The sequence below is a fragment of the Lucilia sericata genome, unplaced genomic scaffold, assembly GCF_015586225.1.
Source record: "Lucilia sericata isolate MDLA Ls3-8-SP2 unplaced genomic scaffold, ASM1558622v1 Contig000220F_arrow, whole genome shotgun sequence".
Classification (NCBI taxonomy): domain Eukaryota; kingdom Metazoa; phylum Arthropoda; class Insecta; order Diptera; family Calliphoridae; genus Lucilia; species Lucilia sericata.
This window is the reverse complement of record NW_023994248.1, coordinates 340,462-484,640: the sequence shown is the minus strand read 5'-3', so window position 1 is coordinate 484,640 and position 144,179 is coordinate 340,462. Positions and strand designations below refer to the sequence as shown.

General features: G+C 30.8%; 4 protein-coding genes and 1 long non-coding RNA gene across 5 annotated transcripts; 2 read left to right on the top strand and 3 right to left on the bottom strand.

Annotated features, from left to right (window-relative positions):
• Positions 1-1,163: 1,163 nt before the first annotated feature.
• On the top strand, positions 1,164-2,060 carry LOC119602301. The gene has a single exon (XM_037953734.1). The coding sequence runs from the start codon at positions 1,164-1,166 to the stop codon at positions 2,058-2,060; it is 897 nt and encodes a 298-aa protein (XP_037809662.1).
• Positions 2,061-6,673: 4,613 nt separating this feature from the next.
• LOC119602307 lies at positions 6,674-7,433 on the bottom strand. The gene is made up of 3 exons (XR_005231330.1): positions 7,378-7,433; positions 7,206-7,310; positions 6,674-7,149 (listed from the first exon to the last, which is right to left on the bottom strand). It is a non-coding gene; the product is annotated as an uncharacterized LOC119602307 (long non-coding RNA).
• Positions 7,434-13,106: 5,673 nt separating this feature from the next.
• On the top strand, positions 13,107-19,656 carry LOC119602305. The gene has a single exon (XM_037953739.1). It carries the CDS (start codon positions 13,182-13,184, stop codon positions 14,214-14,216), a length of 1,035 nt encoding a protein of 344 aa, XP_037809667.1. The 5' UTR covers positions 13,107-13,181; the 3' UTR covers positions 14,217-19,656.
• Positions 19,657-39,054: 19,398 nt separating this feature from the next.
• LOC119602300 lies at positions 39,055-42,693 on the bottom strand. The gene has a single exon (XM_037953732.1). The coding sequence runs from the start codon at positions 42,691-42,693 to the stop codon at positions 39,055-39,057; it is 3,639 nt and encodes a 1,212-aa protein (XP_037809660.1).
• A 15,006-nt stretch (positions 42,694-57,699) lies between these two features.
• LOC119602303 (myeloid differentiation primary response protein MyD88) lies at positions 57,700-133,385 on the bottom strand. The gene is made up of 6 exons (XM_037953736.1): positions 133,367-133,385; positions 132,788-133,207; positions 93,091-93,359; positions 92,490-92,658; positions 80,365-80,575; positions 57,700-58,085 (listed from the first exon to the last, which is right to left on the bottom strand). Exons 2-6 carry the CDS (start codon positions 133,200-133,202, stop codon positions 57,746-57,748), a joined length of 1,404 nt encoding a protein of 467 aa, XP_037809664.1. The 5' UTR covers positions 133,203-133,207; positions 133,367-133,385; the 3' UTR covers positions 57,700-57,745.
• Positions 133,386-144,179: the final 10,794 nt, after the last annotated feature.

The following is a 144,179-nucleotide window of genomic DNA, read 5'->3' as shown; positions in this document are numbered from 1 at the left end:
AACGGCAGTTTCCAAAGTTCCCCCAATACCTTGGACCATAAAAGCTTTTATGACTGCTTTAGATGACCTATTTCCATTACCAAAATCTTCTGAACCAATTACTTTATCCTTTTTCCTTTCTTAACTGAGATACATTTTTAATGACATTTCAACACAGGATATTGAAGCAAATTTTTTTTCAGCAGCAAAATTTGCGCTCTCAATTTCAAAACATTTAACTCTTTCCTTTTAAGGCCAGGTTATCTTGCCACTGGTTTGCAAATTCTAATAATATAGATTTACTTGACCAAAGGAAAACGTTTTTTAAGATGGGGAAATACATACCTTCAATACTAATTATCAAAAGTTTTTTTAAATTTTGAGGGTTAATAGTAATGAATAGTAGACTAGGCTATTTTAAACTCTATCGGTCAAGAACTGCCGAAGTTATAGGTTGTCAAAATTGGATATTTTGGTCATCCAGGATTTTTTTTCGAATGAGTGTAACTTTTCACCTATTGGTCCTATTGTCAAGGGACTTTAGATAGCTATTTCTTCAATATTTCCAAAAAAGTATATATTCTTTTTTGAATTTTATAAAATTTTTCAAAATGGTCCCTTTTTTGCTTTCTTTTATTCGCTATGGGAATTGAAGGCAGTACAAATAAGTGTGGCAGCACCGAGCCTGCCTGTTTTACAAAACCAATAGTCTGGCAACGCATCAGATAGAAGCAAACGAGTTGACAGACGTAAACAGAAATTAATTCCAAAAGTCGTCTTTGCTACTACACATGTAGCTTTCTAGTCTTTTGTTAAAGTAAATGTGAATTCCTTTTTATTAATTAAATAAATAATAAATAGTTGTTAAGTGTTATATATTCGTGTTTTATTCACCCGCAACTATATTGGTGACCCACGTTTTTAACGCAATTCTGAGGAACGAAAACTTTGACCAAATTTTTAACGACGCAGAAATTTTTTTCCTGGAAGCAGCGCAGCGGCGTATTTTTTTTTTGAATTTTTAACGTTTTTTAAGCAAATAACTTGTTGATTTTGTTCGAGCAAAACAAGTTCTGCTTATGAACAAACACCCGTACAACTTGAGGCAACGAAAATCAGCCGACGACGGGGAAATCTCATCAGGTGGTGAGGAAATTGAATTTTTTGATACAAGCAGTGTTAACATGGCCGAGATGGAAAATATGTTAGCACAAATACAAGCTTTACAACATGAAATCAAAACTCTTCGAGAGTCTCAGGCGAATGTGAATGACGCATCAAGATCAAATCTTCAGAAAGTTCATATTCCGAAATTCAACAAACACAATCCGCATTTGTGGTTTGCGCAAATTGAGAGATCATTTGCTTTGTGTTCCATCACATCGGATTCAGACAAATTTGATCTTGTCTCGGTACGTCTGGAAGACGAAATACTTTTATCAATTGAGGACCTGATAAAAAATCCTCCTCAGATTGATAAATTTGGTACATTAAAGGAACGTCTCATTACAAAATTTGCTGAAACTTCTGAATCTAAACTGCGACGTTTATTACAGGGTTGTGAAACCGCAGGTAAAAAACCTTCGGAGATTTTATCGACTATGAGACGTCTAGCTCCTGGTAAACAAAATGAGGCAATTATTCGCACACTATTTCTGGGTAAAATGCCAGATTCAATTCGTCCCATATTATCCGTTTGGAAGGACGATGATTTGGAAAAGCTTTCCGAAACGGCCGACAAAATGCTAGATGCTAATTACAACGTGACAAGTTCCGTATTAGTAGCACCTTTACGTTTCGACGCAAGTGTTCCAGTGGATGCAGTTGCTCCCCATATGACTTTTTCTGACGTTTGCCAAGCGATTAAGAATTTAACAGATGAAGTTAGGAAAATTCATTTACAACAAAACGACAACAGAGTTAAATCTAATCGACAACAGTCCAGATCTCGTAGCCGTTCACGAAATTCTCACCAGAATTCAACTGAGGCACAATTATGCTGGTATCATACGAAATTTGGTGATGCAGCCCAGCATTGTAAACCAACCTGCCCCCGCTGGAAACCTAATTCGGAAAACTAGTGGGGCTGTCGTCAGTCAACACGGTTGGCGACAGCGGCAATAATAACATAACAGAGGAGAATCGTCAACATATTTTCGACAGGTCGACTAACACTCGTTTTTTAATTGATTCAGGGTCAGTGGTATCAGTAGTACCCCCATCTTTAATCAAAGCAACATTAACGCCAACCACTGTTAAGCTTCTCGCTGCAAACAGCAGTGAAATTAAGACTTATGGTCACTGTGTTTTTAAATTGGACTTAGGTCTCCGCCGTGAACTCAAATGGTTATTTATTATTGCTGATGTTCAATCGCCCATACTTGGCGCCGACTTTTTGAGTCATTACAATTTACTTATTGATCTCGGACGAAAATGTCTTATTGATAATACTACAAATTTGATAAGCAATGGCGAAATTCGTGAAACTAAGGATTTTAGCATTTCAACATTGTCTACTACGACAAATAATAATTTTTCAAAATTACTTGCACAATTTATTGATATTACAACAACAACTTTAATTCGTAAACCTAATGCTGATGCAACAGTTATTCACCATATTGAAACTACAGGCAAACCAGTTGCTGATCGTCCACGAAGATTGTCTGGTGATAAACTAGCTGCAGCAAAAGCCGAAATTGATTTTTTATTGGATCATGGCATATGTCGACCCTCCAAGAGTCCATGGGCCAGTCCGATACACATGGTCGCTAAGAAAACTGGTGGATGGCGAGCGTGTGGTGATTACCGGAAACTTAACTCACAAACAGTTCCGGATCGGTACCCTATAGCCAACATTAACGACTTTTCTGAAAAATTACATGGTAAGTCAATTTTTACAACTATTGACCTTGTTAGAGCTTACTACCAGATACAAATGGCTCCGGAGAACATTCAAAAGACAGCCGTTTGTACTCCATTTGGTTTGGTAGAGTTTTTATTTATGCCCTTTGGGCTACGAAATGCCACGCAGACGTTCCAGAGGTTTATGGATTCTGTGTTAAGGGGCCTGGATTTTGTATATTGCTACATTGACGATATTATTATTATGTCGGAATCTGCCGATGAACATCAATGTCATTTACGACAAGTATTTGAGCGCCTTCGCCATCATGGTTTAACCATCAACGTTAACAAGTGTAATTTTGGTCAGTCAGAGGTACAGTTCCTTGGCTACATGATTAATGGTAGTGGTTGCCGACCTCCAACCGATCGTGTCACTGCCATCGTGAATTACACCAAACCCGAAACCATTTGCGAACTTCGTAGATTCTTCGGTGTTATTAACTACTATAGGCGATGTATTCCTCATGCAGCACAATTACAAGCACCACTCAATGGTTTTCTAACAAATTCAAGGAAGAACGACAAGAGAAAAATTTTCTTCTTGTAAACGTAGTCTTAGTGAAGCCACAATGCTAGCACACCCAGCACCTAATTCAGACCTAGCTCTTAGTACGGATGCTTCTGACACAGCTATTGGAGCTGTCCTTGAACAAAGGTTTGAGGATACCTGGAGACCACTCGGTTTCTTTTCTCGAAAATTATCATCAGCCGAAAAAAATTACAGCACATATGATAGGGAATTGCTTGCGATTTATGAAGCCGTGAAATATTTCCGACACATGCTTGAAGCACGACATTTCGTGATTAAGACTGATCATAAACCACTAGTTTATGCATTTTCTCAAAAACCGGAGAAAGCTTTGCCTCGACAATTGAGACATCTTGATTTCATTTCACAGTTTACAACTGAAGTGATTTATTTGTCTGGTCCTGAGAATACTGTAGCAGATGCACTATCGCGTCTTAATGCAATTTCTATGCCATCAACAATTTCAATGGAAGTACTTCAATCAGCTCAAGAATTGGACGAAGAGTTAAAAACCTTACTGGAAGGTAATAATTCTTTGAAACTTCAAATCGTTCATTTTGAATCTACATCAGTATACTGCGACGTATCAACTGGATATGTACGTCCGTATGTTCCTGAACAACTTCGTCAACAAATTTTTGGTATAGTACACAATCTGTCTCACCCAAGTGGCAAAGCCACTCTTCAACAAATTCGTAAAAAGTACGTTTGGCCAGCAATGAAAAAGCAAATCATTAGTTGGTCCCGAAATTGTTTGTCCTGTCAAAGGGCAAAGATTACAAGGCACAACCGATTACTGCCAAATAAAATCGATGTTCCAGACAATCGTTTTGACCATGTCCATTTGGATATCGTAGTGATATTGCCTTACAATGATCGACCGATTCTCTCGATGGCCTGAAGCTGTACCGTTGAAGGACAAGTCTGCCCAGACTGTCGCAACAGCATTTTGGTCAAATTGGATATCACGCTTCAGTTGCCCTAAAACTATCACTACTGATCAGGGTACTCAATTTGAGTCCAGTTTGTTCAAATCACTTGTTGAATTTACTGGTTCAAAGCGTTCACGAACAACTGCCTATCATCCTCAATCAAACGGTATGGTTGAAAGGTGGCACAGATCTTTTAAAGCTGCTCTAATGTGTCATCCTGACGTATCATGGGTTGATATACTACCGACAGTCCCACTTGGACTTAGAACCGCATTTAAGGAAGATCTTCAAGCATCACCTTCCGATTTACTTTATGCTGGTTCATTGCGTCTTCCAAACGATTTCTTTGATGAAGCCGATAATCCTGTTGATTCTCCTGAATTTTTACGAAAACTTCGGGAATATTTTAATCTTCTGCGCCCTACACCAACAGCTCATCACAATAAAGGCAAGATGTTTATATTGAAAAATCTCCATGATTGCACTCATGTCTTTCTACGTACTGATGCTGTTCGAGGACCTTTACAGACACCCTACACGGGTCCGTACAAGGTTATAAAACGACTTTCAGACCGGTTATACACAATACGAATCAAAGAAAATTATGTAAACGTATCCGCAGACAGATTAAAACCAGCTTTCATCATAAATGATACTCAGCAGAACATCACTTCGGAAATTCCCAACACACCACCTGATCAACAAAGTACAAATTCTACATCTCAAAATACCACATCTGCTAATCAACTTACTGCCGCCACGAATGTTGCGCAACGTAGTCCAACGCCTACGGAAATATCGTTCCAATCAGATCCTGACTTTGTCACTGGAGAGGGAGTGGATGTGGCAGCACCGAGCCTGCCTGTTTTACAAAACCAACAGTCTGGCAACGCATCAGATAGAAGCAAACGAGTTGACAGACGTAAACAGAAATTAATTCCAAATGCGTCTTTGCTACTACACATGTAGCTTTCTAGTCTTTTGTTAAAGTAAATGTGAATTCCTTTTTATTAATTAAATAAATAATAAATAGTTGTTAAGTGTTATATATTCGTGTTTTATTCACCCGCAACTATATAAGTTTTGTAAAAGAACTGTTTTACGGAAATATCTCTCCAATTTAAATATTACGTATTTTTTGAATTCTACGTAAATATAATGACATATATTAGTTTTGATATATTTTTCTTCATAAAATGTCAAAAACTGCTATTTGCTTTTAATTACTTATTAACATTATTATTAAGTTCCGATTTTTTACAATTATTTTAAAATTTATCGGGAAATTTACGATTTTTTCGAAAATTCATCTCGTAGCCTTGGTTGTCATTCTTTTTTGTTGTCCCTTTCAAAAAATTATTGAGCGTAGCTTGAGCAGTTGCACCATGAGAAAGGAATTTGCGATAAAATTCAGCATAGCCAGAAATCTTCTCAATTCTTTAATGGGTTTGGGTAAAGGGTATTCGTGTATGCACTTGACTCTTTCCGGTTTCTTGAAGAAATCAATCTCTGATGCACCAAAAACGCATTTTGCGGGATTCACTTTAACTTCATACTCTTTAAAGCGCTCAAAAAGGATCGTCGATGTTAGAGCAGCATTATATCAGAGCAGCATTATATCGGAATATCAGGGTATACTGCAATTTGATGATAGGCTTTAATTAGTTCTAATTTAGAAAAAATTACCGATTCATTAAAACTGTGCCTGTGTTCTGTAATTCTCTCATCGAGAAATTTCTCGCATGAAACAGTGAAATTGAAGAAAAACACTGTGAATTGAAACAAAATATAATTTTTCACATACAATTGTTTCTGTAATTTATTTTTATGTGAACTATCTATCATTTAAGTTTTTTGACGTCGGATATTGGAAATTTGTGTGTTTCTGTAAGAAAATTTTGTGAGAAGTTTCTCACATGAACTGTCAAAAAACTCACATTTTAAAACGGTGCGGAAAGTAAAATTTTATGAAAAAAAGTTTTATTTAAATATCGTCAGTATATTATTGAGAAAAACGAATAAGAAGGTTTAGATAAACTTTTCTCAAAATTTACGTGATAGATTTTTTTTTTTAATTTTCACACTTGATTTCGACATATGTTTTGAACAAAATTATAGATTTACACACCTTTATGTAAAATTGAAAAAAAAGTTATTAAGATTTTAATGAAAACAAAAATTTGTGTTTTATGGTCTATATCAATTTTTTATTTTTGTTTTCCCTTTTTAGTATTTTTTTATGCCCACCATCGAAAAAGATCCGAATGAAAACAGCTAGAAGGCTGAAATTTTTCACAAATATTTTTTATTTATGTAGGTTGCTTGGTATTGAAAATAGACAGTATCGGACAACAATTTCACCCATAGCCCCATATACATACATAAGTGTCCGCCCAGAATACAGTTTAAGCAGTCAAACCTGGCTTAGAAATACCAGTATAGCGATGAAATTCATCAAAAACTAGTTTTATAGGAAGCACAAACACTCTACCAAATTTTATGAGGATCGGCTCATAAGTGACCCTACCCCTCATATATAGCCCCCATCAAAAATTACTTTAACTATAGGCTTAAAAATGCCATTATAATGATGAAAATCGAAATAAGAACGTTCAAAATGTTTCAACCAAATGGTTTGAATATTGGCCTATATCTCTTTCACGTATGTATATGGAACACCGGTGTCCCAAGATTTTTTTTAATTTTTCTTGATGCATAACGTAATTTTGAGTTCACAGCTACAGTAAATAGTTATTTCCATAGAAAATTAAGTTCTTTTTTAGAATTTGATGGCACTGCAAGCTAAAATGGATAATATCCTTCGATAAGTATTCCAAAAACCTAAAAATATTAGTTACCTATTTCTATATCCCATAATACATTCTCAATCTGCTAGTTGGATGAACATTCTGATGGTATTTTTAAGGTAGTAAATCTTCATCAAACATCCCAATGGCATGGAACTATAACAAAATGTCAGACAAACAATTAAATACCACTTAATAATTAATTTCTTCGGAAAAAACGGACCTGGTGATTAAAATTTCATTTTTTACTTCGGCACTCAAATTATTTATGAATTGTTGTTGTTTATGTGCAAACTTTTCACTAAATTTGTAAGATGGTGTTACCAGACCAGCACATATTTTATATGTATACAAAAACTGTCAAATTATGTATGCTGAAAAATAACAATCAGTGTAATAGATCTGTCAAAATCCATATACAAATAATGTAAACAAGAATTTTAAAAACACCTTGTTATGTGTGCTTTGATCTACGTTTTTGTTATGGCAGTGAAGCAAAACATTAATTTGTTTTCAATTTTTGTATGAAAATTGTGGTGTATACGCCAAACAGTGGCATATGCAAAACAATATTTATTTAGTCTTAAAATTGTGGATAAAGACCAAAGTTAACACTTGATATCTCGGAAATCGTATCAAATATTGAAAAATGGGTTTCGGAATCGGAAAGAGGATGTCCAAATTATATACAATCCACTCCTAACTCAATTTTTTTAAAAATGGTCGGTGGGTCAAACCAATAATATACTGACGATATGTATTGTAAGAAATAAAGAAAAGATAATGTTGTTTTTATAAAAAATTAATATTATTAACTAATTTTTAGAAAATAGGAATAATTTCTAATATACAGAAGTTAAAGCTGGAAAAGTACGTGGACATAAACCTAGAATTTACCAGGGGACAATAAATTAGAGGATAATTTTTTAAATATTTTAAATTTAATTTCAATATTTTTGTTTATTTAATCTTTGTTTATAAATTTGTTTGGCAATTTTTCTTTTTATCTCTTTATTTTTATGTTTTTGACAGGTATTTTATTGGAAATTCTTTTCACTTTAAGTTACAGAAACAATTTTTACTCACAAATCGAGAAATGATGGAATTTTTTGTTTTCGATCAATTTACAGAACACAGGCACTGGTCTACACCGGGAAACAGTGTTGTCAAATATTTTATACTAAAACGCGCCGTCCATTCACTCAAAATGCACTAAAAAGCGCTAAAATTATATTTTTACACAGTCTTAAAAAATATAGTATTTAGCTAAAATTTGTTTCTTAAAAAAATTACCCCTTAATTGGAATTTTGATTAGGGAACGAAATTTAAAAGGTTAATACAAATATGTTCGATTTTCTTATTAAATGATCAAGAACTCAATAACTAGTCAAAGAGATTTTTTGAAATGCCCCATAATAAAATTTAATTAAACTCTTCATTTCCAAAAATACCAAGAGCCAAAACTTTGTGAAAAAAAACTGAAGTAATCATCAAGTAATTGTTTCCTTCACAGTGAAGTTATAAAAAAATAATGCTAAATTTTTGTGAATGAAACTTTGTGCGATCAAAATTATTTTTGTATTATTCACATTAAAATATCAATAGTTTTCACGAAATGCAATTTTAATTTCAAGTTCAAGTTTAACTAAAATTAAGTTAATTTACAACTTTTTCCTTTTTTGACGTTGTTGTGAATTTTTTATAGAATTTTCTGATCAATAAAAAGCTGTTACGAACAAAATCAACTGTTGTAGAATTTCACGAAATCAATTTTCCCTTCGAAGGGAATGAAAATTTAAGAAGAAACAAATTTCAATTCTTTTTGCGAAAGAGGTGAATATTTTTTATTTTAGTTTTAAAGTTTTAAAATAACTCATCACACTAAAAGATCTTTGAATTACTCATAATATGGAAAGTTTAGAAAAATGAGGTTAGGTTAGGTTGATAGGAGGATGTATACTACATCAAATCCGAAGAAATACACCTAGTCCACTATCAGGCCTGTTGTGCGCTCCAATTCAAGAAAAAAATGTATTATTTTTCCATGTTCAGAAACTTCCTGGACGTAATTCCTAAGAATCTTCCAATCGGTGTTGGTTAAGAATTTTATTTCCGGAATAACATCACTTCCAAGATACTTGGATCTAACTTCGACGAATGCCTGACAATGGCAAAAGAAAGTGCTCCAGAGTTTCACTGTCCTCTCCACATGCTCTACATTCGTCTGAATCCGCACGTCCAATTTTGTATAGATGTGCACGTAATCATGTGTGTCCACTCAGAATACGTACCATCATACTAACCTCAGACTTGCTCATTTTGAGGAGATTTCTCGTCTTGCTCTCATCAGGGTCACCCCATAGAATCTTTGTGGTTCTACCCACCGTTTCATTATTCCAAGAGGCCTTATGAGATTCTCTCATCCATATTTTTAATTCAGCTTTTGTTGCGTCGAATGGTTTTGCGTTTGTCAGGTTAACTACATCGAGCTCCCTTCCCTTTAAAGCTATAACACTCGCCCTTTCGTTGCCGACTACTCCCGAGTGGCCTGGTATCCATATGATGTAAACCTTACCTCTGGGAGAGTATTCAGTTAAAGCTTTCTTACAATCCAATACGGTCTTAGATTTAATTCTATCACCTGATATCGCACTAATTGCCTTCTGGCTGTCGGTAAATATATTAAGCCCTGTGGGCGCCATATTTATTCTAATCCAATTTACACATTCCGTTATTGCTCGTACTTCTGCCTGGAAGCTTGTGTTATGATTAGGTAAACGGTGGTATATTTCTGTTTCTGGGTCTTCAATATAGAACCCCTAATTTAGAGCCATCCGTGTAGCAACTGATTCCTATTGGAATTTGCTCTAATGTTCCGCTTGACCAAGACATTCTATCTGGGATTAGCGTTTCAAAGTTTCCGACATATTCTGTGTCTGGTATGCGATCAGGCACGTCCAATGAATGTGTATAACCTTCCAATGTGTCCAGTATACATTGATGACGTGTCCTATAACCGTTTTTGGCCAGTTCGCCTAAAGTAAAGAGCCGTTCGGCTGTAAGCGCCGCCTCATATCTTATATATGTTTCAATGGGTGGAATATCTAGCAACGTTTCTGTAGTAGTTTGATATTACACTTTTTGTCCAAAGCAGTCCACCAGATTATTGAAGCATAATTGGTCTAATTACACTTTTATAAAGCCAATTTGTCATAGTAGGACTAAGACCCCATTTCATGCCTATGGTTCTCCTACATATCGCCCAGCACCGATGTGCCTTGTTGATCCTATCCTCTATGTGGTGTCTCCATTTTAATTTTCGGTCAAGTATTACACCTAAGTACTTAACTTTGTCTGTCACCGGTATCTTCTTGCCCAGGAAGCAAGGTTCAGTATATGTAAAAATTTTTGTCTTTCTTGTGAAAAGACAGATTTCCGTCTTTGCCGGGTTAACATTGAGGCCTCTCGATTGAGCCCAGCTCAAGGCCGTATTCAGAGCCTCCTCAGCTCTTCTACACAAGTAATTTGGATCCTTTCCCTTTAAAAGTATTACGACATCGTATGCATAGCAGACAGGTCTAAGTCCTTTCTCGGTTAGGGTCCTTAGGAGGCTATTAATCGTGGTAACCCAGAGTAAAGGTGACAAAATGCCACACTGTGGTATACCGCGAAATACATATTTCCTTATAGTTATATCGTACATCTCGCAGCTTATCCATCTGTCTTTAGCATGTAGTTGATCCAGTTACGGAGCACCCGGTCAACATAAAACTGGTCTAGGGATTGGATAAGGGTATCAGCGTGCACGTTATTGAAAGCACCTTCGATGTCAATGCATACCGCCAGTGTATACAGTTTCTGAACATGGAAAAATAATACATTCAGTGAACAATTTTTTTTTTCTTGAATTGGAGCGCACAGCAGGCCCGATAGTGGCCTAGGTGTATTTCTTCGGATTTAATGTAGTATACATCCTCCTATCAGCCTAACCTAACCTACTTCTGAAAAGATCATGGATGTTGAACTTGAAAAAGCTTCAACAATTTTGTCGACTTGGAAAGCTAATTTATCAACGTCATTTGATTCACAAACGGCTAAAATAAAATTTATTTGTTCAGAAAACTTCCATAAAGTGTGTTTTAAAATATCGTTACTTAATTTAGCAATGGAAAGAAATTTAATACTTTGAAGGTAATGGGATGGTTTTTGATCTTCCATCCATACTATTTAGTAAACATTTTAGTTGATATTCTGGAGATTCAGCGAATGATTATGCGCTCTTTTAGAATGTAGGAGAAGAAATAATTACGTCTTTAATCAAAAATAAAACATATTTGTACAAATTCATTAGCAAATATTATGTGTTATTCCACACATACGGAGACTTGCATCAACTTAAAGGAACCAAACCTCTGGTTCAACCTTCCAAAATACAGGAAGTTAAGGGGTTTGGCAGAAGAAATTTCTGGAGACACTGGCGGAGGTGGTGTAGGATTCGATTGTTTCATCTCTTGCGATGCCACAATCTTCTTACAATTACATATGTAAACTTTTCTTACGGGTTCACCAATTATAAATGAAGACACATTTTATAAAATATAAAAATTATTATTTATTAACAATAAAAAAACCGAAATTGCTTTTAAAAATCAAATGGAAATTTTATGAACATTTGTTACAATAAAAAATTACAAAATATTAAATAAGGGTTTTCATTTAAATGCTTAAGTTTCCCATTTGTGCAAGTTTATTCGGCATGTTTCATGAAACCCCTGTTCAAATTCTGTTCAATTACATTATTTATAAAAACGAAATAAAAAAAGGAAATAAATTATTTAAAAAAATTTTACAAAATATGTTTAAAAGGTGAATATTAAAGTTCATAAATTTAAAAGTGAACAATAGTGAACGGATTTATTAAATGCACAATGAGTTTGCTGAAGTTTTCCAGTCTAAATAGTCGGTCAAACGTATAATGGTTGTGCAAATCAATTCCCATACAATTCAAACATGGAAACATGCACAGGTTGCACAGTTTACGAAGGTTTTGAACATATAGTAGCATATAGGCGAAAGGGATTGTCAAAGACCTAAGTCCCCTGTCAAAAACCTAACTGGTGAGAATGTATTTGTAGAACCACAGAAATAAGCACAGTTGTTCAAAAGGTACTAAATAATAGATGTATTTATGATACGTTATTTTTTGTATGTTATTACTAGGATTTCATATACTAGTGAATGAAAATATTAGTTAGTTCATTTTTTTCAGAAGACATTTAATCTTAAAACGTATTATAAACACGTCTTTTTGTTATTTTTTTCCGCACTATGTGTATGTGAAATACTTTTTTCATTTTCAATACGAAAATTTACAACTTTTCTGTTTTCAGTTTTAATTAAAATGAAATGTCAAAGAATAAAAAACATTTTTTTTTTGTTTTCGTTTTAAAATATAAATTATTTTCAGGGTTTTAAACACATTAAAAGTGTGGCAAAAAATAATAAATATTAAGTTTAAGTGATAAGAAAAACTATTAAGTGTTAATATCCTCGCAATTTCGCGAAGAAAATGTTAAGTTTTGTGAGTGCGTTTAGTTCTCTAAAGTGTGTTTTATTCTCTCAGAACTCGTCTGTGTGAAGAGAATAAAAAATTTTGTTTGACAACCCCTTCAGTTTCGCCTATATCCCTACTATATGGTTTTGAACGTTTAAATGAAAACCCCTAATAATATAAAGTAGTAGAAGTGGAGTATTCTTACTTGATATTTATAAATACTGTCCACTCTTTTTACAATCAATAATAATAATAATAATAATAATAATAATAATAATAATAATAATAATAATAATAATAATAATAATAATAATAATAATAATAATAATAATAATAAAAATAATAATAATAATAAATAATTTATGTATTCGATTTTTTTATTATCGTTTTAGCAATATCAGCTATACCAAAAATCGTCTGCGAGACGATCCATGCATTGGAGTTGCACGATGAGACGCCTTCTTGGAAAATTATGGACAACAAGGGTCGAGTTACGGTGGTTCTTCACTGGGACCAACGTCAAGGCGGCGGAGCAACAGGTGGTCAAAGCGGACCGAATAATAGTGGAGCTGGAAGTAGTAACGGTCTTATATCCTCAGAAAAATATTCACCATCGAAAAAAGGACTTTCTGCACAAAATTCATTGGACAACAAATCCGTATCATCACAATCCTCTCAACAGAGGTATACAAGTCCACAAATAACAGTCATAAGTGATGAAGGTCCCGCGAGTGTTTATCATCCAGGTGGTGTGGTTCTTCCACCGGGCGTTGTGATACCTGGCACTAATAGAAGACTTTCAAAACAAGGGGGTTCTTTTGACAGTGCTGTGGGTGCAGTGCATGTGCACACACCTGAATGTGCGCATCATGCTCACACACCCAGTCGAGCGGGCAGTCCTAGTACCACGGAGTGCGACTTTCATTGTTGTGCACTGCACGAGGAGGGTCGTAAAATTGCTGTTCACAAAAGTGTGGCGACCTCTCCAATACAAGATGGTACCACGAGCCCACAACCTCAACAGCAGGCTACGTTGGGCATGTCATCGGTTGTGGATCCTATGATGGGTGGCAGCATGCAGCGCCGCTCTTCGGGGACAAAAGGTCATGTACGGTTCCTGGATATTGCTCCGGAGCGTGACAGTTCCGAAAGCGAAACAGAAAACACAATCATGGAAGATGAAAAAGTAACGACGGAAAAGTTCTTACTTCTCATCGACCAACTGTCCGTTGATCAAAAACGTCACCTTAGCATCAAAGACATTGGCATCATATTAGAGCGCCTAAATTCCAAAATTCTCGATGTCGAACGACTTGACAGAGAGTCAGAGTCGGATGACTGCTACAATTGGACGATAAAGGCAACAATAAGAGGCGATGCCCTGCGAGAACTAGGTGTCATTTACAACGGCAACTATTATGCAATCTCTGAACACCCCGGCTATAAAGAGGAAGTTGAAGAGAACGGTGAAGAAGTAGAAGAAGAGGATGAAGAAGATCGGATATAAATAGTGATTATTATAATTGAATTTAATAACTTAGTTTCAACAACTTTCAACACATTTGCAAACATTTGTAAACCTCAACAAATCAAGAAAAATTACAAAAGCGTATGTTATATAATGATTAAAAATAGAAAATTATATTTAAAACGAAAGGTCCTAGATTGTGTACAGTAGAATTAAACCCAATGAAATAACTCAAATTAAATCCTTATTATTACGGCGGAATAATAAAAAAATCCTGAAAACCATTTATGCATTCATTCATTAATTCATTCATTCGCTACATTTACTATTAGTTTATAGGAATTAATTATAATTTTTGTTACTTATTCCGTTTACGTTTAAACTATTTAAGTCCTCACCTGAGATTACCAATGGATTCATAAAAACGTGTCACAATTGGTCTCTCTGAGATGAGGATTCAGATAGTATAAAACTAATTTAGAGTCCTATTCCCTAAATCGTCTCACTAAACAAACTACTAATGGCCTTATTCATAATAATATCAAATGTATATAAAACAAATTTTCAGAATAATTTAAACAAAATTTGTTCTATAAACTTTCGATAAATGGTTATGAATAAGATCCTTAATCTTTTGTAAACTTTTCATGCATATTTTTTATGAAAATATTCTAAACGCCGAGTGATGTGGTTTATTTAATATGCTCTTCATTCGTCAAATTGACATACTTACATATGCAATGATACATACATACATATATACATTAGATTGTTGAAAAATTAAATTGCGAATATTGACCGCGATTTTGTTCCTGAAATTGTTTCTTATATTGTGGAAAAGAATTACACAAAAAAATTATTATAATTGGTTCATTAGAGAAAAACTATATAAACGATGAGTACACAGTGATACACCAAAAGAATGCAGGGGATCTCTATGCCAATTCCATTTCGCTATAGTCCATATTCCCGATTACTTCGTGTAGTTACTTTTTAAGAGAAAAATATGTAAAAAAACCCTATTTTTATTCATCCGATTTTTAAATTTGATATTTTGTTTTTAAATACAAGTACATATGTCTGAGTTACGGCCATTTAAGTAAAAAAAACTCACACTTTTTTCATAATTTTTAATTCTTATTATGCTCTACGTTGGCCAAAAAACAGTAGCTTCAGCTTTTATTATCTTTGACAGAAGCACATTAAGTTGGTTTTCCAATTCTGGCCAACTTATAAAAATCGATGAAAAAAGTAATAAGTTGTGCTAAGTTTTGTAAAAACAGCGCATGTTTTTTTCCATACTTTCATGATTCTGGTTTTTTGTAACATGTTTAAAAAATGTTTATAAACATTTTTATACAAAGATAATAATAAACAACCGTAACTCAGACATTTGACAACCGTAACTCAGACATTTGCACTTCTTTTAAGATTAAAAGGCAACGCTTGTATCTCTAAAACAAAATATCAAATTTGGAAATCGGTTGAAAACTACCAAAATTATGATTTTTCGAAGTTTAAACTTCAAATATCGTTTTGTTTCTTTTTCAATATCACTTTACAAGAAAAACAAAATTACACATAAGTACTCATTAATTTTTTATTAATAAAAATTGTAACATGGTTTGGTCGGTTATGTTTAAATATTCTCTAAAAATATATTAAATTTATAGAAAAATGTTGATGTTTGTAACGTTTTAAATATGTTTGTGGGTGAAACGCTTACCAAATGTTTGAGTAACAATTTATGCTTAATTTTGTATACCTTTATAAGATTTTCGTTATGGTGTTTTATTGAGGCTTAGGCCAATTGTGGACCGAGCCCTACAGAATTATTAATTTCGAAAACAAATAACTTTTGTTGAATTTTATCATACTTTTTTAATATTTTAAAGACTTATTGCCTTATGCAAAAACCATTATTAAGTTAACAATGATTGTTAAAACCTATTTTTATATGGAAAAAGTGTGTAGTAAACCATTGTTAACTTTAATAATCGTTTTTGCATAAGGTAGTTATACTATATACTGATTTTCTGTGTAAAAAGAAAATCTTTTCCGAAAATAGCTAAATTTAAAATACCTTATATGAGCTAACTCCTTAAAACCCTTAGGGGATTTTGCTCAACTGATTGTCTATCTACTTTCATTCGAGAAAGTTTCAATGACCCAAAATTTGATGCACAGTCTAATGTACCGATGCTAAAAGAAATATTAATAGAAATAATTTTAAATATCAAGTAATTTTTAAAAAGAGTGTTTATGTTATAGTATTAATTTATCATTGATGTATATATTCTTGTCAGACTGGAGATTAAATCCTACCTGGGGCAGGAACATTTTTAAATGGTATTGTTGGGCCCTTTTCGGCTTCTCCACATTAATAGTGTCACTTGTAAACATCATCTTTTAAGTTACAAATTTGAAGCAATTAAATTAAGATCCATACATATGCATGTTTTGTATGGCTTTGTCATTCGATAAGATTGCCTTTATTATTCTCTAATTCGGTAAAATAGTGGTCATCGCAATATTTCGAATTGTATAGGGACTTCGTGATATAGTAGATCGATTTAACTGGCAAATTGTTCTTTCTTTAGATTTTTAAAAATAATGGTATTTGTATCTTTACATTTTAAAGCAATTTAAACCAATTGTTAGTGATAACTTTGAATTAAGTTATTGATATTTTTTAGTGGCCCTGGTTAATGTTTCCTCTCTGTAAGACATCCATGTGGAAATAGGCATGAATAATAATATTGAATAAACGATTAACTTTACGAATCCACCAACATGTGTATATATGTATGTATGAATTTATATTTTTTTTTTTTACTAAAAATTTTATATTTTGTAATTTGAAACCAAACTGCCATTATTAAAAAAATAGTAATTAATAATTAGCAACAAAACACGCATAATTTTTTTGTAATATACAAAATGAATAGTAGTAGTGAATATGACAATTTAAAAAAATTACATAAAAACAAAATATATTAATAAAAATAAAAAATTTTAACAAGTTTCTCTCATATGAAAAAAACATAACTTTACGTTTTTCTATTTTTTAATTCTTATAATAATTCAGGTTATGTTTTTAATTTTAGGTAGCTAAAAGTGGCCATGTATGTTTGTATGTATGTACATATATATGTATGTATGTACATATGTATGTATGTACATATGTATGTATATAAGAAAAAATCGAAGGTATGAATGAAAAATAGACAGAAGAATGTATGAATCAGGGACCTAAAATGTTCTTATTTTTTCTTTCGATAGAAAAGGTTACGCAAAAAATCCCTTTATTTTATTTACGAATTTTTTGGCCATTATTATAAGATTTATATTATTTATGTCACCATAACAAATTAACATGAGAAATATTTTTTTGTTATGAATAACTGTTATTTAGCAATATAAACAAAAAAAAAATTAGTAACGATAATGATAACCAAAAAAATATACGTATGTATTTCTCTCTGGTATTGGTTACGATGTCCAAAATCAAATGTAACTTATGTATAATAATGGTTAATTATAACACTTATTTTAAATTCATTACTTAATTATTAAAGAAACCGTCATAACCGTTACGTCCCTGATATGAATCCTTTATTCTGAGGTGAATTTCTTGGATTTATATTCCATTGAATTAATTCCTAAGAGAATTCATACTTTATAGGAATGAATTCAATTGAATGATTATTTGTTTAATTCCTTCTATTACAAATTGAATGAAAGAAAAAATGTTTAATTAAATTTTTAATATAAAGAATGCTTTTTAATTATAAAACAAAATATTCAATATATTTCAAATTGAATGGTAGAAAAATTTTTAAATTCAATTTGTAATAGATTGAATTTAAAAAAAAAAAAAAAATTATCATTCAGAGGGTATTTAAAAACCAATAGGAATTGTTTTAATTTATTTTAATCCAATTTGTAACTGATTGAATGCAAATAAAATTTATTCATCCAAAAGGAATTTAACATTCTATAAGAAATAATTAATAAGAGAATTAATTCAATTTCATCGAAAGTTTTATGAATTAATTATAGGAATTAAATCAAAAGGAATGAGTTAGAAGATTGTATGAAATTTAAATATGTTTTCAAATTTATTTTGTATTTGAATCATGAAATCGTAAGCTCAAATACGTTTTAAACAATAACAAAAATTCAAAATTTTTTTGTGTATAGAATCAATAAGAAATACATAGTAATTAAATATACATTTTTTGTTTTAGGTTAAAATTTCAATAAATAAAATTATAAAATTTTAAAATCATACTTTCAAATCTTTCATCCGTATTTTCAGTAGGTTAGGTTAGGATGATTGGAGGATGTATAGTACATTAAATCCGAAGAAATACACCTAGGCCACTATCAGGCCTGTTGTGCGTTCCTTTTCATGAAAAAAAAAAAAATTCACTGAGTATATTATTTTTCCATGTTTAGAAACTCAGTTTCCTGGGCGTAATTCCTAAGAATTTTTCAATCAGTGTTAGTCAGGAAAGTTATTTCTGGAATAACATCACTTCTAATTTTACTTTGTGGGATAGTAACCTAAAGAAAACTTTTTTTGCAACTAGAAAATATTTAGTAAATAATTGAATATACAAACAGATTTCATATAACTCTACATTTCTAAAATTAATGAGAGCCTGGCCCTTGGTCTAAATGTGACAAAATTAAGTAGAATTCGCTACTTCATAACACTTAAATATGTTATTTCTAAAATCTTGATCAAGTTACATAAAATTTTTTGTTCTGAAATTCGGGAATTCACAAAAAATTATATGCATATGTATATTATCTATCTTTCGAAATCGACAATGTTTTCCTTTAAATAATTACATTAATATTAAATGTAATATAGACATATCTGGTCCCGTTTGTATGGAGAATAAATAATGTACTGATGTTCCCAGCGAAAACAAAAGTTTAGTTCATTTAAAGATACCGTTTCTCAAAATGTGTAAATGTTTCAATTAAACTGAATTATTTACTCTATAATCCAATAAAATTTATAGTGTTAAGCTACGTTCACACCTATCAAATATTTGATGATATGAAGTGATCCCTAAAAATCTACATTTTGGCTTCTATTAAATGAATATTTATTTAAACAAATTTAATATATGTATCTTTGTAGATATTACTTTAGAATGTCCTTGTTATTTATTTCGATATTATTTGCAAGTACAAAAATCATGTAAGATAAAAAAAAATAGTAATTACGTTTTTTTTTTTTTTTTTGTCAAATATTTGTTAGGTGTGAACGTACTTTTATAATTTTTTTATGGACTATTTGATTAGGGGGTGTAAAATTGTATATTTGCAAAAACATCAAAATGTCATCAATCTAATGCAACGGTTCCCAAATGGGGGTCCGCGGACCCCTAGTGGTCCGTAGTACGGGACCACTAGGGACAATGTACGGGAATATTTTATAGATATGACATCTCTACATTTATTAGACCTAGGGATTAATGAACTAGGTCAATTTTCGGATGGACAATTATTTAGAACAATAAGATATTAAAATATGTATGGGGGTCCGCGAAATTAAATAAGTTCTTCAAGGGGTCCGCGAAGTAAAAATCGCTGCTCTAATGTATGTATATAGAAATTTCCACCGAAAAGTCTGCTTTTGTCACATCATGGCGGTGGAAATATGTACCTGTATTTAAAATAAAAGAAAATTAAAAACTGGAACAAAAAAATTTGTTTATTGTATTAAAAATTGGTTGTTGGTGCGTGATGTTTTTGATTCCAAAAGACATAAAAAAAATATTTTCAATACTTAAATACCATTGGCCATCACGTGGTGGTATGCCAACAACAACAACAACTTCCAGTTTAGAACGATAAAAACTATTCTCCTACAAGCCCTCTAGAATTGTTCTCTGGGGTATATACATAAATACATACATACATATGTATGTATGTACGTCCTGCAAAAAATTTTAACCGTTCATTGCAAACTAAAATATGATTTTTTCAGTGTTGGTTTCCAATACGAAATATAATTTTTTTAAACCCTAATCGTTTCAGAACGTGTTTTATAGTCCAAAGAACAATTCTAGAGAAGGAACTGTCAATATTCAATATAGGAAGGCAATGGAATAAATACATGAAGAATATTGTTTTTTTTTAATTTGCACAAAAATTATTCTGACGCTTAATTTTAATGTTTAAACAAACATGTACTTAATAAAAAAAATTTTTAAGTATTTTTTAGAACCTCTGAACCAATACTAATAAAAGCTTAAATTGGGATTCCTGCTATTTTCCGAGATATGACCAAAAATGTCCACATACATACATTTACAAAAAGTATTATAAAAATTAAAATTTGAAATATATGTATAAATTTTTAACATTTTGGTAAATAGTTATGCATTGACATTTTTGCACATATCTCGGACACTAGTAGGAATCCCAATCTAAAATGTTAAGGAATTCTAGAAAACCAATGTGGCCGCAAAATTAAAAAATTAAAGATAAATTTTCTCTTTTACATACATACATACATTATTTATATGCTTCTGAATTTTGTTATTAGTAGAAAATATGTAAAAAAAATTATAAAATGTTTATACAATTTCACAAATTGTATAAAATTTTATGCAAAAATAAAATTTTAATTATCTTTGGCAATTTTTACGAATATTTTAATTAATATACAATGGACCTTCCTTTAAGTGTTTACAAAATTTTGTTCAAATCGGTGACTATGGGAAAAAAATCTTTTAAATTTAAAAAAGAATTCATCAATTGTTCAATTCACAATCGATGTTGTAGCGTTGTACGCGTTGTATGTCAGCAGCTGCTACAATAGTCATAACAATGTTGTTGGTATTTTCTATGCAAAAGCTCTATACAACTCCTACGACAATTTTTCATATGTTATTCGAATGTGTAAGAAAGTTTACTATTGCCAAATGTTTATTTCAACATATAAACAAAAAATTCAAACGATTTTAGCATAAAAAACGATAAAGTGGTAACACTGAAATCAAAAACAAACAGCTGTTTACCAAAACAAAAGAGCTAAAATTTAATTAAAAACTGTTTATTTATTAGTTTAAAATGTGGAATAAAGAAAATAAAAGAATTGAAAATTCAAAGAAATTAATTTGGTTCATTTCGCATGTTTAATTAGTTTAATATTTTTTGATTTTTTTTTTATCTTTTGACATTGTTATGTATATTTGTTTTGATTGTTTTTTTTTTTTTTCATTGAGAAGTTTATGACTTGCTGCAAAGATCTGTTCACAATCACTGTTACTACACTTTAGTAGGTACAATATACTACTTGATTGTGTATTGAACAAATGTGTATTAAAGAAAAAAATTTATTTATCTCTGGGTTTTTTTCGGTTTGTTTTGATTGTTTTTTCTCTTTGACAATATAAACTAATGATTTGTCACAAAGTTGTGTTAACAATCACTATATTTTAGTAGCTACAACTTACAACTTGATTGTGAATTGAACATTTATAGATACATACATATGTATAAGTATGTATGTTGTATGTATGTATATTAAAATACTTAAATGCTGATAATCATTTTAATATTCTAAGAAAAATGTTATTGAACTAACAGTAAATATACATACGTATACAACACACATACACAAATATATTGTAGAATAGTTGAAAATTGTTATATTTTGTTTAAAATTATTAATGAACAATATGAGAGAGATAAACTAGTAAAATAACAAATAAAATAAAAAAAAAAACATTCACAGGACAAAAACATCAAAATCATTCAAAAAACAAAACATTTGTCGATCATTGATAAATACAAAACAACAACAAACATACACAAACATAATAGGGGTACATAATAATGTTTATAGGTTAGAATAGAACATTAATTGGAAACTTTTAAAAATTTAATTATCTAATAACAAAAAACACAAAAATTAAAAACATTGAATAAAACAAACAAAAGCAAAAAAAAAAAGTAACATACACAGAAAAAATGAAGCACCCATAATCGACACAATCTAGTAGATTTATTAAAAACAAACAAACAAACAAACAAGTCAAGTATTATTTATTACAGAAAATAGATAAATCACAATTACATGCATGCATGTACTAACATTATTGTGGCTCATACTTATTCCCACTAAAGTAAACATTTAATTTATTAGAAGATACAGTAATTCAATATGTTTGCTTTGGTATCAGTATTTCATGAGCTGAAATACTTTTTTGAAGAAAATAAAAAATAAAAAAAAATCTACCCAGTTATGATAACCGTATAGTTACACAGGCCTATAAAATTTTTAAACAAGTCGAAACCCAGAGACCAAAATTTTCGTTTCTAAAGGATTGAGCATCATTGAATCCAGATATCGTGTTACGAAGTTATAACGTCTCAAGTATAACCAAAAGCTGAGATTTTGATTTGATGGATTCTGATGCCAGATTCGAATTTAACGATGCTCAATCCTTTAGAAAAGTATACTTTGTTATCTTTAAAAAATTATTAACACGGGTTAATAACTAAACTAAGCAATATCAATTTAAATAAGACAGTTTTTATAAATTTATTTGGTGATGTTGTATCAACCCGTATTGTCGAACGAAGATTGTTCGATATAGATTATATTTTCCTTATTTAATTCTAAATTAATTTGGAAATACTTAAAGTATGTATTATTATTTTGTTAATTAATTAATGTATTAAAAATTGAATTTCCAGGGCAAACATATTAAGTAAGAAACTGTCTCCTCAAACAAAATTGTATTTTTAGTTGGGAATACGTATACAAATCTTATAACAACGGAGCTACTCTAATAAATGTACTTTTATACGCACACACACATACACATATTTTACATACATATACAAAAATATAAAAAAACAACCAATAAACGATGTATGATTTATGTACGCAAATGCAACAACATCAAATACAACAGTAACAAGATATGTAATAAAAATTAAAATAATTAAAAACAAAACCAACAATTACACAAATCAATACATTATAATGAAACCAAACTACGAGTATTTAAATAAATAAAAGAATAAATAAATAAAATAATTCAAATGCCCTAAATTCATTATACGAATAAAACAAAAATGATGATAATTAAGTACTTAAAACTAAAAATTTATTATAATGATGACAAACAACAAAGCATTGACATAATAAATATGTTAAATTGTCATCATCAAATAAAATAATTAAAAAAAAACAATATAGAATAGATTAGAATAAATAATATTTAACAAAAATGAAATTTTTGATCAATTAGGATACAAGTAAATAGAAATGTTTAAAATGATTTTGTTAATACCTACTAAATAAATAATTAAATAAATAAAAAAATGTGACTAAAAAGAAATTTAATAAAATGCAATTCAAAACCTATTTTAAGACATACTAAATAATAAGAAACCAAAAATAAAAATTGAAAATAGTAATAATAAAAAATAAACAATAACAATTAATAAAAAAACAAAACACACACAAACAAACACATAAAATCGTATTGTAATAATAACCATTGAAAAGAAAATAAAAAATTATTGGAAAAACAATCAAAATATAATGTATTTTTGCCTTCAAATTGACATTAGGATTTCACAATTCATGAACGAACTAGTTCTATGTTTTTCATTCATATACGAATGTATTTTTTAAATTTGTTATTTTGTTTTCTTTGTTAGTTTAAGGAACCATGGAAGTTGGGTTAAACTTGGGCAAAAATACTAAGTGCGAATAACTGCACTCTGGATCAGGATTCCCTTTTTTGGCAAAAGTCTAATTATTATTATTATTATTATTATTATTATTATTATTATTATTATTATTATTATTATTATTATTATTATTATTATTATTATTATTATTATTATTATTATTATTATTATTATTATTATTATTATTATTATTATTATTATTATTATTATTATTATTATTTTTATTATTATTATTTTTATTATTTTTATTATTATTATTATTATTATTATTATTATTTTTATTATTATTATTATTATTTTTATTATTATTATTATTATTATTATTATTATTATTATTATTATTATTATTATTATTATTATTATTATTAGGTTAGGTTAGGTTAGGTTGATAGGAGGATGTATACTACATCAAATCCGAAGAAATACACCTAGGCCACTATCGGGCCTGTTGTGCGCTCCAATTCAAGAAAAAAAAAAAAAAAAAAAAAAAAAAAAAAAAAAAAATTGTTTACTGAATGTTCAGAAACTCAGTTTCCTGGACGTAATTCCTAAGAATCTTCCAATCGGTGTTGGTTAAGAATGTTATTTCCGGAATAACATCACTTCCAAGATACTTGGATCTAACTTCGACGAATGCCTGACAATGGCAAAGAAAGTGCTCCAGAGTTTCACTGTCCTCTCCACATGCTCTACATTCGTCTGAATTCGCACGTCCAATTTTGTATAGATGTGCTCGTAATCCTGTGTGTCCACTGAGAATACGTACCATCATACTAACCTCAGACTTGCTCATTTTGAGAAGATTTCTCGTCTTGCTCTCATCAGGGTCACCCCATAGAATCTTTGTGGTTCTACCCACCGTTTCATTATTCCAAGAGGCCTTATGGGATTCTCTCATCCATATTTTTAATTCAGCTTTTGTTGCGTCGAATGGTTTTGCGTTTGTCAGGTTAACTACATCGAGCTCCCTTCCCTTTAAAGCTATTGCATTCGCCCTTTCGTTGCCGATTACTCCCGAGTGGCCTGGTACCCATATGATGTGAACCTTACCTCTGGGAGAGTATTCAGTTAAAGCTTTCTTACAATCCAATACGGTCTTAGATTTAATTCTATCACCTGATATCGCACAAATTGCCTTCTGGCTGTCGGTAAATATATTAAGCCCTGTGGGCGCCATATTTATTCTAATCCAATTTACACATTCCGTTATTGCTCGTACTTCTGCCTGGAAGCTTGTGTTATGATTAGGTAAACGGTGGTATATTTCTGTTTCTGGGTCTTCAATATAGAACCCCAGACCCACTTTGTCCCCTAATTTAGAGCCATCCGTGTAGCAACGGATTCCTACTGGTATTTGCTCTAATGTTCCGCTTGACCAAGACATTCTATCTGGGATTAGCGTTTCAAAGTTTCCGACATATTCAGTGTCTGGTATGCGATCAGGCACGTCCGATGAATGTGTATAACCTTCCAATGTGTCCAGTATACATTGATGACGTGTCCTATAACCGTTTCTGGCCAGTTCGCCTAAAGTAAAGAGCCGTTCGGCTGTAAGCGCCGCCTCATATCTTATATATGTTTCAATGGGTGGAATATCTAGCAACGTTTCCAGAGCCTTGGTTGAAGTAGTACACATGGCACCACTTATACCCAAGCAGCATGTACGCTGAACTCCCTGTAGTAATTTGATATTACACTTTTTGTCCAAAGCAGTCCACCAGATTATTGAAGCATAAGCTAGAATTGGTCTAATTACACTTTTATAAAGCCAATTTGTCATAGTAGGACTAAGACCCCATTTCATGCCTATGGTTCTCCTACATATCGCCCAGCACCGATGTGCCTTGTTGATCCTATCCTCTATGTGGTGTCTCCATTTTAATTTCCGGTCAAGTATTACACCTAAGTACTTAACTTTGTCTGTCACCGGTATCTTCTTGCCCAAGAAGCAAGGTTCAGTATATGTAGAAATTTTTGTCTTTCTTGTGAAAAGACAGATTTCCGTCTTCGCCGGGTTAACATTGAGGCCTCTCGGTTGAGCCCAGCTCAAGGCCGTATTCAGAGCCTCCTCAGCTCTTCTACACAAGTAATTTGGATCCTTTCCCTTTAAAAGTATTACGACATCGTCTGCATAGCAGACAGGTCTAAGTCCTTTCTCGGTTAGGGTCCTTAGGAGGCTATTAATCGTGGTGACCCAGAGTAAAGGTGACAAAATGCCACCCTGTGGTATACCTCGAAATACCTTTTTCCTTATAGTTATATCGTACATCTCGCAGCTTATCCATCTGTTCCTTAGCATGTAGTTGATCCAGTTACGGAGCACCCGGTCAACATAAAACTGGTCTAGGGATTGGATAAGGGTATCAGTGTGCACGTTATTGAAAGCGCCTTCGATGTCAATGCATACTGCCAGTGTATACAGTTTGCTATCGAAAGATTCACCTATGTAGTGGACAACTTCATTTAAAGCGGTTTCCACCGATCGTCCCTTTACATAAGCATGCTGCTTATATTTAAGGTCATTGTATGGTATGCTGCTTTTAACCATGCTATCGACTATCCGTTCCAAGGTTTTAAGTAGGAAGGACGTAAGACTTATCGGTCGATAGGACTTAGGTGTCGCATAGCTAGGTTTCCCTGGTTTGGGTATAAATATTACCCTTGCATCCTGCCATTTAACTGGGGTATATGCCAATTTTAAGCATGCAGTGAATATCTGTGACAGATGTACGGAAACCAGTCCCGCCTCCATCTGCAAAAGTGCCGGGAAAATTCCATCCGGCCCTGCAGCTTTATAGGGAGCAAAGCTCTTGATTGCCCCTTTAACCATGTCAGTTGTAATAACTATTTCCGTGTTACCCTCCCCTTCCTCCAATATCGGTTCATCTATGTTATTCGATATACCGGGTGGGAAATGAGAATCCATTAGGAGTTTCATTGTCTCCTCCATATCCTCAAGCCTCCTGCCCGTGTCATCGATCATAGATTCCGGTTGGACATGAGTTTTGGATAGGAATTTTTTTATCTTCGATACGTCATTTACGCTATCTACCTGTTCACAGAAAAGTTTCCAGGAGCCTCGTTTGGCTTTTCGAACGATTTTCTTATATTCACCAAGTTTATTACGATACTCATCCCAGTATACTGCGGTCTTTTTACGCCGTGCCCGGTTAAATAGTTTGCGAAGAGTCTTCCCAAGGTTCCGGATCTCCCCAGTTACCCAGGGTTTTTCCTGGGCAGATCTCCGCTCTCGCAGAGGGCAGCTGTCCTCGAACGATTCAACCAGGGCACTTGTGAACGTTTCCACTTTGGCATCTATATCCTCTTTATTTCGACATTGAAAAGTGTCCTGACCTAAACGGTTCTTTAGTAAGGTCCCGAACATTGTCCAATTAGTTTTAGACTTATTCCGAAACTTTATCGGCTTTGGTGGTGGCCTTAGTATTTTGAATCTTATGTACCGATGATCAGAAAAGGAGTGCTCGTCCGAAACTCTCCAATCCTGAATTTCGTTTATAAGCTCTTCTGAACATATAGTTATATCTAATACTTCTTCTCTGATTCTATTGACGAAGGTAGCTTTATTACCTAAGTTCAATGTTATCAAGTCTTTAGTATTAAAGAAATCCATGAGGGCTTGTCCCCTGCGATTGGTGTTTGTACTACCCCAAGCTACATGATGCGAGTTGGCATCACAACCTATTACAATTTTCTTATTTTTCCTTTGTGCCTCTTCAACCAGTTTCATCAGATCCGACGTTGGTGGTAGTGTCGGAGAATCGAAAGGCAGGTAAATAGATGCAAGGAATATGTTGCCACGACCTTGCTTCAGCACCGTTGCATCCGATGTTGATAATCCTGTTGAGAGGAGAAAACATAAGTTCTTGTGACATAAGATACATGTTCTCGGGCGAGATCCTGTATCAGCGTAGAAAAGTTGGAAATTTACGTGATTTAATCCAGAAACCTTGTTGCGAATCGTCCAAGGTTCCTGGATTAAAGCTATATGTATTTTACCTGTGTTGATTTTAGCCATCAGAGCGTTGGTAGCTGTCTCGCTCCGATGGAGGTTTATTTGGATAACCTCAATCATGGTCATCCATTAAACTGTCTTCCAGCGAGTTGGTGGTCACCTCCTCGCTCTTTGGATTTGACTCCTCCGGATAGCCTGAAGTGGCTATTAATGCAGTGAGTACTGTAGATGGCACTGCGGTGTCCTTATCAGGCATAGGAATAGCAATATTTTTAATAGACACATTCCCAATTCTGGAGAGCATTGCTGTTCTGTCTTCTGGTGGGTGAGTGATTTCCTCCTCGCTTTTAGGATTTGACTCCTCAACATTGCTAGTACTTGCTAATGATGCTTTGGGTACTCTCTTAGGTGTTTTAGTGTCCTTGTCGGGGCCGGTTTTGACAGCCCTTTCAATCGGCGCCTTCCCAATTTTGGAAAGGGCAACTACACTTTCTTCTGGCGAGTTAATGGTAAATTCCTCGATTTTAGGATTTGACTCCTCAACGTTATCAGTAGTGGATACTGATGCTGTGGTCTTAGGTTTTTTAGTGTCCTTTTCGAGGCTTGTTGTAACAGCCCTTCCAATCGGCACCTTCCCAATTTTGAATATGACAGATTTAGAGGCGAAGTAAGCCCTACCTTTATTCTTGGCAAGACTAGCCATGGATTTCTGGTCGATACCTATTACAAATAAAGTTCCCTCAGGTTCTTCTTTCCTGTAAAAGACATCCCATTTTTCCACGGCCAGCTCAGCATTTTGACCTCCAAGAATTTCCAGTATACGTTCATTAGCCAGTTTACTGCCCCATCCTTTTATGTAGACAGTGGACTTTAGGAGCACCGGAAGCTCGCTCTTCTTTGCCAGTCCCAGCCTAGCGCCGTCCCAGGGAGGAGGGATACTTTCCACCAAGTTCTTTAGGGTGCTAACACATTGGTGAGATGCCAACCTCATCAACATCACGCCCATGCTGAACTCGCAGCTCTCGCTCTCTATTGGTTGTTTGCCCTTTGAAGCGATTGCATGGTCCACTATCTTATTGTTGACCAGGTCTTCTATTTTACTCTGTTGGTCTATTGGAATTTTGCCTGTCGGATTACCGGCATCGTAAACTGCATAGCAGAGATCGTCCCGGTGCCTACTTCTGGCAACTTTGGCGTAAGATGGCGGCTCTTTTCCTTTTCCTCCGTCTAGCTTCTCCTTCCTCGTTTTTCGGGGCTTCTTTTGAGATTCCCTTACCTTCGAGGTTGATTTCGCCGACGTGTTCGTCTTCGGAATATCTGGCTTGGCGTTGTCACCCTTACTCGCAGGATTCTCACTTGAGATTCCTTTGAGTGAAGTATGGCTTGGCTTCGACTGTGTATTAGAAGACGGGGAGCTCTTTTTCTTCTTAGGTTTATTCTCAGTTGTCAACTCCTCGGGAGACCTGATCCTTTTTGCCTCAGATCTTGTGAGAGAGTCCGATTTTTCCTTTGGAGTGTCGTGGGATTGACTAACTATGATTTCTTGAAGCATCTTTTTCAACTTCCTCCTCTGTGCTCCAGAAAGTCTTTTCTTAGTAATAGGTAGTTTAGCTATGCTATCACTCACCTCTTTCACCATTTGCTCTACTTCATCCTTTTTGGGATTTGCTATAATGGTATTATTTTTATTATCATCTGAGGATTCAGAGTCGGAACCCTCACCTATATTTAAAGGCTGAGGTAGCTTAGAGCTCTCTCCGAGTACATCCTTCTCTTTCACCCCTATATTTTTGCCAGCGGCATGCTGTACACTTGACGCATTGTCCGCCACGGAGGCCAAGGTACCCACCTCCGTAGTAGTATTCTGCTCACGATTGCAGGATGACGACGACACGTGACTCGCGAGTAGATCAACACTTGCCGCCGGTACTGGGTTATTTAGGCCCTGCACCGTAACTTTTATCTTTTTATTTTTATTTTCCATATTTGTTTTTTTTTTTTTTCCAGTTTTTTGGTCCGCGGGGAATATAATATTCCCAGGTGGTGGACAATCTGCCCTCCCTCAGCTTAAGTGAAATTAAAGCTGGGAGAGGACAGATGGTCCATCACCACCCCCTATCCGCCACCCGGGGACGCGCTCGGTAGGAAAAATCTGGAAAACTCCCCCGAGATTATTATTATTATTATTATTATTATTATTATTATTATTATTATTATTATTATTACTATTATCTTTATTAGTATTACCAATACTTTATGTTTACATAAATATGTATTCAGCTTTATTATTTGTTTAATATTCATCCAGTTTAGTGTTCTTAACATTAAATCTACTGACGTTAAATCTAATCTAATGACATTAAATCTAATAACGCGAATGGCTTTGTTTTGTAATCTTTGTAGTCTTTCCAATTGCGATGTCTTACAACATGTATATATTATCGTGGAGCCATATTCAAAATGAGGTTTCATTATAGTGTTATATATATTAATTGCTGTTATTGTTGATATTTTATTCCTTATTCTTTTGAAAAACCCAATATTTTTTAGCTATTTTTTACATATAAAGTCTACGTGATATTTTAACTTCATTTCATTATTTATTATAAAGCCGAGATATTTTATTTGATTGACTTCTTCTATTATATTATTGTTTATTTCAAATATTTGATCATTGTTTATATTAATTTTCATTATTTAAGTATAAGTTTCATTAAGTTTAAGTTTCATTAAGTTTGAATTTGTTTAACCATTTATGTCCATATCTTGTTTTAAGTCATTATTACATCTGTCATCACTCTCTGCTTATACATACACTGGCAAGCAAATGTGAGTGCATGTTTGTAATTTGTGCACTTTATTTGGAATAAAAATAAAAGTAAAAAAGCAAATACAAATTTTTTGTTTGTAATTTTTTTTTACATAATATTTAACAGAATAAATTACAATTTAAACCAATATTTTTTTACATAATATTTAACAAAATAACTTACAATTTAAACCACAAGCATATTTTAGTTTTATTTGTTTTTTACTTAGAAATTTATGCTTTTGGTTTAAATTTATTCCAAATAAAGTGCACAAATTACAAACATGCACTTACATTTGGTCGACAGTGTATATTAAGGTATCGTCAGCATATAGGATTATTTCACATCTTTCTAAAACATTCAGCATATTGTTTATATATGTATGTATAATAAATAATAGTGCACCCAAAATTGAACCTTGTGGAACACCATAGTCGTTTACTATAAAGTTTGATTTTACATTGTTAATTTTTGTGTATTGCACTCTATCAGTTAAATAAGATTGAAACCATTACAGCTCCATTTCAGCTTAAAACACATTTGCACTATTTGTTAATACATAATCGATTAAGTATTTGATCTTTGAGTTCTACGCGTATAACCACAGGAAACTATTTGCTTAAGAACATTATCGTTTATTAAGTTTTCTATATTTTGTTTATAATAGCTATTTTGATATTAAAATCTCCACTTATAATTATATCACAGTTTGTAACACAGGATTCTTCCAATATTGCATCAAAAATCTCACAAAATTCTGATTCTGATTGTCAAATTCTACTTTACATAATAGGATTCAATATTTAAAGTCTTCACTTTTATTCATTATTAAGCCATTTCCATGTTTTTCTAGAATTTGATAGCGATATCATCTGTTCATAGTTTGGCAATATTATTTCACTTATTTCGCTTTCATTAGTAAAATGTTCCTCTGATAGTATGATAATATCAATATTTACGTTTGCTGCCATTATTTCAATTAAATTAAAATTATTTATTAATCCTTGTACATTTGTGTAAATTCGACTTATATTCATTGATTGTTATTCATATAAACCTAGACTTATTTTCTTCGTGTTTAATTTATTTTGATACACTAGACACTCTTTCTTATTTGTTGTGTGATTTTCGTCTAAACCCACATTAAGTCTATTATTCATTCTTACGCAATTTATACATTTATTTATTTGACCTTTATTGCATTTCTTTATTTTGTGATTACCGTGACATTTAAATAACATTTCTGATTTTTGCAGTCTTTGGCTGAAGATGTGATAAATTTTATTACATACTCCCATGTATCTTATTCCAGTTTCACCACGTGTTGTTGTTTGGCATTTACTGCACTCAGCTATACTGAGTGGTTTATAATTTTTATATAAAATCAAATAATCTTCGATCTACTTATATTGAATTTTGAAAAACAGAAAAAACCGTTTCCGTAGATTTTATTGAGGATTATTATATATTAATTTCAACGAATTATATTAAATTCATCTGTATTAAAATGCAAATTTAATTATAACATACATAGATTACGATTTAAGCAGAGAGTTAGCTGCCTTTTTCATGTTGTTTTGTGTTTTTATTTCCTAAAAAAACAGAACTAAAGTACAGTTTTATTATACCCTACACCACTTTAGTGGGGAGGGTATATTGGGTTTGTGCTGATGTTTGTAACATACAAAAATATTCGTCCTATACCCACCTTAAAGTTTACCAATCGGCTTAGAATCGTTTTCTGAGTCGATTAAGCTATGTCCGTCCGTCCGACTGGCTGGCTGTCCATGTAAACCTTGTGCGCAAGGTACAGGTCGCAATTTTCAAGATAATTGGATGAAATTTGGCACACTCGGCCCAAGGACGAAGCCTATTGAAATTGGTTAAAATCGGTCCCTTATTTCACCTAGCCCCCATACAACAGAACCTCCCGAAAATGGCTTCTGGGCTCATAATTATGTTAAATATACATGTATGTATATCGATAAAAAACGGCACAACTTAGTTTTATACAAGCCTTGATGACCTTCCCACATTTCATAAAGATCGGGCTTCATTTGACCCTAGCTCCCATACAAAGTCCCCTTCTGAAAATTACTTGAATGTCCAAAATTAACTTATAATCACAAATATAGCGATGAAATTCAGCTCAAATAAATATTATAAAAATATAAATATATTTACAAAACTTTATCGGGCTTGGTCCATATTTGCCCCTAGCCCCCTTATGAAGCCTCTTTCAGAAAATTAGTTTTTCATCCATAAATTGCTTAAATGTATCGGAACAAGGTAATAGAAGATAAATGCTTTATTATGAAAAATAAATCACATTTAATATTCATAACTGGTGTAGGGTATCATATGGTCGGTCACGCCCGACTATACTTTCTTACTAGTTTTTCTTTTGTATACTACATGAAAAGAAGAATCTTTTTATTTCAGTTTAAAGTTGATTTTTTATACCCTTCACCTTCGTGAGAAGGGTATATATATAAGTTTGTCATTCCGTTTGTAATTTCTATAATATAATTTTCCGACCCTATAAAGTATATACATATATTCCGAGTCCTTATAGATAGCGGAGTCGATTAAGCTATGTCCGTAAAATAAAAAAGATATATTTTTTTTCTATAACAAAATCGGAAGACATGGTACGTTAACTTACTTATTTGGAAGCGTTTATAGGCGTCTCATTAACTTCGCTTAGAACTCCACACATTATGTAAGTGAAATTTTAATTTGTCTTAATGATATTGTGGCTTACATTCTAAGCGAGAGCACATCGATGAGGCAGCCCAGGACACTTTTATGTTAAATCTAAGTTAAAGCATCACCACTGACTGCCACGAAATATCACCACAGGGTATACAGAGGCGTTACGAGCAAAAAACTATTTCCCTCTCTTTCGCACAAAACGAATTCAATAATTTTTTTAGCTGTATTTTATATACCTCTTCTCACCAAACAATTTCAAAATCAAACAAAAGCTGATTTTACACTTTTTTAAATGTCAAAAGTGACACCTCTGTATACTTTGTGATATCACTTAGATAAGCGAGTACATAATGTGTATTTTTACCGCTGGGGAGCTCTCAACCCTATAAGAACAGTGACAGTCATTTGATCGGTCAATTGACTGTCACTACTGAGAATATACCCATCATTGCGTAGAACAAAGCTCCCATCACTTTCTTAAGGGCAATATGTAAAAAGTGATGGAAACATTTGTGTACATGTGATGTTGCATCACCCTCGCACTTATGAATTCTATCGACTTTAAAACATATATTTGAGCTGCTCACTCTTTTGTTGTTTACAAATCATGGATGATATAAATATTACTCACGATTGACTAATCATGATAGATGGATATATCCATCACAGTTAACAAATAAAAATACTGACGGATATACTAGTTTATAATAAAACACAATTTATTAATATTTAAAGTTATATATTGTTAATTTTATCAATATAGTAATGATATATGTACATAAAATACTAATTTTTTCACCATTTTACATGTCTCGTAGAATCTTAAGTCCTTTGATGCTCCTATTAATTTGTGGAAATAAGTTGTCTGTAAAGAAATATACATAAATATCGAAATATAAAAATCATAAGTACATATTTATGTTACCATTGAACTCCGAATTGTTTATCTTCTGCTCCACTTCCTGCACTTTTTTAAAATTTAGTTAATAATAATTCTGTTTATTTTTAATAATTTAAAGACTTTGTAATATTTAGTTCTTTTCTTCTTGATCTTTGGCTTTCGGAGAATGAATTAATGTAACGATGAAAAATACAACTCTGTAACACAGTGACAGTCATTTGACCGGTTATTTGGATGTCATTGTTGATGGAATCGTCCATTAAAATTTTTTTCGACAATTCTATAAAAAAAATGTTGCATGTGTGTTAGTAAAATAATTTTGTATGTGTTAGTTTCGGTCATTCATTTCTTATAGGGAAATGAGCTCTCTTCCTTTTGTTTTCACACGTACATAAGCAGTGTTGCCAAAACGGCGGTTTTCCCGCTAGATCTAGAGGTTGTTGATCATCGATTGCGGCAACATTTTTTTAACTGGAAAATATTTTTATTTAGCTGGTTTTAGCGTTTTTTGGTCAATTATTTTTTATCGGTGCCTCGTTTCTGTAACTTCCGCATCGATAAGTTTCTCGCATGAAACAGTGAAATTGAAGAAAAAACAATGTGAATTGAAACAAAATATCATTTCTCACAAGCAAGTGTTTCTGTAAGAAAATTTTGTGAGAACTATCTGTCATTTATGTTTTTTGACGTAAAATTTCATTTCTCGCACATGCATGTGAGAAATGAAATTTTGTTTCAATTCACATTGTTTTTTCTTCAATTTCACTGTTTCATGCGAGAAACTTCTCGATGCGAGAGTTACAGAAACGAGCCACAGAGTACAGATGTTCTAACGGCAGATAAAATCTAACGGCATTTTTTGTTTTTTTTTCATAAGTGAGTGCAAAGAAAATTTGTGTTAAATAAGAAGAATTTGTTTAAAAAAAGTGAAAACATTAGTGTAAAAAAGAAAAATACATTAAAAAAAGCAAACATTGAAATATACTAAAGTTGAATATTGTTTTTATTAAAAAATACTTTGTTGGTAAGAAAAAATATAAATATATTTGCAATAAGCGTTTTTTGTTGACAACCTCTTTATGCAGGAAAATGGGTAAACCAAACTATAGTCAAAAATTTAGAAAAGAGTGGAAGACAAACCCCCAATTGAGGGATTGGATTAGTGAATCTGACAATGCGTCAAAGGCTTTTTGTCGCTATTGCAATTGTAATTTGCAATGTAAATTCTCAGATTTAATTGCTCATGCATCTACATGCATCTATAGCATAAGACAGATAAAGGTGGCTTTGTACAACAAAATAAAATTCCCTTTCAATCATCATACCATAAAGTTCAAATGAATGAAGCTGCATTATCAATGTACTTTTGTCAACACGGACCTATAGGTCCTGCAGATCATTTGATGTCGCTTTTAAAGAACCAGTTTGACGATTCTTCGAACTGTCAACAAATTCGATTACATAGAACCAAGTGTTCCAAAATTGTTAAAAATGTTTTGTCAATACACTTTAAGGAAGACTTACAGAAAGATATTGGTGACTCACATTTTATTCTCCTTTTAGATGAATCGACTGATATTGAAATAGTTTAATTACTTGGTAAGTTTATTGCTGAATTTTTAGGAAAGGCTTTATTTTATCGAAAATGTATTTTTACAGGTATTGCAATTATATATTATAGTGTGAATCGTCAAAAAATTGTGTCAACTTTTTTAGAGCTTGTTGAACTCTCTGGGTCGGACTCAGAATCTATAGTTCAATGTTTGAGAAATGTTCTGAAAATATTTCACCTAGATATGAAGAAATAGCTTGGAATTGGCACAGATAATGCGAACGTGATGGTTGGGCGTAATAAAAGTGTATATGCAGAACTCAAAAAGGAGAATCCTCATTTAATATTAATAAGATGCGAATGTCATTCTGTACAACTTGCCATAAACCACGCTTGTGCAACTCTTCCCAGAAACCTTGAGTTTTTAGTTCAGGAAACCTACAACTTGTTTTCCAAAAGTTCTGCTAGAAAGATGGCATACAAAAACTTATACAAGGCTATTAACGACGACAAGGTAAGTTCTAAGTAAACATTGTTTTTATATTTTTAAAACTATTTATATCTTTTGTATATAGGAACCATTAAATATACCCGATGGCTCTCTATAAATGTCGCAGTCAAAAGAATTCTTAACCAATGGTTATAGTTAGAAACACATTTTGGTATTGCTCGTCTCTCAGAAAGATGTTATTCAGCAGAAACACTTCATAAAAAGTATAAGGATCGTGTAAATTTGATATACCTTTCGTTTTTGAATCCAATTCTTTCTGACATAAGTGTTGTTAACATGAGTTTCTAAAGTTATAAATCGGACCGCATCATTTATCTTCAATATTCCCTTGTTCCGATACATTTAAGCAATTTATGAATGAAAAACTAATTTTCTGAAAGAGGCTTTATATGGGTGCTAGGGGCAAATATGGACCAAGCCCGATAACATTTTGTGAATATATTTATATTTACATAATATTTTATTGTGCTGAATTTCATCGCGATATTTGTGTTTATAAGTTAATTTGGGACATTCAAGTAATTTTCTGAAGGGGACTTTGTATGGGAGCTAGGGTCAAATGGGGCCCGATATTTATGAAATTTGGCAGGGTCATCAAGACTTCTATAAAACTTAGTTGTGCCGTATTTTATCGATATATCTGTATATTTAACATAATTATGAGCTCAGAAGCCCTTTTCGGGGGATTCTGTTCTATGGGGGCTAGGTGAAATAATGGACCGATTTTAACCATTTTCAATAGGCTTCGTCCTTGGGTCAAATAAAACGTGCGTGCCAAATTTCATTCAATTATCTTGAAAATTGCGACCTGTACCTTGCGCACAAGGTTTACATGGACAGCCAGCCAGACGGACGGACGGACATAGCTTAATCGACTCAGAAAACGATTCTAAGCCGATTGGTATATGATTATAGGGGGGATAGGGATACAAATACCTTGACTTTAAATATTGCAAAAATATATATAATCACTTGTTGAAAAATATATCACTTTGTTGTAGCACTCCAGAAGGAAAAGAAAACACAATAGAGGATTTGTTGTTGTAATTAAAACAGGTTTAATTTATTTTAAACACTTTCGCTTTCACTTTATAATATTTTATTGTTTGATCGTCACAGAACAACTGAACCGAATATTTATAATTGCATCAGTAATAAGCATAAATAAGAAGTAATGATATAAGGCGAATTAAAGAGAGAGAGAGAACAAAGAGATTAAGATAATCATAAGAAAACAACCACCAAATGTATTGATTTCCAGTATACTGGTGGTAATTAGATTAGGGGCAATTAAAATAATAATAAATATAATAATAAAAATAAATTCAAATTAAATAATGTTCTTGACATAAACATTCCGGCCCCCTTGCGGTAACGCAAAAGAGCAGAATGGAAATTCCAATATGATTGATACAATTTCATTGTTAAATTAAATTCAAAATAATTTGCGGCAAATTGGAATTACAGAAAATCTTTTATAGAATTCAAAGTTTTACAAAATAAAAAAGAATAGGAAAGTAAAAAAAAAACAAACTAAAAGATTCAATCTTGTTTTAGATAAAATTACAGTATTGACAAATATAAATGAGTACAAATCAATTATTTAGAATTCAGATTAATAATTGAAATATAAATATATACAAAAAAAGTTTTAATTTTTAGAAAATTCATTTAGTTTAAAAATAATTCATGGGTTTTTTATGTTTTTTTTGCAATAATAGTAACAATAATAATAATAATAATAATAATAATAATAATACAGTTCATTAATTCAATTCATTAATACTTTTGTAATACATTTTAACAACATTTTTAAATATTCATAAAAATATAAAATTGTTGAGAATTAGGTTGATGGTCGGCGAACTTTTCCGATTAGGATCCAGCCTAATACGGTGTCCTGGACCATGGGGGAAGTACGAGTTGCTGGACGAATTTCGGATTTTATTATATGGGGGTAAATATCAGCGCCTAGAATGAGGTTAATCTCCGAGGGGTTGTGGAATCTGGGGTCGGCTAAACGTATATTCTTGTATTGTTCGGCTACCGCTGCATCCAGCTCTTGGGACCGAGGGTACTGAGGCAATTCTTTAGTCACGATGGCATTCAAAGAGATCACAGGTCGTGTTACAAAGTGTGGCCTAAAAGTGACCTTACAGACTCGATTAGAGCCGGACCTTTCAATAGGTATGCGATACCGGGTTGGTAGGAATTCTGCTATTTGGCTCGTTTCCATAGACGGATTAATAATGCCACGGACGTCACGCCATTTACCACCGAGCTGGATGCTGACAAGAATCGTTGGTCTCAAAATAGTTGACTGGGGTATATAGACTTCGGGGTTGGGGTTGTTGTTTCTGGTAGGCCTGACGCGTTCATGGTGGTGCAAAAGGGTGTGGTGCTTCTGTTGACATTTTCGACATCTTTCTGTACTACGGCACCTTGCTAAGACATGGCTGTGAGCCAGACAGTTCTGACAGTATTTGTATTGCCGGACTACTCTTAGCTTGTTCGTAATGTTCAAATTGTTGAATTTGTAGCACCTACGCAAGGGATGATCTCTTTTGCAAAAACGGCAATCAGGTTGATGTCTTGGATACCTTCGTCTTTCTGTTACTGGAGATAAATTTCTTTGTTGGCGTCTGTTAGGCATAATGCTGTAAAGATAGGGGAATTATTAGTTTGATTCATCATTAGCGGGGGGAAGAAGAACTAATTTAACAATCGGCCTAGTTATAGGTCCAGTTGAGGTAATAATTTCTGCTACTCTAACTTTCTTGTCTTGACCGGGGGAAACCCTTTGTATACGACCAAGTTTCCATTCATTTGGGGGAAGATGATCTTTCTTGATTGCAACGAGATCACCGACAACAAAGTTTCTTTGGGGATATTTCCATTTGATTCGTTTATGCAATTCTTTCAGATACTCTTCTTTCCATCTACAAGCAAAATGATGGTGTAATATATTCAATTTTTGCCATCTGTTGGCATAACTAAGTGGTCGACAAGAAAAGTCTGGTTCCGGGGGTGAAAGCAGAGGGGCGCCAATTAGAAAATGGCCGGGTGTCAAAGCGCTTATTTCAGTGGGGTTGTCACTCATTGGACTTAATGGCCTTGAGTTAAGACAAGCTTCGATTCTAGTAAGCATAGTAGTGAATTCTTCAAAAGTAAAGGATTGTACATGGGTAATTTTCTTGAGATGTGACTTCAAACTTTTCACACCTGCCTCCCAGAGTCCTCCCATATGAGGAGCTCCAGGAGGGTTAAAACGCCACTCAATGTTTTGAAACGCGTTTTGAGATATGATATTAGATCGTACTTGGGATAAGAGGTTCTGTTGGGTTTTATTAAATATATTAGCTGCGCCTACAAATGCAGTGCCATTATCAGAGTATAGAACTTGTGGAGTGCCTCGGCGAGAGAAAAAACGGGAGAATGCCGCTAAAAAGGCTTGGGTTGAGAGTTCACTGGTGGCTTCCAAATGAATTGCTTTCGTAGCAAAGCATACAAACACTAATACATAACCTTTAGATATTTTACATCCGCGGCCAGAAAATGACTTTATATTATATGGGCCAGCGAAATCTAAACCGGTATTGAAAAAAGGGCGTGAAAGATATGTTCTTTCAGGGGGAAGTGAAGCCATAATCTGTTGACTTTGCCGTTTTTTAAATAAAACACAAGTCTTGCAGTTGAATATGACAGTTTTTACCAGATTTCTCAATTTTGGTACCCAAAACTCTAAACGTACTAGACGCATTAGAAGAGAATTTTCTCCATGTATCGTAAGTTTATGTAAAAGTTCTAAATATAACCGGGTAAAACGGCCTGAGTAGGGAAGAATCTTAGGGAATCGTTCATCATAAGATAGCATTTCACTTCGAGAAAGTCTACCATTGATTCTCATTATATTATTCGAATCAATAAACGGGTTAAATGTTAATAAGGGGCTTTTCTTGGGAATCTTTTGTCTATTAGAAAGCAGTGTATATTCGGGAAAGTAAAACTTTTGACAAGAAACCACTAAGCGAAGTTTAACAAATCTTATTTCTGTCTGTTGAATAGTGCGAGAGGGATAATTATATGTGGTTTTATAACGTGGGTGAGTAGAATGATAAAATCGATATATATAAGCAATTACACGCATTGCCCGAGAGAGATCAGAAAACCGGGTTAATATATCTTCAGAATTCTGATTTAGATGAGTTTTGACGGGTCTAATTTCTTCGTGAGTATCTATAACAGGTATAACCGATGGCCATTCGGAACTGGGGAGTTTAAGCCACGTTGGCCCATGCCACCATAGATCGTTACCTATCAAATCTTTCGCAGTGAGTCCTCGAGATCCTAAATCGGCTGGATTATCTTTAGAGGAAACATGACGCCATTTGTCATTTCCAACTTTATCTATTATAGACGTGATTCTATTGGCGACAAATGTAGTCCAATGTGAAGGGTGTTTTTGAAGCCATGATAATACAATAGTTGAATCTGTCCAGAGATGTAGATCACATTTATCAAGATTAACTTGAGACAGAAATGTTGAAATCAATTTGGCTAACAATTCAGCACCACATAGTTCCTTTCTGGGAAGACTAACGAATTTTACTGGGGCAACTTTAGTTTTGGCAAGGAGTAAATGAGTAGATACTTGACCATTTTCACTTGTAGTCCGAAGATATAGGGTAGCAGCATATGCTTTTTCAGAAGCATCACAAAAACCGTGAAGTTCTATATTGTATGAGGGGTTATAATTCACAAATCGGGGTATTTTTATCATTCTAATGTTCGGGTAATCGTCTAAAAACGAAAGCCAACTTCGTAAAGTGTCTGGCTTGAGGGTTTCATCCCAATCGATTTGATCTTTCCAGATCTGTTGCATTATCATTTTTGCGATTATGATCTTTGGGGCAAGCCAACCTGCGGGGTCAAACAACCTTGCAATATCTGACAAAACAGTTCGTTTGGTGATATTATTTCGAATAGGCTGATTTACGGGGTTAAAATAGAAATAATCTTGACTCGCATTCCAGCGGAGTCCTAATGTTTTAGTTGTTATTGTATCTTCCAGCGCTAGGGTATCAGACATAAGTAAATGTTCGGGTTCTAAGCCTTGTAGTAGAGATTTTTCATTTGAGATCCATTTACGGAGGGGAAAACCAGCAGAGTTCAAAATTTTGATTAGATTATATCTTGATTTTAAGGCTAAAGAAAGGTCATGGGATCCTGCTAGTACGTCATCGACATACATATTCTCTTTGAGTATGATAGAGATTTCGGGGTAATCGTCATTACAGGATTCAGCAAGTTCGAGAAGAGTTCTCAGGGCTAAATATGGAGCACAGTTTACTCCAAATGTTACAGTCTGTAGCTCAAAATCTTGGGGTTCTTTTTCAGAAGAACTGCGGAATAAAATCCTTTGATATGGGGCGTGTTGTGGGTTAATTAGTATTTGCCTGTACATCTTTTCGATGTCGGCATTAAAAACGTATTTGAATAATCGCCAACGGGTTATAAGGACAGTTAAATCTTGTTGTAAAACTGGTCCGGGGTATAAAACGTCATTTAGACTTAATCCTGACGAAGTAGGGTTAGAGGCATTGAATACAACACGAAGTTTAGTAGTTGTAGATTCGGGTTTGAGCACAGAATGATGGGGTAAATAGTATGAGGAGTTAAAAGGAGCAGATAAATCGGGTTTTACGGGAATCATATGGTGCAATATAGCATATTCTTCGATTACTTTATCATAATCATGTTTTAATTTAGGGTTCTTCGTGAGTCTGCTCTCATTTCTGAGAAATTGGGATAAAGCTGAGTTGCGAGAGTTGCCAAGGGGAATATTATTGGAATATTCAGATTTAAAGGGCAGGGAAACCACGAAACGACCATTTTCGTCTCTAAACGTTGTATTTTTGTATAAGTTCTCGCAGAAGAGATCTTCATTAGATTGGGCTGGTTTTTCATAAACTTCTTCGAGTTCCCAGAATTTAGTGAGTTGTGAGTTTAAGTCGATATGATTCATATATGATGAGACAGAGTTTAAAAGAGGAGCAGGAGAGTTTAACTTTCCTGAGATTATCCATCCGAAAATGGTACGCTGAGCCACGAGGGATCTATTATAATCCCAACGGATTCCATCTCTAAGAATTTTAGGGTAAACATCACAACCAATCAAAATTTCAACATTCGATGTTTTAGAAGAGTAGCTATCAGCTAAGGGTAAATCAGAAAACTTGGTACTCATAATTGTAGAGAGTTCGTAATAGGGTAAGTCTCCTGTTAGTTTATTGACAACGAATGCATCAGTTGTCATTTTAAAGAGTTTTTCTAAAGGTGAACTTATAGTGATAGTGCAAATTCGAGTTGCAGTGGCAGATAAAGAACCGCTAAGACCGGTTATAGTAGTATGAGAAGTTTTTGTGGGGATTGACAGAGAAGATTGTAATTTTTTAGAAATAAAAGTGGCTTCGGAGGCTGAATCTATAAGAGCTCTTACTGTACAACGCACATCTCCTACACAAACATCAACTAAAGCTGTTCCAAGGATAACAGAGTTATGTGTTGTGGACTGTAGTTGCGTTGAATACGCTTGACGTGAACTTGCAGCAGCGGCAGCTGAAGTTGTTGGGTTATCAACAGGATTGCTATTAGTTTGTGAGGGGTGTGAATCGCGATTATTGTTATTATTACTATTCGTTGAATAGTTCAAGGGTCTAGTATTACCTAGTTGGGGTACAGAAGAATTTTCAGAACGGTGTAAGAGAGAATGATGTTTTTGTTTACAAATTGAACACCTATATAAACTTTTACAGGTTTTATGATCATGCGAAGCTGCTAAACAGTTACTACATCGCCTTTGTTTTTTAACCAAAGAATAACGATCTTCTATTGACATTGATAAGAAGTTTGGGCAAAATCTTAAGGGGTGAGGATCTTGACAAATCGAACATTTCATAGGTTTATCTATTTTTACTTTTGTTTGAAACGTATTAACTTTCTTGAAATTATTGGGAATCTGATTTTTCGTATTATATTTCCTAAAGTTATTCTGAGAATCTGACCAAGATGTTCGTATATCTGCGAAACCTTCAAGGGATTGATATCTGGTAGTTAAAAAGCTATCCATTTCCTGCCAAGTGGGTAATTCTTTACTATTCCCTAGATGTTGTTGCCATAAATGTAAGCTGATGTCAGGAAGACATTTTGCACAAATAAAAACAAAGATAACGTCCCAATTTTTGGTTTCTATCTGAAGCAGCGAAAGATTTTTAATACAATCGTTAATTGATTGTTGAAGTTGTTTTATACAGCGACCTGATTCTTTACTAATAGGGTTGTTTAATAAGTTGAATAGAGTTTTCAATTGCGAATTAACCAGAATACGGGAGTTCTCATATCGATCGACCAGATTCTTCCACGCCATATCGAATCCGTTATTCGTGAGTGGACAATTTTTCAAAATATTATGGGGTTCTCCTTCCGTCTTTTTAAGTAAATGGAATAATTTTTCCACCGGGGACAATCGGGGATTGTTAATATAAAGGGCCGTGAACATATCACGGAATGATGGCCAAGAGACATAATCTCCATAAAAGGTTTGCGTGTCACAAGGGGGTAAAGATATGTTTGGGTTATAATCAATTGAAAGTGTAGGGGTTGTGACAGCAGGGGCATTTTGATTTCTGAGGGAATCTAAAATCTCATTAGCCTTAGACAGAGCTCGAACATGGGAATCAAAAGTTTTAAAAAATCTTTCTTTAAGGGTTTCAACATCAATATTTTCTTCAACTGTATGGTAATTTAACAAGATTTTATCATAGGATGTTCTAAAATCTGACCAGTGTCTTAAAATCTCATCCTTATGTATATCGAGAGTGTGAATTGAATGATTGGCAACTGGGATGCCAGCGAAAAAAGCCTCAAATTCAACAACTTTATCAGAGGATTGAATAAATTCATCTAAAACTGACATTTTAGGTGTAAATTTTTAAAGACTTTTATTTAAAAAACTAATTTGGGTTCCTTAACCACAAGTGATGACAAAAGCAGCGAAATTATTTGACTTAATTCAAACTTTTATTTAATTTTGTTTTAATTATTTGGGTTTTTAATTAAACTTTATAAAAAATTTTTTTTTTTTTTCAAAATAAAATTTTCTTTAAATATAAAATTAAAAATAATTTTATATTTACAAAATATCCGCAAATATAATTTAATTTTTTTTGAAGTTGAGAGAAAGTGGCAAAATATTCACAATTTTTTTTTTTTTTAAGTTGTGAACCTTTAAGGTATTGATCAGATTAGACCGATTTAATTTTTGTAGGGTGACTAAATAATTATGTGAGAGTTACAAAGTGTCTCTTAATTGGTAGTTAACAGTTGAACAAATAGCTGTGGTACGTGTTAGTATCTCTCTGAGTAAGATAAACTAACGAGTAATGATCACTGTAAGCTTTTATGTTAATACAAGTTAGCTACTCTGTGATCAACAGCATAAATGTATAAAGTATCGAAACTGTTATACTCAAATTATTTTAAACACTTGTGGATTTTATTGTTAATAACAAGGGATTTTTTATTTTTCAGAGATTTCTAACGGGTTGTATATAAATGAGTTAACGGACAAAGTTGTTGTTGCACAGACAATTATATCTTTTATTAGGGATATGCACATAAATTTAGATATAAAATTCAAACAAACGAAATACCTTTTAAATAATTTCCTTTCAAACGGGGTTACTTTTGTTGTTGTTGGGAACTCCTTAGTTGTCCTCTTTATAAAATTTACCTCGACCAGGGGGTTATCGGCAGCAATCTTTCCACACACCTTTAATTTTCTACTTTTTAGCCTGGGGGATTTATTACTGGGGTTAAGGAGATTATCGGCAGCAATTTTTTAAAACACTTTTTCACTTTAGGGGGGGCTTGTCACTGGGGTTTTAGGGAATCTTCGTCAGCACTATTTTTCACTTTATCACTGGGGTTTTAGGGGGTTTTCGGCAGCAATTTTTCAATTTATTTTTCACTTTTTCACTGGGGTTTTCGGCAGCAATTTTTCAATTTTTTTTTTTCACTTCATCACTTGAGTTAAGGGGTTTTGCAATATTTAAAAATAAAATATTTGAAATTTATTAGGGGGTTTTTATCCGGTTCGAAGGACCAAAAATGATTATAGGGGGGATAGGGATACAAATACCTTGACTTTAAATATTGCAAAAATATATATAATCACTTGTTGAAAAATATATCACTTTGTTGTAGCACTCCAGAAGGAAAAGAAAACACAATAGAGGATTTGTTGTTGTAATTAAAACAGGTTTAATTTATTTTAAACACTTTCGCTTTCACTTTATAATATTTTATTGTTTGATCGTCACAGAACAACTGAACCGAATATTTATAATTGCATAAATAAGAAGTAATGATATAAGGCAAATTAAAGAGAGAGAGAGAGAACAAAGAGGTTAAGATAATCATAAGAAAACAACCACCAAATGTATTGATTTCCAGTATACTGGTGGTAATTAGATTAGGGGCAATTAAAATAATAATAAATATAATAATAAAAATAAATTCAAATTAAATAATGTTCTTGACATAAACAGTATACTTTAAGGTGGGTCTAGGACGAATATTTTTGTATGTTACAAACATCAGCACAAATCCAATATACCCTCCCCACTAAAGTGGTGTAGGGTATAAAAAATATGTGATACTGAACAACAATTTGAAATTGAATTGTTTGAAAATTATATTAAGAAACTGAATTGCGTAACACAAAACCAATGGCACTATAACATCTAAAAAGGAATCGGAAATAAGACAACGATGGATGTGTCAGTTTTTGTGTATCACATTTGAAACAATTGATTCAAAGGTAAATAATTATATTATTTATTTTTGTTTAGCAACTAATATTTTCTAAACTTTCAGGTTACTAGAAAATAGGGACATTTTGTCCCAAATAGACTGCTTTTCTGGAAATAATATATTCCAATTAAAAAAAGGAAAATGTTATTCCATGTTTGGAACATTTTGGATGTAGTGCAAAAAAAATTGAAAAGATTTTAAATCAGCTAGGTAATATCAACATAGTTAGATGGAAACATCCTTCAAATACTACATCGTTCTGGTTTGAAGCTTTGTAACACGAAGATTCTGCAGGAAATTAAATATTTAAAGAATTGGCAGATTTTGCTTTGCAAGATCTTTGTATGCCGTGGTACAATGCGGAAGTAGAACGAGTTTTCAGTCAGCTAAATATTGTAAAATCCAAATTAAGAAATCGTTTACAATCTGAAATGATTAATGCAATTTTGACAGTAAAGTAAGAACATAATATAATTCCATTTGAATATGTTTTCATCAAAATTTGTTTCAGATATGGACTTCGTCGCCATGAAAAATGCTGTAGCTGTTGCCTAAAAAGTTTTTATATTTAATTGGATATAGTGAAATGTATTCTTGTTCTCAAAACGATAATTTTGAATGGATAGATATTCATTAATTTATATGAATGTATACATACATATTTTACTTAAAAATTAAATTCCTATTAGTTTTGTAAACAGTTTTGTTTAGTAAAATCGTTTTTCTAGTGGGATGGGACCTAAAAGTTTTGGCAACACTGTACATAAGCTCACAAATTGTACAAAAACAATCAAAACCAGTCAGTCTCTCATGAGCATTCATAGAAGTTGGTTGTCAAGGCGAATAGACTATAAGGTGAAGTCATTTCATTTTGCGGCGAATTCATGAAATTTTTTATATATGTAGTTTGACAGCGTCGGGTTTGAAAGAGAATTTTTTTTTTATATTGAGTTTGACAACTTCGGGCTAAATTTCCATGGACAAAAAAACAATCAGCTGTTGAAATGACTTCACCTTATTAGTTTCGCCATGTTGGTTGTGTTACGCTTGCTTATATTTTTATTTCAGCTGTATTGTTTTTTATTTTTGCTTCACTAAAAGAAATGATTGTTAAAATTCATATATTTTAACAACAATTTCTTTTTAGTGATTTTTGTTTCCTTTAATTATTTCTGCAAACCATTTTAAAATTATAAATATATTATTTTAATTAAAAAAAATTTATAAAAAAATATTCTTGTTTCTATTTTTTCCATTTGTTTAAGAAAATTTGATAAATGTTTGTTGAACAGAGAAACAAAAGCGGTTTAAATTAGTTTTTTTTATTTCTAATACATTTATTATTCAACAAACAGCACTTCGAAATTTCATAAATATTTCGTTCAGTGCATAGAGTGCCAGAGAGAGAAAAAAAAACAACTAACACAAATGCAAAATTAACAATTGCGGTAGTATTAGTTTGCCTTTCGCTGTTATATAACCACTTACTTTTCAATGACTACTACATACCGTTTGTATTACTTTATGTACTCTTATAATGACTTACATATAATCAGAAACTTTATTTTGAGTTTTTCCGTTTTATTTGCACATTTTATTGGATCTCACCCATAAGTTAGACAAAGAGTCAATGCATCCGAAAAAGAGATTTCCACTAACGTCTAATCACATGATTGGCTCTAATTCGTCTCTCGTCACGGATGTACCCTTTGTAAACGAAGGAGAAGATAATCGTCACTTTAATGTCACTTTTGTAAGCGACAGAGTGTACACATAAAAAACAAATTTAAGCTCTTTGTCGTCTCTTCGTAATCTATGGGCGATTGACTTCCTCGTACGACAAGCACATTTTAAAATAGCTAGTCCCTTAGGCAGTTCATGTTTTCAGGTTCAATATTTTAGAAATTTCAAAAACCTTTTGAAGTACGAAAAAGTACCAAAAAGTCATATTTTATATGTTCTCATTTACTTAATTTCATGATAATTAAAGAATATTTAAAAAGTACCTTTTGAAGAACTAAAAAGTTCCATACATATGTACTTAATTTCATGTTTCTACCCCTATAACAACGCACCGCTTCATTCGCAACGTGTTGTTCTTTCTCTGATTTGTTTTAATAAACAAGCAAGTATTTCAATAACAAAATTTACCGTATGATTATGTGCAAAGTAAATTTATAAAGTAGACTCATTTGAACAGCTGACTATTTTTTTTAAACTTGCTATTTGTGGTCTTACTTGTCAAAAATGTAAGTGTTTAATATTTTTTTTAAGAAATGTTCTAATTTTAAAAAAATTTTGAAATTAATATTAATAACAAAATATTTTTGGAAAGAACACTAATAATTGCCATATTTTCATTTAATTATTGGTTCACAATAATAAGATCACATAATTTATTCATAATTAATAGAAATTATTTCATTTTTAATAAAATTATAAACATTTTGATAAAAAACAAGTAAGAGTGCTATATTCGGCTGTGCCGAATCTTATATACCCTTCACCACAGTGTATTTAAAAAATATAAATTCTATAAAATTTTAATTTATTTCATTTTCCCGTTTACATCATTATTATGGCAATAGCAAAACGAACAACAACAACGCTAAACGAAATAAACACACAAAAAACAAAATACACAAAAACAATACAGTAAAACTAACAGACATCCAAACATACGAAACGAAATACACAACGCAATGAAACCAACAGACATCCAAACATACGAAACTGAATACACCAAAAAAAAACAATATACACAAGGCAATGAAACATACGAAACGAAAACCCAAAAAAAAGCAAAAACAAAATACTCAACGCATTGAAACCAGCAGACAAAGAATAATAAGAAGTTGGACTATGACCAAGGTGCCCTTATAAGGTGAAGTCAATTCTACAAAAACAACAAAAGTAGATACTTCTGTCAAAAAATTTACATGTTGCCACGGTGTTTTTTTTAATTTACCTTACAAAAAGACAATCCCACATGCCCAAAAATCTCTTCACGTAAAGTAAATATGTATTATATTATATTATTCACAAACAAAATTTTTATTTTATAAACGGTATTTTGTATGGAAATTTTGTTTTATATGTTGTTTGTGAATAAGGGGGTTAGAATATTATTTATTATTTACTTATTAAAAAAGTAAATAAATTACCAATTAAAATAACAACAAAAAATTAATATTAGATTACAAAATTTAAAGTATGTAGTAGCAAAAATACAAATTATATAATATTAATATTAGATTACAAAATTTAAAGTATGTAGTAGCAAAAATACAAATTATATACATATTATTTTTTATCAGTCAATATTGGGAACTTATAATACCGTGTAGGTCTCTACTATTGTCGTATAAGAAATATATAATGATCTTTATAGAAATGTGACCAAAACACTACAATGGAAAGTTGTTAAAAATTAAGATATCTTGATAAATTCAAGTTTTAATAATTTTATTTACAATTGTGGGATGTTTGTACTCTCAATTGATTAGTAAAAAGTTCCCTATAATTGATAAAATAGGTGCATATTTAAGACAAATAGTTTGTGCAATTTTTGAGTATTTCGTATAAATTTACTACGGATTAAAATGAATATAAAATTTATTTATTAATCTTTTGTCCTAAAAATATAATGGATCCCTAGATAGATGTACATATTTTTTCGGATTGTGGCAACTCTAAATGGTGTACTTTGACAGTTGTATCTACCTCAAATAAAAACAAGTAAGAAATTATAGTCGGGAGAGGCCGACCATATAATACCCTACACCTTTGACAAAAATATAATGTGATTTAGTTGCCATAATAAAGCAATTAAGTTGAATTGTACCTTGCCTTAGATATACATACTTAAACCGTTTATTGTTGAATAAAATTGTGGACATTTAAGTGAAATTTTTATGGGGGCTTTTCATAGGGGCTAGGGTCATATGAGAACCTATTATTATGGAATTCGTGGGGGTCATCAAGTCTTGTATACAACTTGGTTATTGCAGCTTTTTGTCGAGATATGAGTATATTAAACATAATTATGAACTTAAAAGCCCTATTCGGCGGGTTCAGTTGTAAGGGGGCTAGGTGAAATAATGGACCGATGTAAACCATTTTCAACAGGCTTCATCTACGGTACCATAAAAGATCATGTGCCAAATTTCATTGAATTATCTCCGAAATTGCGACCTGTAGTTTGATTACAAGTTTTAAAAGCCCTATTCGAGGGGTTCAGTTGTATGGGGGTTAGGTGAAATAATGGACCGATGTAAACCATTTTCAATAGGCTTCGTCTACGGTACCATAAAAGATCATGTGCCAAATTTCATTGAATTATCTCTAAAATTGCGACCTGTAGTTTGATTACAAGTTTTAAAAGCCCTATTCCGTGGTTCAGATGTATGGGGGCTAGGTGAAATAATGAACCGATGTAAACCATTTTCAACAGGCTTCATCTACGGTACCATAAAAGATCATGTGCCAATTTTCATTGAATTATCTTCAAAATTGCGACCTGTAGTTTGATTACAAGTTTTAAAAGCCCTATTCGGGGGTTCAGTTGTATGGGGGCTAGGTGAAATAATGGACCGATGTTAACCATTTTCAATAGGCTTCGTCTACGGTACCATAAAAGATCATGTGCTAAATTTCATTGAATTATCTCCGAGATTGCGACCTGTAGTTTGATTACAAATTTTAAAAGCCCTATTCGAGGGGTTCAGTTGTATGGGGGCTAGGTGAAATAATGGACCGATCTTAACCATTTTCAATAGGCTTCGTCCCTGGGACAATAGAAGATCATGTACCAAATTTCATTGAATTATCTTCAAAATTGCGACCTGTAGTTTGATTACAAGGTTTACATGGACGGACGGACGGACGGACAGACGGACGGACATAGCTAAATCGACTCAGAAAATGATTCTGAGCCGATTGGTATACTTTAAGGTGGGTATAGGACCAATATTATTGTGCGTTACAAACATCAGCACAAACCCAATATACCCTCCCCACTAAAGTGGTGTAGGGTATAAAAATGAGTGATCAGCTGTTGAATTGACTTCACCTTATAAGTGCACCCTGGTTGAGAGCAAACCAACTGATATTGCTCATTATAAAAAGAAGAAGAATTAAACCCAAGGTATATTAATTTTATAAGGTAGTGTCATCGGCGAATTCAGAATACCAAGCGAATTGGTTATATTTTTATACCCTACACCACTATAGTGGGGAGGGTATTACGTTTGTGCTGATGTTTGTAACACACAAAAATATTGGTCCTACACCCACCTTTAAGTATACCGATCGACTCAGAATCACATTTTGAGCCGATTTTCGAGGCTTGTTGTAACAGCCCTTCCAATCGGCACCTTCCCAATTTTGAATATGACAGCTTTAGAGGCGAAGTAAGCCCTACCTTTATTCTTGGCAAGACTAGCCATAGATTTCTGGTGGATACCTATTACAAATAAAGTTCCCTCAGGTTCTTCTTTCCTGTAAAAGACGTCCCATTTTTCCACGGCCAGCTCAGCATTTTGACCTCCAAGAATTTCCAGTATACGTTCATTAGCCAGTTTACTGCCTGTAGACAGTGGACTTTAAGAGCACCGGAAGCTCGCTCTTCTTTGCCAGTCCTAGCTTAGCGCCGTCCCAGGGAGGAGGGATACTTTCCACCAAGTTCTTTAGGGTGCTAACACATTGGTGAGAAGCCAACCTCATCAACATCACGCCCATGCTGAACTCGCAGCTCTCGCTCTCTATTGGTTGTTTGCTCTTTGAAGCGATTGCTTGGCTTCTTTTGAGATACCCTTACCTTCGAGGTTGATTTCGCCGACGTGTTCGTCTTTGGAATATATGGCTTGGCGTTGTCACCCTTACTCGCAGGATTCTCACTTGAAGTTCCTTTGAGTGAAGTATGGCTTGGCTTGGACTGTGTTTTAGAAGACGGGGAGCTCTTTTTCTTCTTAGGTTTATTATCAGTTGTCAACTCCTTGTGAGACCTGATCCTCTTTGCCTTAGATCTTGTGAGAGAGTCCGATTTTTCCTTTGAACTGTCGTTGGCTTGACTAACTATGATTGATCTTTTTATTTTTATTTTCCATATTTGTTTTTTCCAGTTTTTTAGTCCGCGGGGAATATAATATTCCCAGGTGGTGGACAATCTGCCCTCCCTCAGCTTAAGTGAAATTAAAGCTGGGAGAGGACAGATGGTTCATCACCACCCCCTATCCCCCACCCGGGGACGCGCTCGGTAGGAAAAACTGGAAAACTGTAAAAATTTCACATTTTGAACAAAACTTAGCATGTTTTGTTCAAAGAATAGAATAAAAATTCCTTGTTATTTTATAATTTTGTGAAATGTTTTGTTTGAAAGCGAATATGTATATCGCTAAGTTAATCCAGTAAGTCCATTAAGATGCATTTACATTATTTACATAAGTAGAACAAACATTTGGTTTCTTGTCGATCAAAAAGTGATATCTTAAAAAAATCGCTAAAATGGGTAAAATGTTAAAAAAAATTTATAAGTCGGAATTAGTAAGGTTGTTAAAAACGTATTATGGAAAAAACATTAGGTTCATTTACTTCCCCAGTAAATACTTGCAACGAGAGAGTAAAATTTAAATTTACAAAATTACTCTCAAAAATAGTAAAAAATAAATGAACTAGTAAAAACTTTCAAGAAAACAAATATGTGATTTTTAAACTTAGAATTAAAACTTCCAAAATAGTTAAAAGCATCTATATTTTTACGTAATATCGAAATAATTCACTTCGCAAACATTTTTATTACAAAAAAAAAAAAAAAACAAGTAGGAAATTATAGTCGGGCATGGCCGACCATATAATACCCTTCACCGTGAGTATATTTTAACAATTTTTATTATTCATAAAGAAACTGTTATGTTGAATTTTACCTTAATTCCAAAGTATTTAAGCAATTTATAGATAAAAAACAAATTTTCTAAATGAGGCTTTATATAGGAGTATAGGTCAAACATGGGCCGATCCTCATTAAATTTCGGAAAAGGACATGTCTTAATCGACTCAAAAAGTGATTCTGAATCGATTCGTATACTTTAAGGTGGGTGTAGGACCAATATTTTTGTGTGTTACAAACATCAGCACAAACGTATAATACCCTCCCCACTATAGTGGTGTAGGGTATAACAAACACAAAATCGTTGGCTGACAATAAGGTAAACAAAATACGGCTGTTCAATTTTGTATAAGATAATTATTACTAGTACAAAATAGAACTTGTAAAAGTTTGCAATGAGAGAAAACGTTTACGCTCTTGTTTTCTTCTCTACTTGCAAGTTTTTTGAGTTAATGAACGCTTTTCCAGTAACAATTGTTACTAATTTGTACTAACTAGTAACAACTTTCAGTTATTGAACAGAGTTATTATCTTTGATTTAGCACTTTTTGAATATAGGGTATCGATATAATACATATGTATGTATGTATGTACTTTATCATTGGGTTATAATAAATATTTCAGTTAACTGAAATACACAAATTCATCGCAAAAATCAATATGTAATTTACTGCCTTGCTTTCTTTGTAAAGGGCCCTTCACACGGTCACACTTTACGTACGACAAGTCTAATGAAAAAGTAAAATGAAATTCCATCCGTATGACAAAAAAGAGAATAAAAGTCGTATGATTTATATTTTTTGTGTTTACACGATTGGTATAAAACAATAACAAAGTAAGATGGAACAGCTGTTTCACTTTTTTTGTTTACATAAAAATACATCCCTGATCTAATGCGACTTGCTTGTTTTTTTAATCATTTCAAAAAATGAAATTTTCCATCCGTATTTTCTCTCAATGTGTGATGGTTTCATTACATATTGCGTTTAGACGATCCCATCAGTTCTCTTCTACACAAAATTTTGACAGATCATATTACTTGTGGTTGTTTACATTATAAAGTAAAGTTTTGGATGAAAGTTGGTTTCGAAAAAATCAAATAAAATTTAATCTAGATTGAATTTCGAAAAAAGAAAAATTTTAATTTAATGAGGATTATGTTATTAATTTCAGTTAATTACATTAAATAAATTTATGAAAAAATTTAAGATTTTTCCGAAAAAAACCTGCCTCTCGAAGGCATTTCTTTCTCTCGAGATAGATATTAATTCGAGCGAAATAAATTATTTACTTTATTGTGAATCAGGGTTGGCAAAATTGGTACAATTGTACTTTTTTTGGTACAATTCCTCAAAAGTACAATGGTACACCAATGACCCATTTTGTTCAATTTGAAATTCATTTCCTTATTGAAATAATAATCTAAAATTGTAATTCTGACACAAAGTTCAAAGGTAGGAAGTGTTTTAAGTGCTTTTTTGAATAGACTTTTAAAGTACATTTCACGAGACTTTGGCCTAGTCTAATGAATTTCCTATAGTCTGGTCCATAACTTAGTCTAGGGACTAGTCTATGAAGTAGCCTTTGCGTTATTTAACGACTATCCTTTTATCTAATCTTTAGAGTCTAGTCTATAGACTATTCTATTATATAGTATATAGACAACTCTATGTATTTGCTTTCGACTAATATATAATATTTTAATCTATATACTAGTATATTGTCTAGTCTATAGAGTAGTCTATTGTCTAGTTTATAGATTACTATATTCTGTAGTCCATAAAGAGTCTATAGACTGTCTATGGACCAATCTGGTGACCAAATGAACTTGTTTATTGTCTATTCTTATGACTAACCTATGGGCTAGTACAAATTAACTGTTAATTTTAAAAGTGATTCATATTGATATAAAATTAAAAAAAATGATTTGGTACAAATGGAATAAAAAAGTACAATTGTTAATGATGTTTTGTACAATTTGAAAGTTCTATTTGCCTGAGTTTTAATAATAAATATCACGAGAAATATTTAAATTTAAAGAGCGGAAAATACAGTTCTCTCATGAAAGGAGTACTAATGAATTTATCGGGACTTTTATATTGTACATAAAGTTAATTAATTAGTGTTTATAAAAAACCGGTTTTGGAAAAACCGGTTCTTCTGTTAACCGAAAATTAATCATTTTTAGAAAACCGGTTTGTCGGTTAACCGAATATAAAAACCGGTTAGCCGAAATGTTTCGAAATTTTCAAAATAGATATGTACATTAATCTTTATATATATAAAATTCTAACGTTACTGAGTCACTGACTGAATGATTCATCAACGCACAGCCTAAACGGTTGAATCTAAAGCGCTGAAATTTAGACAGGAGATTGGTCTCCCACAAAAAAGATCCACTGAGACGGGATTTTGGAAATATTTGGAAAAGGGGTAAAAACGGGTAAATTCGGTAACCTCATATCTCCTAAACTAGAAAAGATACAAAAACAGTTTAAAGCTTATTGTCGTTCATTTAAAAATTAAGCGGATAGGTGTCTGGTACTTTTTTCAAATTCGGCACCTTTAGGGAATGAACGGGTAAAAACTGTATTTTGGTACTTTTTTTGCATCCCATTTATCTTTTAAACCAATGAACATACAAAAAATATTTTTGACTCCTTCATAACTTAACGAAAAAATAAAAATACGACATTAGTACTTTTTGGAAATTTGGACGTTTAAGGGTTGAAAATTGTACCTATTTTTGGTACTTTTTGCATTGTTTCCTATGTACTGATTTGTATAAACATGTGAATAAATACTTAATGATGGGCTCCCACTACGATATTGCAACTTTTAGTAATAAAATGTTTATTATGTACTTCAATAGGGAGAAAAAAGCACCAAAAGGGGAAAAAACGGGAAATTAGATTTTATTCAAACTCACTGACTCAATTTTAATAAAATTGGAGAAATTGATAGATTTAGTAACACCAAATATACAAATGGGGTGTTACTTGGAACTCCGGTACAAAGGACTATTTTTTGGTACTTTTTCGTTTTTTAACTGGTACTTTTGTTTTTTTTATAATATGATCCTAGAAACATCATATTAAGCATGTAGAGCCTGGAGTTAATGAAAATATATAAAAGGGGAGTTTTTGGTACTTTTTGTTCTTTAAAAGGTAATTTTTGAATTTTCTATAATATTGAACCTAGAGACATAAAATTAGGCATTTAGTTCCCGGAGTAAATAAGAACCTATAAAAGAGAACCCTTTGGTACTTTTTTGTTCATCAACTGGTACTTTTTGAGTTTTCAATTATATTAAACATAGAAACTCACAACAAGGCATTCAGGGACTTATGTGAATGAAAATCTAAAATGGAGTATTTTCTGGTACTTTTTGAATTTTCGATAATATTGAACATAGAAACATGAAATTAAATAAAAGATATCTTTTGGTATGTTTGTCCCTCAACTGATACTTTTTGAGATTTAAAATAATGAATATATGTATGTATAAACATAAAATGAAACACGTAGTGTTCTGGTTGAACGAAAATATATAAAAAGAGACTTTCTGGTTTTTTTAATAATGCTTTTTGAATATTCTATAATATTGAACCTAATAACATAATATTGGACACGCAGCTTCCTGAGTGTATAAAAATCTGTATGAAAGGAACTTCTGGTTGAAAATTTAACATGCACCATCCTTATTCAACTAAAATCTGAAAAGGGACTTGTCTCTTACATTTTCGTTCTCCAACTGATTGAGACTATAATCAATCATTATTGATTTATTTTGATATTGCAGATATACATATATGTATATTGGACTGACTGAAAATTTACAATATTTATTTTATCTCATTACGATGAGGGTAGCGAAGCACACTAGGTATAGCTAGTATATCATAAGAAAACATACAATTTTGTACTAAAAATTATAATTTTTTGAAACCGGTTAACCGAGACTCAAAAACTGGTTAACCCGGTTAACCGAAAATCAGTGTTTCCAAAAAACCGGTTTGCGAAAAAATGGAATAAAAACCGGTTTTAAAATTAATGACCGGTTAAATAAAAAACGGTTAACCGATACTCGAAACCCGGTTAACCAAAAATCAGTGTTTGAAAAAAAAAACGGTTTGCGAAATATGGAATAAAAACCGGTTTTTCGGGTAACCGGTTTATAAACTCTAAAATTAATCAAAAAGGCATTTTGTGAGAGAAATCAAAAAAACAAAATGCATAGATATCGCTCATGAAGTGTATATAAAAAATTAAGAGTTCAAATAAAAATAGTTCTCGCGAGTTTAAAAATAAAACTCGTGAAAGTAAGTTGTATAACGAGAGAAATAAATAAAATAGTATTCATGAGTGCAAAAATTGCCTAGTCTGAAAAAACACATTTTTTAATTTAATTGGATAAACAAATATTATTAAGGAAATTTATAAAATCATTAACATAGTAATAAGAAAATAAACTTGTGAAAATGTGACCAACAAAATAAAACAAATAACTACTTAACACATAAGATTTAAAACACAAACAAAAGATGTAGTAAAATTCATAGATAATAGTAAAATAAAATATATTTATGTATGTATATAAACAATGCTTTTAAGCTTCCTGCAGTTTAGAGCTGCTACGACTGAAAACCTTTTTCAAAATTTTACTGGACCACTTCTTCTTCTTCTTTGTTTCGCTGCATATTGAAGTTGTTGACATATTCAATTGGCCGGTAGAGTGAGCATTGCGTAATACGGCGCCATCATTAAGAGGAACTTTATTTCTTGGAGGTCTCATTGTGAAATGCTTAAGTTTCCGATCTTCCTTCATAGGTTTTTCATTATCGTCAGGTGGTATAATGCTTATGCTAGGAATTTCGGTAGGTGGGGTCGGCAAATTAATTAACTGGGAATCTATCTTATTCGATGTCTGTCTATTTGCAGTTGAAATTCTATTTAAAAGAAAATAAATAAAAGTATTAATGTATGAATCTGTAGTACATACTTAGATTAATAAAATATTTATTGAATAATAACACACGTCAACGATGAAAAAGCTTTTTACATAATTTTCACTAATTTGGTGTGCTTATCCCGAAAATGATAATAAAAAACTCGTGTCACACACCAATTTCCGCATTTTGAAATATTTAGTCCCCGTGACTGTATAATTGTGTCTCAAATATTCTACGTTAACTAATGGCGCCTTGGCTCTAAAAAAATGCTTTTTGCAAAAAAATTAATTTTAACAGCAAATAATTGGAATATATTATATATCGTAGAGGAACTAGGAGGCATCAAATGTTCACGTTTTTCGGACAATTCAAACCCCTGATCAGAACCTAAATTGAATAATTTTCGGTCATTGCAGATCACATAATGATATAGAGAAATTTAAAGGCACAACATATTTCATTGCGTAAAATACCCATGAAACAACATTTCAAAGGATCAAGCAATGCCCCAGAAGGCTTCTATGACACCCAGATGCGTTCCTGCTATAAAATAATATCGATATGATATGAATTATTATGTTAAAAATTAATTTAAAAAATGGTTTGAAGAAGTTGCTTTTTGCCAATTCAAAACTAGTATGAATTTCATTCTGTTTCTCAAAATTTAAATCCTATGTACCACTAATCTGTGGGAGATATTGCCCTAAATTCTTTACTATTTTATCCCTTCTTTAGTGTCCATAAGTCACATGGAGATTTTCTTAAATTTTTTCAATTTGCTTAACAAAATTATTAAAAGTTTGAAACAGGAGTTTTGAGATTACCGTCTGAAGTGTTTTGGGACAGTACATGATCGGAAGAACTTAAATAACTTTTAAAATTTTTGACCGATTTTTTAGTTTTATATCCTATTGGAACGATAACTGCATACATATTCCAATTATTTGCTGTTAAGATCCAAAAGGCTTATTTAAGTGCCAACATTTTTGGAAAAATCGCTTTCCCCTTTAGAGCCGCGATGCCACCAGTTAACGTGGTCCTATCGCGCTAAATTTTTCCAGAATGCATTTCATTAATATGACATATATTTAGTTATAAATATTTAATATTACAGAATTTTATATTTGGGACACAAGTATATAGTCAGAAGGGCTAAAAAATGAAAATGTGGAAAATTGGTGGGTGATACGACTTATTTATTTCCATATTCTGAATCAACACGCGAAATAACACTGGGATTTGTGAAATTTATTTAAAGAGTTTTATCATTGTTGGCCCGTGTAATTAAATTTATTAATGGTCTCATATTGTTTTAGCATTCCTGAAATATTTGTGAAAAAATTCGGGCCTCTAGCTCTTTCCTGATTTCAACAAACAGACAGACTAAGACGTTGTAGAATCGAATAAGGACACATAATATATATACTTTTGTGTAATTAATCAATCTTTTTGCTCGTATGTATAAAAATTTTATATTATTATAAACAATTACTGTTTTACTATGAGAATGAGACAATGAGAATTTCCAAAAATTTTAATGTGTTTAACAAAGTTTAAAAAACTGAAATTAGAAACAGTCGTTAAAAAATTCGATTTTTTTGGTTACAGCTTAGAAGTAATTATAGATATATTTTAAGCAACAAAACTGTTTTGTTAGATAATTTATATACCAAAAAAAATTGGATTTTTTCAGTCACATTTCGCATTCAAGTGCTGTAAAAATTTTTAATGGCCTATGAAATTCCCAATATTATTTAATTTCTTTTTGTATTTTATATCTTTCTGAAATGATTATTCTGTGTACATTACGAATAGTTTACAATAGAATTTAAAATGAATTATTAAATAGCAAAAAACTGAAATCGATTTCCCCCATGTAAATGAACCTCAAAACTTCAGAGGCATTGCGGCACCTGTTAACGTTATCCTATCTGTCTAATTTTTGCATGAAATAGTTTTACATTCCAAAGAACAATTCTAAATGGAAAAGGCCTGTCGGACAATACCTTTTTCCTTCAAACAAACTTGTCGGCACTATTAAGTACTACTATTACCTATTTTGGAAAACATCTGAAATTTTGTCAGCATATTAGTTTTTGAAATATGTATATTCGCAGTATTTATTTAAAATTTGGTGTAATATGATACATACAGAATACGGTAATTCACTTTCACCGGTATCACATAGATTTTTAAACAGATTAATATGCAAAACCTTCTAGATCTCATTAAAAAATAAGAGTTTATATTTGACTGAACCGAATCTTAAATACCCACCATCAAAACATATTCATGTATTTATAATTATATAGTCTGCAATGAAATTCCCCTTCAAGAAAAAATATTAGCTGTGTTTTGTTGCTAACGTTCAAAGGCAAGTTAATTTTAATACAAGTTAATTTTAATTTCGATAAAAGTGCTACCAATTCAAAAGTAAGAAAATACAAATATGAATGTGTGGATGTCAAATAATTAAAAATTATTTTAAAATAAATTTAAAATTACAAAAAATTAACTAATAAACAAACTTTCTTTCAAGAAATGGTAAATAATTTCAAGATTTCACAAATTTTTTCTGTGTAGTGATGCCAAGTCAGATAATGATTGTTTTGTTGCTAACTTTGAGCGGTAACACTCAATCATGATGCATGGCGAAACTACAAAGGTGAAGTCATTTCAACAGCTGATTGTTTTTTTGTGTAGTGTATGGAAATTTAGTCCGACGCTGTCAAACTCCATATAAAACAAGTTAGAGTGCTATATTCGGCTATGCCGAATCTTAAATACTCTCCACCAGGAAGCTATTTTTTATTAAAACCCATTTAACTATCTAATCTTTAGATAACTTGGCAAAATTTTTGTTTCCGTATTGAGGGTACTAACATTTATGCATATGTCAAACTAATTTTAATTAGGTCCAGAAAAATTTATATTAATAGGCCATTTCGAAAACATTTTAATAGAATTATTTATCTGTACACAGAACATAATTATTTTGAATTTTATCAGGATATAATCATTTAATTACGAATTAAGTGGTATTAAGTGAATTTCAGAAGTAGGTATTGGGAGCAATGACAACCTATGGACCGATCCGGAAAAAAATTCCGTACAATGATTTATATATACAAAATACACATTTATGTCCAATTTTATCGCGATAACTTTGATTGTCAATGTGTATTTGAGTAATTTTCGGAAATGGTCCTTATATGGGATTTGTGACGAATTATCGACCGATAAGGAAAAAATTTCGTATAATGATTTATATGCCAAAAAAATTCAATTCGAATTTTACTGCATTAGATTTTTTAATTAATGAAATATGTGCGTTTAGGTGATTTTCGGAAGGAGCTATGTATGACCTTACACAAAACATATTTGTGTCGAATTTTATCAAGATATCTTTATTTGATAATGAAATATGTGCGTTTAAGTGATTTTTTGAAGTGGACCTTATATAGGAGCTATTAGCATATATGGACCAATCCGGAAAAATTTGGTGGAATGATTTACGTATATACTCACAAAACATATCAAGTCGTACTTTATCCCGATGGGAGCCTATCCGGAAAAAATTTCGTAGAGTGATTCATATAAAGACAAAATATATTTGTGTCGAATTTTATCAAGATAACTTTATTTGGCAATGAAATACAAATTTGGTGGAATGATTTGAATGTACACATAACATATTTTTGTCGAATTTTATCACAATAGCTTTAGAATTCAATGAAATATATGCGTTCAAGTGATTTTCGGAAGTGGACTTTATATGGGAGCTATGACTAATTATGGGCCTATCCGGAAAAAATTTCGTAGAGTGATTCATATTTACACTAAACATATATCGAATTTTATCAAGATGGCTTTATTAGACAATGAAATATGATCTTTTAAATGATTTTCGGAAGTCGGCCTTATATGGGAGCTATGACCAATAATGAACCGATCCGTAAAAAAATTGATTGTATGTATACAAAACATGTTTGTGTCGAATTGTATCCTTATAGCTTGAGAATTCAATGAAATATATTCGTTTAAGTGATTTTCGGAAGTGGACTTTATATGGGAACTATGACCAATTATGGGCCTATCCGGAAAAAATTTCGTACAGTGATTCATATTTAGATTTGTGTCGAATTTTATCAAGATAGCTTTATTTGACAATGAAATATGAGCATTTAAATGATTTTCGGAAGTGGGTCTTATATGGGAGCTATGACCAAGAGTGGACCGATCCGTAAAAAATTAAGTAGAATGATTTGTATGTACACAAAACATATTCAATTCGAATTTGATCACAATAGCATTATTCATCATTGAAATATGTGCGATTAGGTGATTTTCGGAAGTGGACCTTATATGGGAGCTATGACCAATTGTGGACCGACTGAGATCTACGTTGATAGTATGATTTCAGATTATATTATATATGCATGTACAAAATTTTGTGTTGATACCGATATATTTGAGGGAGTTATTAACGATAAACTAATTTCCGGGAATATATACTTTTGTATGGGGGCTATGGGAAATATTGGATCGATTGTAAAGATTTTGGACATAATTGATCACTGCCCTGAAAAAATTCATCGAAATATCATTGGTAGTTTCTGAGAAAACTTCACAAGAATTATAAAAAAAAATTTTACTCATAACTTTTTACGTTGTGAACCGATTTTGCTGATTTTCAATACCAAACTGCTTAAAATAATAATAAATATTTTGGGTAAATTTGGTTGATTTCCTTTGCTTAGTTTTAACGTGAGCGTGTTTTACACAGACAGACGGACATAGCTAAATCGACTCAGAATTTCATAAGGACCCAGAATATATATACTTTGTTGGGTCTTAGATGAATATTTCTTGGTGTTACACACGGAACGACAAACTTATATATACCCTCTATCACCACTGATGGTGGTGGAGGGTGTAAAAAATTCTCAAAACCGACGCTGTCAAACTCCATGTATAAAAAATTGAATGAATTCGCCGCAAAATTAAATGTCTTAACCTTATACACTATACTTTATTCGTACACAAAGCAACTGACGTTTTGAAAGTCAGCCCTGCTTTTTATTTTTTCTGTCATCATATTGTTTTTGTCATTCCGTTAGTAACACAAAAATATATACATATATTCTGGGTCCTTATTAAATTCTAAGGGCCAATCTTTAGGTGAAAGATTGGCGATTAAATTAAAATTAATCCTCGAAAGTTGTCTTTGAGTACTCAATTAGTTAATTTTGTTTGCAAGTTTAAGCGCCCAATAGATGTAGGTGGTTTCAATTTAAGCATGAAATGCAAAAATGTAATCATGAAGTAATATGTAAGGTGAGAGTGTTTGGGCAACAACCACTACAAACACAATATTTTTTTGTTGTTAAGAAGAGTATTGGTTTTGACGAAATGAAATTTCTAAAATTGAAAAATAATAAATATTGGAAAGAAAATTTTTTGTATTCGCAGCAGGACAACGTCTTATTGCTGCTTCATCCGAATTTCTACATTTGGTACCCTTTTATCGGCATGTGATATTTTTTCGTTTGAAAACACAAATTTAATTTTTATGTAAGAATAAAAATAATTAAATTATTTCTGACATAACCCAAGCACTTTTTAAATAAACAAATAAAAATCAGATGCCTTGACGACTTCACCTTACTTAGTGCATCCTGCACTCAATGATAGCAACAAAACACAGAAATTATAGAATTGAAAATATCATTGTACAAAATCTACGTATATCTGGGCTGACTTCCAAAACGTACCAATACAAAGTTTAAACACAATTTCACTGCGGTATTTAAATCTTGTGCACATGTAAAGTTTCAAAACATTGCAACGACGCTTTGTTTATTTTGACGTTCTTAAATATAGAAGATGCAAAGTATTATTTTTAGTAAGTCAGCTGTTTGTGTAGTTTAAGCACATAATTTCAACAAGCATCAACTATAAAACTGATACGCTGATTGCCATTTCGCTGCGTTTCTATTACTTGTCTATGACGTTTTTAAACAGTATGCATTGTCAATGTTTTGTACTGCGGCGTTATGAAACACTATACCATGGGGAAACTAATAAGGTGAAGTCATTTCAACAGCTGATTGTTTTTTGTCCATGGAAATTTAGCCCGAAGCTGTCAAACTCCATATAAAAAAATACTCTCTCAAACCCGACACTGTCAAACTACATATATAAAAAATTTCATGAATTCGCCGCAAAATGAAATGACTTCACCTTATACACTATACTTTATTCGTACACAAAGCAACTGACGTTTTGAAAGTCAGCCCTGCTTTTTATTTTTTCTGTCATCAAGAAAGAGGGGGGTATATTGTTTTTGTCATTCCGTTAGTAACACAAAAATATATACATATATTCTGGGTCCTTATTAAATTCTAAGGGCCAATCTTTAGGTGAAAGATTGGCGATTAAATTAAAATTAATCCTCGAAAGTTGTCTTTGAGTACTCAATTAGTTAATTTTTTTGCAAGTTTAAGCGCCCAATAGATGTAGGTGGTTTCAATTTAAGCATGAAATGCAAAAATGTTAACAGCTGATGCAAAAAAATTAATAAAATGTTTATAAATATAAACATTAAAATGTTCTATTTATTGATTAGTATTGATCAAAATATATTATGTTTTAAATTTAAGTTTTCATTAATTTACCCTACACCACTTTAGTGGGGAGGGTATATTGGGTTTATGCTGATGTTTGTAACGCACAATAATATTGGTCCTATACCCACCTTAAAGTATACCAATCGGCTTAGAATCTTTTTCCGAGTCGATTTAGTGATGAAGATAATTCAATGAAATTTGGTACATGATATTCTATTGTCACAGGGACGAAGCCTATTGAAAATGGTTAAGATCGGTCCATTATTTCACCTAGCCCCCATACAACTGAACCTCCGAATAGGGCTTGTAAACTTTGTAATCAAACTACAGGTCGCAATTTTAAAGATAATTCAATGAAATTTGGCACACGATATTCTATGGTATCAGAAAAGAAGCCTATGGTTAACATAGGTCCATTATTTCACATAGCTTGTAAACTTTATAATCAAACTACAGGTCGCAATTTTGAAGATAATTGAATGAAATTTGGCACATGATCTTCTATGGTACCGAAGACGAAGCCTATTGAAAATGGTTAACGTCGGTCGATTATTTCACCTAGCCCCCATACAACTGAACGCGCCGAATAAGGCTCTTAAGTTCATAATTATGTTTAATATACTCGTATCCCGACAAAAAGCTCCAAAACCAAGTTCTCTACTAGCCTTGATGACCCTCAAAAATTGTATAGTTATAGGGTCTCATTTGACCATAGCCCCTATACAAAGCCCCCTTCAAAATTTGACTTAAAAGTCCACAATTTTATTCAACAATAAATGGCTTAAGTATATCTGAGGCAAGGTACAATTCAACTTAAATGCTTTATTATGAAAACTAAATCACATTTTAATTTTGTAACAGGTGTAGGGTATTATACTTGTTTTTATATTAAATTTACAATTGTCTTCTTTTTTATAAAACATGTATTGTTTTGATAACAAACAGTGACATTTTCAGTTGTTTTGTATGGCAACACTGCGAAGTTTGATTTTGTACTCTAAAATATCAAAAGGGATTAACATCAGATTAACTTTATGCTTAGATTAACTAATCTGATTATTAATTGGCATTTGATTGCCAACTCTAAGACGATCTAGCCATGTCTGTCAGTCTGTTTGTTTAAAGCACGATGCAGTCCGAACGGAATGATCTAAAGGATCGCAATTTTTCACAAATATTCTCTATAGGTAAGGTTTGTTTGGTATTGAAAATTGGTCCAAGTTTTCGGATAGCCCCCATACAAGTGGACCCCCGAAAAACGGCATTAACGGGCATATCTGTTTTAAAAGTACGAGTATAGCGATGAAATTCAACACAAATAAGTTTCATATTATCCAAAATTTCCAAACCAAATTTTATGAGGATCGGTACATAATTGACCCTACCCGCTCATAGAAGGTCCCCATCAGAAAATGACTTTAACGCTCATTACTGCCTTAAAAATACGAGTATAGTGATGAAATTCGACACACATAACTTTCAATGGAGCCAAAATCATTCTATCATGTTTTATGTGGATCAGTCCATAGTTGACCCTACCCCCCATATAAGGTTCTCTTCAAAAATTACTTCAACGCTCATTACTGGCTTAAAAATACTAGTATAGCAATGAAATTTGACATAAGTCTCTTATGATCCAAAACCTCTCTACCAAATTTTATGTGGATCGGCCCATAATTGACCCTACCCTCCATATAAGGTCCCCTTCAGAAAATTACTATAAGGCTCATTACTGGCTTAAAAATACGAGTATAGCGATGCAATTCGACACACATAAGTTTCATGCGACCAAAATCTCTCTATCAAACTTTATGTGGATTGGTTCATAATTGACCCTATCCCCCATATAAAGTCTCCTTCAGAAAATTACCAAAATCTCTTAAGCGAATTTTGTGTGGATCGGTCCATAATTGACCTTACCCCACTATAAGATCCCCTTCAGATAATTAATTTAACGCTCATTACTGGCTTAAAAGTATGAGTATAGAGATGAAATTCGACATAAGTAAGTTTCTTACGAGCCAGAACCTCTTTACTGACTTTTATGAGAATCTGCATAGGATTGATCCCCATAAAGCTCATTACTGGCTTTAAAATACAAGAATAACGATGAAATTCGACACACATATGTTTTATACGAGTTAAAATCTGTCTACCAAATTTATTGAGGATCGAACAATTATGAAATTTGATACCAAATTTCATGCGGAAAGTGATTTTCGATGTAGAGATGTTTTATATGAACCAAAATCGGTCTAAAAAAAATGTGAACAATTTTATGAAAAACGGTAAATAATTAACCCGTATAAGGTCCTCATCAGTTAATTTGATGAGTAATATCACCCTGATGTTTATAGGGGAGCATTCCATACGGTTTGATGATGGGTATATGAGATTCGACACCGCCGAATATAACACTCTCACTTGTTTTTTTTTTCAGTTATATTTCGTTAGGCTTGCTAGATATGAAATCAATAAAAAAAGCAGTACAATTGAATAAAAAAAGTACAATTGTTTACTAAAAAAAATGAATTAAATTGTTCTAAAAACCAGGCTTGGGGGGTAATGACTACATTTTCAATTACAATTACATTTGAAGTAATTGTAATTGAAGTTTTGCCAATTACAATTATTTTTAATTGTAATTGAAGTTTTGCCAAATAATATTACTTGTAATTGTAATTGAAGTTTTTCCAATTACAATTACTTGTAATTGTGAATTTTGTTCCTTATAATTACATGTAATTTGTAATTAGTAATACCTAAATTACAATTACAAGTAATTGTAATTGAACATTTCAATTACAAATACAAGTAATTGTAAATGGCAAAACTTCAATTACAAATAATTGTAATTAGTTACTTGTCAATTACACATTACAAGTAATTGTAATTGGAAAAATTTCAATTCCAATTACAAGTAATTGTAATTGGTTATTGTTCAATTACGCATTACAAGTAATTGTAATTGACCTTGTCATTAATTACTTTGTGTAATCATTACCCCCCATGCCTGCTAAAAACTCTAGATTGGCATTGGTTGTTATGATTTTTCACAACAAAGTCATTTAAAAACTAATTTATGACAAAAATATATTATAATTTTTTGATATTATTGTGCTATTAATTTATATTTTTTCCTTTAGAAAATGTCAAATTCACCAAATTTTTGTTTCGTTTGTTTACATTTTTAAATACATATCAACCATTTATTGTGAACATATGTTTGATATCTTTTAAAAAAAATGTCCAGTAAAATAAAAAATTCTCTATCTCTGTTAGAAAACAGTTAAAATTTCTTCTCTGTTATTCGAATTTGTGTTTTAAATATATTATTATTTAAATTATTTTTTATTTATTATTTAAAACATATCAATTATTACTTTCTTCCAATTGTGGGAGAACAATTATATTCCACTTCACAAAACTTTATTATTTATACTTTGTTGTTTAAATTGTTTTCAATCATATTGTCTTCGAATTTTAAATTGTAAAATATTTTGTATGAAAAATATTTTATTCATTCTGTATCGAACTTTCGTTTAATAAATATACATTTTGTACATCTGTTTTATAAGTTACATCGTTAAATTATTACGGACCTCTAATACCAACATCCTCAGATACTTCATTTTCAAGAAATTAGCCACCCTGCGACGAAAAATAAGAGTGGCAGTATAGTTTTTTAAAAATCGTTCCACAGCCGGGCTGGATAAAGCTATCGAATAGGTATGTATATGACCGAGCATTACAGACCATTAAAACATGTCCTTCACATTTTTAGTCTTTTTTATGTGGAAAATTCATTAAAAACTTTCATTTCTAAATCAAATTTTAATAACTTTAAAGCATTTTTAATAAACAGATTATTTTATACTGACATGCCTTTTTGAGCTTAGTTTCACCTTCAAATTATCTATGAAGTCCTTAAATAGCGATTTTATGGAATATTTGTCTTTGGTCATGCTTACACCTATAAAATTATGGTAAAATACAAAAAAATTACAAATACTAAAAAGAAATACATTTGCGTACTTCTTTAGGGGTTATGCAGTTAAAAGCAGGGTTTCAAAAAACTGCTAATTGCAGTCGCAAATTACTAAATATTTAACTAAATTTAGTACCATGCTTAAAAAATAGTAACTAGTTAAAATTTCCCCTTACAAGCTAACTGAAGTCAGTCAACTGTGTCAACACATTGCTGCAATAACTTGCAAGTGGTTTTGTTTTGCTTCAGCAGCCACACACACAAGCAGCGGCCATGTTAAGTTTTTTAACTCAGCCGAACTGAACACAACGACTGAACAGTAAAAACAGTTTTGCGTGTGCTGCTTACGTATTGCTTAGTTCTTGGTTTCGTTTTCTTACTAAGGGACGTAAAAAAAACTGATAGTTTGACTGGTTAGTACAAATCAAGCCGACTGAACAATAAAACTTGATGGGTTGTTTGTTCATTAGGACTTTGTTATTGTATGCAATTTGTTTTATTTAGTATATTGTATGTTTTTGTGTTTAAATTTGACAAAATTAAACAAAGTAATTAATAATTATTGCTAATAGAAATTGTTAATTAATTTAAAATTTATAAAATTATAAATTACTATACTTATAAATTTAGATATTTTCTTTAAATAAAAATTGATTTAAATTTAAGCATTTTGATGATTTTTTTGTGAGATTTTGTTATTGTATGTATGTATGTATGTATGTATGTATGTATGTATGTATGTATGTATGTATGTATGTATTGTATGTATGTATGTATGTATGTATGTATGTATGTATGTATGTATGTATGTATGTATGTATGTATGTATGTATGTATGTATGTATGTATGTATGTATGTATGTATGTATGTATGTATGTATGTATGTATGTATGTATGTATGTATGTATGTATGTATGTATGTATGTATGTATGTATGTATGTATGTATGTATGTATGTATGTATGTATGTATGTATGTATGTATGTATGTATGTATGTATGTATGTATGTATATTAGGGTGGGTCGAAAATAGGCTTTTCACTCGGATCAACTTCTAATAGTGAAATTATGTTGTATTTTAACGTCAAATGGAAGACTGTAAAATATTATTCAATTATTTTGAGGGTAAGAGCCCGCGCATCGCGGGCTTTAAGTATTAATTATTGCACCATTTTATAGCAACATCGTAATGTCTACAAAATTGTCTTTCCAAAAAGATGGAAAAACTCAAAATTGGTTAAAAAAGTTTTGAGTTATTAAAATTTCCCCCGAGAATTTTGTGATTCTGAAGACATATAAAAGTAAATATAAGAAAATTTTTGTTAGTTTTGAAAAATTTTACAAAAAAATATTATGTTTATCTTTATAAGGTTCATAAATGTGCTAGTACGAATTTTTGTTCAAATTGGATAACGCTTACTCAGTTTAGTCTGTGGTCAAAAAAGGGCCATTATTTTAACAGCATCTCCAAAACTCCATTTTCAAACTTTAAAAAGTTTTGTTAAATGGATTATTAAAAATTAAAGTTTTCTATGCTGGATATTATAAGAGATATATATAAGAATTAAACACAGAAAGAATGAGCTTAATACCTCTCATAGTTTTACCGTACCTGCGATGTGAATTTGAAGGATTTCGGGAAAAAGGCAATTTCTGCCAATAATTAAGTAAAAACAAGTTAGAGTGCTATATTCGGCTATACCGAATCTTAAATACCCTCCACCAGCAAACTACTTTTTATTGAAACCCATCTAACTATCTAATTTTTAGATAACTTGCCAAAATTTTTGTCGAACTAATTTTGATTAGGTCCAGAAAAATGTATATTAATACGCCAGTTCGAAAACATTTTAATAGAATGATGTATCTATATACAGAATATGGGAGTTGTGACCAATTATGGACTGATAAGGAAACAATTTCATATAATGATTTATATGCAGAAAAAGATCAAGTCTAATTTTACTCCAATAGCTTTATTAATCAATGAAATATGTGCGTTTAGGTGACTTTAGGAAGTGGACTTTATATAGGAGCTATGAGCAATGAAGGGCCTATCCGGAAAAATTTCGCAAAGTGATTCATCATATTTTATATTTTATCAAGATATCTTTATTCGATAATTAAATATGTGCGTTTAAGGGATTTTTTGAAGTGGACCTATTACCAAATATGGATCGATCCAGAAAAAATTTGGTACAATGTTTTATATGCCTATTCGCAAAAAATTTCGTAGAGTGATTAATGTAAAGATAAAATTTTGTCAGGATAGCTTTACTTGACATTTAAATATGTGCTTTTAAGTGATTTTCGAAAGAGGGCCTTATATGGGAGCTATGACCAATAAGGGACCGATCCGTAAAAAAAATAGTGAAATGATTTGAGTGCACACGAAACATATTTCTGTCGAATTTCATCAAAATAGCTTTAGAATTCAATGAAATATATGCGTTTAAGTGATTTTCGGAAGTGGACCTTATATGGGAGCTATGACCAATTATGGGCCTATCCGGAAAAATATTCGTAGAATGATTCATGTTTAGGTAAAACATATTTGTGTCGAATTTTATCAATATAGCTTTACTTGGCATTGAAATATGTGCTTTTAAGTGATTTTCGGAAGTGGACCTTATATGGGATCTATGACCAATTATGGACCGATCCGTAAAAAATTTTGTAGAATGATTTGTATGTATACAAAACAGATTTGTGTCGAATTTTATCCCGATAGCTTTATAATTCAATGAAATATATGCGTTTAAGTGATTTTCGGAAGTGGACCTTATATGGGAGCTATGACCAATTATGGGCCTATCCGGAAAAAATTTCGAAGAGTGATTTATATTTCTACTAAATATACTTGTGTCGAATTTCATCAAAATAGCTTTAGTTTACAATGAAATATGAGCTTTTAAATGATTTTCGGAAGTGGGCTTTATATGGGAGCTATGACCAATAATGGACCGATCCGTAAAAAATTCGGAAGAATGATTTGTATGTATACAAAATATATCCAACTCGAATTTTATCACAATAGCTTTATTCATCAAAGAAATATGTGCGTTTAGGTGATTTTCGGAAGTGGACCTTATATGGGAGCTATGACCAATTGTGGACCGACTGAGATCTACGTTGACAGTATGATTTCTGTTCATATTAAATTTACATGTACAAAATTTCGTGTTGATACCGATATATTTGAGGGAGTTATTAACGATAAACTAATTTCCGGGAATATATACCTTTGTATGGGGGCTATGGGAAATATTGGATCGATTGTAAAGATTTTGAATATTATTCATCACTGCCCTGAAAAAATAATGATGACAAAATTCATCGAAATATCTTTGAAATATGAAAAAAACGTAATTTTTTTCGAGGTAGTCTGAAATTTGTACTCATAACTTTTTACGTTGTGAACCGATTTTGCTGATTTTCAATACTAACTGCTTAGGATAATAATAAATATTTTGGGTGAATTTGGTTTATTTCCTTTGCTTAGTTTTAACGTGAGCGTGTTTTACACAGACAGACAGACAGACAGACAGACGGACAGACGGACATAGCTAAATCGACTAAGAATTTGATAAGGACCCAGAATATATATACTTTGTTGGGTCTTAGATGAATATTTCTTGGTGTTACACACGGAACGACAAACTTATATATACTAGGGTGATCGACTCGATTTTTCAACCGGTTTTAAAACCGGTTTTTTCTGCTTTACCAGTGTCGGTTTTTTCTGCTTTACCAGTGTCGGTTTTTTCTTAATGTTGATTTTTCGAATATCGAATAACCGGGTTTTTTCACTTTTTAAAACCCGGTTTCGAATACTTTTATTTGCTTTGTATTCAAAGATTATTTAAATGAAATTTTTAAGTAAATAATAATACAGCCCGTCTAAATTTTAATATTCGAGTCGAGGAACTAGAGTATATTTTTCTACAGCTCTTTTGGTTAAACTTTTTTGATTTTCCTAATTAATTAAAAATTATTTGTAAAATGGATAACTGTTTGATAAAATTTAGCAATCTTAAGATTATATTCCAATTACAATAATTAATTTACGGCTGAAATTTTATGGAAGTGTTGGAATGCCTATGCAAATTTCCTAAACAGGGCTTTTAAAATAAGCTAGGATTACATGTTTAACAGAAGTGTCCCACTTTTTTCCTAATTTTTTTATATCAAAGAAATAATGTAAATCAGACGACTAGATCTAAAGTTATAATCTTTTAAACTGTTAAAAATCATTTCGGACCATGTTTTATTAATCAAATTTAAACATAAACATTAAGTTTTTCAAATTAAAATATATTTTTTGTTAATTGTAATGAAAAACCGGTTAACCGGTTTTTTCTAAATTTGAAAAATATCAACCGGCTTTTTTTAAATGTCAACTATTCGAACTATTCGAAAACCGGTTTTTGGAAAATGTCGAATAATCGATCACCCTAATATATACCCTCTATCACCACTGATGGTGGTGGAGGGTATAATTATATTATTACCAATTGTTGCTCAATTTTGATCAAGTAAATTGCGATTATTATTTCCGAGTCCATGGAAAGTTAGTTCTAATCAAATTTTCGAAACTAAAAATCATTAACCCTCTAAACACCGGGGTCAAAATCAAATTTTTGAATTTTATGTTCTTGAAGAAATAAGAGCATGATGTTGTTAATTTGTTGATGGATATTGATGAAACTTCTTAGAATTTATTTTTACTACATTCAAATAATACGATAAACCAAATACTGGATATATATCCATTAAATCTTAAAGAAAATAATTTTAGAAAATTCCTTTTTAAAAGTGTTTTTTGTAGTGTTTAAAAAATCGGTCTTTAATTGACCCCAAGTATGACAGAGGGTTATTTTTTGAAGAAGTTTGATTCCTAGATTTCTGGATATATTTTTGTGTAGTTTGTCAAAATGAATTCATAATTAAATACACCATATTTTGCTATTTTTAATGAAGAATATTAAATATACAAAAACTTGATTTTGACCCCGGTTTTTAGAGGGTTAATGATTTTTAATTTCGGAAATTTTATCAGAAATAACTTTTCATGGACTCGAAAATAATAATCGCAATTTAATTGATCAAAATTAAGCAACAATTGGTAATAATATAATTTTTACATAAACATAATATTTTTTTGTAAAATTTTTCAAAACTAACAAAAATTTTATTATATTTACTTTTATATGTCTTCAGAATCACAAAATTCTCGGGGGAAATTTTAATAACACAAAACTTTTTTAACCAATTTATAATTGAATAATATTTTACAGTCTTCCATTTGACGTTAAAATACAACATAATTTCACTATTAGATGTTGATCCGAGCGAAAAGCCTATTTTCGACCCACCTTAATATACATACATACATACATACATACAATAACAAAATCTCACTAAAAAATCATCAAAATGCTTAAATTTAAATCAATTTTTATTTAAAGAAAATATCTAAATTTATAAGTATAGTAATTTATAATTTTATAAATTTTAAATTAATTAACAATTTCTATTAGCAATAATTATCAATTACTTTATTTACTTTTGTCAAATTTAAACACAAAAACATACAATATACTAAAACAAATTGCATACAATAACAAAGTCTTACTGAACAAACAACCCATCAAGTTTTATTGTTCAGTCAGCTTGATTTGTACTAACCAGTCAAACTATCAGTTTTTTTTACGTCCCTTAGTAAGAAAACGAAACCAAGAACTAAGCAATACGTAAGCAGCACACGCAAATCTGTTTTTACTGTTCAGTTTGGCTGAGTTGAAAAACTTAACATGGCCGCTGCTTGTGTGTGTGGCTGCTGAAGAAAAACAAAACCACTTGCAAGTTATTGCAGCAGTGCGTTGACACAGTTGACTGACTTCAGTTAGCTTGTGAGGGAAAAATAAATACTTGAACTTTCTTCAGTTCAGTCGACATTTAAAAAAATAAAACTAAAAACTAAATATTAAACCCTAATTAATTAAAAATTATTTGTAAAATGGATAACTGTTTGATAAAATTTAGCAATCTTAAGATTATATTCCAATTACAATAATTAATTTACGGCTGAAATTTTATGGAAGTGTTGGAATGCCTATGCAAATTTCCTAAACAGGGCTTTTAAAATAAGCTAGGATTACATGTTTAACAGAAGTGTCCCACTTTTTTCCTAATTTTTTTATATCAAAGAAATAATGTAAATCAGACGACTAGATCTAAAGTTATAATCTTTTAAACTGTTAAAAATCATTTCGGACCATGTTTTATTAATCAAATTTAAACATAAACATTAAGTTTTTCAAATTAAAATATATTTTTTGTTAATTGTAATGAAAAACCGGTTAACCGGTTTTTTCTAAATTTGAAAAATATCAACCGGCTTTTTTTAAATGTCAACTATTCGAACTATTCGAAAACCGGTTTTTGGAAAATGTCGAATAATCGATCACCCTAATATATACCCTCTATCACCACTGATGGTGGTGGAGGGTATAATTATATTATTACCAATTGTTGCTCAATTTTGATCAAGTAAATTGCGATTATTATTTCCGAGTCCATGGAAAGTTAGTTCTAATCAAATTTTCGAAACTAAAAATCATTAACCCTCTAAACACCGGGGTCAAAATCAAATTTTTGAATTTTATGTTCTTGAAGAAATAAGAGCATGATGTTGTTAATTTGTTGATGGATATTGATGAAACTTCTTAGAATTTATTTTTACTACATTCAAATAATACGATAAACCAAATACTGGATATATATCCATTAAATCTTAAAGAAAATTAATTTTAGAAAATTCCTTTTTAAAAGTGTTTTTTGTAGTGTTTAAAAAATCGGTCTTTAATTGACCCCAAGTATGACAGAGGGTTATTTTTTGAAGAAGTTTGATTCCTAGATTTCTGGATATATTTTTGTGTAGTTTGTCAAAATGAATTCATAATTAAATACACCATATTTTGCTATTTTTAATGAAGAATATTAAATATACAAAAACTTGATTTTGACCCCGGTTTTTAGAGGGTTAATGATTTTTAATTTCGGAAATTTTATCAGAAATAACTTTTCATGGACTCGAAAATAATAATCGCAATTTAATTGATCAAAATTAAGCAACAATTGGTAATAATATAATTTTTACATAAACATAATATTTTTTTGTAAAATTTTTCAAAACTAACAAAAATTTTATTATATTTACTTTTATATGTCTTCAGAATCACAAAATTCTCGGGGGAAATTTTAATAACTCAAAACTTTTTTAACCAATTTATAATTGAATAATATTTTACAGTCTTCCATTTGACGTTAAAATACAACATAATTTCACTATTAGATGTTGATCCGAGCGAAAAGCCTATTTTCGACCCACCTTAATATACATACATACATACATACATACATACAATAACAAAATCTCACTAAAAAATCATCAAAATGCTTAAATTTAAATCAATTTTTATTTAAAGAAAATATCTAAATTTATAAGTATAGTAATTTATAATTTTATAAATTTTAAATTAATTAACAATTTCTATTAGCAATAATTATCAATTACTTTATTTACTTTTGTCAAATTTAAACACAAAAACATACAATATACTAAAACAAATTGCATACAATAACAAAGTCTTACTGAACAAACAACCCATCAAGTTTTATTGTTCAGTCAGCTTGATTTGTACTAACCAGTCAAACTATCAGTTTTTTTTACGTCCCTTAGTAAGAAAACGAAACCAAGAACTAAGCAATACGTAAGCAGCACACGCAAATCTGTTTTTACTGTTCAGTTTGGCTGAGTTGAAAAACTTAACATGGCCGCTGCTTGTGTGTGTGGCTGCTGAAGAAAAACAAAACCACTTGCAAGTTATTGCAGCAGTGCGTTGACACAGTTGACTGACTTCAGTTAGCTTGTGAGGGAAAAATAAATACTTGAACTTTCTTCAGTTCAGTCGACATTTAAAAAAATAAAACTAAAAACTAAATATTAAACCCTGGTTAAAAGTACAATTACTGTTTGCAAAAATTTAAGACAAAGTGTTGTTCCATTTGGAAGTTCCCAATAAGCAAAAACCATTGAAATCATGTTAATATATATATATATATATATATATATATATATATATATATATATATATATATATATATATATATATATATATATATATATTTGAAAACATATTTAAATGTCATACAGAGCCTTTGAGAATAAATTTGGAAATCAAATGGAAAATTAGTTAATTTTTGGAAAAATTGTTTTACCGGTTTTAAAACAAGGTGAAATGCAGCAAATCTATCATATATGTAAATACGTGTATTCATTATGTTTCACTTTTACACAGGGACCGTAACTGTTATGACTTTTATCATAAAAGTCACAAAATAAGTGTTATTTTTTGACGTTTATTTTTTTGAGCAGAAATAAAAATTATCTTTCGAGTAGTTATAAAAGTTATTTTTTGATTATTGGAAAATAAACGATTCTAAAGCGACAACTTTTTTTCTGCTCAAAAAATAACTTGTACTTCTGCTCGAAAAAATAATAGTCAACGAATAAATTTTATTTCTGCTCGAAAAAATAAAAGTCAAAAAATAACTTTTATTTCTGCTCAAAAAAAGCATTGCATTTTCTTTAAATTTAGTCCACGATGATCAAAATGGTATACTTGATGTTGTTTTCCGATATTTTATTGTGGTTGCTTTTTTTATTTAAAAGTTTAAAAATAATTATCATTTTCGGACCCTGCTTTTACATGAATATAGAAAGATCCGAAGAATGGGTTTAAATTTATCGTCATCTGGAAAAATCAGGAATTATATTGAATTGTATTCCCTTACCATTACAATTAATATTATGTGAATCAGGTTAATGTTAGTAAAACCCAAAAAAAAAAAAGATTACTTAACTAAGCTTAAAGGACTCCAATGGACTTAAAACCATTTCCAGAGTTGATTAGTGTTAAATTACAGATCAGAAGCTTAAATATATATGGGAAAAATTTGGTACTATTTAGCGACATAGCCCTGCTTAAATACTCGTAAGCGCCTCGATTATGCAGCAATCGTTATAAAATTAGTCAGGAGAATGTTTTAAGGATCTACAAATAATTCTGTAAAGTTTTTTTTTATTCGGACCCAATGCCCATATAAGGCCCATTTCAGAAAATTGTTTTTATGTTTATATTAGTCTTGTAAATATTAGTATCGCACCTGTCATAAAAAAGCAATAACCCAGTAAAAAATTTTTTAGACTTTAGGAAGCTATAAAGGGACCTAACTGCATCTGTATTCGCTTACTATTAAGCCTTACTGAGAAGCAGGAAATAAGGGAATACCAATGATAGGAGTAATTTTATAATGTCAGCTGAAAAAAATAAAAGCTTACTACTATCCCTTACGGAGAAGCAGGTTGTAAGTGAAGTATTTAAATAATATTTAAGTTTACTCTTGACTCTCTCAAGGAAGCAGGTTGTATTGCAAAGGCTATTGAAATCGGCAGTTTCATCGAGTCTTTTCTGGCAAAAAACACATTTTAAATTACATAATAAAAAAATGTTTAGTCATCGAGTTGCATTTGTGCAGATAAGACGTAAATAAAAGTGTAAAAAAAAAATTCTTAGAAAATATAGAAAGATTTTATTATAAATATAAATCTATAAAGTGATTTTAATTAATTAATACATTTTCAATGTAAGAAATATATTTTTTAAAATTTATTAAAGTGTGTGTTTATTATAGTGTAAGTATATTATTGCTTTTGGTTTTTCTTGTTTCTGTTTTTTAATACTTCTGCTTCTGTCCATGTACAGTTTGTGTTGTTTTGTGTTTATGTTTTGATTTATAGAAAAGTTAACGGCGTTTTGTGTTTGTTTTGTTTTTTTCTTTTTGAAATAGTTAGTTCTGTTGTTGTTAAATAATATGCCGAAAGTGGTTGGAAAAAGACTATTTAACAAATTAAAAAGAAAAGAGGTAAATAAAAATTTATTTAATCTCTTGAAGGCAACAGAAAATAGTCCCGAAGAAATTCCAAATATCGAAATTGTTTCTAATTTTGAGAATTCAGAAGTAGATGTAATAGCTGATGATATAAACGGGACATTAAGAGAAAATATCTGTGGCAAGTACATCAGCCATTTTACATATTTTAAACAGTGTACATTCAGAAATACCATTGAGTGTAGAATCCCATGAAGAAAGGGTTGCATATAAGCAATACTGTAATAGCTTCACATCAGCTATGAATTCACGTCTTCTGGAAAAGCATTAGGGAAGAGCTTTTTGTAAACAATGAAAGAAGTAATGCCATAGAAACATGAAATAAGTGCTTACTTATAGCTGTTACTCACAGCTGAATGTAATGAGTGAAAACACGCTTCATTTTTTAAAAAGTAATGCTTCCAAGTGGGAAGCAGGTTTGTAAGGGAGAAAATAGCTTCGTTCCCTTACATACCTGCTTGCATGTAAGCTCCAATTTTTACTGGGAAATGAACTTAAGTCGTAAACTAAATTTTATGAGGGTCAATATAAACCTAAATTCCTATAGACTTCCTTCAGAAAATCGGTGGCCGTATATAAATATTTATGAAATAATTAGCGATAAATTAAGTTCATAATTATTTTTCACACAACTAATAAAACAATTATTTCATATTTATTTTTAAAAATTAACGACCGAATATTAAAAAAATGCATTTTTACAATAAACCGAATCATTCAACTGCAGCAATCCGGGTTTTTTAACATTTGAAATAAGACTCCGTAACAAAATAGCGGGCGAAGAAAACCGGGTAGTCCTCTTTAGTGAGAAGTATTCTATGCGTTTTAAACAGCAATGATGAGCACTGGCGAGCGAGTTTGTAATTTGTGCACTTTATTTGGAATAAAAATAAAATGATAAAAGCAAATACAATATTTTGTTTGTGATAAATTACTTTTTGGACTTTTAGGACACTTTTCTATAATTTTTTTCTTTATTATATAAAATACTTATATATATATATATATATATATATATATATATATATATATACGGTTGGACAATACCAGGGTTGCCACAGTTCTTAATATTTAAGTTTTCACAATGGACCTTAAGGTCTCCGAGCGGATATGCTAACCCTTCTTCTTCACCTTATGGACCTTCCTTTACGTGTTTACAAAATGTTGGCCAAATGGGATTCCTCTTTTTACTTAGAAATTTATGCTTTTTGATTTAAATTGTAACTCATTTTGTTAAATATAATATAAAAAAAATTTGCCTTTTTAGTTCTATTTTTATTAAAATAAAGTGCACAAGTTACAAACATGCACATTTGCTCGCCAGTGTATGTATACCAGTATCGCGAACCCAGTTCAGATTACTTAGAAATATTTTACAACAATATCTCGATAAAATATGTAAAAAATTCAACATAACTAAGTTTTTTATAAATAAAAAATTAAAACCGTAATTTTCAAGTTAATTTGACGATATTAAGGCTTAAAGAATTAAAAAAATATTTTAAAAAATTCCGTATATCCTAAACAAGGAATTTATTTTGGCAAATCCCGAAATTCGGCATTTTCGGGATCGGTATTTAATTAGCCGTAACAGTAAAAAAAGAAAATAAAATAATTTTATGTATAACATGATGTACTTGCCTGTTGGTTTCATTTTTACAGCTCGATTTTGAAAGTGTTGAAATGTCTGCAGTAATATTCACATTTTGTATAGAATTTGCCAACTTTGACCAAAAATTAAATAAACTCGATGTGCCGGAATTGTATCGCAAAAGTGTATATATTTTTAATGTTCTTGGAATATCAACACTTTCATCATATAGTAATGGCACAATTTTACGTGTTTTGTGTTCTAGAAAATAAAAAATAAATTATGCATTTATAAATATTACATTTAAATTATTCTTCAATTTCATAAATAATTTTTAATTGGTATAAATTATTTCTCGTTGGAGTTTCAACTATATTTTTAAAATCAAATACAATAATATTTGTTATAATAGTCTACATTTTATAGCAGTATGGAAAAATTATTTTCCACAATTCCATAGTAATAATAACGGCACTTCAAATTTATAAGCTAATGAAATATTTATAAGATCAAACAAAAGATATTGTGAAAATAATCGATAAAAACAATTTAGAGTGCAATATTCGGCTATGCCGAATTTTAAACCCCTACATACATACATAGCTAGTTTTTTATAAAAACGCCGAATTTGCATTTTCTAATTTTGAAAGTTTAAATTTGGTTTTTGCAACGACAATTGCACAGAATTGAATTCTGTGAATATTATATGGTTGTTTCTTAATGTCGTCCGTTTACATAAGAGCTATTACCAAATATAGACCGATTCACGAAAAACTTTATATGGGAGCTATTACCAATTATTGGCCTTTCCAGATTTCAGAGGTTAATTCATAATAAATTTAAATTATGATTAATTTTTTTTTTGAGTTTACGCAAAATCTCAAAGGACCTTGTATGTGTGCTATTTAATTTTTCGATAGTAGATAATAATTTAACACGATGAATATTAACTAACTATGTAAAATATTTTCCTTAATTGATGAATTATTTTTTAAAAGAAAATGCAGTATGTTTAACATAAATCGTCACAACTATATATTGAGTTATCGCCACTGTAACAATACATACAATTTTAATTTAGGCATAGGCGTTGTAATCCTATGAATTGATACAAAAGAATTATTTTGTGAATCAGAATGGGTACTAGTAATTAGGTTAGGTAGATAGGAGGAAAATCGGTCAAAAATTCTAAAAGTTATTACAAATTCCTCAGATCATTTAGTGTCACAAAACACTTCAATGAGACATATTTAAAAAAATTGTACACATTTTGAGAACTATCCTAAAACCCATGTGATTACATTAAATATTTTCGTATTAACTTAATTGTGAGTTTTTATTTTTATTACATAGCGTAAATCGTATTTGGGCTATAGTCATGACTATTTATGCATAAATGGAAAATCCTTCAAACGGCAATTTCAAAACTCCGGTTTCAAACTTTAACCAATTTTGTTAAGCAAATTACAAAATTTATAAGAAATTTCGTTGACCTGTTCAATTAGTGCGTGTGTTAAATGTTAATTTCTTTAAATTTAAAGCCTTTAATTATCCTTTTAATAAATATGATATTTATATAACGTTTAAAAAAAAATAAATTTCTGTACGACCCTGGACAACGCTGATCTACCCCAGAGTTAAGGGGAAATTCCGTTGTTACAATTTCTCCAATTTTGAAAGGAATGGGTTTTGGTAACATATGTACATATGTAGTTGTCGAGTCTGAGTTTCCATCTCTAGGTTGTTGCATTTATGCCATAGCTGAGACAGCTGCATGGACCATATCGAAATATTATTTATTTATCTGGTTTATTTAAAAATTACAGGAATATATGTACAGTATTACAACTGGTTCTTCCCTGCAGGAAATGGAACTAGTACCAAACTAGTATTTTACTAGTACCAAAATCATCAGTACTAGTTCCCAACTGCAAACTTTCCTATACCATCAATGCTCAAATTAACATTGAGTGTGTTTGAAAAATTACTAGTACCATTAGTTCTAGACTTATACTAGTACACTTGGACCCAATTGGGTTCTTTAGAAACAGTTTGATACTAGTTCTAATATTCATAAAAAGTCGCCATAATTGGTGGTTTTGCTCTTTTGAAATCCTCCTGCACAATTCCAAGTAAAAATTACTACACAACTAGTTTTTTATAAGGTTTTATTTCTAAAGATACAAAAAAAAAAAAACAATAAAAAATGTTGTAAATACATTTACCTAACAATTCAATCTGAAAGTTTGAAGAAATTCTGGTTCTATCAGTATCACCATCATTGATTTCATTATGTCCTTCATAATTTCATAATTCCTTCAGGTAAATATCTCCATTTCGTTATAAAAACATTTGTCGTACGATAAAACAAATATTAAACTTATTGCAGTTTTTAAATTTAATAGAAGTACTTATATAGGGATTTGCCTGGAACCGGACCTAAATTTGCATGCACTATTTATCCTCTCATTTGAAGGGATATGTATGAAAATATCGTTTTTTATGCAAAATGTTTCAAAATTATATTTTAATAATTTAAAAATTTTATTTTTTCCAACACATGTCAAACAAAAATCAGTCTACAAGTGGCGCCATTCAACTACTTCTAGTACTAGTATTTTTCCATATAAACTCTAACCCAATTTGTACTAGTGTCTGTTGTTCTAGTATTAGTACTAGTGGCATTAAGACAATTATCGCTTCATTTCCTGCAGGGTTGTAAGGACAAATATTCATATTTGAGTGATTATTCGTTTTTTTTTTTTTTTGCTAGGTTTACTATTTCTTATGATTTTTTTAAGTTTTCACTTTTTTGTACACAAACAAATTTAAATGAAAATATTTTTCTCTTTTAATATTTTTGGCTTGAATATTTTTTTGGAGTAAAAAGTAGTAAAATAAATTTTTTATAATTAAAAATTTTGGAAAATATCTATGATTTTTATTAAATTTTATGCAATTTGTATTTTATTTTTCAATATAAAAACAATAAAAGAGACATACATTTGTACTTGAATTTCGTTCGTTAACTTTTCATATTTTTGAGAATACATATTTTTTATTTTTCTCTTATTTTACTACTTTTACAAAATGTATTTACATATGTAATTAAATTGTTTTATTATAATATTTTTGTCACATTTCGTATTAAAGTGCAATGAAACACGTTACTGGCCTGGAAAATTTTTAATTGCGATTTTCTATATCTCTTTGAAACACTAATTCTGTGTATATTACGATTGCTTTACGATAAAATGTAAAAAAAACAATTTAATGGCAACATTTTAGCAAAAAATTAATAAAAAATAAATTGTTTCTCTTGTAAATTTTATCAGCCCAATGCACATTGGTTCAAGTCATCACTTTTTCAGTGCGAAATTAAGATCGACAAAATAATGAAACTCTAAGTCTAAGATGGAGCATAGGCATAAATAGGTATACAGTGATAGACAATCGTTTGTACGCAACATGTTTTCTTTGATTTTTAAAGCCATTTTTGGGTTTATTGTAAAACTTTTTTTAGAAACTGGATTGAATACACCATAGTTGTTAAATAATAGAAAAATATTATAAAATATTTGTCTCTAATAAAAATATTAGACAAAAAATTAATTTTCGTTGAGACATTCGTTTGTACGCAGTCATGTAATTATTACTTTTACGAGACTAATTGAATTCTTTTGAGCGAGTATTGGGGTTTAGATATAAAATTAATATATTTTATAGCCATACGAATTAGAAAAATCTTTATAAAGATATATTATTTGTAGAAATTGCGATTTGATCGCTGTCGAAGCTAAATTAGGAAATATTTTATTAAAATGTCAAAATTTAAGATTATTTTGAACAAGATTTTTTAATATTTCCAAATAGATACTCATGGTGTATTAAAAATAGCATAAAACTATGAAAAAATGTTGAAAAATGGTTTCCTTAATCGATTTTACGAGAGTAATGTTACAAAAAAAACCAAAAATTATGACACAAAATCCCTATTTTCTTAATGAAATAAAGACAAAAATTATATCCTTGCAGTAAAAAGATCTATTATCATTCCTTTATCCTTGATTTATTCATTACTGTGTTAAGAATTGCTTGTAAACCAAGATTTATTAAGATTCATAAGGACAGAAAACTGCACTCTCCATAAGGCCCGATATCGTATATGAATAACTTCGAAAAGTTAATATTTTCAAGTGAAAATAACTTAAACTTATATTGTTTAAGGCGTTATAATAACGTATTGTGCGAATTAAACCAAAACGCCGCTAAAAGTACAAATTACATTTCGATTGGAAAATTGTGGTGCATTAGACATGTTTCTTATAGAAATTTCAGATTTCCATCGGAATTTTTTCACCCAAAATTAGATTTGGAATATTCTTTGATTTATTAGAAGATTATTTAGCAGAAAAAATAATGAAAAATTGCGACTTGAGATACAATTTCTATCCAAAAATGGCTATTTGGCAAGGGTTTGGATTGATTTTCCGACAAAGATTTTAATTCTCTTCCTTAACCAGGCGGACTTTTAAGACACAACCAATCAAAATCATTCTTAAAATCTTAGCTGAAATAATTTATAAACAAAAAACATTCTTTTTTAGCATTTAAATAACATAACAATTTTTTTGAGCATGACCTTCGGAAATTCTTTTCGAAGCGCTTTAAAAGTTGACCTATCCAAAATCTAATGAAATCTATTATGTCAGTAACAATTAGAAGGTCCTACTAAATGTTATGATAAGAAAAAGACAAATTTACAAATTATTTTTATGGTTATTATAAATTATGTAAAGTGCGTACAAACGAATGTCTCAGACAAATTTGATTTTTTTTCTCTGGAATTGCTAACAGAGCAAAAAATATTACAATTTTATATTATTATTTTGTAACGAAGATAGTATCAAACTATTTCGCAAACTTTTTTTCTTAAAACACTATTTACTTTCTTTCAAAAGTTAAAAAAAATATGTTGCGTACAAACGAATGTCTACCACTGTATTAGAACAAATTTAAGCGAAAATTAACCCTTTGGTGGTAATTAATCCATTGTCTACAATTAAGATGAATTATATAATACAACTTTTGCCCTTATATAATACAACTTTTGCGGTTGCTACTGCCCGAAATAATAAATCAATTTTAATACAAAATTTTTACTACCTTCCTTCTGCAATTTTCCATAAGAAATTACGAAAATTCGGACTTTTAAATACAGTAGTTCCCTGCAAACACCATGGATAAGAGAATTACAAAAACACATGTCATCAGGACATCATCCTTTGCATAGTCCTTTAATCAAATTTGAAAATGCTTATAAGGTAGCACCCTAGAAAATATTAAATTACTCAAAACGCACAGAAATGCGCAATTTCGGGAAAAGGGAAACTAATTCACAACATTTCAGGTTATTCATTTTTTCTTATTTCAGGTGTAACGTTAACATTTTCTTAAAAGCTTTCATGAAGTTAAATTTTTAAAATCAAAATCAATTTTTTCAAGGTTATTTTAAAAATTGTCTTTATCGAAGTGAAGGAATATTATTACCAACCATTTACAAGAATATATACATATACACTACTGACACCTCTAAGTGCTATTGCTTTGACAGTTATTGAAAATTATTTACACACTTTCCAGAATTACAAAAGAAATTTTTTAAATATTTTGAAATGATGACTCTGACTGCGTGCAGTAAAACAGTGTTTTGCATTTGGCAACAATTTATTGCGAATTTAAATATAATATATTTAAATATATGATATATGGTAGGTTGGACCACCTACCGATCACCATCAAATTTGGTAGGAAGATTTTTGTTTCTACAATACTTGTTTATGTTGAATTTCGTCACTATACTGGTATTATGAAGACAGTTATGAGTGTTAGAGTAATTTTCTGAAGGGGACCTTATATGACGCGTAGAGTCAATTATGAACCGATTCTCATAAAATTTGACAGAGAGATTTTATTTCCTGTAAAACTTGATTATGTTGAATTTTGTTGCTATATTGCAGCTTTGTAGCAAATTATGAGCCTAAAAAACGTTGACAAAAATATTTCGGCTCCAATAAAACTTGTTTATGTCGAATTTCATCGATATACACTATCGGACAAAATAAAGTGCGAAAGTACTCATGCTATATTCTTTCAGCGAAAAATCGGTTAAATGATTATTGAATATGGAATTTTTTTTGAAAATCATTAAGTTAATATACAATGCTACAAAAATTACAATAAAACTAAATTATTGTACTTAAAATTTTTCTGAATAAGATCTAACATTAAAGTAAATTTACTTTTTTGTCGGACAAAATAAAGTGTAAATTTTATATTTATATTATTATTTAAATTTCTTTATATATCAAAATTTTTATCTATTTTGGTTCTGATTTTAATATTTGGATCTACTTTAGCCATTTTGGTAATTTTTTCACCATTATTATTCGCAATCGCCTTCCCTTCCCCTTGCCTTCCCCATATGATTATTTTCAAAAGAAATCCGTTTTTGATCACTATTTCATCGGAATTTTTTGATCAATTGTGATCCAAAATTAATCTATTAGATTTAGGGCGGTGTTCTGAGCAACTTATTTAAATTTTTCAGTGATTTTTCCTACAGTAATGTTATTTTTTTACTTTATCAAGTGCTTAAGCTTTTTATCTTGCCGAGATATAAACTTGCCCAAGTTCATTTCGAAGGCCTTGATCTTAAGATTTGACTGTAAGATCGCTCACTTAGTATTCACTGGGGTTTTTTGAATAAATTTCACTTAGGTTCCGCACACCTAACGTTAAAAATTGGACACATACGAAGGGTCAACTGACGCATACCTTCAATCTTTCACCAACATATTTAAAAGCATGGAAATTTTTTTCCGATTTTAGTATTTAATTTCGTATTTTTTAGCTCAAATTTACGTACGATGAGTCCCAATTTGTACTGAAAATTTTAAAATGTCAATAAGTGTGAGTTAAGCCCTTCAATATACAAAATTTTAAAAACAATACCCCAGGTTTTAAACATTATGGTGGAGGGCTATCGGTATTGGTACATGAGCGTATTTAATAAAAATGTTGAAATAAATGCCTTAAAAATGGGTTTGGGAGACTTAATGCCTCAACAGATTCATGACTTCAAACACACGACAAAGGTTAAAAACATTATTGTTAGCAAAAAAAAAAAACACTGAAAAATTGGAATGACCTGCTCAGAGCATCGCCCTAAATCCAATAAATTAATTTTGATTGATCAAAAATTCCGCTGAAATAGCGAACAAAAACGGATTTCTTTTGAAAATATTAGTATGGGGAAAGCAAGGGGAAGGGAAGGCGGAATAATAATGGTAAAAAAAATACAAAAATGGCTTGAGTAGATCCAGATGTTCAAATCAGAACCAAAATAGATAAAACATTTTGATATACAAGAAATTTAAATAATGATATATAAAATTTACACTTTATTTTGTCCGGCAAAAAGTGAATTTACTTTAATTTTAGATGTTATACAGAAAATTTTAGGTGGAATAAATTTGTTTTATTGTTATTTTTGTAGCATTGTATATAAACTAAATGAATTTAAAAAAATTCCATATTCAATAATCATTTAACAGATTTTTCACTGAAATAATGTAGCATGAGCACTTTTGCACTTTATTTTGTCCGATAGTGTACTTGCTTTTTTAAGCCAGTTAGTAGCAATATAGTCATTTTCTGAGTATGACCTAATATGGGTGCTAGGTGAAATCGTTCACCGATATTTCCCATTTTCAATACCAAACAAACTGGGTCAACTAAAAATATTTTGGCAAAATATGTCAGCTCTCTATCCTGTTGCATTTCGACTTTATCGTGTTTTCAACAGTCGGACGGACATGGTTGGATTGTCTTACTTTTTTGGGTCTATGACCAATATTTACAAACGGAATGACAAAATCATTACACCTCCCATCTTTTTTGATGATGGGTTAATAAGATATATGTATGTATGTTTACATAGTTGGTTTATTACAAGAGATCAAAGAAGTTTTTTTATTTTTTACATTTAAAAAAGAGGACAAAAACAAGTAAGAGTGTTATATTCGGTTGTGCCGAATCTCATATACCTACCATCAAACCGTATGCCGTAAAAGGAATGCTCCCCTTTAAATATAAGGACGATATTTGGAATATGGTTTAAGTCATTTATGGACCAACCGATTAATTTTTAAAAATAAAATATTTTTGTTCAATGTTTAAACCGTGAGCGTATGGGTAATTTTCCGAAGGGGACCTTATATGCGTCAATTATGACTTGTTTATGTCAAATTTCATCGCTATACATGTATTTTTAAATAAGGAAAACTCGTATATAATATATAATAAGCAAAACACTTTATGAAAGGAACCTTTTATAGGGGCTATATCAATCCTCATTAAATTCGGAATGAAAAACTATGTTCCTAAGTATAAACTTTTTTTAAGGTCCCCATCATTTTCTGATGGGGACCTTATATGGGGGGGTGGGATCAATTATGGACCGATCCACATAAAATTTGTTAGAGAGAAACTTACTTATGTAAGTCAAATTTCATCGTTATACTCGTATTGTTTAGCCAGTAATGAGCGTTAAATTTTCAGACGGGGACCTAATATGGGGGGCAGGGTCATTTATGGGCCGATCCTCAAAAAAATTAGTACGAAGATTTTAGCTAGCATAAAACTTATGTGTGTCGAATTTCATCACTTTACGAGTATTTTTAAGCCAGTTATGAGCGTTATAGACATTTTAAGAAGGGGATCTTATATGGGGGGTAGGGTCAATTATGGGCCGATCCTCATAAAATTTGGTGGAGAGATTTTGGATCATTTATGTCGAATTTTATCGCTATACTCGTACTTTTCAAACAGTTATGACCGTTTAAGATGTTTTTCGGGGGTCCACTGCATGGGGGCTATCCGAAAACGTGGACCGATTTTGACCATTTTCAATAGAGAATATTTATGCAAAATTTCAGCTGTCTAGCTTCTCCCATGTGGTCCCTATCGTGATTTCATTTCTATGACCAATATTTCGATGTGTTATAAACGGAATGTCAAAAACAATATACCTCCCATATTTTTTGGTGGTGGGTATAACAAACAGCATTTAGTTCAATTGTTTGCAAAAAATTACGCAAAATGAAAAATAACCAATTTTGGTTAATAATAACCAAAATGGCAACACTGTTTACAACCAAAAAACAGTTCCAGGGGGGACGGCCTATATCACAAAATGTTTTTCTGTCATACAAGCTTGGACCATTCTAATGTACATATTTATATCGAGCGCTTTTCACAAAATGGACGTAAGCGACATGATTTTTAATTTTCTTTTTTTTTTTAATAAATTGATCATTTAAATCTATTAGTATGATTTTGTATAGATACAACAATTTAAATTTTACAAAAAAGACGTACATATATAAATACACATTCATTTTCTATTTATGAATTTTGTAACAGCAAAGTTAGTTTAAAGTTGATATTTTATAAATTGCGTTTCGTTATTGTCAAAATTTAAAATTATTAAAGTGATCGAAATGGCAGGAACGGATTTAAAAAAGGTAAATTTACTTTACACATTATAATAGTTTAAATATTGACAATATCCTCTTGTTTGTTTATGGAGCTGTAAAGGAAGATGACCGAAAATTTCAAAAGAAAATTAAGATTAATCTGTTCGTTAAAATTGTTTAATTATATTTTTATTGAATTTTAATTAAATTATAACATTTATAAGACAAAAAAATATTTTTAATAATAAAATCAGAATGCATGGTACCTTAACTTACAAATGAAAATAGATTGTAATCTACATACATACATTATATTCTTATTTGCAAGTATTTATTGGCATCTCAACAACTTCGCTTAGAACTCCACTTATTATGCAATTGAATCGTAGTAGCACCTACTGATGTTACATCTAAGTAGAAGAGAAAGCATCACCCCTGACTGCACGAAATATGCATGTTTTTATGGTGCCTCTTTGGTCCGTTAGACTCATGAATAAGATGTTTGTTTACACGTTTTAAGAATTTTGGCATCTATTTGTTAGCGCATATTTTACCCAAAGGAGTATAATTTTTGCATGGTTTGACTTTAATAGCATATTTAAGGCATATTTTGATGTGCTTCATTTTTCATTTTTGTATATTTAAAATTTGTTTACCAATTTTTTTAATGCAATTTTTTTAATTTAGTTTTATGTCATACAATTTTGAAAAAAAAAAAAAACAAGTAAGGAACAGCCGAATCTAGTACAAACAAGTAAGAGTGTTATATTCGGCTATGCCGAATCTTATATACCCACCATCAAACCGCGTTTATGTCGAATTTCATCTATATACTCGTATATTTAGGCCAGTTGTAAGCGTTAAAGTAATTTTCTGAAGGGGACCTTATGTAGGGGGTAGGGTCAATTATGGGTCGATCCTCATAAAATTTGGTAGACAGAATTTGGTTAGTATTAAATTTATTTGTGTCTAATTTCATCGCTACACTCGTATTTTTAAACCATTAATGAGCGTTGCAGTCGTTTTCTGAAGGCGACCTTATATGGGGGGTAGGGTCAATCATGGACCGATCCTCATAAAACTTTTTAGATAGATTTTGACTTGTATGAAACTTACTTATGTCGAATTTCATCTATATACTAGTATTTTTAAGCCAGTAATGAGCGTTAAAGTCATTTTCTGAAGGGGATTTTATATGGGGGGTAGGGTCAATTATGGACCGATCCTCATAAAATTTTGCATAGTGATTTTGGATCATAAGAAACTTACTTATGTCGAATTTCATCGCTATATTCGTATTTTTAAACAAGTTATGGCTGTTACAGCTGCTTTTCGAGGGGCCACTTGTATGGGGGCTATCCGAAAACGTGGACCGATATTGCCCATTTTCAATACCAAATAAACCTTACCTATAAGAAATATTTATGTGAAATTTCAACCCTCTAGCTCTTTCCATTCGGACTCTATCGTGCTTTCAACAGACAGACAGACGGACGGACAGACGGACAGACATGGCTAGATCGTCTTAGAATTTAATGAGGACCCAGAATATATATACTTTTGTGGGTCTATGACCAATATTTCGATGTGTTACAAACGGAATGACAAAATCAATATACCCCCCATCTTTTTTGATGGTGGGTATAAAAATCAAAAATGTATCAGAAAGTCCCTTTTATAGATTTTCGATCAATCAATCAATTGTTGCGTATGTGCATAAAAACCAAAGATTTTCGGGAAAATAATATAAGAAAGTTGGACCTTTCGATGTTGGAAATGGAATGCGTTATGCGTATAAAATATGACTTGAACTCTTTGCGAAAGTACTGGGAATTTGGAATTTAAATTTGAATTTTAAAATACCTACGGTAATTTCACTGCGTGGTTTTAATCATTTACGCGAAACGCTATGAATTTTCTGTTGTTAATTTAATAATCAAGTTAAAATCTGTGTATCACTTCGGAATGGAATATTTTTATTTAAAATTAACTGGATTAACGTATTGAAGACGAATAAAAGGTTGCCTCTGTTTCGGAAATATATTATTTTAGTCCTTTCAATCGAGAACACTTTTGCTTACAATTTCAGTCTCTGCTAGAAATTAAACACAAACTCTTATATTTGGTTTTAAATTTTTAAATTTCGATAGGTGGCCCTGTATATGGACTCTATATGAATCGATTCTTCCAGAATTTACTCATATTTGGAATTTAATATGAACATCTGATGACCAAACAAGTTTTATCATCAATGAATATGACTGAAGTACCAACATCGCTAGATCATCTTAAAGTCATATAAGGACCCAGAAAGCAAAAATGTTTATAACACTCTTAATTTTCAGATACATACATATATACAAATTTAATAAAGATATACACCAAAGATCAGTTTTTTATTCAGAGAACATAACCAACACAACTTGGCAAAACAATCTGCCTCCTATATATGATATGTCCTACTTCGAATAAACATAATTACAAAAAAAATGTTCTCCTAAAATATTTTGTTTCTGTCGGTTACGTCTTTTTTGCGGAAAGTGCTCTATATTTAAGAATTTCCTTCAATTTTGTTATCCGATGTCTTAATTTTTTTTAAATAACCACATACTTTGATAATTTAAAAATTAACTTACGGATTTGCAGTGCTTGTGTATAGTTTACTAAGAACTTATTTTCAGGGCTCTTTAAGAATTCTTCTGTTAAAATAACAATCAAATGCTTACATCGTTCTTCGATTAATTGGGTTAATGCAACATGCTCGAATTGAACTCCACCTAATAAATCACGATCCTTCATGCAAAGCTGTAAAAAAAAATCATAAAATTATAATAGTTATTAGAAAAGTGCAGTAATTACAGTAAAAATTTCTGTAAACAATACAAATTATTTTATTAAATACATATATTTATTTGTTAACTTCAAAAAATTTTGACTAATTTTATGGAAAATAAAGTTTCTTGTCAGGATCAAACTAACAAAAACTAGATATGATAACACACAGACATTACTAAATAGATTTTTGATGTTTTGTGTTTTTGAAAAACAATATTTATGATGCAATTATTTATGAAGAACGATGTTATTCGTAACAAAGTCCTTAATCTAATTTCATTCTACTTTATTGAGTTGTATTTTTATATGTTTTGTTTGTTTCTGTCATGAATCAACAACAGCAAGAAATTTTACTGATTCCATACAAATTTCACCATTCACATTTGTTTACTTTAAATATACCTTAAAATTGTATTGCGGATTATCTTCTAACTTTGTAAGCATTTCGGATGCATAATTCAAATCAGCATCAGCATAAAGTACAAAAGCATCATACATTTGAGGCGGTAAACCCTTTTGTGCGCGTATCACATCCGAAGTTGTTAAAATATTTGGATCAGAACCATGCCCAAAATCGCCATAAGGTTTTGATATATTCATATCGACATTATCATCAGAGTCCAAATCTAAACACTGCTGCAATTTTGATTGATATGTTTTGGTGTCTTCCACTGAAATTACAAAAATAGTGAGGAATTACTTAATGCTTTTTCAGACTACAGTACTGAGTAAGCACTTATTACTAATTACTAACTATCAACTTTATTTTTTTATTTAGAGTGTGTGCCAATCGGTAACAATTTACTTGAAAATGTAAATTTTTGATAGATATGAGGTGAATAAAATTTGACATAAATTTTTGACAAATGAAAAGAAAAATTTGAAAATACAAAAATGAAATATTTTATAATTTCAGTTTATAATACATTTGTGATTGTAGAAATTTATTTCAATAATAAAAAAATCAATAAAAGAGCTTCTTTTATTAAAATAAATGCAGATTTTCTTGTGCAATTAGTGACAATTGTCAAAATTTAATGTAATCAAAAAGATTTCGTTTGGCACAGCAAAAATGATAATATTTTCCACCATAAGAAAATTTTATTTTACCATAGAACTTTGCTGCCGTTTGGCACACAGTCTTAATTTAATTTTGTTTTAATATGTAAAAGTGCCTTTAGACCAGGAGCGCAAGATTGCCATTACATAGCACGCGTGATAGGGTAAGAAAATTCTGCTGACGCTAAGTTGATACACATACACTATAGGTTTAATTCTTCTTTTTATAATGAGCAATATCAGTTGCTTTGCTCTCAACCAGTGTGACCATTTTGGCATTTTTGCAGTTAGATTTAGCATTTTTTATTTTGATTTAGCTGCAAAATTTTAATTTAGCATTTGGCATTTTATTTAGCATTTTTATAAAATATTTTTAGCTTTTTTTGCAATTTTAGTATATAAACAAAAAAAGACAAATTTTTGCAAAAAAGATTTATATTGGAAATAGGTTTAACCGGAAAAAATCAGAATTAAATGTCTACCCAAACACAAGCAACAAGAAATATGAGAAATGTAATAATTTACCCTGTAATTCAAAATAATGCAAAAAGATTCATGAAGATAAATAACTTAAAATTACGCCAATACAAGTGAATACTTTAAAATGTTGTATTCTAAAATATTTTTCTGGAACCCCATGCTTTTTTAAATTCGAGGTGATAGAAATAATTCAAGAGATTTCATATATTTTTACAAATACCTTCAGTAGGCTATTTTTCAAACTAATACTTTTTGTTTGCTCATGGAATGAAACATATAATTTTGGAAAAGGCTATGTATGACGGTTAATTAACAAATTTTATTTTTTCCTATACGAAATAAAGAGGTTTTAATTTTTATCATCCTTCAGGAGTTCTTGTTAATTTATTGAAAATAAGTATTGAAAAAAATCAATAATATATAATTAAGACTTTCTCATCCTACTTTCTGTTCTTTTTATTTTTACCAAATTTTTAGTAATTTTGTTGTCACGTTTTTTTTTTCATTAAAAAAAATACATAAATTTCGAAAATATTATTGACAATTTATTCCAGAATTACAAACTTACGGATTTGAATATATCTCTCAATTCATTTCATACATTCTCATATATATTTTTCCGAAAAAATCTTGGAAGTATGAGTTATAAACCTGACATCTATACACCGAGATTTAAAATTATTTCAACGCAATTTTCAATATTTTTGTGACGTGAAAACCATTTTTAAAGTGTTTTGAGGAAGACAAATAAAATTGTTTATATAAAAAAAGTAAAACTAGAAATATACTTTTCCTCCCGAAACACATATAGGTTTTATACCATGAGCAACTAGTGTAATTAATAGAGTTTTAATGTAATTTTTGCATTCAGAAATATTTTAAAGTTAGAGACATTACATATTGCTAAATTTACAAAAATTTTGAAATAATTTTTAGCATTTCTGTTTATCTTAATACCACGGAACTTAATTTTTTACCCTACTCCACTATACTACGTTTGAGTATACTAATCGGTTAAGAATCATTTTCTGAATCGATTAAGCCATGTAAGTCTGATCGTCTGGTAGAGGTTGAAATTTTCAAAACAATAAGCACGTATGCTTTTTGATCCAATGACAAAACCTTTTAAAAATGGTTAAAGTCCGTCCTTTATTTTACCTAGCCCCCATACATATACAAATGTATAAAGCCTTTCTTAGAAAATCAGTTTAAATATATTGAAACCAAGGTTCAATTCAACATAAATGCTTTATTACGAAAAATAAATCAAATTTTATACTCATATGGTCAACTACGGCAGAATATACTTTCTTACTTGTTATAAATTACAATGAATTTCAGTTACAAATTAATATGAATTGTTCATAAAAACACTAAAAAAATTTTAGCATTTTTTTGGCATTTTAAAATCAATTTAGCATTTTTTCTAGCATTATTTTGGATGGGATTTAGCCGCAACATCTTTTGAGACCTGGTCACACTGCTCTCAACTTGAAAAACAAAATCAAATCAGTTGCTGATCAGCACTTGTCGAAGCAAGGTCTGTACGCGACGTTTTTAAAATACACACAGAAATACAACAACAAAATTTTGAGAAAGCCGAATTAATGTAGGAGAACATGAGAGAACAGTTGATAGGTTTTTATATATAGACTTTGATATACGCTGGCTGTCAAAATCCATAATAAATATTTGACAGTTAGCATATGCTTTATAGTTTATAGTCATTTTATTAGTATACTTTTATTTTGAATTGAATTCTGTTCTCTGCTGCTTTACCAACACAAATAAAACTATGGTAGTCTATGGTAGTATGTGTTTGAGCAACACCCCTTCAAACATTTAAAAGAGAAAACTATTGCGCATCACCCCAGACGCCACGTCAGAAACACTTATGGACGATTGTCAGACGAGAACGCACATTTTACAAAAACAAAATACATTGATTTCGAATTTTCGTCTTCTAGAAATATACTTTTAAGTTACTTCCGGATGATAGTTAGAAGAGTGCATCCATTTTGCTTAAACAAAAAACCATGTCTGTTGAATTTTTTTCATCTGGAAGTATACGTTTTAGTGACTTCTGTAAGAGAGTTGGGTGAGAACACACATTTTACAATAACAAAATACATTGTTTCCTAATTTGTATCTTCTTGATTTGTATGTTTATGTCACTTCTGGAAGACAGTTTGAAGAGTGTTCACATTAATGTTGTATTTTATTCATCTGGAAGTGTGGATTGTAGTCACTTCTGTACAATTGTCAGACGAGAGCACACATTTTACAAAAACAAAATACATTGATTTCTAGTTTTCGCCGTCTGGAAGTATACTTTTAGGTTACTTCCGGATGATAGTAAGAAGAGTACAAAAACAAAAAAATATAAATACTCCATTTTTTAGCGTGAAAAAAAATAAAAATAAATAATGCAGAAATTTTGCTAAGTTCAGTGATGTTTTGTGTTTTGTTCAGTCATGTTCAGTTTTAATTATTCATCGTAAAACTTAAATGAGTTATTGAATTTAATGTTCATAGAAAAGTAGTGTAATTAAAATATTGTGAATCTTAAGTAATAAAAAACAATATGACAGTGTTGTGTTAAAAATCAACTGTTAATAAACATTTAAGAAGGTTTTCTCAATTGGCGAAGTGTATTAAATATATACCAAAAAGTATAAGGAAGGATTATATAAATAAAATTAAAAAGTAAGTTGTCATATTAAAATACTATTTTAGGAATATGTTAACAACTCTAAACGGCTTCCATTTCCATTATGTTTAAAAAAGTCTAATATGTTTAATTAAAAATTTTTTTATATTAAATTTCGACTCTCTCTTAATTCGTTTAGGAGGTATAAGCATTTAAAGACTTTTTCAAGTTGTACATTTCGGCTTTCATTTGATGAACATTGCATTTTTAACATATTTAGATTTATTTGAGTTAAATCTTAACTTTCAATATTTTTAAAACTATTTGCGCATTTAGGTCTGGAATAATTATATTGAAATTAATACTACTGTTTTATACATAAATTATTTTTTGACTTGGGTCACTCGACACGAAATTGCCCATATAAGATATTTAATATTGAAACCAGATAGTTTTAAACCCACCTTTCTTAAATAAATACAATTTTATTAATTTTCATATAGCTTTGGATTTAATTATTCTAATTATAGGTACTTTTTTAGTTATTAACACCAGGTCTTTCTATGACCTATCATATGATACTAATATTCTTAATATTTAGCATGCCGTTCCCAAGATATTGAACCTAAGTATTAGAAGAGAGCAAACAAAAAATAGTATTGCAATATTAGTGTCAAAAGCAATATCCCGTTTAGGGTCGTTAAGGTGTTTCTATAGTTAGTGATTGTAAATAATTTAAACAAGTAAGAGTGTTATATTCGGCTATGCCGAATCTTATATACCCACCATCAAACCTCGTTTGACTCGAATGAAACTTACTTATGTCGAATTTCATCTATATATTCGTATTATTAGGCCAGTTATAAGCGTTAAAGGAATTTTCTGAAGGGGACCTTATATGGGGGGTAGGGTCAATCATGGACCGATCAACATAACATTTTTTAGATAGATTTTGACTCGTATGAAACTTACTTATGACGAATTTCATCTATATACTAGAATTTTTAAGCCAGTAATGAGCGTTAAAGTCATTTTCTGAAGGGGACCTTATATGGGGGGTAGGGTCAATTATGGACCGATCCTCATAAAATTTTTGGATCACAAGAAACTTACTTATGTCGAATTTCATCGCTATATTCGTATTTTTAAACAAGTTATGGCTGTTAAAGCTGCTTTTCGAGGGCCACTTGTATGGGGGCTATCCGAAAACGTGGACCGATATTGCCCATTTTCAATACCAAACAAACCTTACCTATAAGAAATATTTATGTGAAATTTCAACCCTCTAGCTCTTTCCATTCGGACTCTATCGTGCTTTCAACAGACAGACAGACGGACGGACGGACAGACATGGCTAGATCGTCTTAGAATTTAATGAGGACCCAGAATATATATACTTTTGTGGGTCTATGACCAATATTTCGATGTGTTACAAACGGAATGACAAAATCAATATACCCCCCATCTTTTTTGATGGTGGGTATAAAAATAATCCATGACTTAGTAATTTCAGATCTTTATAGACGGTTTAATTCCAAGTTATTGAAAAAATGTTCATGAAAGGTAATGTTTTTATTGATTCAAAACAATAAATAAATAAATTAATTAATTTTTAATTATTTTATTTTTTAGAAAGCAGTAGCTAATATTGTACCCCCTATTAAAATACTTCTAACCGAATTAAAATATAAAAAAGGGATCTGGTAAGTTATATATGTCTTATTTCATCACGTGGTTCCATTAAAAATGTCGATTATTTGCAGAAAATGTAAAAAATGGATCTGACCCTTTAAACTTTGGTGGTAAATGTATTGGACATGAGAGAATCCTATTTTTATTGCTTCCTAAAGTATAACTGGTAATTTCAATAAATATTCAATATTAATTATAAGATTATTTTGGTTTATTTCGTTGAAGGATTAATGCGTTCCATAATATAACTCTTACAATTTGATGGATTAATCATAAAATTGATGAAGAACTACAAAAATATTTTAGAGTCCAACGTTTTACAATTTTTGGAAGTATACCAGTCAGCAGTTGGAATATTAATACAGATTCCCTGAAAATTATCTTATTATAAGGTAATAATTCTAAATTTTTGATACATATGTACATTAGACCGACTCACTCTGTATGGAAAGCAAAAACGTGTTTTTGTTACCCCTCCCAAAATTTACCTTGCTTTGTTTTATGATGATTCCCAAAATATTTTAAGTGACCGCTGGACCAAATTTAAAAAAGTTATTTTGGAATTATTTTTTTAAAATTTTTGTTTGTTTTGAAACAAAATATCCAATACGGGTATCGTTTAAAAGGTATTTTAAAGTCGCGTCCAATGATGTATTAATCATAAATAACCGTTTGCTTATAATTGTCATATTCCAAAATATTTAAAATTGTTAGGTTTTTACTAAGAAAAATGAAATATATGCACAATTTTGCAAATTTTGCGCACCACTAGACTTGGCTTCAAAAAACCTTTCAAATGATACCACATACTGTATATATTGTTTAAGAAATGCTGTATAATTTAAAACAAAATAACTAAAAAGGGACTTTTTTGTAACCGGTTCAGCTCACGAACGGCCATCGACAGACTAGAAATATTTTGGGAACCATTATAAAACATAACAAAGATTTTTTGAAGCTGGATAAAATATTGAATTTAACATGAAGAATCGTGTTCCCATACGATATTTTCTTTAAAACTGTCCAGCTCACGAATGGACAACACTTAAGCGAAAATATTTTCGGTCTAATGTACATATATTACTTTTTTTAGATTAGTTGTTAAATCAATTATATTTTCTACTATTTTAATTTCAATTAATTCAATAAAAACTATAAAATTTCATTTTATTTAGATTTATTTTTATAGATTTTATTTTGGTGCGTATACAAATAGAAAAAGAGAAAACTCATCTTCTAGAAGACGAGAATACTCATCTTCTAGAAGAAGAGAATATTCATCTTCAAGAAGAAGAGAATACTCTTCTTCTGGAAGAAGAGAAAACTCTTCTTCTGGAAGAAGAGAAAACTCATCTTCTAGAAGAAGAGAAAACTCAACTTCTGGAAGATAAGATAGGAACACTTCTAGAGGATACTAGGTAGTCACTTCAAGAAGAGACTTCCTAGTCACATCTAGAAGAGTCTTTGGCAATACCTTACTTCCAAGAGTCATCTAGAAGTTTCTTCTGCGGGTCTTCCAGAAGTATCTTCCAAGTTACTCTTAGACGTTCCCCAGCTCGGCATCAGTTCTTCCCGACTGGTGACAAGAATTCTTATACTTCCGCAACATCGCTGGCGAGCTTTTAGCACGTTTGGAAGTTTCACACGGGTAACTTCCGCAATAGAAAATGTTTGTAGGGACTGCTTTAGACCATGAATGAAATAAACAAGATTGCGACACCGACAATTCCGTTATTTTAATGTACTCTTTTTTCGTGACGTCAACAGTGCTTGTTTTGCTATGTTTTAAATGTAAAATACTTACTTTTCACATGAAATTTGAAAACAAATAGTGAAAAAATAAAAATAAGTAAATTAAAATGTGGTGTGTAGTCAAATATTGCAATAATAATAATAATAAAAAATCAAAATAGTGTGCAATAAGATTTTTAAACTTTCCTTCAGATTCTAGCTTATTAAAGCAATGGATAAGTTTTTGTTGTCGCAATAAACAAATTAACGTTAAAATGTCTAAAATCTGTATAGAGCATTTCAAAACCGAAGACTTTGAAAACAATTTACAATTCGAAATGGGTTAGTATGAAGCAAATGATTTCTGTAATAAATAGATTAGTCCCTATTATATTTAAATAAGTTAAATATTTAAATAAGTTAAAAATTCCTAATAACATAAAACGTAAAATACATTTTATTTTATTAGACAAAAATAAGTTTTAAACCTAATTATTTACTTTTCTATTATAAATCACATACAATTTTCATATCATACAATCAGTTCTAGGCACTGATGACGTCACTGACCTTAAGAGTATTTTTTTAAGAGAGCCATGTCGCGATCTGTGTTTATTTCTTTATGCTTTAGACTATGAAATTTTACGTACGACTTTACGTATGGAACATGATACAACCATAAGAAGGTAAAATCACTAGGGAGAGTTTAAAATGCTATACATTCTTACGTCAAATAATAGAAAAATGAAAAAAATACGAATAATAACAAATGAAACTTGAGAAATATTTTGTTTATATTTGAAATACAACAGAACAGTAGAATTACAGTGGAACATGGATATGCATTGCAAACTTTTTAAAAATTATTTATTATTTTAAGTTATGTTTTTAATGTAATAAATATCGAAATTTTACTGAAATAATACAGAAGCAATAAATAGATTCAGATAAACGCAATTTTTTATTACATATGTAAGTATTTCAAAAAATGTAAGACACAAGTTGTATACAAAAACAATACAAATAATATAACAAGAAGTGAGATTAATTTATAAAGTTCAGAAATTAATTTATAAAGTTCATCGAAAGTAAAAATTTATTAAATGTTTTTGTTTTTTTTTTATTTAAATGTTTTATACGGAAATGAATTCGTATTTGAAAGAAAAACGATTTCATATTTTCGGGTAAATCAATTTCAATACTTTTATCTAACATATATTTTGTTAAATTACTAATGTTACTAATAGAATCACCATTTACCTTTCTAAACAAAAAAACATACATACCACCTTTGAAAACTTGGACTACCCAAGTGAAGCCTTGGATAGTCGTCAAAGCCTCCTCTACCTCTCATATTACTATAGGAAGATTTATAGTATAGGTTTATTTCTATTTCTTGATATAAGAAGTGGTAAAAGCGAAGAAAATTCTAGTTACTTTAGTGGAGACTTCAGATCTAAGAAATATTTTAATCTACGATACAACCAAAAAGATATATGTATTGGTTTTATTTTCAAATTATTCATAAAAAAATAATGACAATTGCTTTTAAGAGTGTGTGCCAATCGGTAACAATTTACTTGAAAATCTAAATTTTTGATAGATATGAGGTGAATAAAATTTTACTAGCTCATCGGGCTACATACATTTTTGACAAATGAAAAGAAAAATTTGAAAATACAAAAATAAAATATTTTATAATTTCAGTTTATAATACATTTGTGATTGTAGAAATTTATTTCAATAATCAATAAAAGAGCTTCTTTTATTAAAATAAATGCAGATTTTCAAATTTAATGTAATCAAAAAGATTTCGTTTGGCACAGCAAAAGTGATAATATTTTTCACCATAAGAAAATTTTGTTTTACCATAGAACTTTGCTGCCGTTTGGCACACAGTCTTAATTTAATTTTTTTTTAATATGTAAAAGTGCCTTTAGACCATTGGCGGCCAAACATGCCCCTACGGGCATTGTGTTATTCTCACTCATACACATACAATACGAATGTTCTCAGCAACAAAACAAACTTTATGAAATGATACACAGAGAATATTTTCAAAAGCCGTTACAAATAAATGTTTGTATAAATACTTTTGATAGATAGATTTATTATGTAAATAATTATTATACCCTACACCACTTCAGTGGGGAGGGTATATTGGGTTTGTGCTGATGTTTGTAACGCACAATAATATAGGTCCTATACCCACCTTAAAGTATACCAATCGGCTCAGAATCATTTTCTGAGTCGTCTGTCCGTCCGTCCGTCCATGTAAACCTTGTAATCAAACTATAGGTCGCAATTTTGAAGATAATTCAATGAAATTTGGTACATTATCTTCTATTGTCCCAGGGACGAAACCTATTGAAAATGGTTAAGATCGTTCCATTATTTCGCCTAGCCCCCATACAACTGAACCCCCAATAGGGCTTGTAAACCTTGTAATCAAACTACAAGTCGCAATTTTGGAAATAATTCAATGAAATTTGGCACATGATCTTTTATGGTACCGTAGATGAAGCATATTGAAAATGGTTATTATCGGTCCATTATTTCACCTAGCCCCCATACAACTGAACCCCCGAATAGGGCTTTTAAACTTTGTAATCAAACTACAGGTCGCAAATTTGGAGATAATTCAATGAAATTTGGGACATGATCTTTTATAGTACCGTAGACAAAGTCTATTGAAAATGGTTAAAATCGGTCCATTATTTCACCTAGCCCCCATACGACTGAACCCCCCGAATAGGGCTTTTAAACTTTGTAATCAAACTACAGGTCGCAATTTTGGAGATAATTCAATGAAATTTGGCACATGATCTTTTATGGTACCGTAAACGAAGCCTGTTGAAAATGGTTTACATCGGTTCATTATTTCACCTAGCCCCCATACAACTGAACTCGCCGAATAGGGCTTTTAAGTTCATAATTATGTTTAATATACTCATATCTCGACAAAAAGCTGCAAAAACCAAGTTCTATACAAGATTTGATGACCTTCACGAATTCCATAATAATAGGTCCTCATATGACCCTAGGCCCTATGAAAAGCCCCCATCAAAATTTCACTTAAATGGCCACAATTTTATTCAACAATAAACGGCTTAAGTATGTATATCTGAGGCAAGGTACAATTCAATTTAAATGCTTTATTATGGCAAATAAATCACATTATATTTTTGTCAAAGGTGTAGGGTATTATATGGTCGGCCTCGCCCGACTATAATTTCTTACTTGTTTACACTTATATTTGTATTGTCATTTATTCAAGCAATTAATCGCCAAAATTTTATCGATTAACGGTTAATCATTTGAACACTTATAGACGGACATACATACATATGTACATAAATACATCAACATATGCATTAATACATTCTTACATCAATATATGCATCAATACATCGTTTCGTCAATACATACATACATCGATGTATACATTCCCTCTGTTGTTCATTTATAATACAAATAATATGAATAACACAAATAAGTACAAACATATAATTTTTTTGCAGTGCAAAGCACACATATTTTCATTTATGTTCTCTTTCATATTTTACACTACACCATACGCATTTTAAAAATTCTCTTTCTGGCCACCCATGCTTTAGACTATGAAATTTTACGTACGACTTTACGTATGGAACATTGTACAAATTAAGAAAAATTAAAATATACGAATAATAACAAACGAAACTTGAGAAATATTTTGTTTATATTTGAAATACAACAGAACAGTAGAATTACAGTGGAACATGGATATGCATTGCAAACTTTTTAAAAATTATTTATTATTTTAAAATAACTTTTTTAATGTAATAAATATCGAAATTTTACTGAAATAAAACAGAAGCAATAAATAGATTCAGATAAACGCAATTTTTTATTACATAGTATGTAAGTATTTCAAAAAATGTAAGACACAAGTTGTATACAAAAACAATACAAATAATATAACAAGAAGTGAGATTAATTTATAAAGTTCAAAAATTAATTTATAAAGTTTTTTTTATTTAAATGCTTTATGCGGAAATGAATTCGTATTTGAAAGAAAAACGATTTCATATTTTCGGGTAAATCAATTTCACTACTTTTATCTAACATATATTTTGTTAAATAACTAATGTTACTAATAGAATCACCATTTACTTTTCTAAACAAAAAAACACACTACCTATTAGGTTTCTTGCGCCCACCTTTGAAAACTTGGTTTACCCAAGTGAAGCCTTTCGTTTTTTTTTTTTTTTTTTGATTCAGAATTTGTTAGTTTAAGTTCTTCAATTATGTATCCTGCTACATACTCTAACGCGGCTTCCTCCTTTCCTTTTCGTTATCGTCAATATTTTTCCCACACATCACATTGTCAGTATATTGTAGACATGTTTTTTTCAACTGGAATATGTTAGTTTCGTCCCATTCGGTGTTTCCAGTTTTTATAAGCTCGTTGTTCATGGCTATTAGCAAATGCTTTATTTGTAGATATGTATGTAAAAATTGTTAAATAAATCTATATATTTACCTGGTAAATATTTTCGAAACCAATAAATAAACTGGATTCGACTTGGATAGTCGTCAAGGCCTCCTCTACCTCTCATATTACTAAAAAGTTTTCAACAACATATTGTCTCTGAATAATTCGTAGCCGAATATAATTATAGGAAGACTAGCTATACCCAGTGTGCTTCGCTACCCTCATCGTAAAGGAATAAAATAAATATTATTGTAAATGTATATATATCTGCAATATCAAAAAGTCCCCTATTTAAATTTATGTTTATATATTCAATATTTTAGAAAACTCAAAAAGTACCAATGAAGTACGAAAAAGTAACAAAAGACCTCTTTTATTTAATTTCATGTTCCTAAGTTCAATATTATAGAAAATTAAAAAAGTACCAGTTGAAGAACGAAAAATTACCAAAGGGTCCCCTTTTATAGATTCTCATTAACTCCGGGCTCCACATGGTTAATTTCATGTTATAAAAAACACAAAAAGTACCTTTTGAAGAACGAAAACTTACCAAAAAGTCCTCTTTTATATGTTCTCACTTACTCCGGGCTCTACGTACTTAATTTCATGTTTCTAGGTTCAATATTATAGAAAATTCAAAAAGTACCTTTTGAAGAACGAAAAAGTGCCGAAAAGTCCCCTTTTATAGGTTATCACTTAATCTTGGCTGTACTTGCTTAATTTCATGTTTCTAGGTTCAATATTATAGAAAATTCAAAAAGTACCTTTTGAAGAACGAAAAAGTACCAAAAAGTCCCCTCTTATAGATTCTCATTTACTCCCGGCTCTATATGCTTAATTTCATGCTTCTAGGATCAATATTATAGAAAATTCAAAAAGTACCTTTTGAAGAACGAAAAAGTACCAAAAAGTCCCCTTTTATAGATTCTCATTTACTCCAGGCTCTACATGCTTAATTTCATGCTTCTAGGATCAATATTATAGAAAATTCAAAAAGTACTTTTTGAAGAACGAAAAAGTACCAAAAAGTCCCCTTTTATAGATCCTCACTTAATTCAGGCTCTACATGTTTAATTTCATGTTTCTAGGTTCAATATTATAGAAAATTCAATAAGTACCTTTTGAAGAACAAAAAAGTACCAAAAAGTCCCCTTTTATAGTTTCTCACTTAATCCAGGCTCTACATGCATACTTTCATGTTTCTATTTTCAATATTATAGAAAATTCATAAAGTACCTTTTGAAGAACGAAAAAGTACCAAAAAGTCCCCTTTTATAGATTCTCATTTACTACGCGTAGCTACGGACTCTAAATGCTTATTTTCATGTTTCTAGGTTCAATTTAATAGAAAACTCAAAAAGTACCAGTCGAAGGACGAAAAAGTACCAAAAAGTCCCCTTTTATAGATTCTCATTTACTCCAGGCTCTACATGCTTAATTTCATGCTTCTAGGATCAATATTATAGAAAATTCAAAAAGTACCAGTCGAAAGACGAAAAAGTACCAAAAAGTCCCCTTTTATAGATTCTCATTTACTAAGGGCTCTACATGCTTAATTTCATGTTTCTAGGTTAAATTTTATAGAAAACTCAAAAAGTACCAGTCGAAAGACGAAAAAGTACCAAATAGTCCCCTTTTATAGATTCTCATTTAATAAGGGCTCTACATGCTTAATTTTATGTTTCTAGGTTAAATTTTATATAAAACTCAAAAAGTACCAGTCGAAGGACGAAAAAGTACCAAAAAGTCCCCTTTTATAGATTCTCATTAACTAAGGTCTCCGCATGCTTAATTTCATGTTTCTAGGTTAAATTTTATAGAAAACTCAAAAAGTACCAGTCGAAGGACGAAAAAGTACCAAAAAGTCCCCTATTATAGATTCTCATTTACTCTGGGCTCTACATGCTTAAATTCATGTTTCTAGGTTAAATTTTATAGAAAACTCAAAAAGTACCAGTCGAAAGACGAAAAAGTTCCAAAAAGTCCCCTTTTATAGATTCTCATTTACTCCGGGCTCTACATGCTTAATTTCATGTTTCTAGGTTAAATTTTATAGAAAACTCAAAAAGTATCAGTCGAAAGACGAAAAAGTACCAAAAAGTCCCCTATTATAGATTCTCATTTACTCTGGGCTCTACATGCTTAATTTCATGTTTCTAGGTTAAATTTTATAGAAAACTCAAAAAGTACCAGTCGAAGGACGAAAAAGTACCAAAAAGTCCCCTTTTATAGATTCTCATTTACTAAGGGCTCTACATGCTTAATTTCATGTTTCTAGGTTAAATTTTATAGAAAATTCAAAAAGTATCAGTCGAAAGACGAAAAAGTACCAAAAAGTCCCCTTTTATAGATTCTCATTTACTAAGGGCTCTACATGCTTAATTTCATGTTTCTAGGTTAAATTTTATAGAAAACTCAAAAAGTACCAGTCGAAGGACGAAAAAGTACCAAAAAGTCCCCTTTTATAGATTCTCATTTACTCCGGTCTCTACATGTTTAATTTCATGTTTCTAGGTTCAATATTATAGAAAATTCAAAAAGTACCTTTTGAAGAACGAAAAAGTACCAAAAAGTCCCATTTTATAGATTCTCATTTACTCCGAGCTCTACATGCTTAATTTCATGTTTCTAGGTTTAATTTTAAAGAAAACTCAAAAAAGTACCTGTGTAGAACGAAAAAGTAGCGAAAAGTCCCTTTATTATTAATTTCATGTTTCTATTTCAATATCATAGAAAACTCAAAAAGGACCAGTTGGAGAATGAAAAGTACCAAAAAATTTCACTTGATACCGGGGTTCCAAATAACACCCCATTAGGATATTTAGTGTTTCTAAATTTAAAAATTTTATCTAAATTGGATCATTGTGGTTGAATAAAATCAAATTTCCCGTTTTTACCCCTTTTGGTACTTTTTTCCTCCCCATTAACGAAATAAAAATTCTATTCCAAAAAGTTGCAACATCGTAGTGGGAGCCCGTTATTATGTATTCATATGTATAAGTTAATAAACCAAAAACAATGTGTTATGAAAAAAGTACCAAAAATAGGTACAATTTTAACCCCTTAAACGTCCGAATATCCAAAAAGTACTAAATTCATATTTTTATTTTTTCGTTAAGTTATGAAGGAGTCAAAAATATTTTTTGAATGTGCACTGGTTTAAAAGATACATGGGGTGCGAAAAAAGTACCAAAATACAGTTTTTACCCGTTTATTCCCTAAAGGGGCCGAATTTTAAAAAAGTACCAGACACCTGTTCGTTTATTTTTTAAATTAACGGCGATAAGCTTTAAACTGTTTTTGTATCTTTTCTAGTTTAGGAGATATAAGGTTACCGAATTTACCCGTTTTTACCCTTTTTTACCCCCTAAACATTCGAATTTCCAAAAATCCCGTCTTAGTGGATCTATTTGGCGGGAGACCAACCTCCTGTCCAAATTTCAGCTCTTTAGCTTCAACCGTTTAGGCTGTGCGATGATGAATCAGTCAGTGAATCAGTCAGTCAGTCAGTCAGTCAGTAACGTTAGAATTTTATATATATAGATAGATAGAAGATAGATTTATAGTATAGGTTTATTTCTATTTCTTGATATAAGAAGTGGTAAAAGCGAAGAAAATTCTAGTTACTTTAGTGGAGACTTCAGATCTAAGAAATATTTTAATCTACGATACAACCAAAAAGATATATGTATTGGTTTTATTTTCAAATTATTCATAAAAACACTAAAAGATTTAAGCTAAATAATAACAATTGCTTTTAAATAATGAATTTATCATTCAATTTAATAATTTTTAAATTCCTTTATTTATTAACTTGTTTATTTATGTATACGTGATAAGCACATTAGGCATTATTGTATATCAAATGAAGAATAAAATACCTATGAGAGATGATACAAATGTAAACAAATTTTTCATTTTCAACATCTTCCACTCATTCTTATATGATGAAGATAAGTGTAAAAAGCCTATAAGGAAGAAAATAAAATTCAATGACAAAAATTCTGCTAGTTATAATGACGCTTTTTTATCAATACAATCTTCAAAATTGACCTAATGAAACCACTGTCCAATCCTCTCGCATATTGTTTACACCAAAGACGTACTTCAAAATTTTAGGAAAAATATAAAACACTTAATTTTATACTTTTACAGATTTTTTAATCTCTTTATTGCACATTTGATCTGTAAACATTAAATAAATACATTTTTCAATTTGTTTATTCCCATATTTGCAAAATACTCTGTTTATTTTTAATTTATTTTCCATTTTCAATACTCAGATTTACAACATCGTTTTTTCGTTAAAAAAATAAAACTATTTCGGGCTATTTAACGTTGTAAAAATGCGCAAAAAAATTAAAAAATGTGTTGTGCGTGTAAGAAAATGTGTAAGAAGTGAAATTATTTTCATATTTTCACGAAAAAGTTTTGAAGTATTGTGAGAGAGTCGGACTTTCATCTGTGTGTTGAATTCACACAAAACTCGTTTGATTGGATGGATATGTTATTGTTGTCCAACACCATGGTCCAACTTCTTATTATTCTTTGGTTTACATTCTTCTGAAAAATTTCAATTTTAAATTTATATTTTTGAAATAAATATTAGTCTTTCAAAGGAGAACGAAAAATTCAGATCAGTTGGGTTTTAAAAAACACATGTTTACAAACTTTTTGTTTGATCATGGAATGAAACATATTTTTTAGGAAAGGGCTATGTCCAATGGTTAATCAACAATTTTTATATATTTTTTCCTATACTTCGAAATTTTGAGATCAAGTGCTTTTTGTTAAGCATCCTTCTTCAGTAGGCTGGAAAAATATTTCATAATGACTATAAACAAACAATCAACTGAGAAAAAACTTGGATCAAAGGATAAAAAGGTCCTTTTTTGGGTTTTTATGATATTTTTTATATTTATATGAAAGGAATAATATGAAATTTTGGTATCAAAAGAAAGGTACTTGAGAGACGCTTTCAATGGCATATCAAAAATTTAGCAAAAATAATCGAAATTTTCTAATTTATCGGAAAATTTTCAGATTTTTTAAATTTCAACATATATGAATTTAATATAATTCGTTGAAATTAATACATAATAATCCTCAATAAAATTTACCTAAACGGTTTTTTCCGTTTGTCAAAATTTAATTTAGATCACATTTTATTTCAATTTATCGAGCTTATGCACACTACCAAAACATTACATAATAATGTAAACAACAACATACAAACCGTTATTAACAAAGCAAGCGTAACATGCAAGTGCATGTTTAGGATAAATTGTGTTAATACACCAATGTAAAGCTAATAAATATACTGATATACAGCTGCTGTCAGAATAATAGCACCACTTCCATAGTTAATTTAAAATTATTAAAAAAGTATATTATTTTAAAGTGGTGTTTGTATTTTGCTTTAAAATATTGGGAAATGTGTTTTGAGTTATTGAACCAACAATACGTTATTTATCACAAAAACATCGTCAAGCTATTGGCAGTATACTATACTATATCTAAGTATTTGGGCGCCAGTTGGTTTTTATTTCAAATCTTATTTTGTCATGGTTTAAGCCATAGTTCCTCGCAAGTATGGTTCAGGATACGAAGATTTTCGGCTATTTACGAATTTCTCAACAAGAGCTAGCGTTGCCATATAAATTTCTATAAAAATCTTCAAATTAAAAAAAAAAATAATAAATCTTCTTTTTAAACAAATTTTAATTAAAAAACTTAATTTATATTTATTTTGATTAAAACCTAACTCTTAATAATTAGATAAACGTTAAAACCCACCAAAATCAAACAAATTTTAATCATTGATATCTATAAAATAAATTGACCAATTAAAACCAAACTTTGAATTAAATATCCTAGTTTTATTCCAATAAAAATATTTTTTTAGATTTGATATAGTAATTGCATGGGTTCCACTGATAATGATCCGGTTCATTTTTAGGTGAAACATAAATTTACGTGTCATTGGCGAGCATGGGTTTGTATTTTAAAAATAGTTCGCCATTAAAATGAGTGCTTACTGCCGGTCCACACTAGGAAACAATTTTTGGGAAACTTTTGATTTTGCGTGAGAGAGAAAGAAATATCATTCTTTCTCGCGGTACGGAGTTTCTCGTACTCGGAAACTCATTTTGTTTTGTTGTTCTTCTCATTCGTACAAGAACAAATCAATGCAATTAACACGTAGTTTCTGAAACAAAAGTTTCTATGTGTAGACATTAAGGAGACTTTAAAAGAAAATTAAGAAAAAGTTTCTCAACTAAAGTTTCCCTGTGTGGACCGGCACTTACAACCAATGAACCTTCGATTATTCTCATTATTAAAAAAATAATTTAAATATTAATAATTATTTATATTAATTTTTTTGCGTGATATTGATGAAAATTATATATGATAACAAAATTAAACACTAATAACAGATTTTGAATTGCATAAAAATTCATTCAAGAGTAAAAATACCCATTATATTTTTAAATCCGTTAAGCAGTCAGTCAACTTGGTTTTTTTCTTCTCTTAAGCAAGACTTAATATGTATTACTAATTTTAACAAATATTAAATACCAAAAAAATAATAATATTAATGTATACACTCATAGAGATAGAGTGTATATATGTACATTAGGGTTATGACTTTTTGCAATTCTTGCAAATATCAAAAATACTATAGCAAGACCATGTAGGACGTGAAGGAATATGATATTATTTTTTCGCGATCATGAAAAAAGTTCCCGCACCAAAGCCGATGAAGTTTTGTATAAATTTTACTTAGAGAAAATAAATATTTTTTCAAACATTTTTGCATTTGTATTACATTATCTTAATGAGAACATTTGTCCAATTCACAAGCCTCGTGTATCTACGTATCGTGTGTATTTTTGTATTAGTTTACACTTGTGTATAAATGTTGTTGGTAATTTCAATTAAAAATGCTCGTATAACTTTACGTTTGTTTTTCATATGTTTATTTATTTCGTATTCAATGTCAAACTATCATTCCCATGTGAGTGCCCAATTTTAAAGAATATAAAACAGAAGAAGAATAATTTCATAAAGTAAACATTTAAAAAAGAGCTTTAAAGTGAAATAAAATAAAAAATAATTCATAATTGTGTTATAATTAATTTAGTTTTTCAATTTAATTGTATTTTTATAAATATTGAAGATGTTTTTCTTTCTTTTTTACAACATGACTTTTTACAATACAATTGGCTGTTCACAAGCAGATATCGGAATTCTGTATTTTAATAAACGATACAAAATACAAAGACCAGTTGTGAATTGGACAATTGTTCTTTTAATCCTTGTTAAAAAATCCTTGTTTTAAAAAAATCGCGATAATTTTGCATGTTATAGAAAATAGTATACTTTTATATGAAAATTATTAAAATAATTTTTGAAAAATAACGAACGAAAGCATTTTAGAAATTGCTTTCGGTGCGGGAAGTTTTTTGACCGATTTGACTTAAAAAATAGCCTTATATTATCAGGACAGTATTGGCTATAAGGCAGTGCTATGGTATTTTGCCACCCAAACCAAATTATAACCCTAATGTACATATGTATAAGTCTGTCCTTCCGTGTGTAACACTGAGAAATCTTCATCTAAGGCCCAACAAAGTATATGGACAGTTTCGTGTTAAGCGACCCAACTTAAAAAATCGATTTGGATGAAATTTGCACCAAGATTAGTACCATTGGATAGTAGGCCAGACAAATTTTCCGCTCTATCGGACAAAAACTGCAGTCAAAAGTGGTCAAAATTGGACATTTTGGTCATACAGAGTTTTTTTCAAATGAGTGTAACTTTTAACCTATTGGTCCTAGCAAAAATTGTCGACAGAACTATTTCTTCAAACTATCCAAAAAAAAATATATTTTTTTATATAAAAAAAATGTAAATCAGGAATAGGATTTTTCAATATTTGGCACATGTATAATTTTCATTTTCGCCCTTTTTTTTGCTCAGAAAGCTTAGACCATTTCCGGTCAGACTTCTTCACTAAAGGAAACCAAAAGTTCTGTGTTGGTGAATGCAGTCATAGATCGGAATGATCTGGATAGGAAGATCAGTACCGACCTGTGGCAGCTGGTTGAGAGTAGTCTTTTGGTCGATCATTCATGGGTGCTGACTGCGCTAGAAAAGTCAAGACTGTAAGAAGACTATAAGACCGGAGAAGACTATACTAGCGGTATTGACAAAGCAGAATGGTAGTATGTTACTTCAATGGTCTCTAAGGAGAACACCGGAAGGGATTTTCGAATCGCAGTGGATGGAAAATTCCTAGAATTCTCGGATCGGGTGAGGGGTATTCCCAATTTTGGTCTTGGTACTGTAAGGTTTAAATATTTTAAACAAAAGAAAGCTGCTACTGGAGCAGATAAACCTATTCTTCCATTGTGGATAAGGTTAGAACATGTAGTATGTATGTTACGTCAATGGTCTCTAAGGAGAACACCGGAAGGTATTTTCGAATCGCAGTGGATGGAAAATTCCTAGAATTCTTGGATCGGGTGAGGGGTATTCCAATTTTGGTCTTGGTACTGTAAGGTTTAAATATTTTAAACAAAAGAAAGCTTCTACTGGTGCAGATAAACCTATTCTTCCTGTCCATTGTGGATAAGGTTAGAACATGTATATTGGCAAGAACTGAACTAAATTTTATAATATCTCATTCTTTGATTAGCGGTGATCTCACTGTCATTAATAGAGAAGCAAAGGGTGAATGACTACAAGGCCTCCGTGTACATGCCTTATGAAGCTTTAGAGCCACCTGGCAATGAGGTACTGGAGCTTATGTTAGTGTGAAGACTTGAAGTTTATATTATTTGTTATATTAATCAAGTACTCAATGTTTTATAGTTGAAATGTATTTCAAATATTCTTTTTTACTTTTTTCAATAAACTTTAATACATTAGGTTATGGGCCCAGGAGCTCGTTGATTGAATTGTCGAATAAATAATAAAATTTTTAAATTTTGAGAAAAATGTTTTAAAAATTGAAAAAATGTCGTTATCTGGCTTACCGCAAATTGAACGGTTGAAAGGTCGTGATAACTGGGAGCAATGGAAGTTTGCTGTGAAAGCTTATCTAGAAATGGAAGGCTTGTGGAATTCCGTATTAGGAACAGAAGAGGATGTTAAGAAAATCATTATGGCACGATCAAAACTAATTTTACTGGTGGATCCTTTATTGTTTGTCCATATTCAAGACGCTTCAACAGCAAAGGAAATTTGGGACAATTTCATTAAAGCCTTTGATGATTCGGGACTTACACGCCGAGTAAGTTTGTTAAGGAAACTAATTACAACAAAGATGGAAGATTGCAGTTCAATGGAAGATTTTGTGAACGTGATAATGTCAACATCTAATAAGCTCCGCAGCGTTGGTATGAATGTTACTGATGAATGGATTGGTACATTAATGTTAGCAGGTCTACCAGATTATTATCAACCAATGATAATGGGAATAGAGAGTTCAGTTGTACAAATATCAGGGGATTACGTGAAAACTAAGCTGCTGCAAGACATGAAATCTGAAAACTCAAAATCTTCAGCCCTATTTAGTAAGTCACATGTAGCAAAGCCTCAAAATAAGAAAAATTTTAAGAAGACACAATGTCGTGAGCATGGTCACATTAAAACAAACTGCCCTAAATATAAAAATAATGATAAAAGTGTTGTAAAGAAAACTATGTTAGCTTTATCAGCTGGAAATAAATCGTCAAGAGATTGGTATTTTGATTCAGGTGCAACATCCCACATGTGTAATAATAAATTATTGTTCAATAAATTGAAAAATTGTTCTGAGTTTGAAATTACAACTGTTAACAATTCTGTAATGAAGGGGAATTCAATGGGTGATATCAATATGTCGATAAAAGTTGGTGAAAATACTAGTGATATAACATTACGCAATGTACTATTCATTCAAACTTATTATCAATTTCAACAATAGCCAAGCATCAACACAAGGTAATTTTTGATTCTAAGGGATGTAAGGTCGTTGACTCAGATAATGAGATCATCGCAACAGGGTCATTAGTAGATGATATGTATAAATTAAATAAAACAAATTTCAAAAATTATTCTGCAAAAAGTAATACTTTTAACAAATGGCATTTAAGGCTTGGGCATCCTTGTAATGAAAATTTAAAAAAGGTTGCAAATATGGTTCATGGTATGGAAGATGTGTATATAAACAATGAAAGTTGTACGGTATGTATGAAAGGAAAAATCAGTCGATTGCCATTTCAAGATTGTGGATCTAGGGCAACGGAAATTTTGGAAATTGTTCATTCCGACTTATGTGGTCCTATGGAAGAAGTTTCATTCAGTGGTTCTCGTTATTTATTGACCTTTATTGATGATTACAGTAGAAACGTTTTTGGATACTTTCTAAAGTCAAAATATCAAGTTGTTGGAATATTTGAAGAATTTTAAAAAGTTTGTAGAAAATCAGACTGGTAGAAATATAAAAATTCTGCGTACTGATAACGGTACTGAGTTCTGTAATCGACAAATAAATGAAATTACTACTTCCTCCGGTATCATACATCAAACAACTGCTCCATACACACCAGAGCAAAACGGTTTGGCTGAAAGAATGAATCGAACCATCATTGAGAAAGCTAGATGTTTATTAATTCAGGCGAATTTAAACAAAAAGTATTGGGCAGAAGCAGTAAATACATCTGTATATCTTATAAATCGTTTACCTTATAAAGGTCATGAAAATTCTACACCTGAAGAAGTTTGGTCAGGACGTAAGCCAACTTTGAAACATTTAAAAGTTTTTGGTTGTATGTCTATTGTACAGGTTCCGAAAGAAAAACGAAAGAAGCTTGATCCTAAAGCTAAAGAATTGTTATTTGTTGGATATTGTGCTACATCTAAAGCATACAGATTTCTTGATCTCAAAACGAAGAAAATAACAATTAGTAGAAATGCAATATTTTTGGAAGACAAATTTCTCAAAGCTGTGTGTGAAGACAACACCAATGTTTTTTATATTCCATTCGATGAAAACCCGAACAATTTTATTAGCTCAACCGAAGAAAATTATAATTTTGATAATGAAGAAAATGATTCTGATTCAGAATGTTACTATTCAGAGGATGAAGTTATAACAGTTGGTAGTTCAAGAAATACTCCTGCAGTTTCATTAAGTGAATGTATTGTTAGTGATGATGTACAATCGGAAGAAGCCATAAAAATTAACAATACGGATACACCTACCGTAAGTAATGATGAAATCTTGGAAGAAAATGTAAATGTTGTAAATTCTGATGTGCCAAATGAAAACTTAAGAAGAACTACTAGAATTCGTAAAGTTACAGCTCGTTATGCAAATACTGCATCAAATATTGCTCTAGTAGAACCCACTACAGTAAAAGAAGCGCTGAATGGTCCTCAAGCTGAATTATGGAAACGCGCAATGGAGGAAGAATACAGAGCTTTGATTGATAATGGTACATGGATTGAATGTGATTTACCAAAAGATAAGAAACCGATATCGAACAAGTGGTGTTTCAAAATTAAACGTGATTCTACGGGAAAAATATTAAGATACTAGCTATACCCAGTGTGCTTCGCTACCCTCATCGTAAAGGAATAAAATAAATATTATTGTAAATGTATATATATCTGCAATATCAAAAAGTCCCCTATTTAAATTTATGTTTATATATTCAATATTTTAGAAAACTCAAAAAGTACCAATGAAGTACGAAAAAGTAACAAAAGACCTCTTTTATTTAATTTCATGTTCCTAAGTTCAATATTATAGAAAATTAAAAAAGTACCAGTTGAAGAACGAAAAATTACCAAAGGGTCCCCTTTTATAGATTCTCATTAACTCCGGGCTCCACATGGTTAATTTCATGTTATAAAAAACACAAAAAGTACCTTTTGAAGAACGAAAACTTACCAAAAAGTCCTCTTTTATATGTTCTCACTTACTCCGGGCTCTACGTACTTAATTTCATGTTTCTAGGTTCAATATTATAGAAAATTCAAAAAGTACCTTTTGAAGAACGAAAAAGTGCCGAAAAGTCCCCTTTTATAGGTTATCACTTAATCTTGGCTGTACTTGCTTAATTTCATGTTTCTAGGTTCAATATTATAGAAAATTCAAAAAGTGCCTTTTGAAGAACGAAAAAGTACCAAAAAGTCCCCTCTTATAGATTCTCATTTACTCCCGGCTCTATATGCTTAATTTCATGCTTCTAGGATCAATATTATAGAAAATTCAAAAACTACCTTTTGAAGAACGAAAAAGTACCAAAAAGTCCCCTTTTATAGATTCTCATTTACTCCAGGCTCTACATGCTTAATTTCATGCTTCTAGGATCAATATTATAGAAAATTCAAAAAGTACTTTTTGAAGAACGAAAAAGTACCAAAAAGTCCCCTTTTATAGATCCTCACTTAATTCAGGCTCTACATGTTTAATTTCATGTTTCTAGGTTCAATATTATAGAAAATTCAATAAGTACCTTTTGAAGAACAAAAAAGTACCAAAAAGTCCCCTTTTATAGTTTCTCACTTAATCCAGGCTCTACATGCATACTTTCATGTTTCTATTTTCAATATTATAGAAAATTCATAAAGTACCTTTTGAAGAACGAAAAAGTACCAAAAAGTCCCCTTTTATAGATTCTCATTTACTACGCACAGTGGTATAGGAAAAAAAAAGAGGGAAATAATTCGGTAACTTCTAAACGGTTAATCCGATTTTAATGAAATTTGGTGTGCACAAAGAGGAGGTGTTGTCGAGTTTAGGTTTTGAATTTGGACCTTATAGGCCAACCAGGGGCCCGGCGGGGGGTCCTCAAATTAGGACACCTCGGCTATGTTAAATTTTTAAAACGATCCTATTTCTTCATTTGAGTTCCGATTTAAAAAAAATTTCGTATATAGAATCTCCTCATCGAGCACTATAAATCTATATATCAATGGAAAGGTAATTTTGTCTATTTTTCAAAACTGTATATAATTTTTGAAAATTAAAAAATTCGCGGAATACTTTTTTTAAAAAAAATTAAAAAATGTTTTTTATTCAGTTTTTGCGAAGATACAAATTTTTCAAATTGCAATAAAAATTTTATTTATGAATATTTTTTGATGAAATTTTACAGTTAGGTAGATTTTTTTACTCAAAATCCAAAATTAAATAAAAATTTCGAATTTTCTTATTAGAAATCCCGGAATTCCCAAAAAAGTTTTAAAAAATCCCAAAAATGGGATTTTTTGGTTTTTTGCCTATTATATCCATACCAGGGGCGGGGTTATCGAAACCCGTTACAAAATGATTAAGAACTTATTGGGTCATATAAAACAGGTCACTATAATTTGATATCGACTATGCGATTTGAGAATTTTTGCTCAAAATTTAATTTTCCATAAAAAATAGGGTTTTTTTGGATGGACCTGGTCCCCTCGGTATCAAAAATTTTTAGGTTTTGTTTCATTTATCGTATTTTATGTAAAGTCAGCTTTCCAAAAAGTATAAATTCTATATACATCTTCTTAGAAACTTTTTAGATAACTTAAAAAGAAAAAGATACTTTTTTCCCAAAAAAATGACAAAAAATCGCCTTTTTTTAATTTTTTAAATTTAAATGCCTATAACTTTGGACTCAGTCATGATTTTTACATAATTCTTTCACTGCTTGGTATATAAACTTGTTGTTAAGCAAATAAAAAAAAATGGCGAAAATCGGAAATATTTGGACCTGCTATTATCAAAAAAACTAAAGTAAGGACGGTAAAAATTTTAAAATTTTAATATTCAAATGCGAATATCTCCTAAACTATAAGAGATAATTTACTGCTACGACGACATTTTTTATAGTGCTCGATGAGGAGATTCTATATACGAAATTTTTTTTAAATCGGAACTCAAATGAAGAAATAGGATCGTTTTAAAAATTTAACATAGCCGAGGTGTCCTAATTTGAGGACCCCCCGCCGGGCCCCTGGTTGGCCTATAAGGTCCAAATTCAAAACCTAAACTCGACAACACCTCCTCTTTGTGCATACCAAATTTCATTAAAATCGGATTAACCGTTTAGAAGTTACCGAATTATTTCCCTCTTTTTTTTTTCCTATACCACTGTGCTACGGACTCTAAATGCTTATTTTCATGTTTCTAGGTTCAATTTAATAGAAAACTCAAAAAGTACCAGTCGAAGGACGAAAAAGTACCAAAAAGTCCCCTTTTATAGATTCTCATTTACTCCAGGCTCTACATGCTTAATTTCATGCTTCTAGGATCAATATTATAGAAAATTCAAAAAGTACCAGTCGAAAGACGAAAAAGTACCAAAAAGTCCCCTTTTATAGATTCTCATTTACTAAGGGCTCTACATGCTTAATTTCATGTTTCTAGGTTAAATTTTATAGAAAACTCAAAAAGTACCAGTCGAAAGACGAAAAAGTACCAAATAGTCCCCTTTTATAGATTCTCATTTAATAAGGGCTCTACATGCTTAATTTTATGTTTCTAGGTTAAATTTTATATAAAACTCAAAAAGTACCAGTCGAAGGACGAAAAAGTACCAAAAAGTCCCCTTTTATAGATTCTCATTAACTAAGGTCTCCGCATGCTTAATTTCATGTTTCTAGGTTAAATTTTATAGAAAACTCAAAAAGTACCAGTCGAAGGACGAAAAAGTACCAAAAAGTCCCCTATTATAGATTCTCATTTACTCTGGGCTCTACATGCTTAAATTCATGTTTCTAGGTTAAATTTTATAGAAAACTCAAAAAGTACCAGTCGAAAGACGAAAAAGTTCCAAAAAGTCCCCTTTTATAGATTCTCATTTACTCCGGGCTCTACATGCTTAATTTCATGTTTCTAGGTTAAATTTTATAGAAAACTCAAAAAGTATCAGTCGAAAGACGAAAAAGTACCAAAAAGTCCCCTATTATAGATTCTCATTTACTCTGGGCTCTACATGCTTAATTTCATGTTTCTAGGTTAAATTTTATAGAAAACTCAAAAAGTACCAGTCGAAGGACGAAAAAGTACCAAAAAGTCCCCTTTTATAGATTCTCATTTACTAAGGGCTCTACATGCTTAATTTCATGTTTCTAGGTTAAATTTTATAGAAAATTCAAAAAGTATCAGTCGAAAGACGAAAAAGTACCAAAAAGTCCCCTTTTATAGATTCTCATTTACTAAGGGCTCTACATGCTTAATTTCATGTTTCTAGGTTAAATTTTATAGAAAACTCAAAAAGTACCAGTCGAAGGACGAAAAAGTACCAAAAAGTCCCCTTTTATAGATTCTCATTTACTCCGGTCTCTACATGTTTAATTTCATGTTTCTAGGTTCAATATTATAGAAAATTCAAAAAGTACCTTTTGAAGAACGAAAAAGTACCAAAAAGTCCCATTTTATAGATTCTCATTTACTCCGAGCTCTACATGCTTAATTTCATGTTTCTAGGTTTAATTTTAAAGAAAACTCAAAAAAGTACCTGTGTAGAACGAAAAAGTAGCGAAAAGTCCCTTTATTATTAATTTCATGTTTCTATTTCAATATCATAGAAAACTCAAAAAGGACCAGTTGGAGAATGAAAAGTACCAAAAAATTTCACTTGATACCGGGGTTCCAAATAACACCCCATTAGGATATTTAGTGTTTCTAAATTTAAAAATTTTATCTAAATTGGATCATTGTGGTTGAATAAAATCAAATTTCCCGTTTTTACCCCTTTTGGTACTTTTTTCCTCCCCATTAACGAAATAAAAATTCTATTCCAAAAAGTTGCAACATCGTAGTGGGAGCCCGTTATTATGTATTCATATGTATAAGTTAATAAACCAAAAACAATGTGTTATGAAAAAAGTACCAAAAATAGGTACAATTTTAACCCCTTAAACGTCCGAATATCCAAAAAGTACTAAATTCATATTTTTATTTTTTCGTTAAGTTATGAAGGAGTCAAAAATATTTTTTGAATGTGCACTGGTTTAAAAGATACATGGGGTGCGAAAAAAGTACCAAAATACAGTTTTTACCCGTTTATTCCCTAAAGGGGCCGAATTTTAAAAAAGTACCAGACACCTGTTCGTTTATTTTTTAAATTAACGGCGATAAGCTTTAAACTGTTTTTGTATCTTTTCTAGTTTAGGAGATATAAGGTTACCGAATTTACCCGTTTTTACCCTTTTTTACCCCCTAAACATTCGAATTTCCAAAAATCCCGTCTTAGTGGATCTATTTGGCGGGAGACCAACCTCCTGTCCAAATTTCAGCTCTTTAGCTTCAACCGTTTAGGCTGTGCGATGATGAATCAGTCAGTGAATCAGTCAGTCAGTCAGTCAGTCAGTAACGTTAGAATTTTATATATATAGATAAGGCCCCGTTTAGTGATTAAAGGTTATTCGCAAAAGAAGGGGATTGATTATGAAGAGACGTTCTCACCTGTTGTGAGATATTCATCATTAAACATGACTTAGACATTGACCAAATGGATGTTGTCACAGCATTTTTGCAGAGTAACTTAGATGAAGACATCTATATGCAATTCCCTGAATGTTTTCAGAATGAAAATGGTAAAGTTTGCAAATTGAAAAAATCGTTGCAGGCTAGCAGATGTTGGAATCAGATATTAAGCAAAACTTTAATTGGCTTTGGAATGATTCAATCGAAAACTGATCCACGTATATATTACTATGTAGAAGGGGAAATAAGGCTGTACATAGCAATATATGTTGATGATATTTTGATTTTTTCAAATGACTCTAAAGGACAAGATCAAAACCTATTTAATGTCGAATTTTAAGATGAAGGATATTGGTAATGCAAATTTTATACTTGGTATGAAGATAACACGTGATAGGCGAAACGGAAAACTATGGATTGATCAAGAACTTTACCTAAAAGATATTATTAAAAAGTTTAATATGGAAGAAAGCAAAGGGGTTAGTACACCTCTAGATTTTAATCAGAAACTGGCGTTCGAATTGTGTCCCAATACTGAAGATGAAATAAATGAAATGAAGAAGGTTCCATATCAAGAAGCTGTTGGAAGTCTTTTGTACACATCACAAATAAGCAGACCAGACATTTCGTATGCAGTGTGAACCCTCTCTAAGTTTAACGCCAATCCTGGAAAAGCACATTGGGTTGCTGTCATACGTGTCTTTAGGTATTTAAAGAACACAATAAATTTAAAACTTGAATTTTCAAAAGAAGCAAATGGTGATATTACTGGATTCGCAGACGCAGACTGGGCAAATGATCAAGATAACCGTCGATCGACAACAGTCTTCGTCTTTCTATTTCAAGGATCCGCAATATCTTGGAATTCAAAAAGGCAAGCTTCTGTGGCACTCTCTACTACCGAGGCTGAATACATGGCATTATATTTTATACAAATAAACCATGTTGGTACTGAAGATATGGTCGCAGACATCTTTACAAAAGCATTACCTGCTGGAAAGTTTTATGAATGCCGTCAACATCTTGGATTAAGAAACTTCAATTCTAGTGGGGGTGTTAGTGTGAAGACTTGAAGTTTATATTATTTATCAAGTATTCAATGTTTTATAGTTGAAATGTATTTCAAATATTCTTTTTTACTTTTTTCAATAAACCTTAATACATTAGCTTACAACATCTGCTCACCGTAAAGGCGCCACCCTCATTCTGGGATGTGATGCACATCACAGTCAATGGGGAAGTACTTTTAATTTTATTACTGCGAAAAATCTTATAATCTTCCACAGGGGTACCACACCAACTTTTAGGAATAAAGATAGGAAGCAGTCATAGACATTACACAAACGAGCGAAATGATGATCTCATTAGGGACTGGAAGGTTGATATAAATTACTCCTTTTCTGATCATAATCGTATTACTTTCGTATTGAGTTTTAACAAAACTAAGCCACCCCCTTTTAAGGATACCCGCGAGATAAATTGAGCAAGATTCTTACGCAGGGTTCAGTCAGATTCGTCGCATTCAGACTTTTTGGTTCTGCGACCAAAAGACTTGGACAATGTTGTGGATAAACTTACTCATGTGCTAAAGGATAGATACGTGCTATCTTGTCCGGAAAAATATTCGGTCAAACATAAACAACTTAAATGGTCGAACAGGGAACTTCGTAGTCAAAGGTCAACGGTTAGGAAATTTTTTTCAAGTGGCCAAGATCACAGGACGAACCGCAGATTGGAAAAAGTGTGAATCCATTGAAAACGAAATTAGTTCTCTTTGCCAGGAGTAAATTTGCCGAAGTTGAACGGCGTTGAGTTGAAATTGTCAGAGAGAGCCAAGTATCTAGGTACCTGCTCTGGCAGCAAATTGAGATGGAAGAAACTTTTATAGGAAAAGATAAAAAATTTACTCAATGCACATGTAAAAACTCCATCGTTAAGGGATTATGTAAACTGTATTTACACGTCGTTAGTAAAGCCTATTATTACTTATGGATGTACGGTGTGGTGGGTAGCTATGAGGAAGAGTAGTTATAATGTTGATAGTCAGGCAGCATTTATGGCCTTGAAATGTCATGTTAGTAAGTAATTGTAGGGGAGCTATCCGTGAGATATCTGGGATGTATACAATCAAGTTGTGCTGGGTTTCAGGGCACTGTAATATACAGGGTAATGAGATCGCAGACGAACTGTTCAGATATGGACACTAATAGTGGAGTTAGGTCGGTGAAACTTCCTATCTGACACTACTACAGGTTAATATCCGATAAATTCAAGAACTCATCTAACTAATCCTTTCACGAAGAATTGCAGGATATCCAAGACCTTATGGCCGAGATTGAATGCTAAGGCAACCAGAATACTATTAGGCTTGGACAGGAGGAATATTAAAATAGGTAGGAGTGATAACCGATCACTGCGCAATAGGAGCAATAGGGAGGTCGAAGAGGACCTAGTCGGTAGACATATTTAGTGCGATTGTCCTGGTGCACAGAGTTTGAGGCGGAAATGGTTAGGATAAACTTACCATGATGATTTGAGATGTAGCTAGGTGTAGTATAAGCGACATTCTGGGTTTTGTCAGGGGAAGGGATTGGCTATTTAGGCGCCGGGCCTCATAGAATTCCCTCTCCGACATTTCTATCTTCTTTATGTTTATTTTTGTTTCTTCTTAAAGGGAATTACAATATTGGGTCTCCCAGTGGATGTATACATTTTTGGTATACAACCCTTTTTAAACTAAACTATAGTAGAGTTAGATGAGTGAATTGGTTCCAATTTTTCATGCCTTCACTTATGACAAATTTATTAGAAATTAGGCATGTATTTAAAACGCATTAAATTAAATACGTACTAAAGAAATCATGAAAATTCCCACCACCTTTAATAACTTTTTTGTTGGGATCCTCCCATAATTAACCCATATTTTTCTTTTCGAATTTTTTGTTCATTTAAAATCATTTGTGCGTGTGTAGTAGTGCTTTTTTATCTGTGTGACTATGGTTTAAGCACATTTTGTAATAATTTTCAAATAGTAAATTTAATTTTTTTAATACAACTTTTAAAACTTAAAAACCACCTTTTTTATTTCACCGCCATATTATCAGAGGCTGGCCGTATCTTTTATGATCAAGAGTTTTGCTATTGTATGTGTTTTTGTTACCATGATCATAAAAAAACGTTCCCTCACAATTGCCATTTTTTATTAAAAAAAATTATAAACCAAAACAAAGATTTTTACAAATTGGGTAAAATTTTGAATTAAACATTTAAAATCCAGCTCTCGAACGGAAAACGGAAAGCAGGTTAACTCAAGCAAAAATTTTTTTGACACGATTTAGTGTACATATGTATGTACACTAGGGATATAAATAAAAAAAGTAGTAAATGCATGGGCTCAACTAGTGTTTATAAAAAACCGACTTTTGGAAAAACCGGTTTTCGGTTAACCGAAAATTTGCCATTTCTAGAAAACCGGTTTGTCGGTTAACCGAGTATAAAAACCGATTAAATCAGTTAACCGAAATGTTTAAAATATTATAATATTTAGTTGAAAATCGTAATTTTGCGAAATATTATGAATTACTTAATTAGATATTTGCACTTTTTAGTATACATATGTACATTAATATATCATAAAAAACAAGCTTATACAGATCTGAAAATTGTATTGATTCGTTAGGTACAGTCAAACTCGCTTATAGCGAACTCGGTTATAACGAATTCTCGGTTATTACGAACAAGTTTTCAAGTCCCGCAATTTTGGTAACTATTTCCATACAAAAAACATCTCTTATAAAGAACTCGGTTATTACGAATCCTCGCATAAGACGAACTACTTTTTCAGTCCCTCAAGTACAATTTCATACAATTTTCCTTTTTTATAACGAACTTCAAAATTATATGTTGAAATCATAAGGATATATTTTGCTTTGTTGAAAAAAAAAAAAACTTAATTTGTTAAGAAAAATATGAACAAATAAAATCAATGTTTTTTTTGTAAAGAATATTAAATAAACTTATAAATCATAATCTTAAAATTTCGTAAAATGCCACTTTATTTTTGGAACTACAAAAACTTCACCTGTCTTATTACGAACTTCGCTTATAACGAACAAATTTGATTGGTCCCGCAGAGTTCGTTATAAACGAGTTTGACTGTATATGCAAGTTGCCACAGGAGGGATAAATTGACTTTTGAATATATAATGCATCTAAATCAATAAAAAACAAGTAAGAAGTTATAGTCGGGCGAGGCCGACCATATAATACCCTACACCTGTATACGAATAAAATGTAATTCAGTTTTCATAATAAAGCATTTAAGTTGAATTGTACCTTCCCTCAGATATACATAAGCCATTTATTGTTTAATAAAACTGTGGATATTTAAGTAAAATTTTGATGGGGGCTTTTTATATGGGCTAGGGTTAAATGAGGCCCTATAATTATAAAGTTCATCAGGGTCATTAAGGCTAGTATAGAACTTGGTTTTGCAGCTTTTTGTCGAGATACGAGTATATTAAACATAATTATGAACTTAAAAGCCCTATTTGGCGGGTTCAGTTGTATGGGGCCTAGGTGAAATAATGGACCGATGTTAACTATTTTCAATAGACTTCGTCTACAGCACCATAAAAGATCATGTGCCAAATTTCATTAGATTATCTCCAAAATTGCGACCTGTAGTTTGATTACAAGGCTTACAAGCTCTATTCGGGGGTTCAGTCTTATGGGGGCTAGGTGAAATAATGGACAGATGTTAACCATTTTCAATAGGCTTCGTTTACGGTACAATAGAAGATCATGTGCCGAATTTCATTGAATTATCTCCAAAATTGTGACCTGTAGTTTGATTACAATGTTTACAAGCCCTATTTGGGGGTACAGTTGTATGGGGGCCAGGTGAAATAATGGACCGATCTTAACCATTTTCAATAGTCTTCGTCCTTGGGGCAACAGAATATCATGTACCAAATTTCATTGAATTATCTTCAAAATTGCGACCTGTAGTCTGATTACAAGGTTTACATGGAGCTAAATCGACTCAGAAAATGATTTTGAGCCGATTGGTATACTTTAAGGTGGGTATATGACAAATATTATTGTGCGTTACAAACATCAGCACAAACCCAATATATCCTCCCCACTAATGTGGTGTAGGGTATAAAAATCATACATGTTTCACCTAAATCGAACCACTTCGTCATGACTTGCACCTCTGATTAAACAACATCTTTGTCATGTAACTTTTTGTTGGGAAGATAAAACATAATTAACTGATTTTAAATTGGATTAAAATTCATGAAGAGTAAAAATACCCATTTTGTTGTGAAATCCGTTAAGCAACATGGTGATTTCCTTTTCCTCTTAATGTTAAAATGGAGTTAATATTACTAATTTTAACAAAAATCTAATAAAAAAACTTAATGTTATGTTCAATATTTATTGTATGAAATGCTCGTTTTCGTTAAATCCTAAGAGAATACCAAATTAAAGTGTCACTCAATGACTTATATTTATTGTTTGTGAGCTACCTTAATGTTTACTTAAATTATCTTTTTTACCAATTGTATGATCATTGTTGTTGTTTAGTTCATTTGTCCGTTAGGATTTTTTATATTGTTTTGTATTCCTTTTTGTTCTTATTTGTTTACGAACTAAACGCGTTCGTGTCCCTATATTCTACTGCAGTAGTTTCGTTCAGTTTATTTGGAAATGAACTGTTGTAAAAATACGTAGACAAAAGAATTTTGTAGGCTCAGTATTAACTGGCTCTAATTATAAAGTTTAGTTTGTTGGGTATAAAGACGGTAAGTCGCTTAATTTATTTATAAGTTACTTTTTGAAATAATTTTTTTTAATAGAAATAAACGGGTACTCAAATTAATTTATCATATTTTAAAATTTGTGGTCTATTTATTTGGGACTTGTTAAATTCGCTATCCTCAACATATAGGCTCAGGTCGCAGCAAGCGACATATAGTAAAATATTACTATTACTTTAGTGGAGTTACATGAGTGAATTGGGTGCATTTTTCGGTTTCGAATACTTTTATTTGCTTTGTATTCAAAGATTACTCAAAATAAATTTGGAAGTAAATAATAATACAGTCCGTCTAAATTTTGAAAAAATAGAAGTCCACGTACTAGAGAATATTTTTCTAAAGCGCCTTTAGTTAAACTTTTTTGATTAACCTTATTAATTAACAAATTTTATTTGTAAAATTAATTGTAATAACTATTATAACTATTATAATTTTATTAATCTTAAGATTATATTTTAATTACAATAATTAATTTGCGGCTGAAATATTATACATATTTAATGATAATTGCATTATTTTTTCATCCAAGGAAAATCTATATTTTAGGGCACATCTAATGTACATACATACATACATACAAACATACATACATACATACATACATATACATACATACATACATACATACATACATACATACATACATACATACATACATACATACATACATACATACATACATACATACATACATACATACATACATACATACATACATACATACATACATACATACATACATACATACATACATACATACATACATACATACATACATACATACATACATACATACATACATACATACATACATACATATATATTGCCTAAAATTCAAACGGGCTAGGATTGATTTGACAGAGGGGCAATGAACATTTTTCTGATGAATCGAAGTTAAATTGAAATTAATTTGATGAATTAAAGTTAGAATCAAGGAGGGTAGTGTAATAATCGGTTTACTGTAGTAAAAATAAAACACGGTTGGTTTTCTACGTAATGAGATCGAAAAATTTTATAAATATAAAGTGAATAAATGGAATAAAGGATCGTTTTATGTATGAAAATGTCTTGCACAATATAAAGCTGTACTATAAAGTGGAGATGTCTCTAAAATGAAGAGATCAATCGGAAAACGATTATCAAAGGCTTATAATTTGCGAAATTATAGACTAATGGATATAATTTTTTTAAAGAATTTGTCTCACTGATTCACATTTATTAAAATAATCAATAATTTGTGCCATTTAATCGCAAGAAATACTTTTTCTTGTCCTTTCAACTTTTTAGAGATTGAGGATCACGTTTCTATCTGTTAATCGGTCGATTATTTTTATGGCAGGGATACAGTATCCTGACTTTGGTGAATATTGTTTTTCTTGGCTGGTTTTGTTGAACTTCCATTATTAATCTTTTGGCGTTTTGAGTTAGGATTTACATTTTGGGGGTAAAACTTTTAATATTTTTTTTCAAAATTATTTTAAAATTTATTTTATTATTAAAGTTATTTTTTATTTTTAGTTATTTGTTATATGATTATATTTTTTATGTATAAATTCTTTTTTTAAGTAGAAATTTGTAACCGATTATGGCCAATATGCTAGGTTTATTTGGAAATAAATTAAATTAAAATTAAATTAAATTAGAAGTACAATACCAAGGCGAATGATCAAAAAATACTTAAAAAGTAATAACGTTAATTTACTCTTAAAATGGCTTCAAGTGAATGTATATACTAACAACCTTATTCACAAACCACATTTTTATTTTATAAAAGGTTTATAAAACAAAATTTCCATACAAAATCTAATTTATAAACTGTTAATAAAATTTGTTTGTGAATAAGGGGGTTATTCAATAGTAATTTTTGTTAACAGTTTATTAATATTCACTAAAATTAAATATACATATTAAAAGTTATGGGATTAGTTTTGTCGCTGCAATTTTAGACTAATTTTTATTATTTGATCAAAAACAAGTATTAAACTTTGTTAGCCTCCATACTTAGAAATAAGTAGTTGTTTACCTCTCGTCATATAGAAGCCTTAAAGAGCACTTCTTGTTGTGCATACATGCTTAAGGTAATATATAAATAAAGGAAGACAAATCTTCTCCTTTTATAAAACTAATAATTCTTTGTGTTTTATTCTTTTTGTGCATTTACACTGAACCAAATCGGATTGACGCCGAAACATTGGTCGCTTCGAACCGGATTAATTAAATTGTTGCTTCGAATCGAGGATAATCTACACATCTTGATCTTAATCAAGCGGATAAAACACGAAGAAGTTCATCCTCCAGCATATGAAAGGAAGACCCCTTGCCAAGGAATTTTAAGTGCCCTTTTGTTTGGAGAGTTTTTAAGATTGCTTTTTTTTTAAAGGTTAGTAAATTGATATAAAAGTGATTGTGTCAAAGAAAAAAGTATATAAACATACATAAATACATAGTATGTATATACGTGTGTGTGTTTTATAAAGAAAAAAGCAAAGAAAACAACAAGTGTCTATTGTCAAAAAAAGGGAATTAATAATTTGTAATAATTTATTGTGAATTAATTTTAATCCCTATTTAATACATCCTTGCGCGATTATATTTTATACAGTACCTATTGACAGATAGTGATCGGTACTTTTATAATCAAGGCTGCGTTTGTTTACATTGGACAACAGCCATAATTGATAATTAAAAATTGCATTTGTTTTTCGGCAAATTAATAAAAAATTAACTTTTCACTATTTAAAGAAAATTATTTTGGTGTTAATTTTTGAGTGAAATAAATAGTGATCAAAATAATTCGTGACTGCATTTAATGCAAGGTTTGTTCACACAAATTTAATATTAGTAATTGTGTTGTGAAAGATAAAATTCTTCTTCTTCCTCCTTTTACTAATTTATTGTTAGTTACCCTACGGTCGGTCGATTTGACTTTTAATAATTTGTTTGGAAAGTAACAATACAATTTCGATTTTTTGTGATTTTTGAAAGCTGCTTCCTATTTTTATAGTATTTTACCAAAATAAATCCAATCTTAAAATTGTGAAAAATGCCTTTGACAGCCCTCGAACGTTTCACTCGTGCCTCAGACGCCGTTATAAAATTTAAGGCAAACTTTAATAATATACGCGAGGAAGAACATCACGTGTACTACTTCGAAGTTTTGGAAAGTGAATTGAAGATGTGTTGGGAAAAGGTGAAAATTACTTTCGATAAGTGTTTAGACGATCTTGAATCTTCTGAAGACGCTGAGCCAGAAGATATTCAAGTGGCTGAAAGTAAATTCCAGAGTACCCTTAATGTTTATGCGCGATGTTCAAAGTCGATAAAAATTAAGATTGATGAATTGGAAGCAAAGACTAAGCCTAAAGTTTCCCATCATCCAAACAATGATTCAAATTTTGATAATGTTAGTCATAATCTACCTCTTCCGCCATGTGATACGGACATTTTCAACGGCGATTATCTCTCATGGCCTACATTTAGGGATCTTTTCACTGCTTTATATATTAATAACAGTCGGCTGAGTAATATCGAACGATTATGTTATTTAGTGAAAAGAACAGATAACGAAGCGAGAGAAATTGTATCTAAATGTCCGTTGACTAATGCTGGGTTTGATATAGCGTGGAAAAGTTTAAAAGATACATAAAAATCCTCGAATGCTAGTTAATAATCAGTTAAAGTGTTTGTTTGGTTTAGAGACAATAACAGAAGAGACTAGTTCCTCTTTGAAAAGGTTACAGCGCGGAATCAATGGATTTTTAACTGCTATGTCGATATATGAGATTCCCACTCAAAATTGGGATCCAATTATCGTTTTTATTTGCATACAAAGACTGCCCTCTCAGACAGTGACACTATGGGAACAAAGTGTTAAGGACAAAACTGCCTTATCTTTATGGAAAGATTTGGACATGTTTTTGACCGAAAGAATCCAAACGTTAGATTGCATACGCGATCTTAAGAGTTCCAATACTGATAAGGAAGGCATTGAACGCAAGGAAAAGACACATGTTTTGAATACAAGTCCTACGAATGCTTGTGTTTTATGTAAAAAACCGGGTCATTTACTTCGTTTTTGCCGTCAGTTTGATAGAATGTCTATTCCTGAGAGATTTAGAACGGTTAAAAAATTTCATTGCTGCATAAATTGTCTAGCTAACTCACATGAAGTTAATGATTGTTTAAGTGAACATCGTTGTTCTATTTGTAATAAGCGGCACCATACTTCACTACATCGGAATTCTTCAGCTTCGCAAAACTCTGGAAATGCTCTTCCTGAGTCATTAGACGACAACTTAAATGAAGAATTTTCGGCCATTTCGATGAAGACTTGTAATTTGGTGATAGGTTCTAGTACTGATTCATCATTTTTATTAAACACTTCGGCATCTGTTTTGCCAAACATTTCGGGAAATCTGCCTTCGGTTTCGGTTAATACCGACAAATTGCCAAATCTTCATTTGGCAGATTCGAATCCCTTCGGGAGCAGACCCGTGGAATTATTATTAGGAGCTGATGTATACCCCCAGCTTATTTTACCCGGAATTAGGAAAAAAGTACTAGGATCATTATTGGCTCAAAAAACCGTATTTGGTTGGATATTAACCGGTCCTGTAAATAGTATTAATTCATCTCCTACGAAGGAAAGATATAGACCAACTAAAAATAGCTACATTCCAACATGGAATCGTAATGAACCCAAATGATCTAGGAACTAGCTAGTTTAGTTTTAATCTGTAATAGAACCGCTACTAATTAAAATGTTTGTAAATCAATATTTTTCATTTTGTCTACGACAGGGCACTACGTGCAAACACTTATTGTAACCTTTTACGAGGTAATATTTAAATATAGATAATTCAAGATTTACGTCTATCCCAAACGCTGTATTAATAGAATCGTAAAAGATGGAAAAAAGAATTTTTAAGTAATTTTACTATTGATCGCTTTGTATGGCAGACTTGTTGTTTTGAATTCCTAAATGATCACTACATATATATCAATTTACTTTACTAACCTTTTCCTAAATTATTTTTAATTCAGCAAGAGTCCTTAGTGATTCAACCGGAGTCTCATCATGGCTCAACCAGAGTCTCTTAATGGCTCAACCAGAGTCTCATCATGGCTCAAACGGGTCCATAATGACCCAAGTAGGAAAAACTGGAGTCTGATCATGGCTCATTTTATTTTGGAAAAAACAGTCCACGAGAGTCCTTCATGACTCGTCATTTATTTAGTTACAACACCTTAAGTGTTGCAAGGGGGCCGGCAATGTTTAAGTACAAATCGATTATTTGCGGTATTTTTCCTCTAAGTGTAAATCCTAATGATTTACTACTTTAGTTTACATCTTTGATGGAAAACTATTACTAATTCAACGAGTAAACCGCTAACTGTATTTAAACTTTGTTAGCCTCCATACTTAGAAATAAGTAGTTGTTTACCTCTCGTCATATAGAAGCCTTAAAGAGCACTTCTTGTTGTGCATACATGCTTAAGGTAATATATAAATAAAAGAAGACAAATCTTCTCCTTTTATAAAACTAATAATTCTTTGTGTTTTATTCTTTTTGTGCATTTACACTGAACCAAATCGGATTGACGCCGAAACAATAATAATTTTATTTACAAAATAACCAATTTTTCAATTTTACTGAGGTAAATGTTCGTGCTTTAGTTTTGTCCGACACACCTATGCTATTTTCTTACTTACCCAAATTTTCGTAGATATCATCAGAAACATCCCATCTATCTATTATGCCAAGAAATTGCTCCAAGTAAGCAAATGTAGCTGTTTTTGGGTTATTGGTGCACCACAATTGAATTACCTTTGTCATAGGATCATCTCCACTTACACCATTTTCCTCACATAAACACTTTTGTTTCGCCAATGACGCCAATCCTCGCCAATCTCGTTCGTAACCCTCTTCTGAACGCAAAATCTTTCTAGAATTTAATAAATTTGAAAGCTTTCGTAATGATTTTTTACTGAGTGCAGTCAAAGGTATTTCCTGAAATGCAATTACGTCATGTTCCACCGTTGGTGAATCAATTGAGCCAATACTACTATTTATGCTCATACTGCTATGATTCATGTTGGTACTGGATAACGCAACGTTTTGTACCATTTTAACTAAAAAGATAAAGCAATTGGTTATAATAATATAATTTACAATTTAAAATTATTAAATAATTAAAATATAAAGAAATTGTTGTATCGTGTTTTTTACGATATAAAATTAAGCTACTGAAAATTAATTAAATTAATAAAATATTAATTTTGCGATATTACTTTTAGGACTAGTTCCAATGACAATTGGATCTTCGCTTCTGGACGACCCGAGTCACAATCGTCCAAAGATTATGAACCCAGCGACAGCTGTATCAACCGAAAGTTCTTTACACAGGCCATAGTCGAACTGTTAAAACAACAACAACTTATTTGACTCGAACCCACGACAATTGGATCTTCGCTCTGGAACGAATCGAGTCTTACTGTGTCCCTTTTTGCGACGTTATAACAGCGCTAAGAAAATTTTATTTATAAAATGTTGTATGTCATCTGAAATTCAGTATTTTTTCGTACATTTCACATTTATTTTACAAAAAAAACTAATACATTCTTATTTTTATGTTTTCCTATGAAAATACTTTTGAATTCTTTAAAAAAAATATGCTGTAGTTGCTGAGATATCATTCATTGAAGTTTACAGACGGGCAGTCATCAAGTCAGAAAGTGATTTTGAGTCGATTGGAACTTCCTCAGATAGGTGTGAATCAAATATTTTTGTTTGTTATAAACAATATTTAGAAAGCACCATTTACCAAAAACCAGGAGTTTTCAAGCTTCAGGTGAAAATATCTCGAAGATGAAAGAGGATATGCCAGAAGGTAATTTTTTAGTTTTAATTTGACAGAATAGACCTTTAGATAGCATACAACATTTTATAAATAAAGTTGTCTTGGCGCTGTTATAACATCTCTGAAAGGGTGTTTTTCCAAATTTCAGTACACGATATCAGCTCGGTTCAGTCCAGTATAAAAGTCGTGGAAAAGCCATTCAATGTATAATATTATATGAATTATTAACCTATTGAGTGCTAAAAGATAAAAAAGTGCCCATAATTCGGAAAATGGCTCATATAAGCACATACATATATATTTCCTAAGTATTATATTATATTATATTTGTTGCCTATAGGATATGTTAGTACCTATTTATTAAATGATAACAACTTTAAAGTGGTTTTTCAAAAAAATATTGTTTTCTAAATGTTGTATAATGCATTACAGTAAAAAACAATTTCAAAGTTCTTCATTTTTATTTTTTTGTATTTTAATATTAAACAACAATTCAAACCTGTGAACATTTTTGAAATTTTTTTTTTATTAAATAGTGTATTTTCAAATTGTTTTCAAATTAAAAAGTGTAGCCTTTGAAATGAACATAATAATTTCAAAAAACGTTTAATAAAATATAATGTGTAATATTTATAAAATTTTTAAAGTTTTGTTCTAATTGAACATAGAAAATTTTCTTTCAAAAAATAAATTATTTTAGAAAAACAAAAACAAACGATTTTTTCTACAGCAAGGGAACGAAAAAACGATAAATATAGGAGAAATAATCGGAGATATAAATGAAAAATACACTAAAATGAATGTATAAATATTTATTCTTTGGTATAAATGTTTTATTTCCAGGTGAGGTAAAAAATATATGAATTCAATCTTAGCCTTGCCTTTTTTTAAATTTGAAATACATTTGAAAAATACGTTTGATTTCTAACTGAAATCAAACGTATTTGAAAACAAAAATTTTCAAATTTTTTCTCAAAGACTGACTATGTATGAAATTTAAATGTTTTCAAATACCTATACATATATTTACATCATTTCAAAGGTTTTTGCTTATTGGGTATAGTATTGATTTGAATAGATAATGCAGAAGATATTCTACATTATATTATTATAAATCATTAAATGTATGTAACTCCTAAACCAAATGAGAACATGAAATAATGTTTACACCAAACAATTACAAATTAAGTTTGCTACACCTGGTTAAAATTTTTGGAAATTGCAGCCGTTTAGAGTCGGTAAGATATGTCCGTTTGATTTACGCCAAAAATTTCATTAGTATAGTCCGCTACTCAACTCTTAATACAAAAATTTTAAATCATCTCGAATGATATTCGACTACGTATTTGTCGAATTATCCGATTAAAATCTAAATATATATTTAGCAGGTATAAAACAGACATATAAAAATACATGGAAATAATATTTTTTCGCTCGACTGTCTATGTTTACCTTCAAAAGTGTCGTCTATGGTTCAATACTTCAATGTCGTTATTGTTGTTGTTGGAACTCTGTTGTTGTTGCAGTTGTAGTTTTTTATTGTTTATGTTTATTTTCTAGAATTAATGATGTTTACTTTGTTCGAACGAATGTCGCAGTTTATTAGAATATACAGAACACGTTGATAGAATATTTTTGTTTTATAAATGTAATTCATATAATTATTTACACAAATGTAGGAATGTAGTTATTTTTTTAAATTTTACGCTTAATTTTGTTTGTATTTTATACCTTTGTATTGTATTATTTAATTATACGTAATTTAATTGATGGGAGATAACAAACTTTTTCATTATTAGATCAATAAAATTAAAGAAATTTAATTATAAGGTTTTGGAACAAACACCTATTTAGAGAAACGTTGATAGCAAATTAACTGACTAGTTGTACGATCGTTCACTTGTTTTCATTCTGTTTCTTTACAAGATAGGATTTTTATTGCAATTTGTTTAACTTTGGTTTGTTATTATTATTGTCCATAGTTATTACAGTTTTTCATAACACATATTAATCGTTAATAAGAGAAGAAAACTATTAAAATTTTATTATTAATTAACTTCAGTAATAAACACAAAAAAAAATAACGTAGTACTGTCCGAAGTGAAAGAATACATATAAGGTGTATTCGGTTTAACAGCAATATGAAAAAGTCTCCAACGTCAAAGTCAGCTGCCTATTGACCAGTGTTGACAAATTAACATTTTCAACATTTATAAAGGAGGAAGTACACAACACGCGTTGTACGTTACAGGCTTCTGTAAAAAAAGTTGAAATAGTATATTTTCATTTAACAAGTTACACACTGAAATTTGTAAAGCTGGAAGTCCACATCACGCGTTCTACGCTTCTTCGCAGTCTACACAGCTGACAAAAAAGTAGAATCAATGTTGTTGTGTGCTACAAATTACAAGCACAAAAGCGTAGGATGTCTTGACGCGTAGAATGTTTAAAGTAGATCTACTTTCTAATTTTGTAAACGTCAGCTGATTTGAACAATTTATATTATATTTTGAATGTGTATTATCAATTTTAATAAATTAAAAGGATTTAATTTGTGAAAATATAAATAAAAAAGGTAAAAAACGCGAAATTTTTTGTAAATACAAAAACAAAAAAAAAACAAAAATTTGACAGTAATAGGGCCAATATCTCAACCTCTGGTTATCGTTTAACAGGTAGATATACTGCTGGTTAAAATTTTTTGTATGTAAACTGTCAAATTATCGTTAGGATAAAACATAATCATACATTGGGAAAATGGGAGATAGTCTTAAAATACATTAAAAGAAAGATCAAAATGACGCGCGGTGTTTAAAGGTCTAAACACATACAATACTTTACGACGAACTGCGACTGACAGCTATACCAACGTAAAAAAAGTGATGCCCAATCGTTGCGTTGATAAGTAAGAACAAATAATTAAATATGTATGTTTTAATAATATAAAAATATTCAATATAAAATATTTCATATAAAAAATACTTAATTTAAAAATGGCGTTTTTCACACATAATTTCGACAGTTTTGTTTTTGCTCTCATTTTCCCTTTCTCCTCATTTTCGTACGTCAAAGTTAAATATTTTTTGATAGATATGAGGTGAATAAAATTTTACTAGCTCATAGAGCTACATAAATTTTTGACAAATAAAAAGAAAATTTTGAAAATCCAAAAAGTAAAATATTTTATAATTTTGGTTTATAATACATTTGTGATTGTAGAAATTCATTTTAATAATAAAAAATCAACAAAAGAGTTTCCTTTATTAAAATAAATGCAGATTTTCTTGTGAAATTAGTGAAAATTGTCAAAATTTCATGTAATCATTTCATGTTATCGTTTGGCGCAGCAAAAGTGATAATATTATCCACCATAAGAAAACTTTATTTTACCATAGAACTTTGCTACCGTTTGGCACACAGCCTAAGGTGAAGTTATTAACTTATTCAATAGTAATTTTTGTTAACAGTTTCTTAATTCACTAAAATTTAATATATTCAAAGTTATGTGATTTAGTTTTGTCGCTGCAATTTTAGACTAATTTATATTATTTGATCAAAAACAATGCATTTTCCTTTTCCAACATTTTGTTTTATTGTTTTTATAATTTCTAAACTATACTCTATCTAAACTAATAATTTTAATTACAAAATAACCTATTTTTTAACTTTACTGAGCTTTTTTTAACAGGTAAAAGTCCATGGCAAAACTAATAAGGTGAAGTCATTTCAACAGCTGATTGTTTTTTTGTCCATTGAAATTTAGCTGTCAATTTTTACACAAAAATATCTCTCTCAAAACCAACGATGTCAAACTCCATATATAAAAAATTTCATGAATTCGCCGCAAAATAAATGACTTTTTAGTTTGCAACCTTGCATAAAATTTATTTCATTTCGTTTATTTTCTTTTGCTTACTTGTTTTGTTTACAAAATAGTCTTATACCCCATTTACACATACACGAATCTTGTAGATTTCATTTAAAATCTTTTTAAAAATCTAGACCGTTTACACTTAATGTTTTTGACATTTAGGAAGATTTCATTTTTCTAATATTTCTTGAAATTCTGTTTGATATGAAAAATAAGGAGGAAACATGGGATATTTATTAACATTTTATTTTTACTAAAAAATAGATATTTATATATAACATTTCCTTTTATTTTAAATTAAGTTTTCATTCATGTTTTTCAATTTATTAAAATTTTGTCGACATTTTAATTTTTGTTGTTTGTTTTTCTCTTTTTTCTTGTGCAGCGTCGTATTTTTTAATATTATTGAAAAAACAGATTTGCATCACTAAAAAATATTGGATTTTGAGTAGATTTTAACGAAATCTAGTTACAAAGTAGATTTTTTTTGCAAGAGAAATCTAGTTAAAATCAACTAGATTTGGCTCGAAATCTCTCAAGTACTAGATTTCGTGTATGTGTAAATGGGGTATTAGTGTTGTTTGTTCTAACGCACTGTCTGTATTAAACCCAAATTTTTTTCTCTTTCTACCGAAACCGTTAGTCTTTTTGAACTGTAAAATTTGGCATCTCTGTATTCTTTGTGATATTGCGCACCTTGATTATCGCAACATAAGACATTTAGATGGCTTCGGTAAAAACTGATTTCTTTTGCAGCCTGAAACATCACAATGCACTCTGCCTCCATTGAACTCAAAGCTACATTTTTCTGCTTTTTCGTTCCCATGAGATTAGGCGACCCTCGTAATATAGAACAAACCCGATGCATGATTTGCGATTAATTACATTGGATTCCCAATCTGCGCCAGAGTAACATATTAGTTCATTTCCTTCTTTACAACAACTTATAGAAAGTTCTTTGTATTTTTTTAATAACAAAAGACGTGTTTCGCAGCAACAAAATGTTCTTTTTGCGGATGAGATGAGAACTGCGCCAAACTAGAAACAAATACATTAAACTTCCAATTATTGACTGACATTGCTTTGTATCGACCATTTCATTACAATTTTCTTGTTCACATTTTAACAAAATTGTCCCAGGAACAAATGGTGTCTTAGCTGGCTTGCAGTCCATTGCTTTAAAAGTTCTTTCACACAATTCTTTTGATGTACTTCAACACTTCCTCTTGAGTAATTTCAAATAATTTCCATTCCTAGATACATAGTAGTTATCTTGGCCACGATCTAAAATTTCAATGTGTTTTTTTAATTTTTCCGATATTTTATCCATGGACTTGCTGTAAGTACAAGCTAATAAAATGTCATAAACTGTTGTGTATTGTTTCTTATAGAGATATAATAATAATAAATTAGTTGACTTGTTAGAAAAAAAATTTTTTTTCATCATAGTTGTTTTGAGATTTGTATATAATTTTTGAAAATAGAAAAATTAAAAAAATTATTATTGAATTGTTGGAAAAATAAAATGTTGGTTGAGAAAAAAAATACGGAGGAAAAATTTTATTCGATGATAAAATATAGAAAAATTGCAGTAAATTAGATATAAAGTTCGTTTGCAATTGAAAACAATAATCTTGTAAAACTGAGCGTGAGAAAAAAAAAAAAAAATGTTAAAATTAAAATAAACAAAAGAATAACTTTCAAAATAAAAAGAGAAAATTTTAAATTTGGAAATTTTAACTTTGGCAATGGACATGATTATTCAATGAAAACATTGAAGACCATAATGCCATAAAGAAAAAATAAATAAATATAAAATTTAAAAAATTAAAAGATAATAAGTTGAAAATATACAACAACAACAATATATATTAACTATGGAAGTACCTCAATAAAATCCTATGAAAAACAACAACAAACATAAAAAAAAAACTTTGAATTTAAAAATTGATAAAAATAATTTTTGAAAATAATTTTAAAGACAATATTGGATAAAATAATAAGTCAAAGCCAACTATGATGGTATCCATGTCCGTTGTTTGAATTTACAAGTTGCAGATTTGTTGTTAATTATTAAAAGTTACATTATATATATATAATTTTGTTAAATGAATATTTATTATAATAATATTTGTGAGTTTATGTGTTATGTACCTGGTATGCGCATATCAATGATGGATTTCACTATATTGTAAGTTTTAATTTAATATTATAACAATTTGCAAACAATTAAAATTTTGATTTTTATATAATTTAACTTTTATATTAATGATTTTAATAGTTTATATATCCACATCAGTAATTAATTTCATCAATATCTTCTTAATGAATTCAATAAAGATATTAATTTTGACTTGTTAAATACTTTAAAATGTTACTTTAAATAATTATTATTTTGAGTTGTGGTAATAAAAAGGAATGAATAGGATAATTTGCAATAAATCTGACAGTTTATTCTACAGTTTACTGTTGTAAATCAAAACAAATATTCAAATTTATGCAACACATAAATAGTAATTGTATCGCACTGGTTGAACCCAACAAGACTTGTTTTGATAAGAAAATAGCTAGCCCATCCAGTGACATTACAAATGGCGCCCAACGAGGAACACATGAGTTTTCAGTTAATGTAAATGTAACTTAATTGTCAGCATTGATTTTTAATTGTATATTTTGGTTATGAAAACTATATAAAGCTCAATCAAAAATATCCCATGAAATGTCATTCGTATCTTGGATGTATGATTTGATTGCACTTTGTTAAGTAATAAAATGTAATGCATTATTGAATATTGAGTTTAATTTTGAATGTTTGTTAAGAAATTATAAATTCATGTTGCAAGTCCGTTTTGAACTTTTGAATACCACAACTCAAAAATTGAATACATACATATACTGATTGTTGTTTTTTTTTTTGAGATTTTTTTGTTAACAATTATAGTTGTTATCTCTTTTTGTTTCTTTTGTTATTTTATAACTTTAATATTAAATTCATTTTCTTATATATACATTTATTGATTCTTTACTTACTTTTGATATTCATATTCGTTATTATTAATTATGGCTACTAATAGACCACATACGCGCAGTTTTACAAGATCTATGGAAAATATGGGTAATAACAACATGACTAATGAACGTGGCTCTGCACACGTTGCTAGTGAATCCGAGCTTAACTCTACAGTTCGACATATTGATGAGCGTTTACTGAGTGATGATAGGGAAGATATTCCATTACGGGTTAGGTCAGATTTAACTCATAGTGAAATTAGTGATTTAATTTCGGAGGCGGTTCAAAATCAGGTTTTGGGTTTAATGTCAACATTGGAACAGAATTTGTCTGTTAAGATTAATGAGACTATTTCTCAGTTGATAAACCGCACGAATTTAGAGGGAAATAGAAATCGGGGAAATACTGGTCAACGAATTGAGGTTAGAGATGAGTCGCAATTTTCAGATAATAGTCGTGCAGCTAGTTTATGCAAACCGTTAGAAATGCATAGGTGGAATATATTTTTTTCAGGTGACGATAAAACCTTAAGGGTTGATGACTTTGTGCGAAGAGTTGAACATATTTCATCTACTCAAGGATATTCATTAGAGGAGGTTGCTAAAAATTTGTATATTCTATTGAAAGGACAAGCGGCCAATTGGTATTTCCAATGGGTTCAACGAAATAGGAATATATCTTGGGATATCCTGAAATCCGCTTTACAATTGCAATTTAGGTCAGGTGAAACGGATTATGATTTGGAACATCGTATGATGAATCGTTTACAAAAGCATAACGAGACGTTTGGTCAATTTTATAATGTCATTTTGGATTTAAATTCAATGATGTATAGTCCGAGATCTGACAGGGATCTTATTGAAATAATGAAGCGTAATATTTCTAGTAAAATGTTGATCTTTATTCACAATTCAGTCTCGAAAACTTTACCAGAATTTTTAATAGAATGCCGTCGTGCTGAGAAGAATGTGGCTAGATTTGAATCTGGTAATGTCAAATCTATATCAAAACCTAAGATTAGTGAAGTTACCATTGAAGAGGATATTGTGTCTGATCATAAAGTTCATTTGGTTGAGGCATTGAGTCAGGGAAAGACAAAGAATATGTCAGATATTACTTGCTTCGATTGCAAAGAAAAGGGACACTTTGCTTTTGATTGCACAAGGAAATCAGGCAGAATTTTTTGTTACCGTTGTGGCAAAGATAACTATGTAGTTTCAAATTGTCCTTTCTGTGCAGAGGGAAACGTAAGAAAGAGCAGGAAGTCCGGGGACCCTGTTCAGTAAAGGAAACCCCGGAAAATAATTTAATTGTACCTTTTTATGACAAATGGATGACGTATAATGAAATTAGGAGAAACATTTTTAAAAATTTACTAAATACGGAATTGAAACCCATATCAAATAAAATATTGAAGACAAGACAAAGACACCGAGAATTAAAGGAGGAACATAGAACTATTGAAAGTACAATTTTAAAAGATGATATAGGAGATATTAGACCTTATGCAGATGTTGAGTTATTTGGAGAAATTGTAACTGGCTTATTGGATAGCGGTGCTACGATTTCTGTGTTAGGTTTGGGATCCGAAGAGTTTTTAAAAAAACATGGTATTGAAATGTGTTCTTTTAATTCAAAGGTGAAAACTGCAAATGGATCTACTATGCCAATTATAGGTAAAATTGTAACAACTATAAAGTTTAGGGAAAAATCTGAACCTATTATACTTTACATCGCACCTGGACTAACACAAAAACTTTATTTAGGTTTCAATTTTTGGAAGTTGTTTGGATTAGATTCGTCATTGAAATTGGATGTACAAGAAATAGTTAGAGAAATTGATTCTAATGCACATATATTAACAGATATACAAACAAAGCAACTTCATGAGGTAATTAAGTTGTTTCCTTCATCAGAATCTTTGGGTTTAGGAAGGACAACATTATTAGAGCATGTAATTGACACTGGAGATTCAAAACCAATTAAGAGGAGACACTATCCAATATCACCAGCAAAACAAAATTTAATTTATTCAGAATTAGATCGAATGATAAGTTTAGGGGTTATTGAAGAAAGTCATAGCTCATGGTCTTCTCCAGTTACTGCTGTTATCAAACCGAACAAAATTCGTTTATGTCTAGATAGTAGGGAGTTAAACAGGGTTACTGTAAAGGATGCCTATCCGATTCCCAACATAGAAGGGCTGTTAATGCGTTTTGCTGATACGGTTTTTATAAGTGCCATAGACCTCAAAGATGCCTTCTGGCAAATTCCTTTGGAAAAAACTAGCCAAGAAAAGACTGCATTTACCGTTGCAGGAAGGCCCTTATACCACTTTAAAGTAATGCCTTTCGGGCTCTGTAATGCCCCACAGACGATGATGAGATTGATGGACAAAGTCATCCCATCTGAGTTAAGGGAACGTGTGTTCGTTTATTTAGATGACCTGTTGGTATTTTCAAAAGATTTTGAGGATCATATAGTATTGTTAAAAAAGGTTGCTGAATGTCTATCTAAAAGTGGCCTTACTATAAATGTCGCTAAATCAAACTTTTTTATGAAAGAGGTGAAATATTTAGGATTCATTGTAGGTGGTGGTGTGATAAGAACATCTGATGAAAAGGTAGAAGCAATTCGCAATTTTAAAATACCTCGATCCACTCGAGAAGTCCGTCAATTTTTAGGAGTTGCAAACTATTATAGAAAATTTGTATCAAATTTCTCTACATTGGCTACCCCAATTTCCGATTTGATAAAAAAAGGGAGAAAATTTGAGATGACTGATGAAGCGTTAGATGCTATTTCAAAATTGAAACAGGCTTTATCAACAGCCCCCGTTTTAATCCATCCGGATTATGCTAAACCGTTTTTAATACAATGCGATGCTTCATCTACGGGAATTGGTGCCGTGTTATGTCAGGTTGATTCCGAAGGTATAGAAAGGCCAATATATTTTTATTCAAAAAAATTAAATAAGGCACAGAAAAACTATACGGTCACAGAACTGGAATGTTTAGCGGCGGTTTCGGCTGTAAAGAAATTTAGACCTTATTTGGAAATGCAGCCATTTAAAATTATCACAGATCATGCCAGCTTAAAATGGCTCATGAATCAAAAAGACCTGTCCGGTCGTCTTGCTCGTTGGAGCTTAGCATTAACGGCATATAACTTCGAAATTGAACACAGAAAGGGATCTGAGAACATAGTTCCAGATGCACTGTCACGATCTTTGGTAGATGAGGAAATTTCAGAAATTTCGAATTGTAGCATTGATGTAGATCTTGAGAGTTGTGAATTTGATAGTGATGACTATAGAACATTAAGACAAAACTGTCAAAGTAATTTAGAATCTCTACCTGATAT

Coding starts and splice junctions, on each gene's coding strand:
- LOC119602301 (XM_037953734.1), top strand. CDS start 1,164: ATGGCCGAGATGGAAAATATGTTAGCACAAATACAAGCTTTACAACAT.
- LOC119602305 (XM_037953739.1), top strand. CDS start 13,182: ATGGACAACAAGGGTCGAGTTACGGTGGTTCTTCACTGGGACCAACGT.
- LOC119602300 (XM_037953732.1), bottom strand. CDS start 42,693: ATGACAACTGATGCATTCGTTGTCAATAAACTAACAGGAGACTTACCC.
- LOC119602303 (XM_037953736.1), bottom strand. CDS start 133,202: ATGGTACAAAACGTTGCGTTATCCAGTACCAACATGAATCATAGCAGT. Junction 93,360..132,787: donor TGATATCTACGAAAATTTGG/GTAAGTAAGAAA, acceptor TTGTAATTTCAG/TGGAAGACACCAAAACATAT. Junction 80,576..92,489: donor TACACAAGCACTGCAAATCC/GTAAGTTAATTT, acceptor TTTATTTTCTAG/AACACAAAACACGTAAAATT.